General features: G+C 43.6%; 2 protein-coding genes across 2 annotated transcripts; one reads left to right on the top strand and one right to left on the bottom strand.

Annotated features, from left to right (window-relative positions):
- The first annotated feature begins 10939 nt into the window (after nt 1-10939).
- Nucleotides 10940-14302, top strand: PKMYT1 (protein kinase, membrane associated tyrosine/threonine 1). Its single transcript, XM_070944755.1, is given in 9 exon segments — nt 10940-11149; nt 11540-11627; nt 11630-11688; nt 12230-12524; nt 12867-13089; nt 13260-13465; nt 13539-13597; nt 14044-14213; nt 14215-14302. Coding segments are annotated over 9 exon segments (1398 nt in total).
- Nucleotides 14303-65860: 51558 nt separating this feature from the next.
- PAQR4 (progestin and adipoQ receptor family member 4) lies at nt 65861-120260 on the bottom strand. Its single transcript, XM_070944517.1, has 3 exons — nt 120035-120260; nt 67511-67729; nt 65861-66431 (listed from the first exon to the last, which is right to left on the bottom strand). Exons 1-3 carry the CDS (start codon nt 120198-120200, stop codon nt 65998-66000), a joined length of 819 nt encoding a protein of 272 aa, XP_070800618.1. The 5' UTR covers nt 120201-120260; the 3' UTR covers nt 65861-65997.
- Between the last annotated feature and the right edge of the window lie 23919 nt (nt 120261-144179).

The raw sequence follows: 144179 nt of genomic DNA, 5'->3' as shown, positions 1-144179 counted from the left end.
AGGAATTTACAATGATGCTTATCATGGTCCTCTCACTTATGACCTCCCCCCTTTGTGTCAGCTGAGCTCTGGTCGTATTTAGAGACAATAAATGCTCGCTCATTGGGGTCCCTGTTTTAAGTTTGGTGGCGTAGAATTCCCTGGATAACCTGGTGGTGCTTGCTACGCTTTGGCAGTAAAATAGTTTGTGCATCCTCTGTATCACCTCCAGGGCAGTCAAGTGGTGGTTAATGCTGGGGTAAATACTGGGGGTAATGCTGGCAATGACAATGCAGTATGCTTTATGGTGGATGCAATCTAATTCAAAAGTCCAGGGTTTTTCTGGGGGGTCTATGACTAGGGATAATAGATCTTCCTTTAGCAGGGTGACCTGGAGTTGCTGGTTCCAGTCCAGGAAATTCTCCCCATCTAGTCTTAGTTTGGGAAAGTCACTTGGCAAAGTCCCTGAATTGTAAGTTAAATTACTTACATTATGTCGCTGTCTATGGTTCCTCACATAAGGGTACTCACAATAAGGCAGAGGAACGACTGTGGCAAGTCTGAACTGACTTGTCTCTATGTGCTTCTATGTCCGTTTCTCTTACAGGGATGCGTTGCGCATGCGTGAGGTTCATTTCTGCCCAGCCGCCGTGGAGTGAGGAGCTCGTCTCTGCAGCTCCCGGGTGAAGGCCCCAACCTTCCGGATGGGCCTCCGGTTCCTTCTTGGTCGGCCTCACTTGCTCGGGATCATCGCGGATCGTCGTCTGGAGCCTCGGGAAGCGGTGAGGATCGTCGGTGGACGTCGGAAGTCTCGTTGGGGCCGCAAATGGTCCCGGATGGCCCGGCCTTGTGTGGGTGTCGCCTCCGGGTGTCGGGCCGAGTCCCCTGCCCGCCGATGGACGTCCCCTGCCTGCAGATGGCCCCGTGGGCCATGGATCTGGTCCCGGTCGTCGGTCCGGTGAGTAGTCCCATCGCCTTCGGTGTCCCGTTTTTAAGGGGAGGCTCCTTGGGAGCTTTGGGTGGCCCTGGGTCCATGCGGAAGCAGTCAGTTCCCCAGGGTGGGTGCTGGTGTCAGCCCTCTTCGCGCTAGGGTCCCCTTTGCGTTTTGGCCTAGCACCGGGGTGTGTGTTCGGCAGTTTCATTTTATCCCCCAGGGCCGCGGTGATTAGTTCGATGGCTTGGTTGACTTCGGGCTCGGTAGGCGAGCCTGTAGGTTTTGGCTTTGGGCTTTCTTGTTTTTTGTATTTTTTGTAGTAGTTTTGGTTGGCTACTTTTGGGTAGGCCCCGATTCCCACCATGAGATTTAAATCTCGGGAATCTATTGGTGGGTGGTCGGCCATTTTTGATGACGCCGCCTCCCAAGATGGCCGCCGTAAAAAGGGCGCGAAGTCTCCTTCGGCCTTTTCGGTGGGTTTCTGGTGGGGGAAGTCCTCCCTTACCGCATCTTCGTCGCTGTAGTCGGATTCGTCTTCATCTTCCTCACTCGCTGTTTCGCAGCCTTTGACCAGGCTTCGGAGTTCCGCGATGAGGTCGGTGTTGCTTTGTGACGAATCTATCAGCTCCAGAAGTTTTATCTTTAGGTCGTGTTTTTCTCCTTTTGAGGTCTCGTGTTTCTTCCACCCCTCGTCGCTTCTGACCGGGGTGCATGGGTGGTGGAGTAGGCCGCTCGTCTCGGGTGCCTCTCCTTGCATGGTTTCAGGTTGGGCAGGCCGTTCTGCCATCTTCTTGGTGAATGCCCTGGTATTCACCCTGTCTGTCGTGGTCCTTTGCATGTTGTGGAGTATTAGGATTGGGCTGTCAAACCATCCTCTGCTACCATATTGTTAAATGTGTTCAAGGATCGTGCCCAATAACTCCATAAGCAGGTATTCATTAAATCAGATATTGTTTATTAATTAAGCATCTTATCATTACAGGTACAAGTCTGGAACTGAAGCAGGACCGCATGGCTGACCCTTAAGTACCCCCTGGGCGTGGCTAAGGTAAGGAGGGGTTATTGGGTTAGGGTGGACCTTGGGGGCTGGCTTGTCCAGCCCCTCTGCCTCTAGCCCTGAATCAGAGGCAAGGCATTTATACCTGACAGAAGATCCTCTCGATGTCTCTTTTGATCGATGTCAGTAAGTCATATATTGAATCTACTGTGTGCGCAGTTAACATACTCTGAGTACAGACCATCTCTCTGAGGTCTGAATATGTCGGAACTTCTTTTAGGCAGCTAGAAGTAGGAGAGGGGATAGAGCTTGAAAAATCACCCATTCTAGCAGGTGAGTTTGAATCTGAAATCCGGGAAGAAAACTCCCCTTCTGTATCTCCCTCTCCCAATGATACAGTCGACAGAGACAAAGTTCGAAGTTCAGATTGGGGTTCTGGATTACACCTCTCCATAAAGTCATCCAATTTAAGCTGTTTAAGAGGCTTGGAGTAATTAAGTTCTGTCATAGATTTTGGGGAGAGAGAGCAAGCTCTCTGCCTCTTACTTTTCTTTCCCATTCTGGTAGATAGTTGATCCAGTATCTCCCAGCGAAATTAAATATCGCAATAATTTATCCTCCCTCGGCAATCGTAGTTAAGGTAGGCCTTAATGATGGTCTCAACCGAGGCACCACAGAGGTAAAAACCAATCTCCTTTCCAAACAACGGCTTGTCTTTTACTCCTACTTCTTTGCTATCATCTATTTTCAGAAATGTTTAAATTGTTTAAATTATTTCACAGGGAAATATGTGGGGGAAGGAGACTAAAAAGCTGATAAGGTTTCATTAAAGGCAGGCCTACCGGGAGCGTCTGCAGCCAGTTCCTTACTGTACTCGTTCCAAAAACAAACAGCTCAAAATCCCCTCCGAAGTTAGGGACCTCCAGTGAGGTTTGTCAACAAGTCCGGTAATCCGAATTTCAGGCCTTGCAAGGAGGAGTCACAGGAGTAGCCTAGGCCAGGAATGCAGGTTGTAGTGTTGTTAAAATATGTCTAAAACAAACAGTAGCCACACTATATGTGCTTTGTAAAAGTCCAGTATAGATTAAAAATAGATTAAAAGTGAGTTAAAAATATAAAAATATTTTAAAACGTTAAAAAGAAAAACCTAATTTGCTTTTGGGAGAGCTCCTTACAGCCATTCTCCCGGTTGTAGTCTCTTAGCCACTCCCCCAATTACACTTTATATTATTACAACTAGAATATATGGGCTTTGGGCAGAGGTTTATAAATGCAATTAAAGCCATCTATTCTAAACAAATGGCCAGATTACTGATAAATGGGGACTTGACAGAAGAATTTCCTATTGGCAAAGGCACAAGACAGGGATATCCCCTATCTCCCTTACTTTTCATTTTATCATTAGAAACACTATTACATAAAATAAGGAATGAAGAAAAAATTAAAGGCCTTAGAATTGGACAACAGGTATATAAAACCCAGGCTTTTGCTGATGATATGGTTTTTATCTTGGAAGCGCCCACAGAATCTTGTTTATACTTATTAGAGACAATTGAAGAATTTGGGGCGGTAGCAGGGTTATTAATTAATAAAAATAAAACAAACATATTAACTAAGAATATCTTAGAAGAATCTAAGAGAGGTCTACAGGAGGTGACTGGACTAAATGTAGTTAACAAAGTTAAATACTTGGGAATTTGGCTAACTGGCAGATGTTCGAGTATACAGGAGGACAATTATAATAAATTACTAACTCAAATCAAAAAAGATCTAGATAGATGGGGTAAAATACAACTCTCACTACTAGGACGAGTAACAACAGTGAAATCCTATGTTTTACCGAAGTTTAACTTTTTATTTCAGACTGCTCCAGTGAATTTATCTAAAAAAAAATTTATGGAGTTAAACCAAATAATAACGAAATTTGTCTGGCAGGGGAAGAAACCACGGATTAAAAGAAAGATGATGCAAGGAATAAGAGAAAGAGGAGGCTTAGGACTACCATGTTGGGAGAATTATTACTCAGCTGCACTATTAACCTGGGTAAAAGAATGGATTACCTTATGTAATAATCGTCTCCTTAAAATAGAAGGTTTTGACATACAACAGGGTTGGCATAAGGCACTCTGGCGTGATAATACCCCACAGAGCAAATGGTTTACCCGACATTATATAAGAAATATTTTAATTCGAAATTGGGAAAAAGTCAGTAAAAAATATTACATTAAAACACCTTGTTGGTTAGCACCTTTAGAAGCAGTGACATATCCCAATCTTTACAACGTGGCTAAAAAATTAACATATAAAGACTTGCTGAACGTACAAGGGAGATTAAAGTCTAAACAGGAATTAACCTCTCAAGGAGTGCAAATGGATTGGTGGAGTTACCTGCAGATTCAGTCTAAATATCAAAAGGATAGAGATGGAAAAGGTATTAATGGCGACCCACAAGAGCTAGACAAAATCTTGATGGGCCAAGAAAAAGGCATGATTTCAAAAACTTATAAACTGCTCATGAAAATAGAGATAGGTGAGGAAATAGTTAAAGATTCCATGATCGCCTGGGGGAAAATTTTTGGGTATCCAATACACTTAGATAAATGGCAAGAGATTTGGTGGGATAATATGAAATTAGTAGTATCCATGGCCTATAAAGAAAATATTTATAAGATGATATACAGGTGGCACCTGCCTCCCGATAGACTAGCTAAAATGTTTTCTGGGCAGTCGGCGGATTGTTGGAAATGCGGATGGGAACATGGCACCTATTGCCATCAGTGGTGGACGTGTCCGAAAGCAGCGATATTTTGGGGGAAAATAAAAAAATGGCTTAATGAGATCTTAATGTTAAAAATTGATTGGCGACCAGAGACATGCCTGCTCGGTTCTAAGCCGGAAAATATAAAAAGGGACTTATGGTATTTGGCATTACATATGATTACAGCAGCGAGACTGATGTATGCTCAACTCTGGAAAAATCAAAATATCCCAACAGAGGAGGCTATTATAAAAAAATTTTTAGAATGTGCGGAAGCAGATATGCTAACTAAAAAATTAAAGGATAGAGAGCAAACACAAGTAGGTTTAGCTTGGGAAAAATTTTATAAATGGTTAGAAAAGAGGAAACTATAACCCACATTAGATGAGAAATGGTATTTAATGAGAAACTTATATTATATAGGATAAGTGAGGTCGGATAGACCTAATTGATGTATTAAGGTATATAAGCTGTTCTGTCTTCTCCGGAATATAATATAGAGTTATAGTACCGAATATTTGTTTATTAAGGTACTATATGGAAGTATGTTTGTTTATTGTTGTATTGTTCTTTGTGTGTCATTTTATGTTGTGTTGTCTTTTCTTTTTAACCGAAATGTAAATAAAGATTATTTAAAAAAAAAAAAAAGACTGCTGGGGCCCCTTGGAGTCCAAAAGGCATGACCCAGAATTGGAAGCTGCCCAAGGGGCAGTTTAAAGCAGTCTTCCATTTGTCTCCCTCCTTTATGCGAACCCGGTAGTAGGCTTCCCTTAGATCTAACTTGGTGAAAAACTTGCCTTTTGACAAGTGGTTCAGCAAGTCTTTCATTAGTGGTAGGGGCTAGGTATTTTGTATGCAAATACAGTTTATCCCCCTAAAGTCGACACACAATCTCAGCCCCCCATCTTTCTTTTCTTTAAACAATACGAGGGCGGCCACCCTGGATTTCGCAGGCTCGATGAACCCTCTGGCTAGGTTGGTGTCAATGTACTTCCTCAACTCGGTCATTTCAGCAGGTGTCATGGAGTACATCCTGGGTTTTGGCAACTTGGCTCCCGGTTCTAATTCGATGGCACAATCTGTGGGCCGATGAGTGGGGAGGAGGTTACATTCCTCCTCGCTGAACGCTTCGGCTAAGTCTGTATATACCTTAGGAATCTGGGGTTCGCCTGAAGGCCTGTCTAAACAAGCCGCTGCTGTTTCTGGCAGCTGGCCCTTATGGGTAAGCTGTTCCTTAGGAGGAGGGGCATGGGGTAGTGGGCCAACCCCCATTATGATTTTCTGGTATCCATCTTCCCATTTGATGGTGGGGGCCCATTTGTCCAGCCAAGCCAGGCCCAGTATGACAGATTCTGACATCTTTGGGGTTACTATAAATCGTATAAATTCATGATGTCTTCTGATTTCTAATCTAACCAGTTCTGTAATATGGGTGGTGGGGACCCCTCCAATTAACGTCCCATCCACCCGGTGAAATTTAATTGGGCGCTTTAAGGCTGTTGTTCTGATCCCCAATTGTTCAAGAATTGGAAGTCCAATTAAACATCTGGTGCAGCCGGTATCTAATATTGCTGGCAGTTCTCCTTGCTTCCCTGTCTCTGGCACCACCAGTTTCACTTTAATTGAAAAGGGGGGGGATGGGTGAACTCACCATCGGGTCTTCATCGCTGCTAGCCTTGCTGGGAGGGGCTTCTTTGGCTGGAGGTTCCTCGGTCTCTTCAGCGGGGAGGGGAACCTCTATGGCTTGTCTGGCGAATCGACTGGTGTCTGGGGCCTTTCTTGGAGCCCTTCTGCCTCGTGCAGCTGTGGCAGGACGTTGCTGTGGAACTGGGGCAGGGGCCAGGCACTCAGAAGCTCAATGTCCCGGTTGTCCACACCGATAGCATTTAATCACCCCTGCTGGTTGAGGGGGGGTGACTTCAGCAGGCTTTGAAAGGGTCCGTCTAGCTAAAGCTCTCCGAGGAGGCTTCTCTGCTGGGGTTTTGCGGTGGGGGTAGATTTCTCTGTCTAGAGCTATAGACATGGTATACCAGTCGTGCAGTCACTCAGGCACCCCCCGACCCCACAGGCTGTTCTGACTTCTTGGTCAATGGCCTCTTTAAAATAGTGTAGGAGTATGCAGTCTGGCCAATGCCCCAGGTTCCCTGCGACCCGTCTAAAGTCTCATACAAAGTCTTTTATGGGTCGATTACCTTGCTTCATCACCTTTAGTGTGGCTTCACTTTCATTTATTCGATCTGGGTCTTCAAATCTGGCCCAGAGCAGTGCAACAAACCCATCAGCATCATTTAGTTCCACAGCGCCCTCATTGTGCAGCTGGGCAATCCATTCAGAAGCCTCCCCCTCACTCATCCCATCAGAAATCGCTGATACCAAGTCCCGGTCTGACTCGTATTGGTCTCCATACTGATCTACATGAGCCCAGACCCTGCTGAGGAAGTAAGCAAGTTTGGCAGGCATACCATCAAAGGTTGTTCTGAAGCAGGGTGGCATTGGCCTCACGGGTTGATGGGGCCCGGCAATGGGTGGCTGAGCTGGAACCTGTGGCGGAGCTGCTGCTGGTTGCTGGACTCCAGCTGGCTGCTGGGGGAGGGGGGCCGGCTGCTGAGCTGCTTGCTGGGCTGTAGAGAGGGGGGGGACTCCAGCCAGCTGCTGGATTAGCCCCCCCCCTGTGGTGCCGGGATCGTTGGGTCATATTGGGGCCATGGGGATCCCTGGTGTTGTGACCCAGGCCCAAGTAGGTATTATCAGACGCAATCAGTTCTAAACAAACAGACTTTATTAGAACAGCTGAGAATTAACTCATTCTCAGCGTAGTCCAAACCAATTCAAAACAAATTCTTCATAACACAATTCTTCAGCCTTATCACCAACCTTGGTCTAATTAGGCAACCTGCCAAAGGCTTTTCTTGGCAAAAGTTCAGAAGCAGAAGACACCGACAAGAAATAAATGCACCAAGACAAGAAACAAATCTATCAACGTTGTTTTCCGACAAAGAGCCCAAGAGCTGTTGCTGGTCTTTTAAGCCTTATGGGAGGGGCCAATCATCTCTTGGCCTTACTCCCGAGTCGTCCTTTTTGCTTTAGCTGCTCTTGCCTTCTGGCAGCTCTTCTCATGCGTGCACTAGGAACAGGCTCCTCCTGTTCCTCTGCCTCTCTGCTGTCAGCCTCTGGAGGCTCTGGAGTCCGCACATCACTCCCCGATGGCCCTGGCTCCATCTCTGCCTCTGACACAGAGCCCTCATCCGGGCCTTCCCCAGCCTCCAGGACTGGCCCATGTTCTTCCTCAGCCTCCTCACTGTCCGACTCCGCTGCCAGCTCTTCAGGCTGCTGGCGGACCACAACACCTGGAAACTTGGAGCAGACGGCGCTGGATACCACTGGCACTGGACCCACCTCTGGCCGGGATAAAATCCCCAGCCTGGGGGTATACGTTCAGCAGGAGGTAGCACAAAGGCAGGCTGGCGAGGGGCCCCAAAAGGGGGTTTTTGCATTCCCCATACTGGCTGCGTCTGATGTCTCCCAGCTGCAGGATGGCCATGCTGCGATGATCCACTCGTTTTGTCCCTGGCCGGGTAGAGAGGTGTCTGTGCCCCACTAATTCCTCTGCCAGGTCCTGGGCTGGGGAAGATGAATGTAGGTTGTGCTAATCTCCATCTCACTTGAGGAGGTTGGGAGGGGTGTGTGTAACTTTCCACTTCCATCCGTTTGAAACACTCTGGGAGCCCAGTTAAGGATTGGCTTCGCATGGGGGGGCAACAGGTCCCAGTCCCGGGAGTCTCCGGATCCCATAGCTGTCCCTCTTCTCCACTCTGGCTCATGGGACGACTTCATTGGGCTGGGAGCAGCCCTATATCCAGGCGTTCTCTCCTCTGGTCCCCTTTCTGGAGTTGGGTCAGACTGGCAACATTTCCAGGAATCCGACTCCTTGGGCCGAGTGCCTAGCCTTCGGGCTTCCTCTACAGCCTCAATGGATTGCAGCATTTCTTCAGAAGGAGAAAGCAGGGTGTCAGTAAATCCTTGAGTATCCATCCCCACGGCCCCCTCTACGATCTCTCCTTTCTCCTCCATTTTCACTGAGTCTTTGCACCATCCGAGGTTTAGGTAGATGCTGGGGCTCAGCACCCCCGACAGCCCCCTTTTGGGGTACCGTTCTGCTTTAAGAGGGATTTGGGTTAATGTCAGCATTCCAGAAAAAAACCCAACTCTAAGTAAAGACTCTGAAGCAAGCATTTTTCAAAGTTCTATTTACTAGAATAGGTAAACTGGCACATCTGGGAAAAAACCGAATCTGAGAGGTCCAGGTTTTCCCTCAGTAAATCAAAACCCCCCAAACCATCCCCTCACTCCTCAGTCGATCACATGCTCCAATCAACCACCGTCCCATCTCGAGACCTCACTCCGACCACTCCTTCTCCAGATGCAGGATTGCCCTGACCTTGACCGACAGGAAGAATGCTATTATGTCTACAGACAACCCCTCTACTAAATCCTCCCTCCTACTTTCTCACACATGAGAAGGTGGCAGCATGGAAGTTTCCGGCCTAATATGGCTTCCAAAGCTGACACCTGTGCTATGCGGGCTGTGGCTGCTGCCAGACACGGTTGGCCCGTGCTCGCTCGCTGCCTCCTATGCTGGCTATGCCTAACCCCTTCACTAGGGCTTATTTTTGGGGTAGGGCTTAAATTAGGTGCACACGTAAAAAAACCCCACAGGCTGGGGCTTATTTTCGGGGTAGGTCATATTTTCGGGGAAACACGGTAGTTCTGTTACAAAAGTATTCCTTTTAACTCAACTACTTCTTTTAAATGCCTCTTTTAATGCCTATAACAGCCTTGTAAAATTTTATTTTACTCCGAGTAGGGTGCAATGATCACTCTATTACCTAAAAATGTTCATTGGATCATACTGACTACAATATTTTTGTGAGATTTGCTCCGTAGTATGCAGAACAGAACCAGCTTCATAACCACATTTGAAGTCCTACTCTTAGTCTGATGCTCTGAGCACTATAGAAATGTAGTTTGTGTTTTTTAAATAAAATATTATGCACAGTTATATTTGCCATGTTGGATAAGAGAGCATATAGTGCACTCTATAACCTTTACCCTTAAGTAAAAGTAAAGGTAAAAGAGTCCCTGCGGATTTTACTCTGCTAGTCGTTGCCAACTATAGGGGGCGGTGCTCATCTCCGTTTCAAGGCCATTGAGCCAGAAGCTCAATACTTTGAATCTTTTTATATTCTCCAACTTGTGTTCCATTTATTGTTTGTTCAATTTATACTTCTGCTGACAGTTGTGTTTACTTTGAGTGCCTCTAGAAACTAACAAATATTTGTTAGTTTCATTTGAATGTCATGTGTCTTATCAGGAATCACTAAGAAACTTAATGGCTGTTATTGATGGATCCTGAACAACTGCAGCAGATAGATGAAATCCATCTTACCTGAAATACTTTTCAAATGGCCAGGATTTGGAGATAGCAGACCACAGGGCATTGATTTTCTCAGATGGAAATCTAGTGCTGATTGAAAACCATGATTGTTACTAAACTTTTTGTTGATAAGGATTTTTTAAAGGACAAAATAAAGAGAATCTTACTGCAAAAAGAACTGAAAACATAGAAATTATTAATATCAAATTAAAGGTTGTTTCCAGAATTGTAAGCTAGAAATAAAGAAGCATTTGTTTTTGCCATAATAGCACTAGAGGTCTTTCAGTCTGTAATGTTTCTAAATATGCTACCACCAGTACTTACTTTATTCCTTCTATTTAGCCTTTAAGTGCATCTAACTAAGGAAGAAATAAACAAAGTAGACAGATGCATAGCTAATAGGCTTTATAGATTTGGCTATTTATATGAATTTATATAAATTTATATCTATGAATTTCATGGTTTTGTTAAATACATTTACTTACATTCATACGAGTTAAGGTGAAAAACTTAAGGATGCTTATTACATTTTATTGGTTTTTTGTTTTTGTTTTACTTATGGTCACTGGCTGTAATAATGTATCTCTCTCTTTAATATGCTATTACATTGTGTGAAAAGATGGTTTAAACTCAATATATGTTATGATGTACAGTATATTACTCCAGTTAGGTTAAATATGAGGAATAGTTTGTAACCATGCTTATATTCAGTTTCTGTGTCTGATGAACCTGAAGGAAAATCCTTGATAGCCTAGCACCAAAACTTGATGATTTCTGGGTTAGGCTATAAAGGAAGATATTGCATAATCTTACTGATTGCACTTTCTACTTTTAGACATGCCGGTACCTCTTGACTGTTCAGGTGCTGAGTCTCAACTGCCAGTGCCTGCCACCTTCAGGGAAACAGAATGCAGTTTTTCCATCAAAAAGACCCACCAACCACTCAGCTATACCCTTCCTCCATGGCCACACCACAAGAGCACATTAACTGTGAGCCAATTTTTCTCTGACCACCGTCTGCAGCCTTGGACCAAGCTCCAGCCAGGGGTAGGCTTCAAAAAGTTTAGCAAGGGGTTCTCTGGCCAGTTGCTGGGTGGGCGTGACCATGGTGGGCATGGCCTAGTCGGCCTCCTGCACCACGGTGGAGGGGGCTTCCCTTGAGCCTCTGGGAGAGCGAAAATGTCCTCCCCAGGCTCCGGAGGCCCTCTAGAGGCCTTCCCAAACTTCCAGTAGGCCCATTTTTCACCCTCCCCGAGGCTCCACGTGCGCCCTGCACTTACCTGCATCCAAAACGGGCCGCATGGGGACTCCTGGGAGGGGCGGGGCGGGTGGGGCCAGCCAGGAGTGGGATTTGGGGGTTCTCCAAACTGCACAGAATCTTAGCTAGAGGTTCTCCCGAACCTCTCCGAACCCCCAGCAGCCCACCCCTGGCTCTAGACACGTAATGTTTCCTTCCATGGCTCGCACAAGCAGAAATTGCTTCTACATAGTCATCTGTATGATGCCTCTAAAAGAGAGTTGTTTTTTGGCAATGTTTTCAGAAACTCAGCTATTTGGGACGAGGATCTTTTGGGGAAATATACAAGGTAAGGGGTCATCAAGTAATGATTAGTGGCTGAAAATAAGATTACAGAAATTAATGGAGACTATATTAATGGATTGTAGTTGGGACAGCTAAATGAAAATTCCACATTCTGCAGGCCTACGTGGTGACTGGAAGAAAAATATTGGGATCATATGCCACTTGCAAACCTCTTTGAAGCATGTGGCAGACAACTCGAAGAAACAAATTGAACTTTTGTTTAGGCAGCAGATAATTTCCTATATTTAAGTGTAACTTGTGTAATACTTTGTTTGAAAGTACCTCTTATAGAAACTTTTGCATTTCAGATTATGGTATTTTAAAAAATTGTGATTTAATTTTGGCTGCCTTAGCAATTAGAACAAATAGAACATTTATTTGCAGTCTAATTACATGCTATAAACATTATTTCCTGTCAGAGAAAATTAATGTTTTTGGCACAAAATGGTACCACTCCTCACTTGGATGTTGGGATTATCAGGTAGGATTCTTAATTTAAATCATTTCCATGGACTGGCCAGGTTCCTCGCTCTTCTCTCTTACAGGTACAGTCTTGTGATGATGGTCAGTTGTATGCAGTGAAGCGTTCTGTGGAACCTTTCCGGGGTGAGGGTGACAGGCAGCACAAATTGGCTGAGGTGCATAAGCATGAGCATGTGGGGCACCATCCCAACTGTGTGAGCTTTGTACAGGCCTGGGAGGAGTGTGGTCAACTGTACATTCAGACAGAGTTATGCCTGGGCACCCTGTTGCAGTACTGTGAGGAATATGGCCCTCTGTCCGAATGGCAAGTTCAGGCCTTTCTCTGGGATATGCTTCAAGGACTGCACCATTTACATGGTTGTAGCCTTCTACAATAGGGACATGGTGGCTCAGTGGCTAAGATGCTGAGCTTGTCCATCAGAAGGTCGGCAGTTCAGCAGTTCGAATCCCTAGCACCGCGTAACAGAGTGAGCTCCTGTTACTTGTCCCAGCTTCTGCCAACCTAGCAATTCGAAAGCATGTAAAAAATGCAAGTAGAAAAATAGGGACCACTTTGGTGGGAAGGTAACAGCGCTCCATGTGCCTTCGGCATTTAGTCTTGCCGGCCACATGATCACGGAGATGTCTTCGGACAGCGCTGGCTCTTTGGCTTAGAAGCGGAGATGAGCACCGCCGGAAACGACTAGCATGCATGTGCAGGGGAACCTTTACCTTTTACCTTTAACCTTCTACAAATGGATATCAAGTCAGCTAACATCTTTCTATCATCTACCAATGTCTGTAACCTGGGCGACTTTGGGCTAATGCTGGAGTAGGACTCTGGTGATCTGAAAGATCCTCAAGAAGGGGATCCATGCTACATGGCCCCAGAACTGCTCCGTCGACAATATACCAAGTCCGTTGATGTCTTCAGATGTGGGGTGTGAAGGGAAGGTGGGGAGCTAGATTTTCTGGTGCTAGGAATGGCCACTCTTGCATAGTGTTTGCTCTTTTGCCTCAAATGTTGCTAACAATGGGTATTAAAAATCAGTGATATGGTTTAATAGTGCTGCCTGCTTCAGTTACTTGATCTATGTCTTTCTGTTGTTCCAGTCTTCGCATAAGTATCCTAGAAATTGCCTGTAATATGGAGCTCCCCAATGGAGGTGAAGGCTGGCAGCAGCTTCGACAGGGTTATTTGCCCCCTGAATTCACTGCAGGTGAGCAGCAGTAAAGGGGACATCTCTGTGTTATCTACGGTGCAAGAATTCTGCTGGAAATCTTCTTAAAAAGCAAACTGAAAAGCAGAATGTTCAAGTGAAGCTGATATGAAAAATTCAATATGCCACACAATTAAAGATAGGTGATTGGCTCTTTCATTTCAGATAACTCGGTGAAAACTTGCATTGTTAGCGCAATCTGGGATCCAGCAGGGCGTCTCCATGTACAAGGTAAGCATGAATTTAGCTAGGTATTGTATGGTTCAAATTCTACAGCAACCTTTAACCACATACTCTTTGGTGATTGTTCATTTTTATGTATGTTTGCTTCAAAATGGATTAATAGAACTTTTTAAAATAAATACCCCACAGGGCTGCCAGAGCACTCTTTTCCTTATAACTATAGCCATGACTTCTATTCTGTTCTTGTTACTTTAGTTTGAATGAAACTGAACTGGTTCTATCTATTTCTCCTTAAATCCTTGGAATTCTTTGGCACCTATTAGTACAAAATTCACTGATTTATGTCAAATGCTTATCATTTAACACTAGAACCTTTTCCTAGATTCAGTTTTACTGTCAAATTTAGGATATGCTATATTTCATAGTTGTTTTCTGCATAGTGTGTCTGCTGAACTCTTTCTCAGTGTTTGATCTTTTCCTTTTCCTCATTCCAGACTCTCCTTAGGTTCATGCAATGGCTCTGGGGAGCTCTGTGTGGTCCAGCTCAGTGATTGCTGTTTTGGCATCAGACTGTTCCAGTCACACCACCACATTCACCCTTACTACTTCCCCTGGAAAACAACAGTCTCTCTAGTCACTGGGGTGAAGAAGATGAGGGTGATGAGCCTTGGCAAGGATGTACTTGAGCTCTCAGAGATAAGTGAACAACATAATCACACTTGCAGTCCTTGGATAAGTACTGTGTTTCCCTGAAAATAAGACCCAACCAGAGACTTCCGGTTGATGATTCGTGGCGATATGGCGTGGTAAGAGTGATCGCTCCTTCCTAACGCCACTTATCGCCGCGTTTTGGGGACCCTTCAAGGCGTTGAAGCTTGGAGAGCTTCGCGGACAATAGTGGGGTTTCGACAGGCAGAGTGGTGAGTTGCAAACCCACTTAGCTGGACTGTCGAACCAACGTGGCGCGTCTGCCTTTTAAATGGCGGACCCGAAGCTGCAATAATCAACAAGACGGGAAGCAAGAAATTCCGGTGAAAGGGGTGTTGGAGAGCACTCATATCTATTCCCTGAGCACGCCTGAAATTTGCTTGAACTGTGCCGGCTGGTCGGATCGAAAGGAGCTACAAAAGGAATAAGTGGCGACTGAGAGAGGAGGGGAAGACGACACCTAAGAGCGATCGTAGACAAGCCGGCGAGAAATCAGAAAGGAGAGATCTGTAAGCGGAGTGGCGGCGCTACTAGAAAGTGGATGGTACTTGCGGATTGGATCAAATGAGAGAGCTTTGGGGATCCAGGAATGTGAAACTGCTGATCGGGAGAGGAGAGAGACTGGAGACTGGAACCAGAAGTGTAGCCATACTGTAAACCAATGAAAAGAACGATTGGCTAGAGAGACAAGAAGGAGCACCAGGAGAAGACAAGCGGAATAAGAGAGTTGAAACACTTTGACAGTTAAGACACTAAGACACTAAGAGACGGGAGAAACGAAAACTGGTGATATTTGATTACTACTCTCCCCTATTTAGGCTCTCATAAGCGTTGCCACCGAAGGGATTAAGAACAATTGAGTAATTAATTATATAGATATAAACTATTATTAACACAAGCTTATTAATATATTTATATTGAATTTTATTATATTAAGTTTCTTACCTGTTTATATTTAGAGTACTAGAATAACATATCTATATAGCTGGGCATAAGTTTGATTGTATTAAATAATTAGCCTTTTGCATTTATTAATTCTTATATCCAAGGCATATCCCTGTGCACAAATTTACTATACAGTCCAATTTTACTACTGATTATACTTGATATAGTGATTTATTAATTAATTGATCAATTAACTGACTATTTAATTAATTATTTATATATATACATATTTTAAGATTTAAGTTAATTAAGAGTTATTGTTTTTTTATACCTGATTACTTATTGACAGTACTGTAGTGGAATTAATTGACTGAGATATATGATTAGTTGTTAGTTAATTTGTAGTTGACTAGTTGAGTTAATTTGTAGTTGATTTAAAGAGATTAGCACCTTAATAGTTATAATTGGATTTAAATAGAAAAGATCAATAGATCTGATTGACTCCTTGGGAGACTGAACCAACTAATAAGCCTTGCAAATTCTGAGAAAAGGCTTTTCTTAGCTATCCTTACTGTTGCTAACCTTAGAAGACACAGCAAGTAAAAGGGAAAGATAATTAGTGGATGATTATCTGGAGGAACATTGAAAAGATAATCAGAGACCAGACAAGAGTGTTGAAGGAGATGACAAGCCTTGCATCTACTGTGACCAAAACGGGAAAGAAAACAACTCCAAATCTCTCTAACCCTACGATCACAATGTCGTCACCTGAAATGCAAAAGTCAACAGAAGGTCTGTCTAAGACTGAAAAGTCAGCCATGATTCCTACCATGCAAGCGATGCAGTCGACACTGGCAATGATACACAGTAGACCAGAAACTAATGGCACAAAACAGGGAGCTAGAGGACTCGATCACCCAGCTTGAAATGGATAGAGCCTCCTTCTACCTACGCTTCCAAAACATCTCTGAGGATAAGGAGGAAAATCTGGGTCAAGTAATGGCAGAATTAATAGCCGAGGTCCTACGACAAGACACAAACGAGATAATAAAGGAACTGGACGAGGTATATAGGATGCAAACGAACTATGCTAGACGAAACAAGTTGCCCAGGGAGGTTCATATAAGGTTCGCTCAGAAAAAAGTCAGGGACATTTTTTACAACATAGTGAGGGAGGAACCAATCAGTTATAAAGGAAAGGAGGTGATTGTGCTAAAGCAAGTCCCGAGGAGGGTGAGGGAATTGAGAAGAGATTACAGATTCCTTGCTATCCAATTGAATAAGAGGAACATACTCTTTAGGTGGATTCTGCCGGAGGGTATGCTGATTACATGGCAAGGGAAGAAAATCAAAATAGATAGTCTGGTCGAGGCTCAGGACTTTTTAGACCAATTGAGAGGGTCAGAAGAAGACCAGAGTAGCAAAGAGGAATTGGAAGCGACTACTACAGAAGAGGAACTCACCCAGCAAAGAAGATCTAAAGAAGGGACCCCGGAGGAGAAAGAGACACCGGAGGAAAAAGAGAAGGAAGAGAAGGAAAGTAAGGAAGCAAGGAAGAAACAAAGACCACAAAGAGTTACTCGAGTGAATAAGAACTAAAACAACACAAGGTTATAAGAATGGACGATTGGAAACTTCTATCGATTAATGTAAATGGCTTGAATGATTACAAAAAGAGAAAAATATTTTTTACCAAATTAGTCAAACAAAATGCGGATATAGTATGCCTCCAAGAGGTGCATATAAAAAAAGAAAATGAGAAATATTTGGAGTATAAAAAACTTGGAAATCTCTACGCTTCCTTAGCAGGGGAAAAAAAGAGGGGGGTGGTACTGTATATTAAGAAGGAAATAAAAGCAGAGCTGAAATATACAGACTTAAAGGGTCGGATATTAGTGGTAGAAATTAAGAGAGGCAACTCCTCAATACTAGTAACAGCTATCTACGCTCCGAATAAAAATTTGAGAGAGTTCTATAATAAAGTACGAGAAATATTAAGTAAAATGGATAATAACAATATATGCATAATTGGAGATTTTAACGGAGTGGTGGACTCGAATAAAGATCATAAAAGACCCAAAGGCCAAAAGAAAAAAAGGAAAAATTTACCAAAATCCTTTTTCGACTTAGTGGACGAATTTAATTTGGCAGACATTTGGCGAACTTTACACCCAAATAAAAGGCAATACACTTTCTATTCAAATCCCAATAAGTCATGGTCCAGAATTGACATGATGTGGATAAGCAGGAATATAGGAATGGACATCATGTCAGCTGAGATTGCACCTAACATATGGGCGGACCACAACCCATTGGAGATTAAATGGAAGAGTGGGCATAAGAGAAGGAATGTAAGATGGAGGTTAAATACACAATTCCTGCGGGATGAACAAAATATCAAGAAAGTAAAGGGGGAGTTAAAGGTTTTCTTTGAAGAAAATGAAAAGGAACCAACCGATAGAGGAGTAATCTGGGACACAATGAAGGCGTTCCTAAGAGGACTGGCAATAGCATATGGAGCGCATAGAAATAAAGAAAAGAGAGAGACCCAGAGGACCTTGTTGGAAGAACTGGGGAAGGCTGAGAAGGAAGTGCAGCAAAACCCAGACAATGAAATAGCAAAAGAAAACTGGATGACCATACGTCATAGAATGAATTTAATTGATCAGGAAAAATTAGCGTATGAAATCAAACGAACTAAACAATATTATTTTGAAAACGCCAACAAGCCGGGCAGATGGTTGTCCTATAGACTTAAAAAAGAAAAAGAGAAAGGGATTATTTACCAACTAGAAGACTCAGAAGGTCACATCATAAATAAGGAAGAAGAGAAATTAGAGATGGTCCGTGAATTCTATGCCACCCTATATAAGGAAGAAGACATCCCTAAGGGAAAAGTAGAACAATACTTATTGAAAGAAGAACTTCCACTGATTGGGGAGGAGGAGAAAGAGATGCTAAATAAAGAAATCACAATGGCAGAGTTAAAGACTGCGATATCTAAACTTAAAAAGAACAAATCACCGGGCCCGGATGGATTCCCAGGGGAATTATATAAAAATCTAGACTTAGAGGATATTCTCCTTCCAAAACTGTTAGAAATCTATAATGAGGCTCTGATAAAATCCAAAATACCAGAATCATGGAGGGAGGCTTACATTACACTTCTACAAAAAGAAAGAACGGATGTAAAATTGATAAGGAACTATAGACCAATCTCCCTCCTCAACACCGATTATAAAATTTATATGAGTATCATAGCGGGAAGGCTAAAGGTAATTCTGAATAAGGTAATACACAGCGACCAAAATGGATTCCTTCTGGGGAGGCAGATAAGGAATAACACAAGCACAGTTCTAGATGTGTTAGAATATTATGAGGACCACCCGGGCAAAGAAATGGCATTAGTCTTTTTAGATGCCCAGAAGGCATTTGACAATCTGAACTGGGAATTTATAAAGCAACAAATTAACAAAATGGGATTTGGACAAAACTTTGTGAATACAATAACCACGATTTATGAGAAACAAAGGGCCAACATCCTAGTGAATGGAGACCTAACAAAAACTTTTCAAATCAGCAAGGGAGTGAGACAGGGATGTCCATTATCACCACTCCTATTTATTTTGGCTCTAGAAGTGCTGCTAAAAAGGATTAGATAATAAGCAAATTAAGGGTCTGAAAATAAGAAAGGAAACATATAAAACCCAAGCATTCGCGGATGATGTGGCGCTAATTATGGAGGAACCTGTGGAAACAGGAGCCCAAATTTTGGAAGAAATTGGTAAGTATGGAGAGGTAGCAGGGTTTAAATTAAATAAATCTAAAACTAAAATGCTGACTAAAAACATGAACAATGACCGGAAGAAAGCCTTGGAGGAATCAATGGGGATACAAGTTGTCAAGAAGGTTAAATATTTGGGAGTATGGATTTCTACAAAGTGTTCGGCCCTTAAAGAGGATAACTATGTACCCCTGGTCAAAAATATCAAACAAGATTTAGAGAAGTGGGAGAGGCTCCAGATATCCTTTTTAGGGAGGATTGCAGCAATAAAAATGAGCGTCTTACCCAAATTGTATCTATTCCAAACCGCCCCAATCAAATTAGATAGGATTTTTTTCCGGGAACTTAATTCTACTATTAGGAAATTTATTTGGGGAGGGAAGAAACCGAGGATTGCAATCAGGAGCTTACAAGATAAAAAAGACAGAGGTGGTCTCGGACTCCCAATTTGGGAAACCTACCACAAAGCGGCAATCTTAGTTTGGTTAAAAGAATGGGCAACCCTGGGAAACAAGAGAATTTTGACACTGGAAGGGTACGACCTCCAGAAGGGTTGGCACGCCTATCTCTGGGAAACAGGGAAAAGAACAAAAACATATTTCCACAAACATAAAGTAAGGGACACGTTAATGTCAATATGGGGAGAAATTAGGAAAAAACAATATACTAAAGTCCCCAGATGGCTATCTACGATGGAGGTGATAATATACCCCAACGTCCTGGAATTAGGCAAAACAGTAAAATATAAAGAGATACTAGATGGGGCAGGGAATCTCAAAACAATGGAACAATTGAAAGAACAGGGCATTCATATTGAATGGTGGACATATGCACAAATCCAATCACGATATAAAAAAGATAAAGAGCAATATGGTATAGAGATAGGCAGCAATGGGTTCGACAAGATATGGATGGGCACGGACAATAAATCATTGGCCAAATTATATAATTACTTGGTGGAGTACGATTTGATAGAGGAGGTGGTTAAGGACCCAATGCTAGCATGGGCTAAAAATATTGGATAAACCATTAATCTGGATGAGTGGGATCAAATTTGGAATAACAATCTTAAAATGACTAGGGCAACAACTTACAAAGAAAACCAATACAAGATGATTTATAGGTGGCACTTGGCACCAGCCAGGATTGCTAAAATTTACCCAAATCTGAGTCCAAATTGTTGGAAGTGTGGCCACCAGCAGGGTACTTTTTACCATTGCTGGTGGACCTGTCCACAAGCCAAAGAATTTTGGAGGATGATATGTAAATGGTTGTTGGAAATAATAGGAGATACTATTGAATTAGAACCAAAAATATTTCTCCTGGGAATCTTGAAGACAGAAATTGCAAGAAAGAAGAAGTACCTTATGGTACATATAATAACAGCAGCGAGAATCTCCTTCGCTCAACATTGGAAAGAGAAAAAGTTACCACCCAAAGAGCATGTAATTGGGAAAATAATGGAATGCGCCGAAATGAACAAACTGACGTTAGAAATCAACGAAAGAGAGGAAACTGACTACTATAGCGTGTGGGATATGTGGTATGAGTGGTTAGAGAAAAGAAAATCGAAGTGAAGTGTAAGAGAGCTAAAGGTCAATCAGATGATTAATTAAATGGGTATATTGAAATGAGTTGTATTACAGATAGTAGGAAGAAAATGGAATATGATATAAGTAAAAACTCCTACGGGTAGTACTTTTTAAGTTAAGATAATTAGGTAATACCATATAAATAATAAGTAAATATTATGTTTATGTATATGTATGTGTTTATCAACACCATGACACCGGAAAGGTGGAATTATATTATAATTTTCTAACAATAAAAACTTAAAAAAAAAAAAAAGACCCAACCAGAAAATAAGCCCTAGCATGTTTTTTCTTTTCTTTTTTTTTTTGTAAATAATTTTTATTGTAGTTTTTCTTTTCCAAAACTCTAATACATATTCAAACAGACGATGTCATTTTTACAGGTGAAACTTGAAAAATTAGAATATCGTGCAAAAGTTCATTTATTTCAGTAATGCAACTTAAAAGGTGAAACTAATATATGAGATAGATTCATTACATGCAAAGCGAGATAGTTCAAGCATTGATTTGTCATTTTTTTTTTTTATCAAATTTGGTTTTTAATATTCCCAGGAGAAATGTTTCTGGACTTAACTCAATTTGGCAAATTGTTAAATCTTGTAGCCAATCTCGTATTTTGGTCCAATATTTTTTTGCTTCGGGGCATAACCACCAAGCATGAAAGAAGGTACCTTGATGTTGGTTGCATTTCCAGCACTTGGGGCTTAGATTTGGGTACATTTTGGCCAGCCTTGCTGGAGCTAGGTGCCAACGATATAGCATTTTATACTGATTTTCCTTATAGGCCACCGATTTTGTTAATGTATAGTTTTTATTCCAAATAGTTTCCCAATCAACTAGATTTATGTTATGCCCTACATTTTTCACCCATGCGATCATTGGTTCTTTTACCACCTCCTCTGCTCTATCAAATTCTAATAAATAATTGTATAATTTAGATATTAATTTTCTTTCAGGGCCAATCAGCAATTTATCTAATTGTCTTGGTTCCAAATCTATTCCGTATTCTTCCCTATCTTTTTTGTATCTGGATTGTAGTTGTAAGTATGGCCACCAGTCAATGGATATTCCTTGTTCTTTTAATACATGGTTACTTTTAAGCTTTCCCTGTTTATCTAAGATTTCTGTGTATCTAGGCATTTTACTAATGTCTAATGTGTTGGGGTGGATCATAGCTTCCATGGTAGATAGCCAACTGGGAATTTTCATATAATGTTTCTTCTTTATATCTTTCCAAATTCGTATCAATACATCTCTTATTTTATGTCTGTAAAAGTATGAATGTATCCTATTCCCTTTGTCCCACATAAAAGCATGCCACCCCTTTTGTAAATCGTGTCCTTCCAGAATTAAGATTCTTCTATTCCTTAAATTGACCCAATCCAGGGGTGAAATGTAAAATTTGTTACTACCGGTTCTGTGGGCGTGACTTGCTGGAGGGAATAATGTGACTGGGTGGGCATGGCCAACTTTTTTTTTTTTTTTTTAACTTTCCAAAGCATTTTTTCTAATGCTTTGAAAAGCCTCTGCCAATCAGACAACTCAGCTGGGATCGTCAGAGAGGCATTTTAAAAAATACCTTGCTGTCGATCAGGAATTCAGCTGGGATCGTCAGAGAGGCATTTTAAAAAATACCTCTCTGCCGATCAGGAAACTCAGCTGGGAGTTGCCAGAGACTTTTCAAAGCATTTTTTTACCACCTCTTCGGCCAAGAGGTTGCAGAAAAAATGCTTTGAAAAGCCTCTGATGATCCCAGCTGAGCCGCACGATCATCAGAGGCTTTTTTTTTTTACTTTTAAAAGCATTTTTTCTTCGGAAGAGGTTGTAGAAAAAATGCTTTTAAAAGTAAAAAAAAAAGCCTCTGATGATCGTGCGGCTCAGCTGGGCATGGTGTGGGGGGGGGGGCCGCGCAGGGATTTTTGATACCAGTTCTCCGAACCACCCGCCGCCATCACTACCAGATCAGGCGATCCGGTCCGAACTGGGAGCATTTCACCCCTGACCCAATCCCTTATCCAAACTAAAGTAGCTGCTTTGTGGTATAGTTCCCACGCCGGGAGACCAAAACCACCCCTACTTCTACTGTCTTGGAGAAAGCGTAATTTTATCCTTGCCTTTTTTCCGGACCAGACAAATTTGGTAATAATTTCATTAAGTTCCATGAAAAGTTTTCTATCTAATGGGATGGGGATTGTTTGAAATAAGTATAATAGTTTAGGTAGGATATTCATCTTAATAGTCGCTATCCTACCTAAAAATGATATTTGTAACATTTTCCACTTTTCCAAATCTTTCTTAATTTGTTGCACCAGCACCATATAGTTATCCTCCTTTAGCGAGGAACACCTCGCTGTTAACCATATCCCTAGGCATTTAATTTTCTTAACAATTTGTAAGTCCATTTCTTTTTCTAATTCTTTTTTTCTGAGTTGTTGTTAGGTTTTTAACTATCATTTTGGTTTTCCCTTTATTAATTTTAAGTCCTGATACTTCCCCATATGTTTCTATTTCCCGTATTAGGGCAGGGCCAGATTCCAGAGGTTCCTCAATAATAAATACCATATCGTCAGCAAAGGCCTGTGCCTTGTACTCTTCTCTTTTAATTTTCATTCCCTTTTTCTCTCGATTTGCTCTAATTCTATTTAATAATATTTCTAATGTTAAAGTGAAAAGCAGTGGTGACAATCGGCACCCTTGTCGTACCCCTTTAGTTATCTGAAATATATTAGTAATATCCCCATTTACTATTACCCTTGCCTTTTGTGATTTGTAAATTGCCTCCATCATATTCTCAAATTTGGTTCCCAGTTTCATTTGTCTAATTTGCCTAATCATAAATTGCCAATTTAAGTTGTCAAAAGCTTTTTGGGCATCCAGAAAGACTAGCGCCATTTGTTTCTCTGGATGAGCTTCGTAGTATTCCAGGGTGTCTAAATTTATTCTCGTATTGTCTCTTATTTGTCTACTGGGGAGAAAACCATTTTGGTCGGGGTATATAATCTCATTCAATATTTTTTTAGCCTTTCTGCTATTATGTTCATAAATATTTTATAATCTGTGTTCAGAAGGGATATTGGTCTATAATTTCTAATTTGACTCTTATCTGTACCTTCTTTCGAGATTAAGGTGATATATGCCTCCCTCCATGATTCTGGTATTTTCCCTTCATATAATGCATCATAACCAAGTTCTAATAACACTGGTTCTATAATTTCACTCAATTTTTTATAGACTTCCCCTGGAAGACCATCCGGCCCTGATGTCTTGTTATTTTTAAGCCTTGAAATTGCCCCTCTCAGTTCTTCTAATGTTATTTCTTTATTTAACAATTCCCTTTTTTCTCCTCTAATGGTATGATCCCTTCTTCCAGTAAATAATTATCGATTTTGTCCTTTGGTATTTCCTCTTGTTTGTAAAGATCCGCATAGTAATCTTGTACTATTTTCTTTTTTTCTTCTTCATTGTTTTGTGTAATCCCCATCTCGTCCTCTAGTTGTTGGATAATCTGTCCTTCTTTCTCTTTTTTCAACTTGTAAGCCAGCCACCTTCCGGTTTTGTTAGCGTGTTTGAAATAAAATTGTTTGGAATATTTTAAGTTCCTTGCAATCTCCTCTTGTTCTAATAAATTTAATTTGTGTCTTGCCAGGATCAAGTTCTCTTTAACAAATTCATCTCCTGGTTTTATTTGGAGTCGCTTTTCCAGATTTCCAATTTCTTCCGATAGAGTGTTATGCTGTTTCCATTTTTCCTTATTTTTCTTTGCATTGAAAGCTATTGTTATTCCCCTTATATAGGCTTTCATGGTATCCCATAAATTTATTAAGAAAGTATGGTGTTTTTTATTTTCTTTAAAAAATAATCTCAATTCCCTTGTTATCCTTTCAATATATTCCATTTCCTTTAAAATTTGGGGGTTTAACATCCATCTTTTACTTCTTTTTTGGGGGGCCTCTCCATATTATTTCTAGGGGATTGTGGTCTGCCCACGTATTTAGGGAAATCTCAATTTTTCCTATTTCTAGACCTAATTCCCTATTCATACAAATCATATCGATTCTGGACCAGGATGCATGGGGATTGGAGTAAAATGTGTATTTATTTTCTTTTGGATGTAAAGTTGTCCACATATCTATCAAATTTAATTCATCTGTCATACTGAAGAAAGTTTTGGGTAGTATATTTCTTTTCTTATTATTATTTTTATCTCTGGCATAGACTTTTTGGGTATCCACTATCCCATTATAGTCACCCACAATACATATATTCCTATAGCCTGTCATAATTATCTTTTCATGTAGTTTCTTATAATATTCCCCCTGAATTTTATTAGGCGCGTAAATAACTACCAACAAAATAGGTGTATGCCCTCTCTTTATTTCCATCATTAAAGTTCTTCCTTTTAAATCTGCATGAATTTGGTTGGCTTTTATTCCTTCCTTAATATATATCACCACCCCTCTCTTCTTCTTCTCTGCTAAAGCTGTATACAGTTTCCCTAGTTTATTGTATTCCAAGTATTTTTCATCCTGCTTTCGGATGTGTACCTCCTGGAGGCATACTATATCTGCTTTTTGTTTAATTAACTTTGTAAATATTTGTCTTCTTTTTGCCACTGCATTTAATCCGTTAACATTTATCGATATAAGCTTCAAATATTCCATTCTTTGGTCTGTCTACCGAGGGTTAGTATCTATTAGCCCTTGTAACTCTTTGAGTTCTTGTTTTACTACCGCTTATTTCTTGGTTTTCTTTTTCTTCCTTATTTCTCTTTTCCCGGGCTCCTTCTTTAGTTTTCAGATGCTGTATCGGTTCTTCTTCCTGGCTTATGGTCTCCACCTCCTCCTTACTGCTCTGCTCCTCTTTGTTTCCCATCAGTTGATCAAAGAAGTCTTGTGCCATCACTAAGCTATCTATTTTTATCTTCTTACCTTGCCAAGAAACGAGCATCCCTTCCGGAAGTATCCACCTGAACATAATATTTCTTTTATTCAATTGTATGGCCAAAAAATGATAGTCCTTATGCTGCTCTCGAACCCTTCTAGGAACTTGTTTCAAAGTGATGATTTCCTTCTCCTTATAGATCATAGGTTCTTCTCGGGTTATGTTGTATATTATATCACGGATTCTCTTTTGGACAAACCTAATATGGACCTCTCTGGGTAGTTTATGGCATCTAGTGTAGTTCGTTTGGATTCGATATACTTCGTCTAATTCATTTATAATTTCTTGTTTGTCCCTCTGTAAGGATTCTGCTATAATCTCTGCCATTATCTGTCCTAAATCTTCATCTTTTGTCTCTATCACATTTTGGAATTTTAGATAGAAAGATGCTCTGTCCATTTCCAACTGGATTACTGTGTCCTCAAGATCTTTGTTTAGTGCCATCATCTTCTGATCTACCAGATCTAAAAAATTTTTTGGTTTGTTCAGCTTTGGCTTCTACTATCTTTATTTTTTGTTCGTTCTTCTGAATTGCTTCCTGGATTGAATTCATTTTACTATCTAGTTTTTGGATATCAAGTTTCATTTCACCATGATTGTTAGACATCATTTCTTGCATCTTTACCATTGCTTCCTGAATCAGTGTCAAGGTGGTTTGCATTGTTTGCATACTTTGGACCGTGTTATATTTTTCCACCTTTGATAACCCCTCTGTTGACCGTTGATTTAAAGGGTAAGCCATCGTTATCATTGGGTTTGATGCTGGTTTTTTTCCTGCCTTTAAGGTTGTTGTTCTCTTTCATCTCTTTCAATACTTAACTTTGCTCTCCCAATATTTTATAGATGTTTTTCCATACTATCATCAACCAATTACTGTCTATTTATTGTTATTGTTGTTGTTTTTTCCCCTCTCTTCTTTTGCCCTCCTTATATTATTAATTATTAAATACTGTTTAGTCACTTTCGTTTTTACTAAAAACAACTGAAAACAACTATCTCTAGTTCTTAATCCAATTTAACAAATTATTCAGCATATATAGCAACTAACTATCAAAAAGATATATAACTATAAATATACAAATATACAGATACAGATGAATAACAGTACTGGTGCTCTATATTAATTAATCAGACTATCTTAAATCAATAAACAAGTCTATATATATATATCAAAATTGGAATCAAGGTTAGAAATTAGGGTTGAGATAGGTATTGGGAATCAGTTAAGTATACATCTCAGATTAGTTCAAAGTTATAGTTATCAATTTTTACGAAATTGAGCAAGTTTATTATAATTATAATTTATAATTGTCAATATACAGTAAATCCACAAAATCTATAATATCTATATCTAATATCTATAAAAATACTTTAACTCTCTATGAAGTAGGAGTTTTATCAATAATATTACTACCTAAATATGTTCAGAACAAATACCAAACTAGAAAGTATCAAATAGCTTTTATTTGAAAATAATGTATTAGAAATATTTTAATGTAAAGAGACAAAGAGGAAAAATTATACAGGGGGAGGGATGGGTTCAAGCTTATATATTAGTGTTACTAGTTATGAGTACATAATAGGGAAGTCTGGGGGGGGAGGGTTAGGGAGGGTTAGGGAGGGTTTGGGGAGGGAGGTGGGGGGGTGAAAAAAGGGGTGAAAATGTAATTGTAAAACTTTTGCAATAAAAAAAAAAATAATATTACTACCTAAAATTAAATAAGATAATTAATACCAGATATAAGAATATTTAAATCTTCTTAGTTGATCTGCTGTTGTTCAATTATTCAGTAAAAAATTGTAGATATACACTAAGTGTAAATTACACCCAAAGTTTAGAGGAGTTTAGTTCTTTATATTGTCTCTTGATTACAGCTCTTAGCTCCTCCCATATCTCTTTTACTCCGGTATGTAAATAATATATAATATTATGTCTTTTCTATAGTCTCTTAGGTCTGTTTTCCCCCAACTTCTTTGTTGGCACCCCCACCTTCACTTTTATTCCGCCTCGATTTCCTTTGAATCTTCTGTTCAGAAGTTCAAATAGAACAGAGAGTTCTTTCCTTTCCTTTCTTTTTCCGGCTCGAGCACTTGTCCAATCAAGCTTCTCTTGCTGTTAATTCACGACAATGTCAGCCCTTGCTTCTTCTGCTTGCCTTTCCTGTCGCACTGCTATGCCAAGTCTCTCTCCTTTTTCACTTTCTCTTTCCTTTAATTCTCTGTTCTCACCAGATATCCACCGTCTTGCCAAACCCACACAATCTTCCTCTTTGTCGCCACCTTAATGGTTAAATGTGTTGTGCTGACTCATTTCCCCTCCGCCAAATCACCACTCTCTCTCTCTCTCTCCACTGGGATTCTTTTAACCAGAAAAGGCAGGCTTCGCCTTTCAAAATGATCGTTAATCTTGTGGTTTTTGAAATAATCACATGAAATGACACCGTCTGCTGTAAAAATCTTCTCCTCCCTGTACTCACTGGCTCATCGCAGCCTCAGGTCTGCCATAGCAAGCTGTCAGACACTTTCACATTTGTTTGACAGGGGTGTCCGTTCATGTAGCGAGTGATTCCCCCTTCACTTCACCGCACTCCAGACTTCCCCTCTAGTCTGCAATGCCCTCCAGGCTTTTTGTGCCCCGAAGGGTCCCCAAAACGTGAAAAATTCGAGGTCAGAGAACAGAGACCGTTCTCTTCCCACCGCACTGCTGCGATATCGCCACCAGAAGCCCCTAGCATGTTTTTTCAGGATGCTCATAATATAAGCCCTGCCCCCCAAATAAGCCCCAGTTAAGATTGTCAGCCTTGGCGGGGTCGGCGTGGGTGGGTCAGCGAGTGAGAGGCTTGTCCCGCATGTGCGGCGGAGCTGGAGGATGAGGTTGGACGGTGGGGGCTGCAGCGTGGCACCACCCCCACTCCACCACCTGCCTCGCCTTGCCTCGTCACGGCGGCACCAGCATCAGGCTGTCAACTATCGAAACGACTGTAAGTGAAGCCATAAAAGTTTCCTCTTTTGTTTCTCAGTTGCCTTGCTTAGTGGGGGAGGGAGATTTGTGGAATGTAGAATGTTTCCTTTCAGAGTGCCAGACATAACACTGATAAGGCTCGTGAGAGCTGAAGCTGACCCAGCATATCCTAGCAACAGCAGGAGGGGAGTACTAAGAGGCTCATCATCTGCTTCGTTGGCTAACGTAGTCTGGGACACAAGGGGGGTGGGCAGTATCTATCTTTTAATTATGCCAAAGTGCAGGAACTATTCAGAGTTGGCTTGACTTTTGAACGTGCTGATATGATGTACCCAATAAACAAGATCTTTGAAAAAGCAACAGCTTCAGAGTTTTGAACTAATTGGGAGCATTGCTCGGAACCATGACACTAAGCCAACTCTCTTCTATCTTATCAAAACCCCAGGACTCCTGAGCCCTGGTGTCAGTTTTGGAAGACAATTTTCTTTTTTGCTTCTTAACTGCCACATATTTTAGCTGGGGAAGTTGGGAGGGGGTTGTTGTTGGAGCGGTAGAAAGTTAGTCATAACAACATTCCATATTCAAGGACTTTTGCCTACATCTGATGGAGACTGCCGGAAGATTGTATCCAGTTGAGTGTGAAGAGTTGATTGGACAATGTGATGAACTTGTGGGTGTGGGGCAGGGCTGTGAACTGTCATCTGGGTGTGGAAAACCTGGAAGCTTTCAGATTTGGGTTTTCCCAGATGTGCCAACATGACATCTCTAATAAATTGGAACTTTGAGGAACCTCAGGCCTCAGAGCTTTATTTCGTTGGGGTTGTTCCTTGGAACCCTGACATTAACCCGAATCTCCTAAATAACTAAGCAGCAGCCCGAAAGAGGGCTGAATGGGGTGCTGAGCCCCAGCACCAACCTAAAGCTTGGGTGGTACAAAGACTCAGCGAAGATGGAAGGGAGATAGGAGATTGCAGAGGGAGCCATGGGAGCACATATCGGAAGGTTTATCGAGACCCGGTATTCTCCTTCTGAAGGCGTGGTACGAGGCCTTGAAGCTGCAGAGACAATGCAAAGCCTAGGCGCTCAGTCCAGGGAGATGGATTCTGGGAAAAGTTGCCAGCCTGATCCAACTCCAGAGATGGGACCGAAAGAACGATCACCTGGATATCGTCCTGTATCCAGCCCTCGTCAACCTGCCTTCATGCTACCCCCTGCGGAATTTATCCCCCCAGGCTGGGGATTCTATCCTGGCCAGGGGTGGGTCCAGTGCCATTGGACGCCAGTGCCGTCTGCTCCCCCTCTTACAGGATCACTATGGGCCCATTTTGCCCCGACGATCCCAGCACTGTCGTGGGGTCTGATCCAGCAGACAGTAGCGCCGCTGCCGCAGGTTCCAGTTCAGCCTCCGGCATTGACCTTACTGCCCACCGGAGCACCCCAACAGATCCCTGACCCACCTCCAGTTGCTGTGGCGATTCCACCAGCAAGGGTCCTGCCACCACGGTTTAGAGAGACGTTTGACGGTAAGCCTACCAAACTGGCCTATTTCCTCAGCTGAGTATGGGCTCATATAGATCAGTATGGAAAGCAATATGAAACAGATCGCAACCTAGTATATGCGATCTCAGAGGGGATGAATGAGGGAGATGCTGCTGACTGGATAGCCCAGCTGCATAATGATGGGGTTGCTGAATTAAATGATGCTGAAGGTTTTGTTGAGCTGCTCCGGGCCAGGTTTGAAGACTGAGACCGAATCAATGAGAGTGAAGCCAAGATAAAGGTGACGAGTCAAGGAAATCGACCCATAAAGGACTTCGTATGGGACTTTAGACGGGTTGCGGGGAACCTTGGACATTGGCCGGACAGAATACTTCTGCATTATTTTAAAGAAGCCATTGATCAAGAAGTCAGAACCGCCTGTGGAATCCGGGGGGTGCCAGAGCGACTGCAAGACTGGTATACCATGTCAATAGCTCTTGATAGAGAAGTTCACCCACGCCACAACCCCTCAGCTGAGAGGTCCCCAGGGAGAACTTTGGCTAGACATCCTCCGACAAACCCTACTGAAATCCCTCCTGCTCAATCTACAGGAGTGATTAAATGCTACCGTTGCAGACAAGTGGGTCATCGAGCTGCAGAGTGTCTAGCACCTGCGCTGGTTCCACAACTGCGCCCCGCCACATCAGCCCGAGGCAGAAAGGACCCACGAAAGCCCCTGGATGCCAGCAGAATTGCCTGGCAGGCAGTCGAAACTTCCCCTCCCCCTGGAGAGAGCGAAGAGACCTCGACCAAAGACCTGCTGCCCAGGCCGGCCAGCAGTAGCAGCAGCGAAGACGACCTGATGGTAAGTGGGACCATCCACCCCTTTGCGGTCAAAGTCAAGCTGACAGTGCCAGAGACAGTGGTGCATGGAGAGGTAGCAGCAATAATAGACATTGGCTGCCCCCGTTGCTTAATTAGCTTCCCCATTGTTGAGCAGCTAGGCATAAAGACACACCTCTTAAGCCACCCCATACACTTTCAGCAAGTAGACAGGACCTTAATAGGTGGCACCCCTGCTACACGGGTCACTGAGCTTGTCAGATTGGAACTGGGGATCCACACAGAACTCATTCGATTCGTAGTAGCCCCAAAAATGGCAGTCAATCATCCTGGGACTCGCCTGGCTAGACAAATGGGCCCCTACAATCAAATGGGAGGACGGCTACCGAAAAGTCATGACAGGGGTGGGCCCCTTGCCGCCCGTCCCTCCTGAAGCTGAACCCACTGAGATGAGCCCTCAGGGGCCCCACCAACGAGAGGCGGCCACGACAGCCATTGAAGTCCTACCTGGGACTCCCCAGGTCCCCAAGGAATACAGGGATCTGGCTGAAGCATTCAGTGAGGAGGAATGCAACTTCCTTCCCCCTCATCGCCACACTGACTGTGCGATCGAGATCGAGCCCGGGGCCAAACTCCCTAAACCAAAGATGTACTCGATGACCCCAAAAGAGATGGCTGAGCTGAGGAAGTACATCGATACTAACCTAGCCCGAGGGTTCATCCAACCTGCAAAATCCAGAGTAGCTGCCCCGGTGCTGTTTAAGGGAAAAAAAAGATGGGGGGAATGAGGCTCTGCATGGATTTTCGTAAAATAAATGCGGTATGCGTGGAAAACACTTACTGTCAGCGTTCCAAATTAGGCTTTCTTCCAGCGCTGACATAACAAGATGAACTTTTACCTAGTTTTGTATGTTACAGATAGTGTTTCCTGGGAGACGAGGATGGGGGCTACATTCCTGTGAAAAGAACGTGCCGGGATGTAGAGATGGATCTGTATGATGGCCAATGGGACATTGGGGTTGGAGAGCGGAAGAGGAGGGGGTTGGAAGGAGGGGCCAGTTTGGCTGCAATTTGAATCAGAAATGTCGGATATTGCTATTCTTAAAATAAAAATGATTCATTAGACAGTTTGCACTTGAGAATGAAGTTTATTCAAGATAGCACCGAAACCTGACAGACAGCCAAACTCTCCTCCAAATCCAGGCTGGCTGAGTTTAAATCATCCCGTTCCCTCCCAGACATCTGGTTGGACGGACTATGGCTGAAGCCAAGCTCTCGGAGGAAAGCCTGCTTCAAGAAACGGGAGGAGCAGAAGCGGTCGTGATTCCAGCCAACTTGGAAAATACAAAGGTTCAACTTTCTCCGCCTTCCCTCCCCGCAGAACTTCAAACAAAGAAACGTGACGCAGATAAGTACCCGGGGACTGTGCCAAAAGCCTTAGAGGCGGAATTTCCTTTTGCAAATGTAAAAGATAAAGAAAAACCCCTAAGTGAATTGGGAAGGGCGAGCTGGGGATGGGAATGGCAGCGAAGCCCAGACAAGGCAGCACCTCCCCACCCCAGGATGAGAGATGAGGCAGAGGACTATCAACACCAAGGCTGGCCCTCCAGAGCTCAGCACAGAGAGGAGAGGGCAGAGAGGGAGGAGCCACCCCAGTTCAGAGGGAAGTTCGATGGTGACCCAGACAACCTCGCCCAATTCCTCGATTCAGCTGAGATATACATAGAGCGGTTCGGACACCTCTACCCTTTCCCCAGAGCCCTAGTGAATGCTATCTCAGAAGGGCTGGAGGGAGAAGCAAAGAGGTGGTCAGCATCACTCTACAAATACAGGGCCCCCCAGCTACAAGATGCGGATGGGTTCTTGCAACTATTGAGAGCCCGTTATGAGGAGGAGGAGGAGGACCCCTATGTGGAAGACGAGCTCAGAAACCTAATGCAGAGGGGGAAGCCTATCAGAGAGCATATCCATGAATTCAGGAGAGTCATTGGGACACCGCCTCCCCTACCAGAGCGATTGCTGGTGTATTTTTTTAGAACAAGCCTAGATAAAAGAATTTCCCAAGTGACTGCCTATCGTGACATCCCAAACCGACTCGCTGAATGGTTCCGGGTAGCGATAAAAGTCGACAGAGGGCTGCGGGCGAGTGACACGTCAAAACCACCAGAGGAAAAGGAGAGAGGCCGACCAGACCAGGGGCCACTCAACAGACGAGAAACCCCAACATCACAGCCCTCCTACAGACCAACTGCCCCACGGAGCCCACTGAAATGCTACAGATGTGGAGGAAGCGGTCACATAGCAGCAAGATGTGGAACGCCTAGACCGGGACCAGCTCCACCGCCCAAAGCACGACCGGAACGAGGGCCCAAGCGCATCACCCACGTACCGCGGGAAGCTCCCCAAATCCCTGAGTTTTTCGCTCATCTGACCAAAACCAGAGGAATCCCAGAGGAGGGAGATCAGTCCCCCGAACCCTATGACATGGAAGACGAAGGCGAGGATGACCCGATGGTGAGTGGGCCTGTCCATCCTTTTCTTTTCCCCATACGCCTAACAGCCCCCAAAACAGGGGCCCAAGAGACTTTCCAAGCCCTAATAGACTCGGGTAGCACACGGTGCCTAATCAACCTACCCACAGTTCTAAAATTGGGAATCCGAGCTAATCAGCTCAAACAACCAATTCGCTTCGAGCAAGTTGATGGGTCCCTAGTGGGAGGAACGTACGCCACACACTTGACTGAACCCGTGAGACTAGAACTCGCAGATCACTGGGAGACGATCCGCTTCATAATAGCCCCCAAGATGACAGAACCAGTCATATTGGGACTCTCATGGCTCGACAAATGGGGCCCAATCATTTGGTGGCAAGAGGGAACCCGCAGGCTGAGAATAGCAAAGGGGCCCCAACCCCTGCCGCCCCGACCAGAAGAATTCCCTCCCACGCTGAAACCCCAAAGCAGCCCTCCACTACAGAAGAAAACACCACCAACACAAGGGTCCCTCCCAGAAGGTGCAGCAAAGCAATTGGCAGCCGCACCCACCACCGCTTGTAACGCAAACCAGATCCCAAGGGAGTACCAAGACCTTGCGGGGGTATTTAGCGAGGCCGAGTGTGACATTCTGCCCCCCCACCGCGAGACCGATTGTGCCATCGAGATTATCCCAGGAGCGAAACTACCCAAACCTAAAATGTATGCCATGACGCCCCGAGAAATGCAGGAAATGCGGGACTACATAGACAAAAACTTACAAAGGGGATTTATTGAGCCAGTGAAACCAAGGGTAGCGGCGCTGGTCATGTTTAAAGAGAAAAAGGACGGCTCCATGAGACTGGTGGTCGACTTTCGAAGTATCAATGCTGTTTGCGTACACAACTTGTACCCCCTCCCCCTCATGAAAGACATGTTAGCCCACCTAGCTAAAGGGAAGGTTTTCACCAAACTAGACCTTCGAGAAGCTTATTACCGAGTACGCATAAAGGCAGGAGATGAATGGAAAACAGCATTCAACTGCCCCCTGGGTAGTTTCCAGTTTAAAGTAATGCCTTTTGGATTGCAAGGAGCCCCGGCAGTATTCATGCAGTTAATAAACAAAGTCTTACATGAACACCTTTACAAAGGGGTCCTCGTCTACCTGGATGATATTCTTATCTACACGGAGACCATAGACGAACACATACCCCTCGTCCACCAAGTACTGAAAAAACTGCTACGGGCAAACCTATATGTCAAACTGCCAAAATGCGATTTCCACCAATCACGGCTAGACTACCTGGGCTACCGAGTATCAAATGAGGGGATAGAGATGGACCCAGCCAAGGTCCAATCAGTTCTACAATGGCAGCCCCCTCGCACCCGCAGACAACTGCAAAGTTTTCTAGGCTTTGCGAATTTCTACAGACAATTCATCCCCTCGTTCGCGAAGATTGCCAAACCTTTGACGGACCTCCTAAAGACAGGAAGCCCAGCGATGAAACCTCGCCTGGGACAACCCCTACAGTGGGACCTGACCTGCCAACAGGCATTTGAGATGCTAAAAGGACTGTTCGCGAAAGAACCTGTCTTAAAACACCCGGATCCGGAACAGCCTTTTGTCATCCAAGCAGACGCAAGTGATGTGGCAGTAGGAGCCGTGTTACTCCAAAAGAACAACCAAGGTGATCTACAACCCTGCGCCTACACCTCCCGCAAACTCACCGATACGGAGAGGCGATGGGCGGCGTGGGAGAAGGAAGCGTTTGCAGTAAGGTGGGCCTTGTTGACCTGGCGGCACCTTCTAGAGGGAGGCCAGAAACCATTTGAAGTCTGGACTGATCATAAAAACCTAGAGGCTCTAAAAACCCCACGAAAACTGTCGCCCAGGCAAGTGCGGTGGGCACAATACTTCAATCGTTTCAATTTCGAGCTTAAGCACATCCCAGGAGGGAGAAATTTCCTGGCTGATGCCCTCTCCCGGATGCCCCAATACAACAGTGAGCGGGAGCAGGTAGTGAATGCCATCATCCCCTCCACCCAAGCTGCGGCCCAAGTGATCACCAGACGGCAATGATGTGACCAGCAAGGCCAACTTGCAAGTGACTTAACTGCAAAATTAAAAAATGAAACTCTGACCGACCCCTGGTATCGGGACAATCAACATCTCTTGACAAAAAGAGATGAACTAGCATGGAGGGGGACAAAGCTCTATGTCCCACAGAGTTTACGCATCCTGATTCTCAAGAGGAGCCACGACGTTAAACCAGCAGGACACTTCGGGTTCCTAAAGACTCTGCACCTAGTACGAAGGCAGTTCTGGTGGCCACACATGAGAAAGGACGTAGACAGTTATGTAAAAAGCTGCACCATTTGTACCACGATGAAGACAAGGCCAGGGTGCCCGCCTGGATTGTTGCAACCAGTAGCTGAGCCAACAAGACCATGGGAGGAGATTGCAATGGACTTTATAGTAGACCTACCGAGGAGCAGTGGAAATACAGTGATCTGGACTGTAAAAGACTTATTCTCCAAACAGGCACACTTCATTCCTTGTAGTGGACTGCCTTCAGCCCGTCAGTTATCCAAACTGTTCCTGAAACACATTTACCGCCTACATGGAGTCCCCAGGAGAATCATTTCCGACAGAGGGGTCCAGTTCACAGCAAAGTTCTGGAGGGAGTTCCTACGATCCATAGGTTCATCCCAAGGGCTCAGCTCAGCATTTCACCTGAGCACCAATGGGGGGGCAGAAAGACTGAACGCTATGATAGAACAGTATTTAAGATGCTACGTCGACTACCAGCAGTCCAATTGGGCAGACCTCCTATCTTTTGCGGAGGTTGCATATAATAATGCTGTCCACAGCAGCACGGGGCTAACCCCGTTCAAAATAGTGAGTGGCATGGATTTTGTTCCCATGCCAGAATACCCGAGGGAGCCCCCTTCCTCAGTCAGTTTGACCGACTGGATGGCAATGTTGAGACAAACTTGGGAAAATGTTAAGAGGGCGCTGGCAAAGGCGGCTCAATCTTATAAGGAACAAGCAGACAAGCACCGAACTCCCCAAAGACCATTTCAGCTGGGAGAGAAAGTTTACCTCTCCACCAAGTACTTGAGACTTAGACTCCTGAGCAGGAAATTGGGCCCAAAATTTATAGGACCATTTCCTATAATAAAAATAATCAACCCCGTTACAGTGCAATTGCAGTTGCCACGGCTTTTGGGGAAAATTCACCCTGTTTTTCACAGTAGCCTTCTAAAACCTGTAGTAGGGTCTACTTTAAGGCCAACGCCACGTGAACCCCCTGGGCCCCTGGTTGTTGGGGGCCAAACGCACTACGAAGTGCAGCGGATTCTTGATTCAAGATGGCACAGGGGGCGCCTTCAGTACTTAATTAAATGGAAGGGTTACCCATTGTCAGAGGCTTCCTGGGTGAAGAGCGCAAACATTCAAGCTGATCGCCTTATAGCAAAATTCCATGCAGACCACCCGGGAAAGCCGGGAGGGGGGGTGCACAGCCAGGGAGGGGCTGATGAGACTAATCTTGTTGTGTTTTCCCTATGGGATAGGTGATGTCGCAGAAGTGAAGGGAGAGGGGCCGGATGTCAGCGTTCCAAATTAGGCTTTCTTCCAGCGCTGACATAACAAGATGAACTTTTACCTAGTTTTGTATGTTACAGATAGTGTTTCCTGGGAGACGAGGATGGGGGCTACATTCCTGTGAAAAGAACGTGCCGGGATGTAGAGATGGATCTGTATGATGGCCAATGGGACATTGGGGTTGGAGAGCGGAAGAGGAGGGGGTTGGAAGGAGGGGCCAGTTTGGCTGCAATTTGAATCAGAAATGTCGGATATTGCTATTCTTAAAATAAAAATGATTCATTAGACAGTTTGCACTTGAGAATGAAGTTTATTCAAGATAGCACCGAAACCTGACACTTACCCCCTTCCCCTCATGAAAGACCTACTGAACTACCTTTCAAAAGGCAAAGTGTTTACTAAACTTGATTTGGGAGAACCTTACTATAGGGTGCGCATAAAGGAAGGGGATGAATGGAAGACTGCTTTCAACTGCCCATTAGGTAGCTTCCAATTCAAAGTCATGCCCTTTGGTCTCCAAGGAGCCCCTGCGGTATTCATGCAATTGATTAACGAAGTGCTGCATGAACATTTATACAAGGGGGTTCTAGTCTACTTGGACGACATTCTCATATTCAGTGAGACATTAGAACAGGGGTCCCCAACCTTTTGGACCTCAGGGACCACCAAGTTCATAATTTTAAATTTCGCGGACAACTAATACGAATCCAGCGTGCCACTTGCTGAAGTACCTGGACTCCCAGTGACAGGATGGGGTCCTTCAGGCACTCTCCCCCCTCTCTCTTTCCCTCTCTTTCTCTCTCTCTCTCCCACTCTTTCTCTCTCATTCTCTTTCTCTCTCTCTCTCATTCTGATTGTCTCATTCTGATTCTCTCTCTCAGATTCTCTTTTCATTTTGTCTCTCCCTCTCATTCTCTCTCTTTCATTCTGTCTCTTTCTTTCATTCTCTGTCTCTTTCTCTGTCTCATTCTGATTCTGTCTCATTCTGTCTCTCTCTTTTTCTCTCTCTCATTTTCTCTCTCTCTCTCTCTCATTCTCCCTCTCATTCTCTCTCTTTCATTCTGTCTCTTTCTTTCTCTCGCTTTCATTCTCTCTCTGATTCTCTCTCTCTCTCATCTCATGGGCCAGCCAGTGTCTTGGGGCTGAGAGGAACTCAAGCATCTCCCTGAGAGACTGAGATGCGCGGAGCACCAACAAGGGCCGGAAGAAGTGCAGGAGCGAAGCACTACTTGAACTTGCGCGGCATGAGCATTCGCCTTGGTATATTTGCGCCAGCCGGTGGCGCAAAGCAGCCCTCATCTCCTGCCGCTTGGGACTCAGAGCGGTAAATGGCGACTGGTCTGGGGAGCAGCTGGATTTTGCTCTCCATTGCAGATGCCAGATCGGCCCCCTGCAAGCTCTCGTCTCTCGAGGACCGCTCCCTGAAGCGGTGCAGGAAACTTGGGTCAAGCTCCTCAAGAGATGAGAGCTTGCAGGGGGCCGATCTGGAAAGCAAAATTTGGCTGTTTTCCAGACCAGATGCTGTTTACCACACCGAGTCTCAAGCGGCAGGAAATGAGGGCTGCCTTGCACCTCAAATATACCAAGGCAGAATCCTGATGCTGCACTTACAGTGGAGAGAAGAAGCTGGATTTTGCTCTCCATTGCAGACACCAGATCGGCCCCCTGCAAGCTCTCGTCTCTCGAGGAGCCTGAACAAAGTTTCCCGCGCCACTTCAGGTAGTCCTCCTGCAATAGTGGTGACCACTGCATTAGAAGAACATGTGAAACTAGTCTAACAAGTACTAAAGAAACTGTTAGTCGCAAAACTTTATGCGAAGCTGTCCAAATGTGCGTTTCACAAAACTTCTCTGGACTACCTGGGCTACCGAGTGTCGAACGAAGGCATAGAGATGGATCCCGGGAAAGTGCGAGCCTGTTCTGTCCCCCTTCCTCACACAGGCAAATGTAATACCAAGCACGCCTGCCAATAATTTATTAGGTAAACAGATTAGAATTCTTGGCAGACCAAGGCTTTGGCAGCAAACTGCCGAATGCCTGCCAAGACCGTTTTCACTCCCATAAAGCAGAAGAGGACTTATCTTCAGTCCGTTCCAGGAGCAACAAATTATCCACGAGACAAGAGTTTAGTCAATGTTCAGTCCAAAATATATCAAAGCCGAATTTCAGAGATCACGATGTGACTTTCAGGGTTTAACTTTGTCCATCACAAAGCCTGAAGAGCAATCCCACCCACTTTTATTCCTGGTGGGGCATGGCTCCGTGACTCAGCTCAATCTCTGGCCCTCTCATGCCTCTTCTGTTGCTGTGCACGCTTCTCTTTCCGACGCTGCCTGAGATCAAGCCAGGATTCATCATCCTCGCTCCCTATCAATTGGTGCTCCGATATGCCTTCCTCCTGGCACATCCCAGGCTGTTCCTCCTGGCCTTCGGATGGAACCTGAGGCATTGCCAGAAAGGAGGGTCCTGGAGAGGGAGGCCTTGTCAGTTCCTCCCCATCACCTTCTCAGTCCTCTTCCTCTGTTAGGACAGGCTCGGGAGTCGGGGTCACAACAGAGCCGTACTTGACTGGCAGTCCCCTCACACCAGGAAACAGCTGCAAACTTCTACCGGAAATTCATCCCAGCCTTCGCGGAAGTGGCTCTGCCGCTTACCGAACTGCTAAAGACAGGACCCTCCTCCACAAAGCCACGGCCAATGCAGCCGTTAGCCTTTCAGATTACGAGCGGCATGGAATTTGTCCCTATGCCAGAACTGCTGAGAGAACAGCCTTCTTCCATGACTCTGAATGAATGGATGGAGTCATTAAAGAAAGGCTGGGAGAATACCAAAAAAGCCCTGAATGAAGCAGCCAAAGCATACAAAAAGCAAGCAGACAAACACTGATCTCTCCAACCCCCCTTTCGGGTGGGAGATCGCGTGTATCTTTCCACCAAATACATACGTTTGAGTTTGAAGAGTAAGAAGTTAGGACCAAAATATTTAGGTCCCTTCCCCATAGTGAAAGTGATTAACCCAGTGACTGTACAGTTAAATCTCCATTACATACTGGGAAAAATTCATTCTGTTTTCCATTGCAGCCTGTTAAAGCCTGCTGTGGGATCTAAATTGAGACCTCAACCTGCTGCTCCCCCAAAGCCAATTGTGGTGCAGGGTGAGACTCATTTTGAGGTGAAGAAGATTTTGGACTCTAGATTGCAGAAGGGACGTTTGCAATATTTTTTTTTTTAAATTTGATTTATATGCCGCCCTTCTCCGGAGACTCAGGGCGGCTTACAATGCGTTAAGCAATAGCCTTCATTCTTTTGTATATTTTATACAAAGTCAGCTTATTGCCCCCACAAACTGGGACCTCATTTCACCTACCTTAGAAAGGATGGAAGGCTGAGTCAACCTTGAGCCTTGGAGAGATTCGAACCAGCAGAAATTGCAGGCAGCTGTGTTAATGACAGGGTGCACTAAACCACTGTACTATCAAGGCTCTATTTGGTTCATTGGAAGGGATACCCCTTGTCTGAGGCCACAAGGGTGAAGAGTTGGGATGTTCAGGCAGACACCTTAGTTAGGCAATTTCATGATAAATTCCCTGATAAGCCTAAGGGTCCTCCTGGGCGGGGGAGAGGTGGTTAATGTGCTAATTGTGTTAACCCCTGACTTCAGTCTTGTCCCAGGATGTGTTCCTTTCCTGAGGGGGGGGGAAGCCTGTCAGTTTTGGGAGACAATTTTCTTTTTTGCTTCTTAACTGCCACATATTTTAGCTGGGGAAGTTGGGAGGGGGTTGTTGTTGGAGCGGTAGAAAGTTAGTCATAACAACATTCTGTATTCAAGGACTTTTGCCTGCGTCTGATGGAGACTGCCTGAAGATTGTATCCAGTTGAGTGTGAAGAGTTGATTGGACAATGTGATGAACTTGTGGGTGTGGGGCAGGGCTGTGAACTGTCATCTGGGTGTGGAAAACCTGGAAGCTTTCAGATTTGGGTTTTCCCAGATGTGCCAACATGACATCTCTAATAAATTGGAACTTTGAGGAACCTCAGGCCTCAGAGCTTTATTTCGTTGGGGGTGTTCCTTGGAACCCTGACACCTGGCCCTCTGCCCATTTCGGGGGAAGGGAAATTCTCAGGAAGAGATGGCTAAGAAAAGGGGAGGAGAGGCTGCTGGCAAACCAGTGGAGGACCCAGGAACCTTGCAGGCTGGAGCCCAGGGAAGCGAGATCACCCAGCTGATCGTCATGCGACCAACGGTGCGATTGGGGAAGCCTGACCAGACGGAGCTGCATGCAGAAGCAGCAACCGGGGGAAGCCCCTATGTCACAGCAGACAAATTCTGGTGGAAGAGGACACCCAGTGCAGCAGAGATCGAGCTCACCATGGCTGCACTCATGTACATGGGGGCCTAACCTGTAAAGTGGAGGGAGAAAAGAGCTGTAGATTGGGATGAGCTGAGAGAGTGGAGATATTTGACTGTGCTCCGGAGCACTTCGGTGGAGCAGCTGAGAGAACGTTTCGACCGCCCCAGCATCCAAGGAGTGGAACCTTTGCAATGGTGGGAAGCAGCAGAGGAGGTGATTCCTCGGGCAGCCCAACTGCTTCTGGGACTCCAGAGCCTGAATCCTCCCACCAGATTCCACCTCGCCAACCCAAAGCTGCAACTAGGAGCCGCGAGAAGCCCAAATCGAACAGTTCCAGCGCAGCAGAAGGCTGTGGGTGGAAGTGTCAGCCCCAGGCAAAGCCCTCTGTCCTCTCCAGCAGCAGCGATGGGGGTGAATCCCGGCACCGGCTCGGTACCTAGGCAGCTGCCATGGCCAGTCAGCCCGGCCAGGCAGCCACAGCAACCCCTTCCCGGGGGCCTTGGGTGGCATCAGGCCCCTTTCCCTCCTCCCAGGCCTGGTTGGCACCCAGGGTACTGGCCGCCGCCACCTCACTACAGGGGGCCTCCCCCCCGGATGTTACATTTGACGGGGACCCCGACAGGTTGTCAATCTTGACAATGTGCTAGGCCACCTAGATCACTACGCCCTGGCCTACCCAACCCAAAGGGAGATGGTGAGGGTGGTGACTACCAAACTTGAGGGGGAAGCAGCGGAATGGGTGGCAGCTCTTCACGGCAAAGATGCCCCGGAGATGAGAGATGCTGGAATAGTGCGGGAACTATTCAGAGTTGGCTTGACTTTTGAACGTGCCGATATGATGTACCCAATAAACAAGATCTTTGAAAAAGCAACAGCCACAGAGTCTTGAACTAATTGGGAGCATTGCTTGGAACCATGACAGGCAGAGGCACGGGGGGAGGCATGTGATCCGGCCCGCTGGCTGCACCCCATGGCCGTCCTTGCTTGGCTATGACACTTCCCCTGTGCTGCTGCCTCCACCTGCTGTTGGTACCGCCACTGCAAGGCAAGGCAGGTGGCGGGATGGGGATGGCACCATGCCGCAGCCCCTGTGCACTCGGCCCCCGCCATCCAACCTCATCCTCCAACTCCTGCCACCCCACCAGCGACAGTCCTGGCAAATGGGCAGGGCAGGGCAGGGCAGGGCAGGGCAAGCAAAGACAGTGGGACGAAGTGGCCATGCGGTGTATCCGGCAGGCCAGATCACATGCCTCCCCCCATGCCTCTTCCTCCGCCTGCTGCATGGAGGGCTGGGCTGACGGTCGCAGTGCTTGAACTCACCTGCACTGTGCAGCCCCAGAGTGCGCCTGCTAATGGGCTGGGGGCTGCAGCTGCTGTTGGACACCAGCAGGCCCCACATGCTCGCAGCCAGGGGGTAGGGAACCAGGCTGGTCACATGACCCCAAGGCATTACAAATGTCATAAATATGAGCCAGTTGCCAAGCATCTGACTTTTGATCACATGGCCATGGTAATGCTGCAAAGGTCATAAATGTGAAAAATGGTCATAAGTCACTTTTCTCAGGGCCGTTGTAACTTTGAAGGGTCACTAAATGAACTGTTGTAAATCAAGGACTACCTGTATATTAAAAATAGTGGTAGATGAATCCTAGTGTTTAAGGTCAGTGAAGTGCTTGCCTAATTTGAAAACAAGCTCAAATCTCAAGAATCCATTGGAAAAATTCCTGTCTAATACTGGAATTGATGAATTAGTCACCCATCCTTTTCTACAACTTTTTAATTCCCTAATACTTCAACTGCATGCAGTAATCTTATCTCTGGTTTTAGCAATCTCTGAAACCCAAAATAGAGGACAGTGATGATTAGGTTTGTGAAAAGCAATTGAAGAAGCACTTTGTAAAGAGCCCTACCAATTTTTCTGCCTGGAACATAACTGAGAACCAAGGAAGGGCTTCAAATTGATAGCACCAAGTCTTTGAGAGAGAAACTGCCTCACTATTCCAAGCAGCAGTATCCTCCAATGCTTTTTACAGTTGTAAAAATTCTCTAGAACACCATCCCAAGTCTGAAGCCAACCTATGACATTAGTAAACTTATCCAATTCTGTTTTTCATATGAGAATGTATTGCTCTTTTGATATTTTCTCTATTAGGAAATGTTTTTTAGCTTATGAAATGCTGTCGTCAATTATTGTCTAAGCATTAAAAAAAAATACTTCATTGAAAGTACTCATCTAGCTTTTTAACAAGGTTTCATCGTTTTTAATTACTAAGGGTAGCCAACTGTTCTATCAAAAAATAATTATCCCCTGATAATTCAAATTATTTCTGGCAATTCATCTTTTGGAGGCAAATGATTAACACTTTGCTTTTTCCTTGAAGGACAGAACAGGTGTTCTGATTTACCATATCTTTCAAAAATCCTGGAGCACCGGGGAAGTACCTGAGGACTGGAAAAGGGCTGATGTGGTTCCCAGCTTCAAGAAAGGGGAAAAAAACAGACCAAAGAAACTAAAGACCAATTAAGTCTAACATCAATACCTGGGAAGATTTTGGAAAAGATAATCAAAAAACAGATCTGCAAACAACTAGAAGCAAATAAAGTTACAACTAGTAGCCAGCACAGATTTGTTAAAAACAGATCAAGCCAAACCAACCTTATTTCATTCTTTGATAAAGTCACTAAATTAGTAGACCAGCGAAAAGCTGTGGACATAGTATACTTAGATTTCAGTAAGGCTTTTGACAAAGTAGACCACAACCTACTTCCTGGTAAGCTAGAAAAATGTGGAATAGACCAGTGGTCACCAACCGGTGGTCCGCGGACCACTGGTGGTCCGCAAGAAAATTTTGGTGGTCCGCGGAGAAATTTTCGTATTTTTGCATTTTTGCAGGTGGTGCAATACAGAAAAAGGAGTGCAGCCCTCGCCGTCCAGAATGAATGGTGCTGTTGTGGTGGTGGGGGAGGGGGTGGCACAAGCGGGAAGAAGCAGCGTTTGCGATGGCTGGAAGCTGTGGGAGCGAAGCACTACTTTTATTTGCACAGCAACAGTATTCCGCCTTGGTATATTTGCGCCAGCCAGTGGCACAAGGCAGCCCTCGTCTCCTGCCGCTTGGGACTCGAAGCGGTAAACAGCGTCTGCTTCGGGGAGCAGCCGGATTTTGCTCTCCATTGCAGATGCCAGATCGGCCCCCTGCAAGCTCTCGTCTCGAGGAGCGCTCCCTAAAGCGGCACTGGAAACTTTGGTCGGGCTCCTCGAGAGACGAGAGCTTGCAAGGGGCCGATCTGGCATCCGCAATGGAGAGCAAAATCCGGCTGCTCCCCAAACCAGATGCTGTTTACCGGTCCAAGTCCCAAGCGGCAGGAAACGAGGGCTGCCTTGCACCACAAATATACCAAGGCGAATGCTCATGCCGCGCAAGTTCAAGTAGTGCTTCGCTCCCACACTTCTTCCGGCCCTTGTTGGTGCTCCGCGCACCTCGGTCTCTCAGGGAGATGCTTGACTTCCTCTCAGCCCCAAGACACTGGCTGGCCCATGAGATGAGAGAGAGAGAGAATCAGAGAGAGAATGAAAGCGAGAGAAAGAAAGAGACAGAATGAAAGAAAGAGAATGAAAGAGAGAGAATGAGAGGGAGAATGAGAGAGAGAGAGAGAGAAAATGAGAGAGAGAGAAAAAGAGACAGAGAGAGAATGAGACAGAGAATCAGAATGAGACAGAGAAAGAGACAGAGAATGAAAGAGAAAGAGACAAAGAATGAAAGAGAAAGACAGAATGAAAGAGAGAGAATCAGAATGAGACAGAGAGAAAAAGAGACAGAGAGAATCAGAGAGAGAGAGAGAATGAGAGACAGAGAAAGAGAGAATGAAAGAGAGAGAATCAGAGAATCAGAGAGAGAATGAGAGAGACAAAATGAAAGAGAATCAGAGAGAGAGAGAGAGAGAATCAGAATGAGAGAGAGAGGGGGGAGAGAGAAAGAGAATGAGAGAGAAAGAGTGGGAGAGAGAGGGGGGAGAGAGAGAGAGTGGGGAAGAGAGAGAGAGAAAGGGGGAGAGAGAGAGAATGAGAGAGAGAGAGTGGGGGAGGGAGAGAGAGAAAGAGGGAGAGAATGAGAGAGAGAGTGGGGGAGAGAGAGAGAAAGAGGGGGAGAGAGAAAGAGAATGAGAGAGAAAGAGTGGGAGGGAGAAAGAGAGAATGAGAGAGGGAGAGAGAGAGAATGAGAGAATGAGAGAAAGAGAGAAAGAGTGGGAAAGAGAGAAAGAGAGAGGGGGAATGAGAGAGAGAGAATGAGAGAGAGAGAGTGGGGGAGAGAGAGAGGGAGAGAGAGAGAGAGGCGGGAGAGTGCCTGAAGGTTCCCATCCCGTCACTGGGAGTCCAGGTGCTTCAGCAAGCGGCGCACTGGATTCGTATTAGTGGTCCGTGAAATTTAAAATTATGAACTTGGTGGTCCCTGAGATCCAAAAGGTTGGGGGACCCCTGGAATAGACAACATCACCACCAGATGGATTTGTAGCTGGCTGACAAACCATACTCAACGAGTAGTCCTTAATGGTACTACATCCACATGGAGAGAAGTACTGGGGTACCACAAGGTTCCATCTTAGGCCCAGTACTCTTTAATACCTTCATAAATGACTTAGATGTGGGAATAGAAGGGGAACTCATCAAATTTGCAGATGACACTAAGCTGGCAGGAACAGCCAACATCCCAGAAGACAAGCTCAGGCTCCAAAAAGATCTTGACAAACTTGAAGAATGGGCCCCCCTATCCAACAAAATGAATTTCAATGTGGAGAAAACCAAAGTTTTAGGCAGGAAAAATCAAAGGTATAAACACAGATTAGGAGAGACCTGGCTCAAAAACAGTAACTGTCAGAGGTACTGAGTTTTGACTGAGTTCAGACTAGCTAGCAAAGGAAAGGCAAGTTTGTATGGATGCTTTGCTGTGTGTACATTTTATCTACATGAGTCATATATAAGGCTGTTTTTGAGATATTCTTGCCTTTACGATTTAAGAATAGTATTTTGCTGGCAATCAGTAGAAAGCAGATCATACTCTGTCACCATTTAAGGGAAAAGGCATCCTACTTTTATACAAATTTGAGGATTGAATACCTTCTGTATGCATTGCTTTTTTAAGTTTTGTCCCCTTCTGTTTGTGTCCCAAAGGTTTGTTATCATTTGTGGAATTGGACTTTGAGTATCGGGACTGAATAATCTTTCATCCTGGGGTTTTACAAAGGTGGCAGCTGTAAGTCATGACAATAAAAGCATTCAGAATTTCCACTAACTGTTCTGTTTCCTTTTTAAAAAACATGACTATAAAGTAGAACTCCATTAAGAAAAAAAAAGACTTAAAGGAGATGTTATTTAAAGCCAAGTCTAATAGATGATGAGGGAAACTATTTGAGTTTCTTGTTTAATGGAAGGAAATCTTGAAAACACAGACCTTCAGAGAAGTGACTGTAAACAGTGCACATTTATTATTAGCTGCCCATATTTATTGTGTGTCTCTTGGTTTCGGGATTTTCCAATCAGATGATATGAGATGCCCTATTCTTACTGGGTAGAGAAAAAAGTGACTGGTGATTGATTTAAAAAAAAAGTGCTTTTCTGGAAGCTTGTTCATTCTACTTTAATGAACTTCAATTAGGATATAATTAGGATTCATGTATTGTGTTCTCTTATTCTAGAATATCCTGTTCTGACCCAGCCTTAGCAGAAGCAAGAAACAGACTCCTTGTCCCAAAAAATCCCTCTTTATTTACCTCTTGTGAATTAATGGCATTCACATACTGAAAAGTCCAGGCAATAATCCTTCAAAGAGTTAACTGCAGTAACAGACCTTATCAGTTCCTTGAGATAATTGCCAGGCTGCAAATTAAGTTCTGGCAAGCAGTCTTTGTGGCACGAAACACAATGAGCAAAATCTTCAGAAATACGAACTGTTGTCTCCTACAACAACCACTCCCCTTTCCTTCTATTTATTCCCCAGCCAGGGAGGGGCCATTCAGTGTCCACGTGTGCTTTGCTTCCCGAGTTGACTCCTTGTCCTCCGTTGTTCACCTCTCCTAACTGCTCTGCGCATACGTGCATCTGGAACAGGCCCCAGCTGTTCTTCCTCCTCACTCATCTCAACCTCCAAAGGCAGCTGCCTCTCCGGTGGCTGGGAAATGTTGGACGGCCCTGGCTCTATCTCTGTGTCCGACGCAGAGCATCCATCAGAGCCTTCCCCAGAGTCCAGAATTGGCCCAAGTTCCTCCCCAACCTCCTCATCATCTGAGTCTGCCGCCAGCTCTGCTGTCAGCTGGCAGGCCACAACATATCCAACTGGGAGCCTACTGATGAATGTATGTGCATCATTCAGTAAGGAAAAAAATATGTACAGTATCAGCATGAAATTTGCCACCAGTTACCAATTCCTGTCCTGCTTCTGTGGCATCTGTTTTGGCTCACAGAATGGCACTGCTTTGATTTTATGTATGCAATACATCACAACCAAAGCAACTGATTTTTCTGGCTGTATTTTCTCTTCTGCATATCTGCTAGTAGGAAAAATAGCAGCCAACCAAGGCACTACAGGAAGACGTGGGGAGTGGCAATCTGGTTACAGTGTTTCTCATCTGTAGGCTGACTCTATATTGTATTATGTTGTAACCCAAACTGAAGTTAAAAAGTCACTGCAGAAGCTGCCTTTTTTCTTTGCTTCCTTTCCCTTAAATAGGTAATACATGTGAACTTCCAGATTGCCCTATGCTCGTGATGGTGAATCTATGGCATACATGCTGAAAGTGGCAGAGCCATCTCTCCAGGCACGCGAGCCATTGCACATTGCTCTTCTGGGTTCCGGTGTGCCGGCCAGCTGGTCTTCACACGTGCAGGAGCGCCAGAAACCAGAAGAGCAGCTGCCCGGCACTCATGCGCACGCCAGGCAGCTGCTCTTCCGGTTTCCGCCACGCACGCTCCTGTTTCAGCAACACTGCCCTATGCTATTTAACCAGCAAAGGGGCAAAAAGAACATTGATGCCCTCATTCTGTTATTAGATGATTTCAGCCTGGCACTAACCGAGTAAAAATGATAAGATTAAAGCATTGCTAGCTGAACAGTCTAGTCTAGTCCTGCTGTATTATAATTCTGACAAACCACCAGCACAGTGCTGCTGTATCCTGCTTTTTAGGGAGACAACTGTTGTGACCTAGGCTTACTGAGTCATTACAAGACACAATTAGTCCCAAATAAACCTATTTTATTGTAACAGCTGAGAATTACGTTCATTCACAGCTGAGTCCCAATTAGTTGCAAAACAAGTCCTTCGGAAGAAGTCCTTCAGGATAATCACCAACCTTTATCTTCTTTGACACCCTGCCAAAGGCCTTACTTGGCAAAGCCCCATGAAGTTCAGAAACAAACAAGAGACACCAACTGGAAACATAGTTAGCAACATTGCTTTTCTGCAAAAGGCCCTCGTGCCTTTGTATCTCTTTTAAGCCTTATGGGAGGGCCCAATCATCTCCTGGCCTTACTCCCAAGTCATCCCTTTTGCTTTAGCTGCTCTTGCCTTCTGGCAGCTCTGCGCATGCATGCACTAGGAACAGGCTCCTCCTGTTCCTCTGCCTCTCTGCTGTCCGACTCTGGGGTCTCCGGAGTCCGCACATCACTCCCAGATGGCCCTGACCCCATCTCTGCCTCCAACACAGAGCCCTCATCCAGGCCTTCCCCAGACTGGCCCATGTTCCTCCCCAGCCTCCTCACTGTCCGACTCCGCTGCCAGCTCCACAGGCTGCTGGCGGACCACAACAACAACAGAATGGCAGCAGGCAATGTTGACCAGAAAAGAAGGAACAGGACATGCCCAAATAGCATGAAATAGGCAATAAGCATCTTATGGTTTCCATCAGTACTGACAACCAGATTTAACCTCTAAAACAATAGGTGACAAAGTATAATAGGTTTTATACTTTGTGGCTCCTATTGGGAAATCTCTATTTCTTTTACATAAACAAAATGAATGTGTCCATTTATCAGAATATTTAACAGGTGGAGTTTCCAGTGCTGATCTTAAATTTCAGTAGCAAGAGTTCCAGGATACAAGATAAGGTGAGAATAATGACATTTAAGGCAAAAATACCGTAAATACCAGTTGCAACTCTTTGAACCAACATGTTCTGGAGCTGATTTTGTTTAACTGTGTTATGTTAATCTGTTTACCTGATGAAGAGATCTTAGAAATTCCAAAACTAGCATCTCCTTTTCTAAAATGTAAGTTGATCTAATAAATAAACTTTTTTTTTTCTTTTAGCCAATATAACCACTTCATAGTGTAGGAAGTTAGGGTTAGGGTTAGGATCAAACCACGTGATCCTGTCCACCATTAAACCAACTTTCCAAGCAGTCTCCATGTTTCCAGTGTCTTTTTCCCCACTTGGAGCAGAACCCAGAAGGATATTTCTTCCAACAATTTGGCACCCCAGATGGGACTCCAAGCTGACCTAACCAATGGACCAGGCCCAGGTAAGCCTCCCTTGCTAGCAGCAGACCCATTGAGTCTGTGGGTAAGTTTTCCTGGACCTTGGGCATTTGGAACTAGGTTTTAAAGGGGTTTTGAGTTTTGAGCTCAAAGGCTGCTTGGAAAGAAGGTGAGTACCTCTAAAATTTAATTTTAAAGCATAGAAAACCATGGGAAATATGTGTATGCCCTGGATGAAGCAGATTACGTCGATCCGTGCCAATCGGGTTACAGGCCCAGTTACAGCACGGAGATGGCATTGGTCGCGCTGGTGGATGCTCTCTGGAGGGCTCGGGACGGGGTCATTCCTCGGTCCTGGTCCTATTAGATCTCTCGGCGGCTTTTGATACCATCGACCATGGTATCATGCTGCGATGCCTCGAGGGGTTGGGAGTGGGCGGCACCGTTTTACGGTGGTTCGCCTCCTACCTCTCGGGTCGTACACAAGCGGTGTTGGCAGGGGGGCAGAGGTCGGCCATGAGGCTCCTCACTTGCGGGGTGCCCCAGGGGTCGGTCCTCTCGCCCCTTCTGTTCAACATTTATATGAAGCCGCTGGGAGAGATCATCCGTGGTTTTGGGGTGGGGTATCATCAGTACGCTGATGATACCCAGCTTTTTATATCCACCCCGAACCAGCCCAGCGATGCCCTCGACATGATGTCCCAGTGCCTGGAGGCGGTACGGACCTGGATGGGGAATAACAGGCTTCAATTTAACCCGGCCAAGACCGAGTGGCTGTGGATACCGGCATCTCAGGCCAAGCGAGAGGTTCCAACGCTGTCTATTGGGGGCGAGGTGTTGCCCCCCGTAGACAGGGCACACAACTTGGGCATCCTCTTGGATTCACGGCTGAGTCTGGAGGGTCGTATCACGGCTGTGACCAGGGGGGCGTTTGCCCAGGTTCGCCTGGTGTGCCAGTTGCGCCCATACTTGGACCGAGATGCCCTACACACAGTCACTCATGCACTAGTCACCTCCCGGATCGACTACTGCAATGCTCTCTACCTGGGGCTGCCCGTGAAGACCACCCGGAGGCTTCAGCTGGCACAGAATGCGGCCGCGCGGGTTGTTGCGGGAGGGACCCGATACTCCCATATTACACCACTCCTGCGCGGCTTGTATTGGTTGCCGGTTGCCCTCCGGGTGAGATTCAAGGTGCTGGTGTTAACCTATAAAGCCCTTCATGGTATAGGCCCAGGTTATTTGTCGGACCACCTGCAACCAGCGTCAACTTCCCATCGCCCGGTGCGCTCTCACAGAGAAGGCCTACTCAGGGTGCCGTCAGCTAGACAATGTCGGCTGGCAACTCCCAGGGTTACAGCCTTCTCTGTGAGCGCCCCCACCCTTAGGAATCAACTTCCCTTGGGGCTCCGGTTGGCCCCTGACCTTCGCACCTTCCGCTGTGAATTGAAAACCTGGCTATTTATGTCCCCCGGCCTGGACTGATGGGATAGTATATTTTAATTTTTTTAAAAAAAAACTTTCTTGATTTTTATGTATATTCGTTGTTTTTAACAGTCGCTTGGTTGACTGTCGTTGTGAGCCGCCCTGAGTCCTTGGAGATAGGGCGGCATACAAATTTTATAAATAAATAAGACTTCCGGTTTCCTCGTCTTCGGCGGCGGCGGTGCCTTTTGAAGCTCCGCCAGCCCCGCCGCTTGTAGAGCCGCTTCGTGACTAAGAAGCGGCTCGAAAACTTCAAAAATCTTTAGGATTTTTGAAGAGAGATCGCAGGGCACAGGTTGAGCCCCTGCAACCCCCCCAGGGGATAGTTTCTGGGGAGGGAACAGGAGTGGCTCCCATTCAACCTGCTGGAACTCCGGGCGGCATGGGACAAGTCTGCATTTGCAGAACAAGCCGGCTACAGGAAACCTTAAATTGAAAGAAAAGGAATCAGCCTTAATAAGCAGCATACCGTTACTTGAACCCTGAAACTCGGAATCGCAAGTATTAGAGTTTTCTTGGCTTTCTAACCTGAGTGAAAAAATGCGGATGAGTGAAAGTGAACTGTAAAAATATGGCGCCTAGCTTCAGAGTTAACGAGCGGGCGACTGTGGATTGCTGAACTCATCTTGCTTTGTTACAAAGTTTCTAAACTGCTACGAAGTTGCTTCGCTTGTAACAAGAGAAATAAGAGAGAAATTTCTCCTTTTTCAATACTGGACTTTGCTTTGCTTTGGTTCTTATTTGATTAAATCTGGGGGACTTTTTTAGAAGTCTTTGTGGAGGTGGGAGAGGAAGAAGAACTTCCCTTTTTAGTAAAACTAGCCTACGTGGCAGGATGGCCTCAAAGAAGCAGGAAGCGAAGGCAACAGGAGGTGGATCTCCCACACATAAAGCACAGCCTCCCCCTGCACAACAGATACAGACTCAGAAAAAAGATTTTGATGTGGGAGATTTAAAAGAATTTATTTCTAACACTTTGGATGATAAATTTCAAAAATCTCAACAGGAGATAGATGATAAACTCCAAAAATCACATCAGGAATTTATGCAGGAAATTAATGAAGTTAAAGATATGGTGAAACAAAATCAAAACAAGGTGACTAAAAAAATATCAGAAGTGGCGTCTGGCCTGGCAGAATTTATTATGAAAGTTGATTCTAAAGTTGAAGAACTTAAATCAGAAGTTAATGTTAAGATGAAAGATAATGATTATAAAATTGCTGATGTTGACAATAAAATGCAAAGAGTTGAAAATGAGATTGTGATGATACAATTCAGGGCAATGGAGTTTGCCATACGGCTTCGAGGAATTCGAGAAGAGGAAAGACAGGATTTGAGACAGGTTTGTTCTGAGGCCCTGGCTAAGATTCTACAAGTTAATCCTGATGTGGTTTTTCACAAAATAGATAAAATTTACAGAGTCAATTCTTGGGTGGCCAGACAAAGACAATTGCCTAGAGATGTGGTCATATATTTTACAGATAGAGAAATAAGAAATGACATCCTGCAAAAATCCTTCTACACCTCTGTCCAAGTGGGGGGCTCACGAATTGGAATTTATAAAGAATTACCTCCTAAAATGCTGAAAACTAGAAAAGAATTTGGCTTTCTTGTTAAGGAGTTGCAAAATTAACAGATACCATTTCGGTGGGACGCCCCAGCTGGTATAATTTTCAGATACAAGGGAGAAAGATATCGTTTGAATACCGTGGAGAAGGCACAGCATTTTTACACTACTATTCTTAAGGAAAGAACACCATCCCCACGTACATCTACAGTTTTGGAGATTAAGGAGAGTGATGAGAAGCAACCTCAACGAGAACTGCAAGAACAGTCTAAGCAGGAACCAGAGGAAATGCAAGGCGCAGAAGGAGGTTTTCTGGATGAGCCTTTGCTGGAATCTTCTCCAATCTTGGATTCGCTTCAGATGATCGAAGTTAAGGATCAACGTATAACTCGAGCTCAATCTAAGTTACTTAAACAAAAGCAACAACAACAACAGGAAAGACAAGACAAGAAGGCAGTTAAGAGTACTGCACAAGAGACTGGAGCCATGGGGGGAGCAGGATCGAAGCTTTCGGATGACATTCGATTATTCTGCTCTTTGTTCCAGAAAGAGGAAGATGATGCTTAAGTGTTTATCTTGGAATGTGAATGGGTTGAATTCAGCACAGAAAAGGAAGAAATTATTTACATATCTGAAACAATTTAATAATGATATAATTTGTTTACAAGAAACGCATATCACAACTCAAGATCAAAAATACTTGATAAACTCCAAACTAGGAACACATTTTATATCTTCAACTTCGCAAAAAAAGAATGGTGTGGTTATTTATGTAAATAAAAAGTTAACAGCTAAAGTTACAGAAGCAGACGAAGATGGTAGGTTTGTAGCAATTGAATTGCTTACAGCAAATGGCCAAATTCTTCTGATTGGAATTTATGCTCCCAATCAACAACAGGACTATTTTTATAAGATGTTACATACAAAAATACTGCAATGGGACTATAGATCTATTTTAATTATGGGAGACTGGAATGGAGTAATTGATTCTAAATTAGATAAAAAGAGTTTGGCAAAGTCTAGGATCAGATTACCACAGACTTTTTTTGACATGAAAGAAGATATGGAACTAAAAGATGTTTGGAGAATACATAATCCAAAAGATTTGGACTACACTTTTTTTTTCTGACAGACACAGATCCTTCTCTAGGATTGACTTTATTTTGTTGTCAGATGATTTACTTGTTAAGACAAAAAGAACAAAGATTTTTCCAAGAACTTTGACTGACCATAGCCCAGTATGGATAGAAATTGAGATGGATAAGGTTGAGAGACGTTCTTGGAGAGTAAATGAGAACTTGTTTAGATATGAAAAAAATATAACAGAACTTAAAAAGCATTTGAAAGAATTTTTTGAAATAAATTTGAATAAAGGTACCCCAATTGAAATTGTATGGGACGCAAGTAAAGCTTATATGAGAGGGGTACTTATTTACATGAACTCTAAACATAGATTGTTTCGACAAAAGAAAAGATCTGAATTGGAAATAGAAATACAGAATAAAGAACAGTTACTTATTAAAAATCCAACAGATGAAAGAATATGCGGTGCTATAAAACTTTTGAAAGACCAATTTCAAATGCTTATGGCGGAACAAGTTGCAACAAACTTACAATATGCGAAGCATAATACATTTTGTAACGCTAATAAACCGGGCAGATGGTTGGCTTACACATTGAGGAAAAAACAAAGTATACGGACTATTGATAGTATTGATATTGGAGGGAAAGAAATTTCTCAACAAAAATTAATTAAAGAAGCTTTTGTGGACTATTATACTAAACTATATGCCAAAGAGGAGGTGCAGAATGGACTCATAGAAAAATATTTAAACGATAAAAGAGTTACAAAAATTACTGATCAACAAAAGGAAAGAATGAATTATCCTATAACAGAGGAAGAGATAATAGTAGCAATTAAACAGTTAAAAACAGCCAAAGCTCCTGGCACGGATGGTTTGACCGCAGTGTATTACAAAACTTTGCAAGCTGAGATGGTGGAACAACTCAGAGATTTATTTTGCAATATTCAACAAGGGGGTAAAATACCCCCATCATGGACAACAGCTTACATATCTTTGATACCAAAAGAACAAGTCGGTCCTAAAAAACCAGAGAACTATAGACCAATATCCCTTTTGAATACAGATTATAAAATTTATGCGAAAGTATTAGCCAACAGGTTGATGCCAGTAATTCAAAAGGTGATTCATGATCAAGTGGGATTTATCGAGGGCAGACACATGAAGGATAATGTAAGGCAAGTAATAGATTTATTGGAATATCTTGAGAAGAATAAACAGATTCCTGCAGTGCTGGTCTTTCTGGATGCAGAGAAGGCCTTTGATAGAGTGGATTGGAATTTTCTACTAAAGACTTTAAAAAAGATGGATTTTGGGGATCAATTTATACAGGCGATTTTAGCAATTTACCAAGAGCAAAAGGCACAGATTATTATTAATGGAAGCTTGACAACAGAGTTTAAAATTGAAAAAGGAACAAGACAGGGATGTCCGTTGTCCCCACTTTTATTTATCCTAACACTAGAAGTCTTGCTAAATACAATACGGGACTCTAATATCTTGAAAGGTATAATGATTAGGCAAGAGGATTACAGAATAAAGGCATTTGCAGATGATCTGGTTGTTACCCTATCACAACCAATGGAATCAATAATCCTGATGAAGGACATTATACAAGACTATGGTAAAGTTTCAGGTTTTAGACTGAATCCAAAAAAGACTAAAATGATAGTTAAAAATATGACACAAGATCGTAAACATGAGCTTGAAAGGAGGGCAGGTTTTGAGACTGTACCTAAGGTAAAATATCTAGGAGTTCAGGTTGCAGAATCAAACATGAAATTGTTTCAAAATAACTATGAGGTGTTGTGGCGAGAGGTGCAGAAAGATATGGAGACCTGGAAAAAACTGCAGCTGTCTCTACTTGGAAGAATAGCAGCAGTTAAGATGAACATTTTGCCAAGATTTCTTTTTTTGTTTCAAATGATTCCGGTGCTTAAAAGTGATAAACAATTGAAAGTCTGGCAAACTGGACTCAATAAGTTTGTCTGGAACGAGAAGAAGCCGAGAGTGAAACTGAAAATTATGCAAGATGTTCCAGAAAGAGGAGGTCTCAAACTTCCAAACCTACAGTTATATTACGATGCAGCAGCTTTAACTTTAACAAGTGATTGGTTTGGAAGTAAAAAGGCTGGAATATTGAATGCAGAAAGTTTTGATCTTGAATTTGGATGGCATGCTTACTTATTTTATGATGACAAAGTTGATAAAGTATTTAAAAGTCATATACTTAGAGACTCTTTGATGAGAGTTTGGAAGAAGCACCGACTCAAATGGGATTATAAAATACCGCTATGGCTGGATCTTGGTCATACTTTATGGAATACAAATATAATGTCACTCGGGGGGTTTTCTTACAAAGAGGTTCTTTTTACAGATGCGGGCAGATGGCAGCTGAAGACATTGCAGACACTGTTGGACGAAGGGATTAATTTAACTTGGTTACAATATAATCAATTACAATTGAGATGGAAAGAGGACCAAAAAACTGGTATTATGTTGCACGAGGAAGAATTGGTTAGACATATAAAAGAGAAAGGTCCAATGCATATCAAAAGGCTTTATAATGTTTTGCTAGGAAGGGACTCAGAAACTGAATTAGTTAAAGATTGTATGATTAAGTGGGCACAAAATTTTGAAGAACCAGTGATGTTGGAAACATGGGAAAAAATTTGGGTTCAGAATGTTAAATTTACACAGTCGCAGAACCTGAGGGAAAATTTCTATAAAATGTTTTATAGATGGCATTTAGATCCCAAAAAGTTGTCATGTATGTACCCTAATGTTCAGCCAAAATGTTGGAGATGTGAATGTTTGGATGCTACGTATTATCATGTTTGGTGGACCTGTAGGAAAGTTAAGGCTTTTTGGATAAAAATTTGGTGGGTCATGCAGAATGTTTTGAAGAAAAAAATTCAATTCTCTCCACAACTGTTTTTATTGGGTATAGTTAAGGGTTTTACATCGGGTGAAACAAAACTGATATTGTATATGATAACAGCAGCAAGATTGTTGATAGGTAAATATTGGAAAAATGAAGCCTTGCCCACTATTGAGGAATGGACTTTGAAGATGGCCAGTTTTGCAGAGATGGCGAAGATTTCAGCATACTTAAAAGATTGTTCACAAGAGACTTATGAATGGGAATGGAAAAGGTGGATAGAATATGTTCAGAACAAATATCAAACTAGAAAGTATCAAATAGCTTTTATTTGAAAATAATGTATTAGAAATATTTTAAGGTAATGAGGGTAAAAAGAAAAATTATACAGGGGAGGGAGGGGTTCAAGTTTTTACATATGTGTTATATTAAGGGTTTTTTTTGTGTGTTTTTTTTTATCTTTCTTTACCAGTTATGAGTATATTATAGGGAAGTCTGGGGGGAGGGGAGGGTTAGGGAGGGTTAGGGAGGTTGGGAAGTTTGGGGGTGGTGGTGGTGGGGGGAAAAAGGGCTGAAAATGTAATTGTAAAACTTTTGCAATAAAAAATTTTTTTTTTATAAATAAATAAATAAATAAATAAATGTGTGTGAGTGAGGGCCCTTCTCCCAATCACAGCTGGATCTTGCTTCCTCTGTGCATTTCCTAAACGCAGAAAGACCAACAGTCTGGAGAGCATGGGGGTTTTGCCAGAGCACAGGACCTTCTGTTAGGGAAGGAAGAAGTGTGTGTGTGGGATTCCACCTGGAAAACAGTCTGATTTCACCTCTTTGAGCGACCTCTAGCCGCACCTCTGCCTACTGCTAGCTCCACCGAGCTGTGACCGGTAGGATAGAGAAAGCAAGGGGGGGGGGTCGCCAAATGTGGAACTTTGTGTTTAAAAGGAATGGAAGCCGAGTGAATGCCAAGCGAAAGTGAAAAGGGTAATAAAAGGAAATTAAGGGAATCCCGGTGTGTCTAAAAGTACGAAAGCCCAGACGCGGAGATAGTGTGAGGAGGTGCCAGTACTCACTGGGGGCAGCAGGTCCTCCCGGATCCCCTTTTTGGATCCAAAAACCTATGGCGAGTTCCCTAAGGAAGGGGCCATACTTCGTAAGGGAATCAAAGTCCTTCCCAGAGCCTTTTCTCTGAAAACTGATGGCGGGCCACCCGGCTAAGTCTAAGTGATCCTTCTACCAAAAGGGTCATGGGTAGCGGTAGTTCGCGGGTGGCAGGAACCCCCTGGGAGAATTGCTCAAGGCCTGGGACGCCAGGCGGATGCCCATTTTGAGTGGCATGAATAGGAAACGAGCGGGAAAATTGTGTCAAAAATGGACATTAGAGACACTGTTGGACGAAGGGATTAATTTAACTTGGTTACAATACAATCAACTTCAATTGAGATGGAAAGAGGACCAAAAAACTGGTATTATGTTGCATGAGGAAGAATTGGTTAGACATATAAAAGAGAAAGGTCCAATGCATATTAAAAGGCTTTATAATGTTTTGTTAGAAAGGGATTCAGAAACTGAATTGGTTAAAGATTGTATGATAAAGTGGGCACAAAATTTTGAAGAACCAGTGATGTTGGAAACATGGGAAAAAATTTGGGTTCAGAACGTTAAATTCACACAGTGGCAGAATTTGAGGGAAAATTTCTATAAAATGTTTTATAGATGGCATTTAGACCCCAAAAAATTGTCGTGTATGTACCCTAATGTTCAGCCAAAATGTTGGAGATGTGATTGTTTAGATGCTACATATTATCATGTTTGGTGGACTTGTAAGAAAGTGAAGGCTTTTGGGATAAAAATTTGGTGGGTTATGCAGAATGTTTTGAAGAAAAAAATTCAATTTTCTCCACAACTGTTTTTACTGGGTATAGTTAAGGGTTTTACATTGGGTGAAACAATGATATTGTACATGATAACTGCAGCGAGATTATTGATAGGTAAATACTGGAAAAATGAAGCTTTGCCCACTATCGAGGAATGGACTTTGAAGATGGCCAGTTTTGCAGAGATGGCGAAGATTTCAGCATATTTAAAAGATTGTTCACAAGAGACTTATGAATGGGAATGGAAAAAGTGGATAGATTATGTTCAGAACAAATATCAAACCAGGAAGTATCAAATAGCTTTTATTTGAAAATGTTATATTAAGATAGAAATATTTTAATGTAATGAGGATGAAAAACTATAAGGGGGAGGGAGGGGTTCAAGTTTTATACAAAGGGTTTTTTTTTTTTTGATCTGAGTATATTGTATGGAAGTCCGGGGGGAGGGGAGGGTTAGGGAGGGCTAGGGAGGATGAGGTTGGGAAGTTCGGGTGGGTTGAGGGGGGGGGGAAGGGGTGAAAATGTAATTGTAAAACTTTTGCAATAAAAAAAAAAATGGGCTCTGCTAAGAGATAACACCAGGAGACAAATTTGGCTAATTAAAGGTACTTAAAAGAAAAGGAAAATATATAAATAGTAATGTTGTGGGTTTTGTTTGTTTGTCTCTCTGTCTTCTATGCAACCACGTGGTATGTTTAAGATTTGTGCCTTCCCTAATTTAACTGAGATTTATGGTGGGAATGATCAGTGTATGTGTAAATCTGAGTTCTGTTTTCCTCTCTTTGTCCTCCTTGTTTTTATGTGTGTATGTGTAAGTCTTTGTGCACCCTCGAGGTAATTGTAACTGTAAAATGTATCTGATCCCTAGAGACAAGAATTTGAAATTGTTAGAGAGAAAAAAGAAAAAGATTGAAGCAATGAAAAATGGGGGGGGAGAAAAAAAAGAAAGAGTGAGCCTTTGCCCTGTATTTGTCTGGCCAACAAGACAGAGTAAAGAGAACTTTTCATTTTATTTCTATTTTTTCCTCTCCTTCCCTCTTTGTATCTTAATGTAACAACTCAAGTTTATGAGGAAAAGTTTTAAATTCATTTACAAGAAAAATCAGTCTCGCATTTACTGTATGTGTTTAAATGGGTTTACCTGTTCATCTTTCCTGAAGCATGTGAATCCAGTTTTTTATCTGTTGTGTCTCCATTTTGTTGAAACTGCATTATCTGTTTAGTAACTGCAATGCTGTTGTGTTGTTTCTTTTCAAACTCTGCCTGCAAGCTATCTACCCCCCCCCCATCTCTAATCCTGTTACAATGCCTTTCCTGGGAAGATTACCCACAAAGGGGGGAGGGGACCCTGTTCTAATGTCTTTCAGCCCTGCACAGATGACTTTGCAACTGTGGAAGCAGAGCACATGGATCCAGATGCTGCCTCCAGAGGAGACCTTCCATCTGTTTAAGCCAGGAATTGGGTTTGAATCCAGCCTCCACTGAAAGTCATCACAGCAACCAGAGTGAAGCAGACCTTCCCAAGCCTGACTGACCAGCCTTACCACCAAGCATGCTACTCAGCAGACATGAAAGAAAAGACCCTGAGATGTACAAGTAAAGACCAAAAGACTCTTTTCAATCCCCAGAAGACAGATGGAAAGACTATGGGGGGAAGGTGGAAATTCATTGTAAGGTTTTCTTTCTTGTCTCATTTATATTGTAATCAGTTTATTGTAAGAATTGTATTTGGGAGTGGCTGGCACAGCAAGTTATGTACACCTTAGATTTCTATCTGGTGGGGAGGAGAAATATGTCCAAAATGTTTGTATTGCCTGTATTGTAAAAGTAGCTGCATACACATGCACACACAGAGAGACACACCATTCAGAATTAGACTGAAACTATTCCCTTCACTTACCTCCACACAAAGCTTCTCCTAGGTTGATTTTTGCTCTGTAGCACTAAAAGCCCAAGTAGTCATATCTCCCTGCTAATTCCATGGGGGAGGGGGCAATCCCCCTCAGGCAATTTCCTCACTTGAAGAGATAGCAGAAAAAGTGATATCCAAAACCCAAGCCCTGACCTTGACTCACAAATGATGCTACCCAGTTGCCCAATAAAGCATGATATGTTGCGCTGGTGGTCTCATGAGTAGAAGTCCCAGGGCTCATTGTGTGTAACACCAAAAAAAAAAAAGAAAGAAAAGAAAAGAAAAAAAAATGCCTGGATTGCACAGACTAACCTCAATTTGGACTCACAAATCCTGGATGCACTAAAGTAAGAGCTAGGGCAGGTTCAATAACCAACCCTTGGAAATGGGCAGCCTGCAATTAAAAGGAAAACCATGGCTGTGAAAAATTTTGGGACATGTGCTTGCTTGAAACCTGACTGGAAGCTCACAGAAAGTAATATCTGAAATCTGAAATTAATTGGCATGGAAAATTGGATACTGTAACATTCTTACCAGAACTTTTCTCCTGGCTGCTAGACCTTCATGGTTGAAAGCTTTTGGGAGCCACTGAAGGAATCCTTTTCTGTTGCCTCTATCAATGCCTTCCCCTTTGCATTAGAACAATTAAAAGCACCCATCAAGTATCCCTGATCTGATCAATTTTAATCTTTTGCCAAGAACCTGTTTCAAAACTCACGTTTTGAAAAAAAAATAATAGGGATTGTAGGAAGTTAGCACCCACCCCTTTGCTAGAGGAATGAAATATTTTGGGAAATATTAAAAAGGCAGAATATTATGTTTCCCTGGATGAGAAATGGAGAAGCATGTTTTAAAGCAGCTCCCACCTTCTTGCCCCCCCCACCCTTTGTTAATGGGCCATAATCTGCAACAAAATAGGGACAGAAACTCACCACATGGCACCTGGGAAGATTACATCAGCCAGCAAGGCTAGCTAAGACCCCCACCCCCTGGGACTCTGACAACCAATCAGGATACTCTTTCTGGGCCCCAGGAAGTTCAAAGCCAGAGAAAGCATAAAACCTGGGGACTCGCTGACTCTCAGCCCCTTTTCTGTTCAGGAACTCAAACCATGTGATCCTGTCCACCATTAAACCATCTTTCCAAGCAGTCTCCATGTTTCCAGTGTCTTTTTCCCCACTTGGAGCAGAACCCAGAAGGATATTTTATTTATTTATTTAATTTATTTTTTATTTAATTTATTTCTTCCAACAATTGTTGGAATTGTTGTTCCAATAATTTATTTCTTCCAACAATTGTTTATTTAATTCTTATTCTCTTTAGCCTAGATTGTAACAGGAATGAAGTGTTAAATTTTTTGACCAGGCATTGAATTCCAGAGTCTGAAATTTAACTCAAATGCATGTAGATACTTTTAAAATATAAAGATATGTAATTCTAGTTGAAAACCAAAAGTAAAATTTCTAAAACATCAAGCAAATACAGGGTACAAAGTCTTACTCCCTTTCAGCTGAATACGATGAAACTTTTAGAATGTAGTGATTTAACTGAAAACTAAATTTTCAATAAGCAGGCTATTAGCACTGAGCTGATCTATGTCTTGCTAAACATTTTTTGTAGTTAAGTTTTTATAAAACACTAGCTGGTAACCCGGCGTTGCCTGGGTATTTATATACTGTATGTCGAAGCCTTTGTCTGACAGAGAGCCATTGAAAGGGCCCTTTCTTCCCCCTACTCCCATGCCCATCATCCCTGCCCTCTCCCTTCCCCCTCCCATGCGCTCCTCTTTCCCGTCCTGTCTACGATCCTGGCACTTTGCCCCAAATCCATCAGGTGCTTCCCCATTGCTCCACTGGAGGGAGAACGTCACGGCTGCCTTTCCAGAGGAAGCTGCGAAGGAACTGACATCACGAACAATTTTCACTCTAGGACGCCGCACTCAACTCTCCTTAATGGCCCAGGCTCTTCCTTCCCCCTCCCATGACATCAGAAACAATTGCCGCTCTAGGATGCCACACTTGCTCTCCTTAACAGCGTTCCACAGTTATGCTGGAACACACACACACACACCAGGGGTGTCTTACCCCCACAGTATTTGTTTCCAGATAGTAAGTCATCTGTGTACCAAGTTTGGTTGAAATTGCTCGAGGCGTTCCAGAGTTATGCGGAAACATACATACATACAGCCTTTTTTATATAGATAGAAGAAGATGTAGTTTTATAAAAATATAGAGAAAGCTTGTAGTAGTAGAATCTTCAACCATAGTTATGACTTCCAGAAGAAACATGGTCCTTTACTTGTAAAAAATTCCAATTAGTTCCAGCCAGCACGGTAATTTTAGCTGAACCACAATTCAAGGTCATAGATCTTACCCTTAGCAGCAATTCATTCAAATGTAGAGAGACAGTAAAAGCTGTCAATGCGAAAGTATTTTAAGACCAGTGGTGGGATTCAGCCAGTTCTCACCCCTTTGGGAGAACCGGTTGTTAACTTTCTGAGCAGTTTGGCAAACTGGTTGTTGGAAGAAATCATTAGGGCAGAGAACCGGTTGTTAAATTACATGAATCCCACCACTGTTTAAGACCCCATTTCCACTGCTTTAGAAAGAAATTTGATGGTTACCCTAATAGACATATGAAGGAGCCATCTGGCATTAAGGATAACATAGCCATCATAAAATTCCTTCCATATGAAGTGCATTTTTGGATGTGGTGCCTTGCTCTTTTATTTTAAAGATATGTGACGCTTCAACTTCAGAAGCTGTGAACATCAGCAATGTCCATCTACCCTGAGATAACAAGAGAGAAGACTTGATTAGCAGCAGATTAAACCCTCTTCCAAAATAGCTGTATGACACAAAATTCACATTCTAACATGGAATGTTTAGGTCAGGGATGTCAAACTCACATCACGGCGTCGTCATGTGACGTATCGGGACTTTTTTTCCCCTTCACTAAACCGGGCATGGGCGTGGCCAGCATGTGACGCATCTGGCCCATGGGCCGCGAGTTTGACAGCCCTGGTTTAGGTCAATGCTTCCCTTTACATAACGCAGATCTACTTGCAACCTAGAACAAAGAAATTATTTAACCTTCACTCTATTCCATGGGTGTCAAACTTGATCGTGTCACGGGCCGGATCGTGACGTATCACAACGTTTTTTGCCTTTGCGGAGCCAGGGTGGACGTGGCCTGCACATGATGTATCCGGCCTGTGGGCCGCCGGTTTGACAGGCCTGCTATTCCTTTAAGAACTTGTTTGACTCACTTTTCAGCTTGTTAAGTTACATCAGACACTTTCATGTTTTATCCTAGTTACCTTCTCTAAAGAGGATACATCCAAGCTAACATATTGTATAGACTAATATAATGTTTTTTTCTGATTTAAAAAATCAAAATTGGTTTCCACATCTGTAAATCTACGTGGTTGCTTTTCAATCTGGCTGTTTTTAACAAGGTGGATTTACAGGTGCTGCAGGAGGACAATTTTGATCTTTAAAGGAATCAGAAATTATTTATTTTAGTTGATATGTTATTCACAATACCCTGTACCCTTTCCAAATTTCTTTCCTTGAAGAAAGGAGTTTCCACTGCCACTTATATTCTTAGAAAGATACAAGTAGATTTTTTTTCTTATTTGACCCTAAATTAAACTAAAATCCAAGTCGGTTGGCTTACTATACATTGAAAACTAGTTTTCAGAAAAGGTCACATAATAAACTTTAACCATTTTCTTAAATATTCTCAGTCACTAAAACAATATGAAGTAACTTGTGCTGCATAGAAAATAGAGAATTCCCCCATTTCAAGGAGAAACCCTACACATAGCTTTTTAAAAGCCAAATTACAGTGATCTACATAAATGCAAAATATAAAGGGCTACCAAATATTGAATGGGTTGCTTGATTTAGGTGTATTTTGAGGCTAAACAAAAAAAACCCTGATTTTAAGATCTGCCATAAAACACTAAAACAAATTCCACTTGAAAATCCATTTTACATTGAAAGTAGCATTATGCACAATTATTTGAGTGTTCAGATGTGGAAGTTCACCAGGGCCTATAAGATCTCACATACTTCACCCCTATTTAGACAATGGTCTTACATGCATCAGAACCTAATATAGTTCAGCAGGCTAAGGACTATGAGCCAAATTTAGGCACCTAAAAGAAAAGCTAGCTTTCCCAGTTCCTAATTTTAAGCGAAGAGAAGACTTCAAAGGGATTGTAAAATGTTTGCTAGAATGCTATTTTGATCCTCAACCTGCCGCTTCTGATTAGGTTCTCAAAAAGCACCCCTTCCCCAAAAAAGTATGACCATGGACCAGTAGTTAAAAACTTAATTATTCAGAGGGAGAATCAATCTCAGGATTCTATTTGTATAAAAAACAAACGAAATTAAAAAGCAAAATCTTCAGAATGGACCAGTTCAAGAAGCCAATGAAAGAAGTGAACCAAAATCTAGAAGCTGTAGTTAATGGACCAGTCAGGACAGTAAGGGAAAAGAGAGCAGTGCTTGCCTATTATTGAATACTGCAATTGCAACAGCCATATCAATGGAGTAGAAAGAGTACTTCCAAATTCATACAAAACTATAAAGCTTTGAAAAGCATTGCTCTGGTCAGGGTAAAAGTGGGATGTGGTAGCGGAAAAAATAATTCCAATCTGACCATAAATTTTGTACACTCTGCCAAGAGAGATAGGAAACTGAGGTATGCTGCAAAAGAGTCATGGCCCTAAAGTTGATGACATTACCCAGAAATTGAAATCAGGACTCCTCAACTTCAACCCAAATCCAGTTTCAAGGCTCCTGATTATCCTTTTGGCAGGTAAAGAAAAACTAAACTATGTAGCAGAGTTTAATATTCTGGTGTCTGACAAGCCTTTTTAAAAATCAGAAAGTATTGCATGGTGTATGAAAGAGACCTGGAGAAAAAGTAAGTAACTGCCTCTAAAAAGCAGAGAAATTGCACTCAGTTCCAACATCTTCTACTAAGACCATCTCTCTTTTCCCAGTGCCCATTTCATCTTCAATGCAAATTTAAAAAAGAGAACCAACTAATAGGGTTCTTCCTACTATCATCAAAACTACCTCAAGAACAGCTCTGATGACAAAAAGTCCTACAGCAAACAAAAATAAGAGTTGGGGATGGGGTGGGAATCTTCACTAGTACAGTGGATTATTTCTCTGATTGTATCTTATTAGAGATCAAGATGGTTTTTAACCAAATTATGTTTGCCTGTTGTCATTTGGAAGAATAGTTGAACTGCACAAACTGACCTAAGAATCTCAAGTGGTAGAAATTCATTACTTTAGACTCAGAAGTATACAAATCCTAGACAAGTTGATCCATGAATAATCAACCAATAGGAAACTACTGTATTAACCCCACAGGGGAAAAAATGCAGCCTCTTTTAAATAAATTATGTCCAGAAGATGTCCTTTCTTATGTACTTCAGCCCTTGTAGAACAATGAGAACAGTGGCTCACATCTTATACGTCACCCACTTCTCAGTCAGCAGGTTTTCTGTGGAAGGAGTGAATCCAAACATGATGTGGTCATTCCTTTGGACAGGCATAGTTGGCAATCCAATGAAGATCAGCCACTACTCCCCAGTGAAGATAGAGTATACTGACCACCACCAGCACATGCATAATCTGATGGCTGTTGAACCAATAGTCAAAATAACCTGGCTTCCAGCGCTCAGGCACTCGTGAGATGTTGATGACGCCCCCAAGAAAGGCCAGACCGTCCATAATGAGGTATGAACGCAGAGAGGTGGGATGGCCTGTGCCTAATCCCACCCACCGCAAATAGAAGAAGAAAAAGCGGAATAGAGCCTGCCAGGCAAAGGCTCGTAAGCGCCGGACACTGGAACGAGCAGTCACTGCACAAAAGATACCATAGCTTGACAAGCCTGTGTAGGCCAGCAGGGCAATAGAACGAAGAAGTGGGGAGCAGGCCAGCGTGCAGTAGATGATTGGTAGAGCACCTGTGTGGAAAGAGACAGTCAGTCCACCAAGAAATTAAGGATAAAAACAATGGCAATCAGTTTACATCAGGGCTGTCAAACTCTCGGCCCGCGGGCTGGATGCATCACGTGCTGGCCATGCCAATGCCCGGTTTAGCAAAGGGGAAAAAAGTCCCGCTACGTCACGTGACGGCACCGTGACGACGTGAGTTTGACACCCCTGGCTTACATGGTCAGTCACTACAGGTAGTCTCCAACCACAATGGAGACTGGAATTTTGTAAATCACTACTGCATAAATCAAGGCATCATGTGACCAGACTCAATTTTACAACCTTTTTTTACAGCTGTTATAAAGCAAGTCAATGCAGAGGTTAAACCAATAACCACATGGTCATTAAACAAATTCCAGCATATCCAGTGGGCATTGTTTGCTGTTTTCTGCTGGAAAATGGCAAAAAAAGTTGCAAATTGTGATCACATGACTGCAGGACATAGCAACCAGTCACAAATACTTGGTTGCCAAGCGCCTGAAATGCAATCATATGACCTCATAAAAATACATGTAGGAGTCATAACTTTGATAAATGGGTCATAACTTTTTTTTAAAGTCTATTGTAAACAGTTGTTAAGCAAGGACTACATGTAGCACTCTTGAAATATTTCAGCTGTCCTTCAGATTCTCTAAGAACAGTCTTGTATTTACAACAATAGAAAGCCCCTTTTTCTCCAAATAATCTTTAAAAAGGATCATTCACTGAAAATATGTTTTTCATTGTTTTAAATTCAGTTTCTTTTAAGTCAGCATGAGTATTTCCTTTCCAAGCATAACCAGAACTGCTCAATTCTACACCCCTCTTACCTCTTCTTCATTCTTGAGCTTTTTTCCAAGATGGCTTCTGCCATCACATAAAGATTGGCTCTTCAGTACCCAAAGCCAACACAATTTGGCTCATATACCCTCTATGCAACCTGCTCCCAGCTCAAAAAATACCACTTTCAGCCCTCTTGTGTTCTCAGTACGCATTGCAACTTTGTCTCTTTTTTGTTCCTCTAATCCAGTAAATCATCCATGGATAACAAGGGAGCACTTTAACTCACCCAAAGTGTTGACCATGCAAACCCCACACATATCCAGGGTGAGCAAGGTATGGTAAACAGCAGGGCCTCCCTCATGATTCATGAAGAGATGGTAAAGCACGCTGCCCAGCTGTGGAAAAATGCAAGCCAAATAGTGCACGACTCCCAGCCAGGATTCTGAAAGTTGAGTCCATGGAATGGTCAGCGGCAGCACGAAGAGAAACCCCAGCAGAGGGATACCTGAAAGAAGAGGAAAGAAACAATTAGGGATAGTACCAGAGAGCCCTGCCTCTTTTTGCAATCCTATCAGCATTTCCTGCATCGTATCCCACCCATAACAGGTTTGCCCCAAGCAACATCCGTTGGTTTTTTGTTTTTTTTAATTTGATTTATATGCCGCCCTTCTCCGGAGACTCAGGGCAGCTTACAATGCGCTAAGCAATAGCCTTCATCCTTTTTGTATATTTATACAAAGTCAGTTTATTGCCCCCACAACTGGGTCCTCAATTTACCTACCTTAGAAAGGATGGAAGGCTGAGTCAACCTTGAGCCTGGCGAGATTCGAACCTGCAGTAATTGCAGGCAGCTGGTCTTAATAACAGGGTGCTTTAGACCACTGTACTACCAAGGCTTGTTCATCAGCTGTCACAGAGCAATGACGAAAGAAATTTCATGGACCCAGAAATTGCACCAAAACATTTTTGTGTAGGGACACTCAACCTATGGGCCCTCCTTTTAAGAGGTATTTTTGGTTTAGTACAGACTTTCCTAATCCTTCCACAGCTTGGTGACTTCCTAATGCGTTGGAATTGATTGCAGGTTGGGAATTCAGGTTGAGATCAGAGGTGGTCTGCAGCCAGTTCGGACCGGTTTGGGCAAACCTGTTAAATTTTTGCGCAGTTTGGTGAACCGGCTAATCGCACCACTGGCTGGCCCCGTCCCGCCCACCCTGCCCCTCCCAGTCACTCCTTATCTCACCTCGCTGGCCTTGGCCGCAGCATAGCAGCTGCTGTTCTCTGGCTCCCTCGCTCACTAGCTCGCTTGCCTCGACCATGTGGCCCCCGTGGCCCAGCCCACTTACCTGCCTTCGCCTCGGCCTCCCAAATGGCCCAGCTATCTGCCGAGCCTTCCTTCACCATTCTCCACTGCCTCCCATGCGGTCCAGCTACCTGCCTGTCTGGTGAGCCTTCCTTTGCCTGTTTGCCGGCACAAATGGCCTGTTACAGGGCCTTCCTAGGGCTCCCCCGGCCTGTTACAGGCCGAAATGGAGGGTCCCTGGGCCCGATCCGCTCATCCAGGCCCCGTCCGGGCCTTCCTAGGGCTCCCTTGGCCTCTTACAGGCCAAAATGGTCAGTCCCTGCCCTGGCCCTGATCCATCCTCCCCACCCCATTTCCCATGGCTTTATGGCAGTGGTGGGATCCTCCCGGTTTAACAACCGGTTTGGTGATTGCGCACTTCGCGCACCTGACGCACACCTGATGTACCTATCCACACATGTGCAGTTTGAAGAAATCTTCACTTCCACGTTTCTTCAGAGGAGAAACACAGCTGAGGCACGGCAATCCGTTCTGCCGCGCAAATCAGCTGAGAAGATAAAGGTAGGAAAATAGCACGGGCGGGCGGGCCCATCTGATCATCGGGGCAAACCGGTTCACTCCCAGCTGGTCGTCAGAGCTACTGGTTTACTCGAACTGGTCTGAACCGGTAGAATCCCACCCTTGCTTTATGGTACTTACTTTTCTAAGAACTGCAGAAGAGGCTGACCCACGTGGCAGAGAAGCCAATGTCTTTTATTCAGAAGCCAGTGAAGCTGTAAGAATGTGAGATGTAAGGAAAACAGCTTTCCCCATCTGAATAAAAGACTTCGGCTTCTCTGCCATGAGGGCCTGCAGGCTCAGTTTTTACCCAGTCTGGTCAGGTTTAGTTTGGGCCCAGTCTGCATTCTGCTGACTCGCTAGTTTGAATGAGCAGCTTCAGGGATTGGGGCGTGGCAGCCAATCAACAAGGGCCTTGCAGTTCGGCCCGATGAGACAAAGGAAGCAACCTCCCCTTTTATTGGCTGCTGATGTTGCTGCCTCAATCCCTGAAGCAGGAGGCTGCTGTGGCCCAGTCCAGGCCTAGGCCTGCTGGCCACCTGGCCCCAGCCGAAGTCTTTTACTCAGAAGCTGGTGAAAATGTTTTCCTTAGATTTCATGTTCTTACAGCTTCACCATCGTCTGAATAAAACACTTTGGCTTCTCTGCCAGTGGGTCAGCCTCTTCTGGACCTCTGGAGGTCTTCAAAAAGTAAGCTCTTCAAAAAGTAAGTAATAAAATAAATGGCATGATTAACATTTCCATTATTTTCAGTGGGAAGTAAAGGTAATTAAGTTAGCATGAATGTAACCTATTAAGGTTATGTTTAAAAATATAAAAGAACTATATGTTAAAAATGTCCTTGATTTGCAACTAAATCATTTATGTCTATCCTTTGATTTTTGCAGCAAATTATACATTTTTGTTTTGATAAAAGCAAAGTGAATATTCATTGAGAATCAATCTGTTTCTTCAGAGTAGTTCCTCTCTCACCATCCTCTAAAGCTCTACTCCTTAACTGATTTTTCTTAATAATTTGTCTATTTAGAACAACATAAAGGAAGCAGAAAAAAAGGCAACAGAATTCCTAAGGGAGCAAAATCCCTACAGCTATATAGAGACCCTACAGTGGTCTCTAAAGTGGTCTTATTACCACAGTAAAAAGCTAGTACAATGACTTTAAAATACAGCTATTACTGTTTCCAAAAATATATATACCGGTACTTGCTAAAACTTTAGAAGGTACCTGTGTTAACAGATAGCTGCTTCCATTAGCAGAAGAACAGCTTTCAATATAGGGAGGAATAATCACAAATCCAGCAAGTTTTTATATTTGCTTGAGAGCCTGTGAGAAACCTTTTGCTAATGTTAGAATGCGACTTCACTGAACAACTAATGTAGTTTTGTCTTCTTGTAGTTCTTGAAATCCATGTCACAGAATTCAATGTTTCAAAGGTATTCATATCATTTTAGCCATTTTTGACACAAGATTGCCAGATTTAAAAAATCTGAGTGTTTAAACATTTCATGGAAAAGTCTTTTTATAATGCTACTATCAAGCATTGTACATTAGGATTGTCAAATTTCTTGTTTCTGATCAGATTGCATTTCACAATGCTTCAAGTGTATAACGGCTTATTTAGTTATATTAACAGAATAGATCTTAGTAAAAATTATACCTTTATAGCAAAAAAAAGTAAGTAATCCGTGGGAAATAGGGTGGGGAGGAGTAAGTGAAATCTGAGATGCTAGCAAAGCAGGCCCAGTCTGTAGAGACCGAGCAGATGGGGTGGGAGAAGCAATTGTGGAGACCCCAGGGGAGCATGAGGTATCTCAGTGGATTGGGGGAAGCCTTGGATGGTCTGCTCCAGCACTAGGCCCCACATGCTGTTCCCCAGCCTCAGATACCTCATGTGCATTTAAAGACCTGCGCATTCGATTAACAAATGCATTGGGGAAAGCAGGGAGTGATCACGTTCATTTAACATGATTCAATCAAACAGATCCCCAGATTACAAATGTAATTGGCAGGCTCTATTACATTTGTAACTGGAAGATTACCTGTATAATGAGAGTGAGGGAGGGTCTCAGGGAAGTCCTACCTTAGCACCACACAAGTCCCGTGTCACGCCTACCCTGGTCACGCCCACCCAGTCACATGCCCACCCAGTCATGCCCACCCAGCCAATCATTAGGGCAGAGAACCGGTTGTTAAAAAAATTGCAGCCCACCACTGGTTGAAATCCCAATATATCTGAAAGATACCAGACTGGGGGAAGCTGGTTTATTGATTTCCTCTTGTTTTTTTTTGTGAATGATACACTGGAGATTTCTCAGAAGAAAGCACAAATACAAAGAGAAAAGGTTAGAATTAAAAAACACTTGCAGATGTCCAAGTTTGTGATCTACTTAATCTGCACTATTAAAACTTCTCTTAGGTTCTCTGAGCAGACGTACAGATGTACCATTATATCTCTGTTTCTCAATGTTGGCAAATTTAAGATGTATGGACTTCAGCTTCCAGAGTTCCCCAGCCAGATTTGCAGTTTAAACTTACCGACATCGAGAAACACTATCATATCTCTTTGGTTGATTTCCAGACCTCCTTTTGGGGGAAGGAGACACCATAAATTGTCTACTTATGACAATTGAGTCCAACATTTCTGTTGCTAACCAAGACAGTTGTTAAGTGAGTTGTGGCCCATTTTACAACTTTTCTTGCCACAGTTGTTAAGTGAATCACTGCAGTTTTTAAGTTAGTAATATGGTTGTAAAGTGAATCTGGTTCCCCAGTGACTTTGCTTGTCAGAAAGTCACAAAAGGTGAACACATGACCCCAGGACACTGCAACTGTCATAAATAAATGCCAGTTGCCAAGTGTCTGAATTTTGATCATGTGACTACAGGGATGCTGCAAGGGTTATAACTGAAAAACAATCATAAGTCACCTTTTTTCAGTGCCGCTGTAACTTTTTTTCATTAAAAAGTTTTTTTTATTTTATAAACAAACAAACAATACATAATCAATCATTATATCTTCTGAATACATCTTTTAAGTCTTCTTTTTGCTCCTCCAATATTTATCATATCTTAATATTGTAAACAAACAAACAAATAATACATAATCCATCATTCAATATGTCTTCTGAGTACATCTTTTAAATCTTCTTTTTACTCCTCCAATATTTATCATATCTTAATGTTGTCATTCCCTTTATTATAACGTTTCCCCCATTTTTCTTACTTCTCTATTAATACCTTAATCTATCTTTTAATTATATTAAAAATTAGACAACCATTATATCCCCACACAACCTTCAACCCCCCCTTCCCACCCCCACCCCCAACTTCCCAGAGCAAAAACAGGGTATAGCATTAAACTAAACATAAGCTAAAATATACTAACTTTCTACAAGATTCAAAACTCCCTCACCCTCTTTAACTCCTCTTTTAAAAATTGTTCATCAGCCTCCCTTTTAAAATTCTAATTTAAACATTTTAAAACTTTCTTTAAAGCATATCTCTTTAAGAAAAAGAAAAAAAAGAAAAAATTATTTTGCATCCATTCAATTTTAAATTAACCATTTTAGTACTTCATTAAGTTCTTTTTTCTTTTTCTTTTTTCTTTCTCTCTCAAAAAAAATACTTCAATAAAATATTCTTCAGAATGTAACCTTAAAGATACTATTAATCCATTGAGTTTAGTTATTTCTAACTCTTAAATTCATTCTTCAAAATATCAATTTCAAAACTTTCAGAAAACTATCCATTAACTTTAAAGTTAACCATTTTAATACCACAGTCGTTTTTTTAAAAGCTATCCATTTTTAGTTAAACATTTTTACTTAAACTTAAAAAAAAGAAAAAAAAGGTGCTAATTTCAATAAACTTTTCAAATTTATTATTAAGATCCTCCCCAAAAGAAATTAATCTTCAATTCTTCCTTTCTTTCTATATTTTTTCCAATCCTTCTCCTTCAATAATACTTTCTCCTTCAACATTACTCCTCCCCCTGCTTTTATTTTCAAAATTTTTGAATGTAGATTTGAGACTGATGCATCTTTGAAAATCGCTCTCTCCTTAAAGTTATCTCCTTCATTTTGAAACCTCCATTTCTACTCTTCCTGCTTGTATAATCAGTCACTTCCTCCCTTAAAAATTGATTCTGTCTATAAAACCAAGAATTGTCACGATAAAGTTTATCAGTCTGCAGGAAAGTGTCTATTTGCTGCTTTTCAGTTAACTGCATAGAAGCCTCTGCCAAAACCTCTGTTTTCAATGTGGTAACTTCCATCGTGTTCCTGACAGCCTCTTTTCCCTGCTCCAAAGTCAAATTAGTTTGATTTTCTTGCTCTTTTCCAGCCAGCAAATCATTTTTGTTCTTCAGATTATAATTTTGAATAGTCCTTTCAATTGATTCCAGTATAGCAGAAGTATAGAGATTTAAAAGTTCTTGTAAAACCTCTACAGTCACAACTTGTGAATTTGCTGGCTCATATAGTAATGATCCTCCATCCTTGATGTCAGCCATATTTCAATTCCCAGTTTAAGTTTATTCAGCTATCAGGTCAATAAATCCAATAGTTTTCACACCATTTTAGAAGTATAAAGTAGTTGAGGTCAATACCATAGTCTTTTTCATTTCACTAGCACTTTAAATCTTTTTCTTGCCACGTAATCCAGTAGCTTTTACAATGTTGCAGCTTTAACGATCACTTTCACTTGTAAGTTTCGTTTTAAACGCCCTTAAGCACCATCTTTTTCCCTTTTCTTTTAAACAGAGTTAAAGTTTAATACTTGCATTTTCTGTTCTCCTGATTTGCTCTGCCAGCATCCAGATTCGAATTTTCTCATAGTCCTTAAAATTGCACTGCTGGTGTGGTTGCGACCCCTTGTTCTGCATAGAGCAGAATCGTCCCGGATCCGGAACACTGAAGGGCTTTCAGGGAGCTCTCACCCTGCAAACCCCAGGCTTAAAAAAAAAAGCCTGGGGGTCTAGGGGAGCTCTACCCAGACCCTTCTGCTCTTCTCTCCCCCTTTTTCCCTGGGGGAGAGTTTCGAGCCGCTAGAACAGCTGATTTTCGCTGTTCTAGCGGCAAACGGAATCACGGAGCTGGAGCTCCTAAAGGAGCATCCGTTCGGGGAATGCGGAGCCACCGGAAGTCCCAGTGCCGCTGTAACTTTGAATGGTTACTAAACAAATGGCTGTAAGTCGAGGACTTACTCTGTGCATTAGCTATCCAGCTATCCCGGTTCTGGCATAAAGTAGTTGCAGGGAAGGATCTCTAGAAGTGCTATCAGAATGGCATATGCAGTCTACTTTCCTTTAAGCTCTCAGAGCAGAGATACAGATGTTACATTACTTCATGTCCCTCCATACAGAATTTTACACGACTTCCCCATTCTGAAACCACTTCCCCATATTCCTTCCTGCAATCACCGAGTGCTGGAACCTGAATAGCTTCTTAAGATTCTGGAGTAAAGTTTTTCTTGGAACCGTGTGGAGTGTTGCCGTGAAATACACCTGTTCCTGACAAAAGCCGCTCCCCATGGCTTCTCCTTAAATGCTACTCTCCAGGAGATCCTCGTGAGGAGGGGCAGGGCACCCTCCTCCCAAGTAGTCAGGTCGCCCTGTGCTGACTCTGCCTCCTCTCCATTCTCCACACTCGGGGATTGGGCGGGGAAAGCATTTGCTCGTCTCCGGAGCTCTTCTGCTCCTCTGCTCTGCTGCCTGCCCTTTCCATCTCCTCCCCCCTTCCTCAGACCGCCTGCGCCCTCTCTTCCTCCCTGCCTACTCTTCCGAGGCCCAAGGGACTGCCTTGTCCTCAGGTCGTTCCTTATGGGCCATAGGGGTTGTGCCCAACCCCTCCATCAGCCCTGACTCCATCTCTTCCTGCTCCTCAGACCCAGGCTCCAACGGGTCCATCTCTCCATAAGCAACTCTAGGCATCTTATAATCATTCAATTAAAACACAGTATAAAACATTAAAAAATAAATAGGGATGTTAAATTTAAATTTCAATTTCAGTTAAAGCAGGGGTGTCAAACTTGATTTCATTGAGGGCTGCATCAGGGTTGTGTTTGACCTCGGGGGGCTGGGGTGGGTGTGGCCAGGGTGGTATGGCCAGCATGACGTCACTTGTGTTGGGGGTGAAAATGGCCTCCTGTAATCCTCTGCCAGCAAAAATGGAGCTCGGGAGGGCCGCGTGTGGCCCTCCCAAACTCCTTTTTTGCTGGCAGACGCACCGCAGTCTGGTCCTTCGCTATTTCCAGGGCGGCCCCATGGGCCAGATCTAAGCACCCCGCAGGCCAGGTCCGGCCCCCGGGCCTTGAGTTTGATACCCCTGAGTTAAAGTAAAGTTGACCAGGATGGAGAGGCAGGGAGCAAAGGGGGGGACGGGGGAGAGTAATATTTAGAAAGAAAACCTTGAGTCTCTTAAAACATCCTGAGTGCTACTTCCTTTTTTTTTTTTTTTTGTAAATTAAACTTTATTGTTTAAAAGAAAAAACATTTAAAAAACATACAAGTTTCTCTCAATTGAGAAACAAATTTGCATATACAGTACATAAACGTCACCTATTGACTAATTTCCATTATACTATATAAATATATTATATATATTATATGTACATATATACAAACATACAATAAAATATTCCATATTCTATACCTCTGACAGTGCTGTTTTTGTTATATTAATTTCTTCTAAATTTCATCTCTACCCATTTCCTTTCCTCTGGTTTATCCATTGGTACCATCTATTCCATGTTTCATAATATTTAGAGTCCTCCTTATCCTGTAACTCTAAAGTTAGTCTGTCCATCTCTGCGCATGTATATATTTTTTGTATTAATTCCTGGTCTGTTGGCAGTTGATCGCTTTTCCAAAATTGTGCTAGTGCTAATCTTGCCGCCGTGATTATATGAAGTATTAGGTATTTTGTGTCATTTCGGATGTTCTTTTTGATCATGCCCAATAGGAAAATCTCAGGTTCTAATTCAATTTCACAATCTGTAATTTCTCTTATCCATATCCTTACCTTGTTCCAGTATTTCTTAATGACCAGGCAAAGCTACCAAACATGGTAGAAGGTTCCCTGTGTTTTTCTGCGCTTCCAACAGGTCAAATCTACATTTGGGTACATTTTCGCAAGTCTTGCGGGGGCCAGATGCCATCGATACCACATCTTATAATGATTTTCTTTGTAGGCCACCGATTTTGTCATACTGTAGTTAGTTTCCCACACTCTTTCCCAATCTTCTAGCTGTAGACTGTGGCCAATGTTTCTCGCCCATGCTATCATCTGCCCTTTCACTAATTCTTCTGCCAAATCATATTCAAGTAAATATTTGTAGATTTTTGAAATTAATTTCCCTTCTTTAGATTCTAATAATTTATCCAACCTATTTTGTTTCAAATCTATTCCCCCCTCCTCCTGATCCTTCCTGTATCTTATTTTTATTTGTGAGTAGGGCCACCAGTCTATTGCTATTCCTTGTTCTTTTAATTCTTCCCTAGTTTTTAATTTACCCTGTGTATCCAATATTTCTCTATATCGTAGTATTTTTTGTTTTGATAATATGTTTGGGTGGGTGGTTGCTTCTATTGTCGACAGCCAACCGGGGATTTTCATATAATGTTTACGTTGAATTTGTTGCCAGGTACTAATTAAAGATTTCCTAATGGTATGATTGTTAAAATGTTTGTATGATTTGTTTCCAGAATTCCAAATAAAGGCATGCCATCCCTTCATTAGGTCATGTCCTTCCAGCTTTAACAGTCTTTGATTCTCCAAAGTTATCCATTCCTTGATCCATAGTAAACTGGCAGCCTTGTAATATTTTTGCCACGCTGGAAAACCGAAACCACCCCTAATTTTATCATCTTGTAATATGTTTAATTTTATTCTCGATTTTTTCCCCTCCCATACAAATTTTGTGGTTATTTTATCCAAATTACCAAAAAGTTTCTTATCCAATTTTATTGGGATCATTTGGAATAAATAAAGGAGTCTTGGAAGTATGTTGGATTTTACCACTGCTATCCTCCCCAGAAGGGACAACTTTAGTTTCCCTCATTTATCTAAATCTTCTTTAATTTTCTAAACCAAGGGTTCATAATTGTCCTGTTTTATTGTTACTGTTCTAGCCGTCAAATGGATCCCTAAGTACTTCACTTTCTTTACCGCCTGTAGTTGTGAAACATTTACTAATTGCTCTACTTGCTTTGCTGTCATATTTTTTGTTATCATATTTGTTTTTTCTTTGCTGATTTTTAGGCCTCTTCCAAATTTTTCAATTTCTTTTATTAACTTGGGGATTGTTTCTCTTGGGTCTTCTATAAAGAAGACAAGGTCGTCCGCAAAAGCTTGGACCTTGTACTCCTCTCTCTTAATCTTTAGTCCTTGTATCTCTTTGTTTGCCCTAATTCTAATTAATAAATTTTCTAACGTTAAAATGAAAAGCAAGGGGGACAGCGGGCATCCCTGCCTTACTCCTTTATTTATTCCAAAAAATCCCGTTGGGTCCCCATTTACCAATATACATGCTTTTTGGTCCTGGTATATTGATGATATCATTTTTGTGAATTTATCGCCGAAATTCATACTTTTAATTTGTTCTTTCATAAATTGCCAGTTTACTTGGTCAAATGCTTTTTGTGCATCCAGAAAGATCAGGGCTATCTGTCTTTCTGGATGCACTTCATAATACTCTAAAACATCCATTACCATCCTTAAATTATTTTTTATTTGTCTTGTGGGCAAGAAACCGTTTTGGTCCTGATGTATTTTGTTATGTAATATTTTTTTCATTCTATTAGCGATTATATTCATTAGGATCTTGTAATCGGTGTTCAACAAAGAAATCGGCCTGTAATTTTTTATTAATGTGGCATCTGCCCCTTCTTTTGGTATTAGGGAGATATACACTTCCTTCCATGTGTTTGGTAATTTTGCCTCCAACAGGGCTTCATTATACACTTCTAATAATATTCCATTTAATAATTCTCCAAATGTTTTGTAAAATTCTGTTGGTAAACCATCGGTCCCCGAGGTTTTATTATTTTTCTGTCTCTTCAATGCTTCTTTTAATTCACCCATCGTGATCTCTCTATTTAGTAATTCTTTTTCCTCCTCTGTTAATATTTGTACCCCCTCTCCTTTTAAGTACTGTTCAATTTCCTCTGTTGTTGCTATGTCCTTCTCATAAAGCTTCTGATAATATTGAAGTATTATTTCCTTTTTCTTCTCTATGCTTTGTTGGATCTTCCCCTCATCATCTTGTAATTTCTGGATTGTTCTTTTTTCCCTTTCTTTCCTTAGCCTATACGCCAACCACCTCCCTGGTTTATTTGCATGCTCAAAATAGTTCTGCCTTATATATTTCAAATTTAGTACATATTTCCCTTGTTCTAATATGTTGAGCTTATGTTTTGCCGCTATCCACTTCACCCTTATTTCTTCATCTCCTGGTTTCCCTTGCAATTTATGTTCCCAATTTTGAATTTCCTCCCGTATTTTATTATATTCTTTTTCTCTCTCCTTTCTCCTTTTTGCATTATATGCTATTGTAAGGCCTCTTACATACGCCTTAGTAGTGTCCCATAAATTTTGTAGGGAGGTGTGTTGTTTTGTATTTTCCTTATAGAACAATTCTAGTTCTTTTTCCAAATACTTCTTATATTCTTTCTCTTTGATTACCTGTAAATTCATTGTCCATCTGTTTTTTTTCCTCTGATGCCCCTTCCACGTCATCATTAATGGGTTATGATCTGCCCAATCGTTTGATAAGATTTCTACGGTTTCTATCTCTCTCATTAACATACCAGATACCCATGCCATGTCTAACCTGGACCAAGACTTGTGTGGATTCGAGTAATATGTGAAATTCTTGGTTTCGGGGTTATAAAACCTCCAGCTATCTATCATGTTTAACTCTTTGACCATTTCTGTAAAGGTTCTAGGTTATATGTTTTTCTTATTTTTATTTTTTTTTATTGAAAAAGTTTTTCAAATACAAATTTTTCCCTTTTTTTTCTCCCCCCTCCTCCCTAACCCCCCCTCACCACCCGTCCCCCTGTGACTTCTTCAAAATAAAATCCAAATTCGTAACAGATTATATAATATTTTACCATCCCCTTACTCCATCCTTCAAATACTGACCCTTTCTTTCTAATAATATTATTACATCCCCCTTTTACCATACATTTCAAAATAACATTCTACTGTAACATTGTATAATAACTTCTGGTTTAGCATAATAACATTATTATAACTCCCAATTTAGCAATAATCTGCCCTTTTTCTCCTCCCCCATACATATATCTATGTATTAATATAACATTTCAAAACAACCTTCCACTTTAAGACTATATAATAAATCCTATTTTAACATTTAATCTTTAATGTATATTAATATAACATTTCAAAGCAGCCTTCCCCTAAAAAGCTATATAATAAATCCTAATTTAACATTTATTCAGCTCTATCCATTTCCTCCACTCCCATAAATGTATCTCTTAAACATCCCTTTTCTTAAACTTAAACAATCAATAAACTAACCTGTCTCCACCCACTTTCCTACAAAATTACCATACATAACAGTTCTTAATATCTTTATTCTTCTGCCCACCCTACATGGCTTAGGGCCTGGTTATTTATGGGACCGCCTACTACCACCAATAGCCTCCCACTGGCCAGTACGCTCTCATAGAGAGGGACTCCTCCGGGTGCCGTCAGCCAAACAGTGTCGACTGGTGGCCCCTAGGGGGAGAGCCTTCTCTGTGGGGGCACCTACCATCTGGAATGAGCTCCCCCCGGAGATACGGAGGATCCCGGATCTGCGCTCCTTCCGCCGTGCTGTGAAGACCTTTTTATTCCATCAAGCGGGCTTGGCCTAATCTCTTCCCTTTTTAAATATGTAAATTTTAATCTGTTTTTAAATTATTGGGGTATTTTAATTTGTCTGGGCCAAATAATTTAATTTGATTTTATCGGGTTTTTAAATTTTGTGTATTTATGTATTTTATTGTTGGCTGTTCACCGCCCTGAGTCCTTCGGGAGTAGGGCGGTATACAAATCAAATAAACTAAACTAAACTAAACTAAACTAAACTAAAAAAAAAAATATTCCCTTATATAGATAAAATCAATGACTTTAAACTTATAATCCATATAATATAATATCTTCTTTGATGTCTCTCCACTGGATTGTTAACTCCATCGCCCATATTAGGGTAACATAGCATCCTGATTGCAACAGAATGTTCAAAATCCTCAGTTATCATCTGCCCCCATCAATAATAAATATCTTCATGTATATAAAAAAGGAAAACAACCACCCGAGTGACATTATAATTGTATTCCATATAATATCTGTAATAGTGGATTTCTTCAGGATTATTAATTCCCACCATCATAATGGGGTAACAACCAGATCTTCTGCATGCCCCAGCATAGCTCTCTTGCCATATAGCTCAGGATAAGCATGATATATTTATCAAAAAAAAAAATAAAAAAAAATCCAAAATGGATAATTCCAATCCAACAATTTAAGGCCCTTTTCACATCCTAAAATTACAGCATTGCAGAGGTCTGTCACTCTCCTCAAGATAATATTGACCAATACTTCGCCTCAACTATCTTTTCATGTATTCAGTCATCTTTTAAATAACTGGCTTCACTGTTGCCTAATTTAGAAATTTTTGTTTTTGCGAGATCTATTTCTTTTTTTCTTGACTTGTTGTGGGTTTGATCTCCATCCTAATCTCCTTTCTACGAGTTGTATATCGACTGATCAGTTTTCATTCTGATTTATAGCTTGATCTTGTTGGTTTTTCTTTTGTGACTCATATTTCTTTTCTATAAATTGTGTATCAACTAATTGATTTCCATGCTTGTCTGTGACTTGATAAATCATCACATTAGAATCCAATGCCACATCTCTTTTATTTGTGGATAATCCAGCTGAGGTATCTAAAGAATCCAAAGGCGATTCATCTACAGAGGCCTCTGTAGCTCGATATTTTTCCTTTATTTCCAACTCCTTCTGCTTATCTTGTGTTGTGCATAAAAATGTTGAACTCATTTTCAAAATTTTTTGGTATAATTCTTCCGCTTTTTCAACAGTATTTAATTGATATCTTACTCCTTTATATCTCAATATTATACCAACTGGGGTATCCCACCTAAATAGGATATTTCGTTTTTTAAGCTCAGTCACCAGAAAACCAAATTTCTTTCTTTCCAATAACATCTTAGGTGGTAGCTCTTTGTATATCCAAATCTTTCTTCCAAACAAATGCAGAGTAGAATTAAAAGATTTTTGCACAATATTATTTCTTATTTCTTTGTCTGTAAAATAAATCACCACATCTCTTGGCAATTGCCTTTGCTTTGCAATCCAGGAGTTTATTCTATAAACTCTGTCAATCCTACAAAATACTTCCTCAGGATGAACCTTTAAGATCCCAGCCAGAATTTCAGAAGATATTTTCCTTAAGTCATCTCTGTTGTTTTCCTGTAATCCTCTCAGTCTAATCGCATATTCTGTAAGATTATATTGCATCATTAAAACTTCTTTTTCAATCCGTTGTTTTATATTTTCTGCATTACAAGTCTTATGATCAGCTTCCATTTTAAGTTTTTCTTCTAAGCTATTATCTTGAGTGTTTATCAAATCATTTTCAGTTCTTTGTATTTTATTGTCCAAATTATCCTCAATTTCCTCCATTTTAGACTCTAATAAGTCAATATTTGTACCCAACTTCATAACAATTTCTGAAAAACCATTAGTCACTTTTGCAATCTTTCGTTGCAAAATATCAAACTTTAATTGCACCATTTCTTTAATTTCCTGCTTAAATTTTTCAAAGTTCTGATTCACAATCTCATCCCTTCTTACAATCTCCTCCAAGAGAAATTCAATTATATTAAAATCAGTTTTCTGAGTCTGTAGGTTTAGAACTTGTTCATGTAGTTCTAAACCAGACCCCCGGACTGGCCTTTTTCCCATCTCTGGTTCGGTTGATGCTCCAAAAAGCCGACCTTCTTGCGCTGCGAGACTCCCCCCTCTCGCAGGCCTGGCCCTCCACATTATCGAGGGCCTATCTTGATGACGGGCTTTGGAACCCCGAGAGATGGCATGTAGCGAAGAGGGGGTTGAGGGGTTTTTTAGGAAAATTTTTTAAAAAAATTTTAAGGGGACCCGGGAGGGAGGGGGGGTTGTAAAAGCGGACCTGGGGGGATCCAGATAGCAACCGAGCGGGATGATGGGTCGATTAGTTGCAGCAGGAGGGTCGCGAAAGGAAATTTAACCGGGAAGCAGGGGGATGACAGGAAGGGCTGTGAAATTGAAATAATGAGTGGGAGGGGCAGGTATGACGGACGCAGGGGGCCATATCAAGTGTCGGGGGTGCGCATACGCTGTTTACGAGCGATTGCGCACTCCGGCCCCCGATGCGTGACTCGTGTCCTGGGTTGTGTAGAGTCTCAGGCCCTGGGTCCGCGGCTGATGTTGTGTAATGCCAGGTCGGTGGTTAATAAAGCCCCCCTCATTTGTGATCTTATTTCGGAGGGGGGTGCGGACCTGGCAGGTATTACGGAGACCTGGTTGGGCCAGGAGGGGGGGTCCCCCTCGTTGAGATGTGCCCACCAGGTTTCCGTGCATTTCATCAGCCAAGGGCCCAGGGGAGGGGTGGGGGAGTGGCGGTGATTGTTAGGGAAAGTCTTTGTCCGAGGGAGACCACTGTTCCTCAGATAGCCGGATGTGAGTCCCTCTGTGTGAAGTGGGGCCGTGGGGTGCAGATGGGTTTGCTGACTACGTACCTGGCTCCCTGCCACGTGGCAGCGACCCTGCCCGAGCTACTCGACGTCATTGCCGGGGTGGCGGTTGATACCCCCAGACTTATTGTCATGGGGGATTTCAACCTTCCATCCGCGGGTGAGGCGTCAGAGGCGGCTCGGGAGTTCATGGCTTCCATGACGGCCATGGACCTGACCCAGTTAGTTCAAGGCCCCACTCACATAGGGGGACACACTCTGGACCTGATTTTTGTCTCTGGTCAGTGGTTGAATGATCTTGGTAGAGGGGACCTAGATATTAAACCCTTGTCATGGACAGATCATTCGCTCCTCCAACTAGACTTTCCTACCGCCGCCCCCCGCCGCAGGGAGACGGAGCCAACTAGATGGTTCCGTCCCAGGCGCCTGATGGAACCCGAAAGGTTCCTGACAGAGCTTGGGCCGTGCCCTGAGACCCTAACACACGACTCGACTGAAGAGCTGGTGGCCGCCTGGGAAAGGGCGGCCACTGGAGCTTTGGACCGCGTCGTGCCTTTGCGGCCTCTGACCCGATGCCGATCTCAACTGGCTCCTTGGTTTTCTGAGGAGCTGAGAGAGATGAAGCGTCGGAAAAGACGCCTAGAGAGCATTTGGAGGACTAGCCAATCCGATTCCGACCGGACACAGGTGAGGTCTTATATCAAGACCTACCTAGTGGCGATAAAAGCGGCAAAGTCTAACCACTTTTCCGCTCTTATCGCATCTGCAGAGAACCACCCAGCCGCCTTGTTTAGGGTGACCCACTCCCTCCTCCGGGGGGGAGTGCGGGAAGATCCCTTGCAGGGTCGTGCTGAGGATTTTGTGCAATTCCTGCACGATAAAGTCGCTCGGATTCGGGATGGCTTGGACTCCGACTGGATGAGTCCACGGGAGGAGACGAGGGCAGGTCTTGAGAATGTTACCTGGGAGGAGTTTGATCCTGTGACTCCCGAGGATGTGGACAGGGTTCTGGGTAAGATTAGTGCCGCCACGTGTTTATTGGACCCGTGTCCCTCCTGGTTGGTGCTGGCCTCCCGGGAGGTTACACGAGGCTGGCTCCAGGGGATTATAAGTGCTTCTCTGAGTGAGGGTGCCTTTCCTGCCGCCTTGAAAGAGGCGGTAGTGAGGCCCCTCCTCAAGAAGCCTTCCCTGGACCCGGCTGAATTAGCAAACTATCGCCCAGTCTCCAACCTTCGTTTTGTGGCGAAGGTTGTTGAGAGCGTGGTGGCACGACAACTTCCCCGGCACCTGGATGAAGCTATCTATCTAGACCCGTACCAGTCGGGCTTCAGGCAGGGGTACAGCACTGAAACGGCATTGGTCGCGTTGGTGGATGATCTCTGGAGGGCTCGGGACAGGGGCTGCTCCTCTGTCCTAGTCCTATTAGACCTCTCGGCGGCTTTTGATACCATCGACCATGGTATCATGCTGCAGCGGTTGAGGGGGTTAGGAATAGGGGGCACCGTTTTGCGGTGGTTCTCCTCCTTCCTCTCCGACCGCTCGCAGTTTGTGTTGGCAGGGGGACAGAGGTCGACCTCGAGGCATCTCGCATGGGGAGTGCCGCAAGGGTCGGTCCTCTCGCCTCTCCTGTTCAACATTTATGTGAAGCCGCTGGGTGAGATCATCCGTGGTTTCGGGGTGAAGTGTCATCTGTACGCTGACGATACTCAGCTGTACATCTCCACCCCAGACCACCCCAACGATGCCCTTGATGTGATGTCCCGCTGCCTGGAGGCCGTGCGGGCCTGGATGGGGAGGAACAGGCTCAGACTCAACCCCTCCAAGACCGAGTGGCTGTGGCTTCCGGCGCCCCGATATAGTCAGCAGGTGCCATCGCTGACTATTGGGGGTGAATCTTTGCCCCCCACAGAGAGGGCTCGCAATCTGGGTGTCCTCCTGGACGCACGGCTGTCTTTAGAAGAGCACATGACGGCCGTGGCCAGGGGGGCCTTTTATCAGGTTCGCCTGATTCGCCAGTTGCAGCCCTTTCTGGATCGGGACGCCTTGCGCACGGTCACTCACGCCCTTGTCACCTCCCGGTTGGACTATTGTAATGCTCTCTACATGGGGCTCCCCTTGAAGAGCACTCGGAGGCTCCAACTGGTCCAGAATGCGGCCGCGCGGGTGGTTATGGGTGCAACCCGTTGCGCCCACGTGACACCCCTCTGGCTCCCAGTGGTCTTCCGGGTGCGATTCAAGGTGTTGGTTACCACCTTTAAAGCGCTCCATGGCATAGGACCTGGGTACCTTCGAGACCGACTTCTGCCACCAATAGCCTCCCACCGACCAGTCCGCTCCCACAGAGAGGGTCTCCTCCGGGTGCCATCAGCCAAGTTATGTCGGCTGGCGACACCCAGGGGGAGGGCCTTCTCTGTGGGAGCTCCAGCCCTGTGGAATGAACTGCCCCCCGAAATACGAAAGATTTCCGACCTCCGGGTGTTTCGCTGCGCTCTGAAGACCCTGTTGTTCCGCCAGGCAGGGCTATTAACATAACGTTTTAAATTGGGGTATTTTAAATTTCTGGGATTTTAATTGGAGCCTAATTATTTAATGATTTTAAATTTTAAATTGTTGTTGTGTTTTTTGTGTTTTTAAATAGGCTGTACACCGCCCTGAGTCCTTCGGGAGAAGGGCGGTATAGAAATAAAATTATTATTTATTTATTTATTTAGTTTATAGATGGGGGAATCCCCCCCCCAACTGCTTGTTTGTCTGGCTTTGTAAGTCTGAACGCCATATTTCCACACAGACAAACTCTCTTAAAAAAGAAAAGAAAAACAAAGAAAGAGAAAAAAGCTTCTTTCCAAACAAGATCAATATCAATATCAAATCTCCAGGAAAGAGAAAACACAAAAGTGGAGCTTTTTCTTCAATTGTAGCCAGGAGTATTTATTCCGCTACTTTGTGGCTTAATAAGAAACGGAAGGACTTTCCCTTTTCAGCTTTCCCTGCTCAAACTTCGGCAGTCGCCATTTTAAAAGTTCTTTTTTACTTTGTTCAATATCCTTTGCAAAATAAGTATAAATACTTGTGATTTAGGGTCACAGGTCCAGGTCCAGATCTCATCCTCTTTACTTAGTCTGTTAGTTTTCTTGAAAAGCTTGTTTTCGTCGCCTTGCTCTGCAAAAAGGCAGAGGTCTCCCAACGCCCGGAGCGAACGGCGAGTGATATAGGGAGCCTCATCCGCTCGCCCCCAAGAGTAAAAAAAAAAAACTCTGGGGGCTTTGCGGAAAGCTCTACCTACACTCACCTGCTCTATCTCCCATTTCCTCCTGGAAATGGAGTTTTTCGAGCCGCCTTTCCGTTGTAAAGGCGGCTCTTTACAGGTGATGGGGCTGGTGGTCCCGAGGGACCGTCTGGCAGCGACGAGAAGCAAGCCGGAAGTCCCTCTTATTTTTATTTTGCTGGTCAGATTTATAATCTTTTTTTACATCCGAAATGGCATTAAAATCTCCAATTAGACATACATTTTCGATTTTTTGCTCTATGATTTTCTCATGCACTTTTTTGTAGAATTCTAATTGTTTACTATTTGGTGCATATATCGCAACCAATAATATATTTTTGAAGTCAAATTTTAACTCTATCATCACAATTCTACCTTCAGTGTCTGTATATCTTATATTACTATCTATCCCTTCCTTAATATATACCACTACTCCTCTTTTTTTCTCTTCTGCCAGTGATGAATATGTTATTCCTAATTTCTTATATTGTATGTAATTTATATCTTGTTTTCTTATGTGTACCTCCTGGAGACATACTATATCGGACTTTTGTTTAAAAATCTTTTTGAAAATTTGGTGTCGTTTAGATGGTGAGTTGAGACCATTTACATTTACTGATAGAATTCTTAGAGTTCTTTCCATATCTTACTGACTTTCCTGTTGTTTCTTCTTTGTTTCTTCTAGTTCCTTTTTTTTGCCTCTTGTTTGTACTCCTCCTTCCTCCTGAGTCTCTCCTTCCTCCTCTTTTCCTCCCTGTGGTGGGGTTCTTTCACGTTCCTGTCTCTGTTTTCCTTTAATGCTTCTTCCTCCCTCCTCTCTGTTGAAGAAAAGATTGAGAACCACTGGTCTAAACTAACAGTCCCCCAAACTTAGGCTCTCCTACAACCCCCATAATACAAAGCAGCACATCTCTGACTGTGACAATCAGAACTACAGGCAACCACATCTTCCAGGTTAAGGAAAATTGACATAACTTTTCCTGCCTGAGCTAAACATTGGAATGTGGATATTTTATGTCCAAAGCACATACAGGTAGTCCTCAGTTTACAACAATTTGGTTAATGATTGTTCTAAGTTATAATGGCACTGAAAAAAAGTGACTTATGACCATTTTTCACACTTACGACCGTTGCAGCATCCCCATGGTAATGTAATCAAAATTCAGGCGCTTGGCATTTATGATATCAATATCGTCATATCAATATTTATGACGGCTGCAGTGTCCCAGGGTCATGTGATCCTTTTGCTTGCTGAGGTGGATGGGGCATACATAATGTTATGTCCTTATAAGGACATCCGCCCGGATTGGCTGCCAGCCATCGGGCGGGAAAGTTTGAATCTCTGTCAGGGGCGGTGCGACTGCCGGAGCGAATATAAGGAGAGCTCCGGCAGCGCACAGCCAGTCTTGTCTTGTCTTGTTACTGTAGCTAATAAAGTTACTAAATGTATCGAGCTGGTCACGTCTTCATTTCCTGCGCCTGATCTAACACTGGCGACGAAGGACTAGAGAAGAGAACCTGAGCAAGACTCGTGGCACGATCGCCCAACCGAGCTGAAGTCACTCAACCGCAGCTGCCTTCAGAATGGCAAACCCGCAAGCACCGATTGCCTCACTGAACCCATTCGACCCGGCACGAGAGAAATGGAGGTCGTACATGGTCAGATTCCGGCAATTCCTTCGAGGGAACGGATACCAGAACCTCGACGACGAGCGAAAGAGAGCCCTATTCCTGGCTCACTGCGGGTCCGACGTCCTGGAAATGGCCATTGACCTCGTGGCGCCCAGGGACATTTAGGAGATGTCCTGGAATGACCTGCAGGAAGTCCTACAGGAACACTACGCACCCACAGGCACCCCGATCGCCAACAGATTCACCTTCCAACAGAGGAATCAACGGGAAGGTGAATCCATCAAAGAATTCGTGGCAGCGCTTCGCCAAATCGCTGCCAATTGCGAATTCGACAACGTGGACAATGCCATCCGGGACCGCGTTGTTTTCGGAATGCGGGATGTGGGTCTCCAGAAGAAGTTCCTGAGCCGCAAGAGGATCCCACTCAAGGAAGTCCTCGAAGAAGCCACAGCCGCCGAGACGTCCGAAAAAGCAGCCGCCGCGATGGTAAAGGCAAGAGGGATCCACAAGATCCACAAGTCCGGCCCGAACTCATCAGATGACTCGACCACGCCATCAGAGTCCGATGAGGAAATGGCCGTCCACAAGGTTTCCCGCCCTCCCAGGCGGGAAAACCCCCAGCATGGCGACCGGGGGGAACGCTGCGGCAGCTGCAAAGGCGACCACCCCAGGGCAACCTGCAGATGGAGGGACGCAACCTGCCGCCGCTCTCTGAAGAGGGGACACATCGCCGAGGCATGCAGAGCAGCAGATCCAGCCCCGGAACCACCCAGGCCAAGATTCCGGGAAAACCGCAGAGAAACCCAGAGGACATCCAAACGGTCCTCGAACCAGTCCAGGCGCGGAGATGAGGAATATCCCCACAGCAGAGCAGTGCACCAGACCACCATCGCCCACACAAACGACGAGGGTGCAACCAAGTTCAACGTGACACTGCTGGCAGAGGGGTCACCGTGCAAGATGGAAGTAGACTCCGGGTCCGCCTACTCCATCATGGACTGGCAGCAGCTGAAGCGCCTAAAGCCATCCTGCAAGAAGACCCAGCTGAAACCCCTGAAGTCGAGGCTCGTGGATTTCAGCGGAAACCCCATCGGAGTCCTGGGCAGAGCCACCCTCCACATCACCTTCAAGGAGTTCCAAGGCAACCTTCCCATCACAGTCGTGGAGAACAGCTGACCGAACCTGCTAGGAGTGTGATCTGTCCCCGTCCCCACACACACACACACAGCCAGTCGAGGGTTAAGGAAACACTTTGGAACGCACTCAGTTCTTATCTCCGACTTGGCAGCGATAAACACACCGTCTGCCAAGTTACTTTATTTTCACAAACAGACAGATAAGATACGAACGTTCAAGAAAGTCCAAACAGAAATAATATTTCTCCCAGCAGTTCCGGACGAGGCTTTAGTGACTCCAAGGTTTTGCTTTGTTCGTCACAAAAGATCCTTGACCACCACTCTCTATTATATAGTCTCTGGGGTGTGGTCTCTGGGGTGTGGTCCAGTGACTCAGTTCTAATCCCTAGCACGCCTCCCAAGCTGCTGCAAACGTTTATCACGCCTTCGGAGGCGTGCGTCCAGGAATGATGTGTCATTATCACTTTGACTCGAATCAGCTGTCTCCTCTCCCTCGGCCGGCACTTGAGACAATGCCAGAGGGGAGGGGCCTGGAGAGGGAGGCCTGGCTGACTCCTCTTCCTCATGCTCGGAGCTTTCTTCCTCCGATGGGACAGGCTCAGAGGGCGGGGCCACAACACTATCCCCCACCGCAGGGCCCTTCCCCCGGGTCTGACGGTCGGGATGGGGTCGGGACGGGAACTGTTCGTGGAAAGCCCGCACCAGGTCAGGGGCCTGAACGGCAGACGCGTCCACCCAGGTGAAATCCTCGGGCCCGTACCCCTTCCAGGCGATGAGGTATTGGAAGCGCCCCTTCAGCCAACGGGAGTCCCGGATACTGTCCACCTCGTACGTCGAGGCGTCGTCCTCGTCGGCTGCGGCTGGGGGGGCAGGCGTCGGCGGGCGGCGGAGATGGCTCGCGGGGGCCTCAGGGACCAGGAGGGACCGATGAAAAACAGGGTGGAGCCGCATGGAGCGGGGTAGAGTCAACCGGTAGGCCACCGGATTGATGACCGCCTCGATAGGGAAGGGACCGATAAAGCGTTGGGCCAGTTTCCGTACCGGCCGGTCCGTGGGGAGGTGTTTTGTGGACAACCACACCCGATCTCCTACTTCCAGCGGTGGCGTCGCCCGGCGGGCGCGATCGGCGAACCGTTTATAATCCTCTTTCGCCCGGATCAGCTGCCGCCGCACCAGTTGCTGCACCGCCTGCAGCTCTGAGAGGAAGTCCCGGGTCTCGGGAACAGGGGAGTCCATGATGGTCAACGGGAAAAGCCGTGGATGGTATCCGACGTTGGCATGGAACGGGGTCATCTGGGTGGAGGTGTGTTGGGAGTTATTAAAGGCGAACTCCGCCAGGGGAAGGTACTCGGCCCAGTTGTCCTGCTGCTGGTTGACAAAACAGCGGAGGTACTGCTCCAGTATGCCGATGACCTTCTCCGTGCCCCCGTCAGTCTCCGGATGGTGCGACGACGACAGGCACACCTGCACCTCCAGCGCAGCCATCAGGCTTTTCCAGAAGCGGGCCGTGAACTGGGCCCCGCGGTCCGAAACCACCCGGTCCGGCAGGCCGTGGAGGCGGAAGATATGTTGCAGGAACAGGCGAGCCGTGGTGCGGGCCGAGGGCAGGCCGCGGCACGGGATGAAATGTGCCATCTTCGTGAGTGCATCCACCACCACGAGGACGGTCGTGTACGTAGCGGACAGGGGCAGGTCTGTCAGGAAGTCCATGGAGATGGCTCCCCACGGTCTCTCCGGTGTCGGCAGCGGCTGGAGGAGTCCAGGAGGGGGGCCGGACGCGGCTTTGGCCTGTCGGCACGTCACACAGGACGTCACGTAGGCGTGCACGTCGTGCCGTACCCGAGGCCACCAAAAAGTCCGTGTCACCAGGTTCAAAGTCTTAAAGAAGCCGAAGTGCCCCGCCGCGGGGTTGTCATGACACTGGTTCATGACGAGGGCTCGGAGCGGACTCGTGGGCACATACAGCCGACCCCGATGTCTGAGCAAACCCTCCTCCACGGTCCATGGGGACGCGGGGCCGACGTCCGCTCTCCGCTGCTGCGACCAGTCGTCCCGTCGCTGCGCTTCCAGCACCTGAGCCCGCAGGTCCACCGGTTCCTGGACCGCGGCCAAGGAGTCCGCTGGCAGCACCGTCCGGGGGGGAAGGGAGTCCTTGGGGCAAAAGTATTCCGGCTTACGGGATAGCGCGTCCGCCCTCTGGTTGAGGTTGCTTGGAATGTAGGTGACGTGGAAGTTGAACCGGGCGAAAAACAACGACCACCGGATCTGCCGCTGGTTCAACTTCCGTGCCGTGGTGAGGTGCTCCAGGTTCCGATGGTCCGTCCGCACCTCCACCTGGTGTCGGGCCCCCTCGAGGTGATGTCGCCAAGCCTCGAACGCGGCCTTGATGGCCAGCAACTCCTTTTCCCAGATGGTGTAGTTGCGCTCGGAAGGGTTGAGTTTCCGGGAGTAGTATGCGCAGGGAAAAAGAGTGCCGCCATCCACCGGAGCCTGTAGCAGCACCGCCCCAATCGCCACGTTGGACGCGTCCGTCTCCACCACGAACGGACGGTGTGGATTGGGGTGCCTCAGGACTGGCTCCGTGAGGAAGGCCTGCTTGAGGACCTCGAAGGCCTGCTGCTGCGGGGGCCCCCACTGGAACGGGACCTTCTTCCGAAGGAGCTGGGTCAACGGCAAGGTCAGGGTGGCGAAGCCCGGGATGAAGGTCCGATAGTAGTTGGCGAATCCCAACAGACGCTGGACGTCCTTCACCCGACGCGGGGGTTCCCAACTGCGCAAGGCCTCCACCTTGTGCGGGTCCATCGCGATGCCCTCGGGGGTGATGATGTGCCCGAGGAACTCTATGGAAGTCTGGAAGAAGTAGCATTTCTCCAACTTCGCATAGAGCTGGTGCTCCCGCAGGCGCTGCAGGACCTGGCGGACATGCTGGAGGTGACTTTCCGGGGTCCGGGAATAGATCAAAATGTCATCCAAGTAGATCACCACGAACCGATCCAGCATGTCCCGGAACACATCGTTCATCAAGTGCTGGAAGACCGCGGGGGCGTTGGTCAACCCGAACGGCATGACGGTATACTCGAAGTGTCCGTACCGCGTGCCGAACGCCGTCTTCCACTCGTCCCCCTCTCTCACGCGCACCAGGTTGTAAGCCCCTCGGAGATCGAGCTTAGTGAAGATCGAGGCCTCCCGCAACCTCTCCATCAGCTCCGGGATCAGCGGCAGGGGGTAGCGATTTCGCACTGTGATGGCGTTCAAGCGCCGGTAGTCGCAACACAGGCGCAAGTCCCCCGTCTTCTTTTTAACGAAGAGGACCGGGGCCGAGAGCGGGGAGGTCGAAGGCCGGATGAACCCACGGGCCAGGTTCTTTTCCAGAAAGTCCCGTAAGGCGGCCAGCTCGGGCTCCGACATGGAGTACAGGCGTCCCGATGGCAGGGGCGCATTGGGCATTAGGTCCACCGCACAGTCGTAGGGTCGGTGCGGGGGCAAGCGGTCCGCCTCCTTCTCGCTGAACACGTCGGCGAAGGGCGTCAGCTCCGGAGGCAAGGAGACGTTTGGGGCAGAGACGTCCTGGCCGGCGCAGGTGTGGCGAAGGTGGTCGACACACTGCAGGCTCGGGAACGAGATGGCGTTTCTCGACCACGCCACCTGAGGGTCGTGCGCCCGAAGCCAGGCCATCCCCAGGACCAAGGGAAAGTGCAGATCCGCCGTTACGTAAAACTGGATCGCCTCCTCGTGGTTTCCAATGGCGAGGCGCAAAGGCTGGGTAGCGGTTTTGATGGGCCCCGCCACGAGTTCCCGCCCATCTATAGTTTCAACCCTCAACGGAGGGTCCACTGGAACCAAGGGGACTTTGTAATGGGCCACAAAGGCCTGGTCCATAAAGTTCGTGGTGGCCCCCGAGTCCACCAGCGCGTGCGCTTGGAGCCCCTCCGACCGGTTAGCCAACAACACCCGGGTGTTCAAAATCAGGTGCCGAGGGGGCTCACAGTCCACAGCCGCCGACTCCGGCGGGGCATGGTCACATGCCTGACCCAGAGTTTCCCCTAGGCCAGGCCTGGCCCGTTTCCCGGCAGGTCATGCCGAGACTCCGGAACAGGCTTGAGCGGTCCACTCCGCTTCCGGGGACACGAGGCGGCAAAATGTCCCGCCTCGCCGCAATAGAGGCACAACCCCCCTTGACGTCTCCGCATCCGCTCCTGGGCCGTCAGTTGAGGTCTGGCTGCTCCGAGCTCCATAGGCTCCTCAGCCGTCGCCACAAAACGCTGTGCGGTCCTGAGCGCTGTCGGTGCGAAACGCGGGGGTGCCGACGCTGTCGATGGTTCCGGAAGAGCCCGACGGGGCCGTCGCCGTTGCAAGCGGGCGTCGATGCGCAGGCATTGGGTCACCAGCGCGTCGAGGGTCGGTGGCGCCTCCACACGAACCAGCTCGTCCTGCATCTCGTCGGAAAGGCCGTCCTGGAAGGCGTCCATCAGCGCCACCTCATTCCAAGCCGAATCCTGGCCTAGCAGTCGGAACTCTGCAATATAGTCCTGCAGGGGGCGCTTGCCTTGGCGGAGGTCCTTGATGCGCCTCGCTGCCGTCTGCACCCGGAGGGGGTCCTCAAACATGGTGCGCAGGTGTTGTAAAAAGCCCTGAAAGTCCAGGAGCAAGGGGCTATCTTGCAACAACAGGGGCGTGGCCCATCGGGCGGCAGTGCCCGAGAGGGAGCTGATAACAAATGCCACCCGAGCCCGGTCATCCGGAAAATCCTCCGGCCTCATTGCCATAAACAGTTGGCATTGTCCCAAGAAGGCCGGAAACATCTCCTGCTGCCCAGAAAACCTATCTGGCACATTCACTGGGCATCTCGGACAGGGAGGGGGAGGAGGTGGAGCTGCAGGAGCATTTCCCAAAGCAAGTTGGGCAGTTAGCTGTGCTACTTGCTGTTGCAGAAGCTGATTGGCCTCCAGCATCTGCTGTATCTGCTGCTGCAGCTGTTGGTCCATCGTGGGTTAACGATGGAGTATGTGGTGACGAACAAGATGATCTGTCCCCGTCCCCACACACACACACACAGCCAGTCGAGGGTTAAGGAAACACTTTGGAACGCACTCAGTTCTTATCTCCGACTTGGCAGCGATAAACACACCGTCTGCCAAGTTACTTTATTTTCACAAACAGACAGATAAGATACGAACGTTCAAGAAAGTCCAAACAGAAATAATATTTCTCCCAGCAGTTCCGGACGAGGCTTTAGTGACTCCAAGGTTTTGCTTTGTTCGTCACAAAAGATCCTTGACCACCACTCTCTATTATATAGTCTCTGGGGTGTGGTCTCTGGGGTGTGGTCCAGTGACTCAGTTCTAATCCCTAGCACGCCTCCCAAGCTGCTGCAAACGTTTATCACGCCTTCGGAGGCGTGCGTCCAGGAATGATGTGTCATTATCACTTTGACTCGAATCAGCTGTCTCCTCTCCCTCGGCCGGCACTTGAGACAATGCCAGAGGGGAGGGGCCTGGAGAGGGAGGCCTGGCTGACTCCTCTTCCTCATGCTCGGAGCTTTCTTCCTCCGATGGGACAGGCTCAGAGGGCGGGGCCACAACAGAGTGGAGTGGTTTAAGCCGCTGGGGCTATCCATCGGAGGCATCCACCAAATCCGCAGGGATGAACTCGACAACCTCATCGAAGAGTTCAAAGAAGTCTTCGATGGTAAGCTGGGGAAATTTGTGGGAAGACCAATCTCATTTAATCTGGACAAGGGAATCACCCCAATTAGGCTAAAGCCCCGCCGGGTTCCATTTGCTCTGCGGCCGAAAGTAGACGAGCAGCTGGATAAGCTGATCGCCCAGGGCGTCCTGGAACCGATCGATCATGCTTCATGGGAGACCCCCATTGTGACCCCACTGAAGCATGATGGGTCTGTGCGCATCTGCGCCGACTACCGTTGTACCATCAACAAGGCGTTGGCACAGAGCGCATACCCAGTCCCAGTAGTGCAACATCTGCTGCATTCACTGGGAACTGGCTCAATTTTTGTGAAACTGGACCTGGCCCAGGCTTACCAGCAACTGCCAGTGGACGAAAAAACGGCGGAGGCACAAACAATTGTCACGCACAGGGGGGCATTCAAATGCAACCGTCTCCAATTTGGAGTCAGCGCTGCCCCCGGCATTTTCCAATCTATGATGGAACGCCTCCTCCAAGGCGTTCCAGGGGTGGTGCCTTACTTTGACGATGTACTAATCTCCGGAGAGTCACAGGCACAACTCCTTGAAAGGCTCAGGCTTGTCCTGCAGCGATTCAAGGCCAAGGGCTTGAGGGTCAGGCGAGATAAGTGCGTCCTAGGAGTACAGGAAGTCGAGTTCCTGGGCTATCTCATAGATAGCACTGGCATCCACCCCACCAAATCAAAAGTGAAAGCAATCCATGAAGCTCCGAGCCCAAAAAACAAAACGGAACTTCAGGCATTCCTTGGGTTGCTTAACTTCTATGCCATATTTCTCAAACAGAAAGCCACAGTTGCTGAGCCACTCCACCGCCTGCTGGGGAAAGCGGCTTCCTGGAAGTGGGGCCAAGAAGAGGAAGCAGCATTCCGAGCCATAAAAGGACTTTTAACTTCCAAAAGCGTCCTCATCCAGTACAATGAGACGCTCCCCATCAAGCTAACCTGCGACGCGTCGCCCTACGGGGTGGGGGCAGTCCTCAGCCACGAACTGCCCAACGGCTCAGAAGCCCCCATAGCATATTTCTCGAAGACCATGTCCGGCGCAGAACGCAACTACAGCCAGCTGGACAAAGAAGCTCTGGCCATCGTGGCAGGAGTGAAACGCTTCCATGAATACCTCTACGGGAGACGTTTCACCATAGTAACCGACCACAAGCCACTCCTGGGGCTCCTCGCAGGCGACCAACCCACCCCGACCTTCATGTCCTCGCGGATGACGAGATGAGCCATCTTCCTAGCCGGCTACTCCTACAGGCTCGTGCACCAGCCAGGCACAGCCATAGGAAACGCCGACGCGCTGAGCAGATGCCCATTGAAGGATACAGTAGAAGACCCAGCCCCCACGCTCCACCTCTTCCACATAGATGACGACGCCAGCTGTCCAGTCTCGTCCGCTGATGTGGCCGTCCACACCCAAAGGGATCCCACACTCCGCCAAGTGAAGTCCTGGATCCTCAGGAGGTGGCCATCTGAGAAGACGGAGGAGAAGTTCAGCCCGTTCGCCAGGAAGCAGAAGGAGCTGTCCACCATGAAGGGCTGTTTGCTATGGGGAGACAGGGTGCTGATCCCAAGCACTCTGCAACGGCGGACGCTAGAGACTTTACATAAAGGGCATCCGGGCATCGTCCGCATGAAGGCCCTGGCACGGAGTTACGTCTGGTGGCCCTCACTGGACAGAGACATCGAAGAGTGGGTCTCCAGATGTGACCCGTGCCAAGAAGTACGCCCAGCGCCGCCACAAACCGAAATGGCGAAGTGGGAGACCCCCAGCAACCCCTGGTCACGGATCCATATCGACTTCGCGGGTCCAATGCAAGGGCGACACCTCCTCATCGTGGTAGATGCCTTCTCCAAGTGGCTCGAGGTGGTACCCATGGCATCCACCACAACAGAAGCGACGATCCGGGCCCTGCGCCGCCTTTTCGCCACCCATGGACTACCGGATGTGCTGGTCTCCGACAACGGCCCCCAACTCACATCCCTGGCCATGGAAGCATTCCTGGCAGGACTGGGCATCCGCCATGCCCTGTCCGCCCCGTACAGGCCGGCTGGGAACGGACAAGCGGAACGAATGGTGAGACTCACCAAGGAGGCACTCACCAAGATGGGCACGGGAGACTGGCAGGAAAGAATAGACAACTTCCTCCTCACCCAGCACATCACACCGCATGCCACCACCCACAAGAGCCCGGCCGAACTGTTGATGGGCAGAAGGTTGAGGTCACCATTGGACCGGCTGCACCCTCAATACAACCCAGAAGTGACCGCAACGGCCAGCCGCCCGCTTCGCGCCTTCAGCAAGGGAGATTCAGTTTTCGCGCTAAACTTCAACGGCTCTCCTAAGTGGCTGAAGGGGAAGATAGACAGCACAACCGGCCCGAAGTCCTACACCGTGGAGCTGGGAAATGGACAGGTCTGTAGACGTCACATCGACCAGCTCCGGAAAAGGTGGGGGGGAGCGCATGAAAACCAGCCTGACGAGGGAGGCCTACAACACCCCGACGAGGTAGGCCTGCAACACCCCGACGAGGTAGGCCTACAACACCCCGGCGAGGTAGGCCTGCGACACCCTGACAAGGTAGGCCTACCACACCCCGGCGAGGCAGACCACCGCCACCCCGACGAGGCCGGCCAAGCACACTACCAGGCACTATCACATCGACAGTCCAGCGCGGTAGACCGGGGCCAGCCGCATGGGGGATGGCAACACCAACCCAGCGAGGTGGGCACCCGGCACGACAGGGCAAGGGACTACCAAATCAGCCCCCGAGTAGACCGGGACCTGCCCAGAGTGGAAACATCGCACCCCGCCAGTAAAGGCAACCTACGCCAGCCCTGCCAGCGAGACCTCCACTCCAGGCGAGTAGACCGGGAACCATCCAAGATGGGCACACCACAGCCCATGGGTGAGGGTGGCACACGACTCCCCGGCGAGAGGGACCCCCGCCCAGCACAGAAGACAACCCGGCAACAACAACCCAACCCAGCTGACCCCAGTCACCAACCGGCAGTAGACCAGGGACTAGGGCGAATGGAAAGCCGACAACAACCCGGCCAGGGAGACCTGCACCACCCCGGCAGGGGAGACCTCCGCCGACCCGCAGAGGTAGCCCCACAACGACATCCCGACCAGGTCGACCACCGCCGACCCGACGGGGTAGGCCAACGCCAGCCCGACCAAGGGGACCAGCGCCACCCCTGCGAGGTCGGACAGCACGACACGAGCCAACACCACCCACCGCCGGCAGACCAGACCCGAGGGCACCGATCCGAACCACCCCCCAGACGACAACAAACAGAACCGCAGCCGAACCACAGCGCCCGGGAGACCAGGGAGGAGCAAGTGACAGCCTGGGACTTACGGAGACTCAGACGCTCTTCCCGGGTCGGAACCGAGCAACCTCGACGAGACGATAGATCCACAGGCCAGGAGGAAGACCACCAGAACCAGCATTCCAAGGTCTGCGGTCCGGCCGGAGGCGCTGAGGGTGACCCCGCACACTCGCCAGCCGAACCGAGCCTGGTTCCGGGGAGGGAACCAGGAGACACAGGAGCCCCGTCCGTCCAGGTCAGGGACGAGGAAGAAGTGAGACTGCGCAGGTCAACTAGGGTGCCTAGGCGTCCTACGTACCTGCGTGATTACGTGACGTTTATTAACGAGAATTGACAGTTCCCGGACTAAGAGGGGAGGAGTGTTATGTCCTTATAAGGACATCCGCCCGGATTGGCTGCCAGCCATCGGGCGGGAAAGTTTGAATCTCTGTCAGGGGCGGTGCGACTGCCGGAGCGAATATAAGGAGAGCTCCGGCAGCACGCAGCCAGTCTTGTCTTGTCTTGTTACTGTAGCTAATAAAGTTACTAAATGTATCGAGCTGGTCACGTCTTCATTTCCTGCGCCTGATCTAACACATAAGTCATTTTAAAAACTCTTTATGGGCTAAACAGAAAGCTAACCACTGTCTCATGAGCACTAGAAGAGAGTAAAACTTCCATCCTTCCTCCAGTGAACTTGTAAGCAAAATTAGATTTCCCAAAGGTAAGGGAAAACAGTGTGGCTCTGCCACAATATAGGCTGAGTTCAGGCTGAGCAACTGAGGGCTATGTGCAGGATACACAGGACTCTTACAAGCTGATGATGATCTAGATTCTGATTGAAGGAGCAGCAGAAAGAAGAGACAATGATGAAAGCAACAATAAATGGGCTGTGTGTGAATGTAAATGCACATGTACAGTACATACATAAACATGTGCAAAAGGCATTATACAAGGCCAACACTTTTGTGCTTAAACACCCAAAACACCTTTGCAAGAGTTCATATCGGCTTCTCCTTGCCACCTACACGGTCAGCTGCTAAAGTGTAAACCACTTAGATCAGAAACTACTATTTCAACATATCTGGGATAGGATGTATCTTCCTTCCCATGGGACCTGTGACATGGGTCCTCTGGCTGGAAAGAAGCAGGAGGGAGGGAGGAAGGAAGGAAGAGAGAAAAGAGCTGAGCCTATAATAGGATCACCATTAGCTATTTGGAAAGAAAGAGATAGCAAGATAAATAGAAAGTGGATAATTGTTTCATATCTTGGGAGTATTTCAAGATGACCTCAGGAAAAGAGTGCAGGATTTAGTGGTAAACCTTCTCTGTGGCAGGACAAAGTTAAGAGTAATTATGGTTCCAAAGTTACAAAAGAATTGAGAATAATTGTCATAATTTGGGGTTCTCAAAAGATATAGTCTTGACAATGTAATCTGATGAGCTGTTTCTGCAAGCTGCAAAAAGGGGGGTGACGAAAAGGGATTCCCTGTCCCCCGTTTACTTATTTTTTAAAAGGATATTGCACAAAATCAACACTGACTAAATCTAACAATGGTTTTAGCTAACCCCAGACTGGTGTCCTCCAAAACCACAATTCTCTTAATTTGTAAGGGAATTCTAATGCAACAAATCTAGAGCACCCTAAACACCTTATTACAAACCAAGGTCTCTACACTCAGCTTCAAATAGGAATGGCTGTCCTCTCCCTCCACTCTCTTTTTTCAAGCTGCTCCTGCCAACTCCTTGAAGATCCACTGTCCCAGGCAAATTGTAGAATTTTGGCTAGATGGAGCAAGATAATTCAGAGGCTGCTTTTTGCAGTCTCCTATTTCTGGTGGCCAGTGGGTAACTTTTCCCGAGAAGGCCTTCTCTGTGACAGCACCACAACTATGAAACTCCATTTGTAAGCATATTTGCCTGGCACAATTGCCTTTCAGATACCAGGCGCATTTTATCCTGTTCTCTTCAGCCTTAAACAGCAATTAATATTGATGATCTTTTTTTTTAGCTACTGTTGACCCATTTACTGTATTTGTTCTTAGAAAGTATTATTTAATTTTCCAGGCTGAGTGAATCCATCTTATTTAATCGGGATGTTTTTCAAATGTTTGTGAGCCATCAAAAGGCAGATTTAAAACTTCTAATAATAATGAATTCAGTTTTTACCACTCCCACCCCCATAAAGTCCTAGCCGTCTGCCTCAGTTCTTGATCTGTGTAAAGAGAGTCAAAACCCTCTTCACTATGCAAAGGATTCAGAACTGCAGCAGACTGCAATGGATCTATTGGTTCTCTCACCCTATTTCAATAGAATCCCCCAAGCCAAAAGGAAGGAAGAATGAGTACATACAATCTTCTTTTGGCCACGTGCAGCATTTAAGAGAGGGGGAAGTCCAGGTCAATGTCTTCTTCCTACCTCATGGCCACACAATGTCACTTAATTTCTCCAAGCATGGTCTCATCGAATCATGAGGCATATCTAGCCTCTGATCCCTGACTTCAAAAATCAACATGAGCTCATTGAAAAACTGACATGACAGGGTTAGTATGATAGATCAGGGGTGGGGAACTATGGCCCTTTTATGACCTGTGGACTTCAACTCCCAGAATTGGAGTTGGCTGGCTCAGGAATTCTGGGATTTGAAGTCCACAAACCATAAAGAGGCCATAGTTCCCCTCCTCTGCAATAGATGAATGTTTAAAGAATTGGACCCTGCACCCACCTGGCTCTATAGCATCTTTACACCAATCTTCCCTAACTTGGATCTCCCAGATGTGTGGATTTCAATTCTCAGAATGCTTAGCAATGCTATGCTGCCTGTGAAATTCTGGGACATAGCCCACTCATCCAAATGGAGCCCAGGATAAGCAATGCTGCTTTATTTTGACCAGAGATTCTGCTGCTCCCAACTAAAGAAGCAAAGGATTGATTCTGGGTATTTTAACCTGCAAAATATGCTCTGGCACTTTGGGCTCTAGGTTTTCTGGAGAAGCTACCTGTTGAGGTGGTTACTGGCAGGGGTGAAATCAGTGGTGGGTTTCAAATAATTTAACAACCGGTTCTCTGCCCTAATGATTTCTTCCAACAACCAGTTCACCAAACTGCTCAGAAAGTTAACAATCGGTTCTCCCGAAGTGGTGCGAATTGGCTGAATCCCACCACTGAGTGAAATGCTCCGAGGTCTGCTACCGGTTTGCTTTGCTACCAGTTCGCTGCACGCGCACATGCGCAGTGCACACCAAATGCACGCTTCACCTGCATGCGCACCGTATGCACTACTGTACAGTGCTGAAAAAGGAGGCTTAAGAAGCCTTTTCTAAGGTAAGAACAGCGAGGGGGGGAACAGCTGTGCCATGCAATTTAGATTCGCTAGAAAGCAGGATTTCCTGCTTTCTAGCGAATATAAATTGCGCGGCACAGCTGATGGTCGGAAATACCGGTTCATCCGAACCGGTAGCATTTTTTAACTACCGGTTCACCTGAACCGGTAGCTTTTATTACTACCGGTTCAGGCGAACCGGTCCAAACCGGTAGCATTTCACCCCTGGTTACTGGGTATATTATGTTACTAACTTCAAAATATACAAGTCATATCATCTGCCATACACACATACACCCTAGCCCAGGGGTGTCAAACTCGCAGCCCGCAGGATGGATGCAACACGTGCTGTCCACACCCACACCCAGTTTAGCGAAGGGGAAAAAAGTTGTAATATGTCACGTAACAAAAACGTGATGCCACAAATTTGACACCCCTGCCCTAGCCCATACCTGTGGTACAGTCCTTTGTTTCTCTGATCTTAGAAGTTAAAGCTTTTAGCAAAACAAGAGAGTCAAGACCAGTAGTATCTATGACTCTTTGCTGAAGAGTCTGCAGCATATAACACCTGCCATGGCTATCATACAGTATGTGACCTGTGGAAATTAGGACTTCTAGACAAGAGTAAAGAGAAAGTGCTGCTTCTTTGTTGTATCTGGTCAACGGTATTTTTGCAGCTCAAATATGGTAATCATATCCTGACCTTATCCTTTGGTATTGGGTAAAGTATATAAAATACTTAAACAAGGTTTCTTCTCCAATTCAGAAGCAGACCCTTCTATGTCTATAAGCCATAATTCCTTCTCACCTCCCAGCAGGACTCCTCAATTCTACAAGAGATGAAAGCTAAGCTAGATTGAACTGGAAAGAAAGCTCTCCTTGGACAGATTAAACTCCTATATATTGAGCTGCACAACAAGCCAATTAGATGACTTGGAGACCGGAAGCTGATGCCTTTGCAAGACAGACGGGAATTTCTGGGGCTCCAGAATTCCTGCCGATAACTCCGCTGCTGGACAGTCTATCTCAGACCCCACAGTCTAGTTTTGACTGTGGTAGTGGAGAGCACATCCTGTGGATCCCAGGGACATCGCAAAGTCCCTGGTTGATCCAGGAAAGCTCTTTTTCTGGTGGCAGAGCAGCAGCCATTGAGGCTGCCGAGGCTGGGGCAGTTTCAGAAAGAGAGGAAGGAAAGAAAGCGAATCGGATCGGTGAGAGAATCTTTACTTCTTTAAATGATACAAAGAACACCCTAAAGGAAAAAGATTTTGAAGCTGGAGATAGAGAGTAAGAGAGAAGAAGTGGCAAAATGACCTGGGAAAAGTTTTTCTTTTAACACCCAATTATCTAGTTTGAAAGACTTAAGTGTTTCACTTTCACTATAGCCCGGGACTGGATTGAAGTGAGTTGATTAGCATTGCTAATTTTTTAAACTCTGCCTTTTTAAAAGAAAACAATTTAAGAGATTGGTTTGATTGCTTAGATGGACACTTTTTCCTTTTTTTCTTTTTCTTTCCTTTTTCTTTTTCTCCCTTTGTAATTTTGTATTAATTTTAAATGGAAAAGACCTAGACTTTAAAATAATAAAATATTTAAAATAGGGAAGCTAGGAGAGTGTACTGCCACCTACTGGAAAATATATTTTGTTTCCATGTTTTTTTAAGTAACAGCTCAGAGAAACACTGTAGCCAAAATATAAGGGACTCTGGTCATGCTGATAAGAGTGGAGAACATCTGAGAAAGTGGACTACTTGTATTGTTTATACAGGTGTTTTCCTTGAACTTAGTTGGAGTAGGAGTCTTGAAATATCATTGTTGGCTTTTGTTTTCTTTTGAGCTGCTACTTGCTCTTTTCTTTTTTCTTTCAATCTGTGGCTTCTAAGAAATCACTCTCTGAATGCTTTCCAGATATAAATGTGCCTGAAGGACTATTTTTTCTTGTTGTTTCTGTTTTCTCCCTATACTTTTCATTTTCATTGTTTTTGGGATTTTTAAATAATTGTATTGGATTAAGGCATTCAAGAGCCTGAAGATATTTAAGTAGACTTTATACACTATTTTTTATTCTTTTTTTTTTGTTCTTGTTTTCTTTTGTTAGCTCTTGGTTATACTTCTACATATCCCTTTTTTTCCCCTTTTTTCCTTTTTGTTTTTTCTACCTTCTTCTTCCTCTTTTTTGGATCCACATTTAAAGGATTAGGGTTTGAAAGAACCTGAAGAATTTGGCTTTTTATTGATTTTTCCTCTTTTTTTTATTGAAAAAGTTTTACAATTACATTTTCTCCCCAGTTTCCCCCCCAACCCTCCCTGAGCCCCCCCTAACCCTCCCTAACCTCCCCAACCCTCCCCTCCCCCCAGGACTTCCACAAAATTTAATCCAAATCAAAATCACATTTTATAAAACTTGAACCCCTCCACCCCATATATATTTTTCACTTCTTCACAAAATTCTATTATTCTATCCCTATATAATACTTTCAGTTAAAAGCTATCTGATATTTCCTAATTTGATATTTATTCTGCACATAATCTATCCACTTTTTCCACTCCCATACATAAGTCTCTTGTGAGCGATCTTTTAAATAAGCTGAGATCTTCGCCATCTCTGCAAAACTGGCCATCTTCAAAGTCCATTCTTCAATAGTAGGCATAGCTTCATTTTTCCAATATTGTCCTATCAATAATCTCGCTGCTGTTATCATGTACAATATCAACTTTGTTTCACCCAATGTAAAACCCTTAACTATACCCAATAAAAACAATTGTGGGGAAAACTGAATTTTTTTCTTCAAAACATTCTGCATAACCCACCAGATTTTTATCCAAAAAGCCTTCACTTTCTTACAAGTCCACCACACATGATAATATGTGGCATCTAGGCAATCACATCTCCAGCATTTTGGTTGAACATTAGGGTACATGCACGACAATTTCTTAGGATCTAAATGCCATCTATAAAACATTTTATAAAAGTTTTCCCTCAAGTTCTGCGACTGTGTAAATTTAACATTCTGAACCCATATTTTTTCCCATGTTTCCAACATCACTGGTTCTGCAAAATTTTGTGCCCACTTTATCATGCAATCTTTAACCAATTCAGTTTCTGAATCCCTTTCTAACAAAACATTATAAACCCTTTTAATATGCATTGGACCTTTCTCTTTTATATGTCTAACCAGTTCTTCCTCATGCATCATTATACCAGTTTTTTGGTCCTCTTTCCATCTCAATTGAAGTTGGTTATATTGTAACCAAGTTAAATTAATTCCTTCATCCAACAGTGTCTGTAATGTCTTCAACTGCCATCTGCCCGCATCTGTGAAAAGAACCTCTTTATATAAAACCCCCCCGAGTGACATTATATTTGTATTCCACATAGTATGACCAAGATCCAGCCATAACGGTATTTTGTAAAAGTTTATCACTTTTAAGCACCGGAATCATTTGAAACAAAAAAAGAAATCTTGGCAAAATATTCATCTTAACTGCTGCTATTCTTCCAAGTAGAGACAGCTGCAGTTTTTTCCAGGTCTCCATATCTTTCTGTACGTCTCGCCACAACACCTCATAATTATTTTGAAACAATTTCATATTTGATTCTGCAACCTGAACTCCTAGATATTTAACCTTTGGTACTATCTCAAAACCTGCCATGCTTTCAAGTTCCTGTTTTCAATCTTGTGTCATATTTTTAACTATCATCTTAGTTTTTTTCTGGTTCAATCTAAATCCTGATACTGTACCATATTGTTCTATAATGTCTTTCATCTGGATTATTGATTCCATCGGCTGTGTTAGGGTAACAACCAGATCATCTGCAAATGCCCTTATTCTGTAATCCTCTTGCCTTATCACTATTCCTTTCAAAGTGCTCAAATCCCGTATTGTATTCAACAAGACTTCTAATGTTAAAATAAATAACAGTGGGGATAACGGACAACCTTGTCTTGTTCCTTTTTCAATATTAAAATCTGTTGTCAAACTTCCATTAATAATAATCTGTGCCTTTTGTTCTTGATAAATTGCTGAAACCACCTGTATAAATTGATCCCCAAAGTCCATCTTTTTTAAAGTCTTTAATAGAAAGTTCCAATCCACTCTATCAAAGGCCTTCTCCGCATCCAAGAAGACCAGCACTGCAGGGATCTGTTTATTCTTCTCGAGATATTCCAGTAAATCTATAACTTGCCTTACATTATCCTTCATGTATCTGCCTTCTATAAATCCCGCTTGATCACAATGAATCACCTCTTGAATAACTGGCATCAACCTGTTGGCTAATATTTTTGCAAATATTTTATAATCATTATTCAGAAGAGATATTGGTCTAAAATTCTCAGGTTTTTTAGGACCTATTTGCTCTTTCGGTATCAATGAAATATAAGCTTTTTTCCATGATGGGGGTATTTTACCCCCTTGTTGTATACTACAAAATAGATCTTTAAGATGTTCAATCATTTCTGCTTGTAAAGTTTTGTAGTACACCGCAGTTAAACCATCCGTCCCAGGAGCTTTAGCTGTTTTCAATTGTTTAATTGCGGCAATGATCTCCTCAGCTGTTATAAGATGATTCATTCTCTCCTTTTGTTGACTAGTAATTTTTGTGACTCTTTTATTTTCTAGATATTTCTCTGTAAGTCCATTCTGTGTGTCATCTTTGGCATATAATTTAGTATAATAATCTACAAACACTTCTTTAATTAATGTTTGTTGAGAAATTTCCTTCCCTCCAGTATCAATACTATCTATGATCCGTGTACTCTGCTTCTTCCTTAGTATATAAGCCAACCATCTGCCCGGTTTATTAGCGTTACAAAATGTATTATGTTTCGCAAATTGTAAATTTGTTGCTGTTTGTTCCGCCATAAGCATTTGAAATTGATCTTTCAGAAGTTTTATAGCTCCTCGTATTCTTTCATCTGTTGGGTTTTTTTATAAGTAACTGTTCTTTATTCTTTATTTCTGCTTCCATTTCAGATCTTTTCTTTTGTCGATTCAATTTGTGTTTAGAGTTCATATGAATGAGTACCCCTCTCATATACGCTTTACTCGCATCCCACACGATTTCAATAGGGGTACCCTTATTCAAGTTCATTTCAAAAAATTCCTTCATCTGCTTTTTAAGTTCTGTTATATTCTTTTCATATCTAAACAAATTTTCATTTAATCTCCATGATCTTCTCTCACTCTTTCCCATCTCAATTTCTATCCATACCGGGCTATGGTCAGTTAAAGTCCTTGGAAAAATCTTTGTTCTTTTTGTTTTTACAAGTAGGTCAGCTGATAGTAAAATAAAATCAATCTTAGAAAAGGATCTGTGTCTATCTGAGAAAAAAGTAAAGTCCAATTCTTTTGGGTTATATATTCTCCAGATATCTTTTAATTCCAAATCTTCTTTCATATCAAAAAAAAGTCTGTGGTAATCTAATCCTTGACTTCGCCGAACTCTTTTTAGCTATTTTAGAGTCAATTACTCCATTCCAATCTCCCATAATTAAAATAGATCTATAATCCCATTGCAATATTTTAGAATGCAAAGTTTTATAAAAATTATCCTGTTTTTGATTAGGAGCATAAATTCCAGTCACTAGAATTAAACCACTTGCTGTGTGCAATTCAATTGCTATAAACCTACCACCTTCATCTGCTTCTATAATTTTAGCTGACAGTCTTTTATTTATATAAATAACCACACCATTCTTTTTTTTCCAAATTTGAGGCTATAAAATGTGTTCCTAATCTTGAATTTATCAGATATTTTTGATCTTGTGTTCTTACATGAGTTTCTTTTAAACAAATTATATCATTATTAAATTGTCTCAAGTATGTAAATAATTTCTTCCTTTTCTGTGGTGAGTTTAATCCATTCACGTTCCAAGATAGAAACTTAATCGTCATGTAAACCTTTTTGAAGCGACAAGAGCTCGTGCTGAAGATTTTCCGAGTCGGTGGTCTTCGGCTTTGCTCCTCCCATGGCTCCAGATTCTTGTATATTGCTCTTGACTCCTTTCTTATATTGCTGTGGCTTGGGCCTTTCCTGTTGTTGTTTTTCTTTGAGTTGCTTAGAAATTGCTCGAGTTATACGCTGATCTTTAGCTTCACACATCCGGGCTAGGTCCAAAGCCACTTCTCTTGTAGTCTTAGGTGGTTCAATCACAATTTTCAAAGGAAGATCTAGCAGGGGCTCATCCAGAAAACCTCCTGTAGCTCCCTGCATTTCCATCTCTGGTTCCAGCTGCTTAGGCTGTTCTTCCATCTCTTGCTGAAGTTGCTTCTCCTTATCACTCTCCTTTATCTCCACCACAGAAGATGTACGTGGAGATGGTGAACTCTCTTTAAAGACATTAGAGTAAAATTCTTCCGCCTTCTCAACGGTGTTTAATCGGTATCTTTCTCCCTTATACCTCAAGATTATACCAGTTGGAGCATCCCACCGAAATGGAATTTGTTGTTTATTTAATTCATTCACTAGAAATCCAAAATCTTTTCTATCTTTTAACATCTTAGGTGGTAGCTCTTTATAAACTCCAATCTCCTTTCCCTCCACTTGCACAGCAGAGAGAAAAGACTTTTGCAAAATATCATTTCTCATTCTTCTGTCTGTAAAATATATCACCACATCTCTAGGCAATTGTCTTTGTCTGGCCACCCACGAATTCACTCTGTAGATTTTATCCATTTTGTAAAAAATCTCTTCAGGACTAATCTTTAACAACACAGCTAAAGCATCAGCACAAATCTGTCTCAGGTCTTGTCTATCATTCTCTTTTATGCCTCTCAGCCTTATGGCAAATTCCATAGACCTGAACTGCATCATTGTAATTTCATTTTCAAGTCTCTGCATTTTATTGTCAGCATCAAAAATTTTATGGTCAGTTTCTTTCATTTTGGTATCCATTTCTGATCTAAATTCTTCCACCTTAGAATCAGTTTTAATAATTGCTTCTGACAATCCAGTCACCACTGTCATTAATTTTTGGGTCACCTTGTCATATTTTTCTTGCACCACCTTTTTAATTTCTTTTATCTCCTGCTTAATTTCCTGTTGTGACTTTTTAAACTTCTCATCCAAATTTTCATCTTGCCTCATCAAAGCCTGAGCAATAAAATCCTTTAAACTTTCAAGATCAATCTCTTTTTTCTGGCTCTGGTGGCTAGGAGGCTGCTGTTCAGATTTATGTGTGGGGGATCCCCCCCCCTGCCGCCTTCCCTTCCTGTTTAGTGTGCTTAGAAGCCATCCTGCCACGTAGGCTAGCTTTTCCAAAAAAAGAAATCCTTTTTCCCTTTCCTCCACCACAAAGTCCTCTAAAAAATTCCCCCAGGTTTAGTCAAATTAAGGGTGAAATTGAAGCAAAATCAGGCTTGTTTTTTTTAAAAAGGATTTTCTTTTCCTCCACTTGTTACAGACAGTGCAACTTTGTAGCTAGTTGAAATAACTTTGCTAATCCACTCTCGCTTTCAGCTCATTAACACTGAAGCCGGACGCCATTTTCAAAAAACTTTCACTCATTCACTCTTCTGTTTCAAAATTAATCACAGGGCTAGTAATACTTGCAGTTTCGAGGTTCAAATTGTTATTCCACCCTGGTTGTTTGAATTTGCTTTATTTTCAATAGAAAGGTTGCTCCTGCCGCCTTGTTCTACGCTGGGTAGACTCGTCCCACGCTGTCCGGAGTCTCAGCAAGCTGAAAGGGAGCCACGCCTGTTTCCTCCCCAGAAGCAAACGATAGCTATCTGGGGACTCACAGGGGCTCAACCTGCTTCTCACCCACTCTCTTCCACTAATCCTTTGGGATTCGGGAACTTCCGAGCCGCTTCTCTTGATCGAAGCAGCTCTAACAGGCAGCGGGGCTGGCGGTCCAGAAACGGGACCGTCTTTCGGCGACAGGAAGCAAACCCAATTTTTCCTCCTTTTTTTAATTTGTTTGGCCTTTTTTTTTAAAAAAAAAAACTTTGTTTTTTTTTCTGGACATTGCTTTGGCTGGATATTCAACAAAATGAGCAGAAAAGTAGCAACAGTGGGAGTTGCTGCCTCCACACCTTCCTCATCACCATCTGGAGGACAACGATCTATACAAGCAATGTTGCAGCAAGAGAAGGAGAAAGAGAAAGACCCATCACTACAAATGATTTTTCAAACAGTTTTAAGAATGGAGCAACAACTACTTAAGACAGATGAGAAAGTTCAAAAAATGGATGAAAAAGTGGTCAGTATTCAGCAAACAATGTCAAAATATGAAGAAAGAATGTCAAAACTAGAGAAGAGAGATGATCAAAAAGAGGAAAAAATAAAAGAAATAGAGAATAGACTGGGAGAGGTTGAACAAGAAACAAGTGGTTTTATTGGATGGGAGATGGACAAATCAGAATTTTATTTGAGATTCCAAAATGTGGAGGAAGAAAAAGGAGAAAATTTGGCGGATATTATGATTAATATGCTGGCTGAGGCACTAGAAATCACTAAAGAGAAGATGATGGATGGGGTCAACGAAATTTATCGAGTTTATACCAGATATGCTATGCGCAACAAACTGCCAAGAGAAGTACACATAAGATTTACCAAGAAATTGATTAAAACACAAATACTCCAGGCAGCTAGAGAAAAAACCCTGAAGTACAAGGAGAAAGAAGTGGCTGTCTTGAAACAAATACCAAGAAAGATTAGAAAGCTGAGAAGAGAATACCAATTCTTGACAAAAATCCTGATTCAAAAAGGAGTTAACTATAGATGGCTGGTCCCAGAAGGATTAACTCTCACATGGCAGCTCACATTGATTCATAAGGAAGATACAGACCCACAACAAATCAAAAATTATAGGCCTATTTCCCTGCTAAATTCAGATTACAAAACTTTTGCTACAATACTGGTAGAAAGGCTTAAGAGATACCTGAATAATTTTATACATACAGATCAGAATGGATTTCTCCCAAAGAGACAAATTAGAGATAATATAAGAATAATTCTGGATACTTTAGAATACTACGAAGCACATCCGGAAAAGCAGACAGCATTGATATTTTTAGATGCACAAAAAGCTTTTGACAATGTTAACTGGCGATTTATGATACTTCAAATGGAAGAGATGGGCTTTGGTAGGAAATTTATCCAGGCAATTGAAGCTATATATTTTAAACAGACGGCAAAAGTAATGATAAATGGTGAATTGACTGACTCTATCGAAATAGAAAAAGGTACTAGACAAGGATGTCCGCTGTCCCCATTGTTGTTTATATTGACTTTAGAAGTTTTAAATAGAAACATCAGAGAAGAAAAAGAGATAAAAGGTATGAAAATACGAAAAGAAGAATATAAATTACAAGCCTTTGCAGATGACCTGGTCTTTATTATTGAAGAATCATTAATAACAATAAATAAATTGATAGAATCTATTGGAGAGTTCGGGAAAGTAGCTGGCTTGAAAATTAATAAAGATAAAACGAAGATAATGACTAAAAATATGTTGAATTGATGGAGATTTCAAAGATGCAGGTCACAAATAAGGTAAAATATTTGGGGATATATTTGACAGCAAGGTGTAGCGCACTTAAAGAAAATAATTATAATAAGCTTAAACAACAGATAGGGCAAGATTTGATGAAATGGGGAAATTTGCAGCTATCTTTGATTAGTAGGATCTCAGCTATTAAGATGAACATTTTGCCTAGAATTATGTACTTATTTCAGACAATTCCGATCAAGTTGGGTAAGGAATTCTTTGTAGATTTGAATAAAATGAGATTGAAATATATTTGGCAGGGAAAGAAGGCGAGAATAAAATTAAAGTTGTTACAAGATGCTAAAATGAGGGGTGGCTTTGGCCTGCCTAACTTTGAACTATACTATCAAGCAACAAGTTTAATGTGGATTAAAGAATGGATAACTTTGAGAAATACTAGATTATTGAACTTGGAGGGACATGATTTGTTGATGGGATGGCATGCCTTTCTATGGTATAAAGGAACTAAAATACAGGGGTACTTTAGAAGACATCAGATACGGGAAGCTTTATGGTTGAATTGGGAGAAGGTTAAAAAATATCACTATCTGAAGATTCCAGTCTGGGTATCTACAATTGAAGCTTTTTCATATTCAGTAATATTTAAAAGGGAACAAATTATTAGATATAGTGAATTATTGGATGAAAAGGGTGAACTTAAATTACAGCAGGAACTAGAAGATCAGGGATGTAAGATAGACTGGTTTTCATATATGCAAATATTTTCTAGATATCGAGATGATCTCAAACAAGAGGGTTTTTATAATGTTTTGACTAATTTAGATAAGATTTTAATGGGTTCTGATGACCATGTAATTAAAAAGTTATACGGATATTTGCTAGAGGTAAAATTGGAAGAAGAACAAGTTAAAGAATCAATGATAGCGTGGGGGAAAAATTTTGGTTATGGTATTGACTTAGAGAAATGGCAAAAATTGTGGTCGCATAATTATAAAATGACAATGTCTACAGCATATAAGGAGAATTTGTATAAGATGTTTTACAGGTGGCACTTACCCCCGGCGAGGATAGCCAGAATGTTTAAGAATAAATCGGAGAAGTGTTGGAAATGTCATCAGACCCCAGGATCTTATTACCATATGTGGTGGACATGCGTAGAAGCAAGGAGATATTGGACTAAGATACACACATGGTTGGAAAAAATGACAAAGAGACATATTGACCTTAAACCAGAGACATTTTTATTAGGGATCTTACCAGATACATTTAATAAAGAATTGCAATATTTCATTGTGAATGTTTTAACAGCAGCTAGAATTGTATTTGCCAAAAATTGGAAAGGAGAGAAGATACATATTGATGAAGAAATTATTAAGAAAATGTTGGATTGTGCTGAAATGAGTAAATTGACATTTGAAATAAGAGAACAGGAAGATAAACAATATTATTTGATATGGGATTTATTTTATCAATGGATAGATAATAAAACATGGAGATGAAATATGATATATGAAATGAAACTAAGATAAAATGTGTAAAAATTTGTTTTTTTCTTAGTGGAAAAGAAACATGTGTCATATATTGATATCTTGAAGAGTTTGTGAGCACGAAAAGATTTTAACCGACCGAAACACTGTCTGTAATTGTTTGAAAGGATGATGCTTTTATGTTGCTTTTTTGTTTGAAAAATAAAAAAAAAGTTGGAAAAAAAAACCACAAGCCAATTAGATGACTTGATAGCTGGAACAAGCAAGGTCCAGAGGTCATCTACTCCAATCTGCTCCTTGGGGTAGGGTCTATAGTGCAGCATAGGAGAAAAAAACCAAATAAAAATAAACCACAATGATCTAAGAATAGTATGGTTTATTCTAACTTTCAGTGGCTTTATAAAGCATCAAAGACAATTCTACTCCTGCTCATTATAAGACCACACCTAGAATATTGCATCCAGTTTTGGTCACCACACTATAAAAAAGATGTTGAGATTCTAGAAAGAATGCACAGAAGAGCAACAAAGATGATTAGGGGACTGGAGACCAGGGTGGATAAAAATTGATTTTTTTTAAAAAAATAAAAAATCGGATGTTTTTGATTTAAATCGGATTTTTTTATTTAAATCAGAATTTTTTATCAAATTTATTTTAATAAAATGCTTTTGGAGTAAAAATCTATCTAAAGATAGTTTTCTATTTAAGATACATTAATAATTTAGTTTATTCAGCATGAAATGGAGCTTAGTTATGTAGCATGAGGCTGTATATTCTGCAATATTGGGACTGTCAGTGAGTCAACAGTGGGTCAGAGGAGGAGCTGCTGTGGGACAGAGATGACAGTTGCTCTTTAAAATTTTTGATTTAAATCAAGCCTTTTTACTAGTGATTTAAATCGACTTGATTTAAATCAAATCCACCCTGTTGGAGACTAAAACACATGAAGAACAGTTACAGGAACTGGGCATGGCTAGTCTAGTGAAGAGAAGGACCAGGGGAGACATGATAGCAGTGTTCCAATACTTGAGGGGCTGTCACAGAGAGGAGGGGGTCAACCTATTTTCCAAAGCACCTGAAGGCCAAACAAGGAATAATGAATGGAAACTGATCAAGGAAAGATTCAATCTAGAAATAAGGAGAAAATTTCTGACAGTGAGAACAATCAACCAATGGAACATCTTGGCTTCAGAGGTTGTGAGGCTTCAGAGCTTCATCCCTGGAAGCTTTCAAGAAGAGACTGGACTGCCATCTGTCAGAAATGGTGTAGGGTTAGATGGATTTCTACCTTAGCATTGCCCTTGCTCCCTCCTGCCTCTCCCCCCCCCCTTTACGATCATCTTCCCTAACTTGAGACCCTCCACCCGTGAAGAACTACAACTCCCAGAACTCTCAGCCTCCTTTTGGCCATGCTTGCTGAAATTCTGAAATTTAGGCCATCCCCAAGCAATCCGGAGATGTAAATTGTTTCTGAAGGATGAAATAAGCCGGATGAGAAGGCTGCATCCATTATCCAGCACGCCTGAGAGGTCCCCCTTCCCAGAATCCTTTGCAATATGCACAGATTCTTTAGCAGATGGGCTGGCATTGCCTTGACAAAGAAAACAATGTAGAAGGAAGTCTCTCTGTTTAGGCACTTGGACTCAGTTTTTTTTTCTTATTAGAGGGAAGAAAACTAAATGTCTGTCTTCTCTGTGGGACAGTGATTCATTAAACAACATTCACGAACACACTCAACCTCAAGGCTCCATATCTCCAGAGCAGTGTTTCACAACCTTAGAGGGTCTAAGAGGGGTGGGCTTCAACTCCCAGAATTCCCCCAGGCAGCATGCCCTCATTTGACATCAGCGGACTGAGAACAATGCCCTTTCTCATTATGATGCTCTTGTTGACTGGCTGAGGAACATCAAGGAAAAGCTTACTATTCAAGGAGGATGCTTTTAGAGCAATTGATATGCCATTTTTCCAAAACAGTGCAAGCTGACCAGCTTCCTACATTCTGGTTTGTTGAACATTTCTTTTTTAAAAAAGTTATTTATTAAATAAACATTAAAAACATTGGACACAGTGTGACCGTCCTGGTTTTGTCATTTCCATACATATTTTTAACATAACAACAAATATAGTTACTATTTATCATACATTACTACTTTGATCTTATAAACATAACCCTTGTCCTCATTTGTATATTTGTCTAAATATTGTCCATTTTCAGCTCTACAAACCCTAAATCTTTTCTGCTCCGACTCCTTTTCCTCCTTTCCAACCATTGGTACAGTTTGTTCCAGATTGAACATTTCTGATGACCAAGATACACTTGAAAAATGCACTTTGGGATTGGTGTGGAGGATAGCATGGACTCCAGTTCATTGAAATGGGTCCATTTAAACAAAGTGTATATAGGGAAGAAAGGTCCACTCTGGAAACAGTTTCAGGGAGGATTCAGCTTCAACCCACAGATTCTTTCTTGGTACCACACAATATACACCATCTAGGTTTTAAATATGATAGGAGGAGAACTGGTTAGTCTGTGGTGGCCATAAAATCAGGAGCTTGGTAGCATCTTTTCCAAACAACATTATAAACATGTGTTGCAGCTCACAAAAGCATATTGTTGTGGCCCCGCCCTCTGAGCCTGTCCCATCGGAGGAAGAAAGCTCCGAGCATGAGGAAGAGGAGTCAGCCAGGCCTCCCTCTCCAGGCCCCTCCCCTCTGGCATTGTCTCAAGTGCCGGCCGAGGGAGAGGAGACAGCTGATTCGAGTCAAAGTGATAATGACACATCATTCCTGGACGCACGCCTCCGAAGGCGTGATAAACGTTTGCAGCAGCTTGGGAGGCGTGCTAGGGATTAGAACTGAGTCACTGGACCACACCCCAGAGACCACACCCCAGAGACTATATAATAGAGAGTGGTGGTCAAGGATCTTTTGTGACGAACAAAGCAAAACCTTGGACAGTCACTAAAGCCTCGTCCGGAACTGCTGGGAGGAATATTATTTCTGTTTGGACTTTCTTGAACGTTCGTATCTTATCTGTCTGTTTGTGAAAATAAAGTAACTTGGCAGACGGTGTGTCTATCGCTGCCAAGTCGGAGATAAGAACTGGGTGCGTTCCAAAGTGTTTCCTTAACCCTCGACTGGCTGTGTGTGTGTGTGTGGGGACGGGGACAGATCACATATACCTCTTAGTATATTTTGTTAGGTGGAAAAAGTCCTATCACACCCCTGTGATAGGCAGAGACCCGAAAACCAGCTGGCCGGCGGGAGGCATGAGAGCACATGCGGCGGAGCTGGGCTGGGGCGACGGCTCGCATGCCCGCAGACAGGGCTCTGCATGCCACCTCTGGCACGCGTGCCAGAGGTTCGCCATCATGGCTCTAGAAAGAGTGCAGAGAAGAGCAACAAAGATGATTAGGGGACTCAAGGATAAAACATAAAGAACGGTTGCTGGAACTGGATATGTCTAGTCTTATGAAAAGAAGGACTAGGGGTGACATCATAGCAGTGTTCCAATATCTCAGGGGTTGCTACAAAGAAGAGGGAGTCAAACTATTCTCTAAAGCACCTGAGGGTAGAACAAGAAGCAATGGGTGGAAACTAATCATGGGGAGAAGTAATTTAGAACTAAGGAGAAATTTCCTGACAGTTAGAACAACTAATCAGTAGAACAACTTGCCTCCAGAAGTTGTAAATACTGCAACACTGGAAGTTTTTAAGAAGAGATTAGATAACCATTTGTCTGAAGCGGTGTAGGGTTTCCTGCCTAAGCAGGGGGCTGGACTAGAAGACCTCCAAGGTCCCTTCCAACTCTGTTATTTTAACAACAAAAAAGGCATTAGTTTCCTACATAATCTTAACTCACTGGCTGCTGTTTAAAGAAGACTGCAGAAGTTCAGTTCTTGAAGGCACCTGCCTTAATTTGTTTATATTACTTTATTACATGTTATTTTATTTTATTCATTGATTAGATTTCTGTCTAACAAATATATCTAACTCCTTGCCTTTCCCAAGGAGTTTAGGGTGGTGTACACAACCATCCAATGCTTCTCACTACAGATTATGAAAAATAGGTTGGGCTGAGAGAAAATGACCAATTTTAAGTGATCTGGGGAGCTTTTGTCCTTGAAGAGGACTAGAACCTGATCTCACAATTCCAATAGCTTAAATACTGCCCTGTATAAATGTGGCATATTGACAGTCTGCCTCTTTTCCATAACGGAATGCAAAAACACATATACAGGATCCCCAAACAATTCCTAAAGGATGGTGGCTGCATCCATTAAGAATATAGGTATTATTTCTTTACATGTTCAAGTTAAAAGCTAGATTTTGAAATTGGATCACAAGTTTTGAAGTAAGAAGGGCCAAGTATTTGAGGATAATATGAGAATGCATCTAAAAATAGCTTACACAACTCTTTTAAGACACAGTGATTTTATTTTTTTCAGAATTAGCTGTAGACTTCTGCTTGCATGGTTTTCTTGCTAACATTAGAACCTTTTTAAAAATGAAAGATTAAAACTTTTGACTTTATGACATTCCATTCCATTCAGTGTACTTTGGATGCAGCAAACAAAATCTGAATATACATTGCTTCCTTAAATAACAAAGTCCAGTGTTTGGTGAACCATTCTACATAAAGTTTGTGTGTGGGGGGGGGTTACATAAATTACATTAAAATATGTATAATTTATGTAGTTCTATAGTTAAATACATTCAAACAGACACCATCTTCCCAATTGGTTCATAAAATAAAGGACTTACAGTACAATATATACTTTCAGGAACAGGCACCAGTGTTTCCTTGAACACAGCAAAGACTTCAGCTCTTGATTAAGCCCTAAGATAAATTATATGTTGCAAAACATGGTTTTCCTTCAACAGTAAATTAATGCAATAAAATAACTAAAATATGAGCAACATTTCAAATATCACCACAACTAAGTACTCACAACAGAGTTTTCATAAACATCAGGAATGTGGGGATGAATCTAGTTTACAAAGATGTTATAAGAATTAATGAAACTTCCGCCACAATATCCTTTGAATTCTCAAAGAATGCTTTAGATACTTATGCCTATTTTTCTTCCAATCAACAGCTCAAAACAGATTTCTTTAATTTGTGATCCACCAACACAAATCTATGTTCACAAGGATCCCTGCTTTTATGATCGCAACCTGGCAGCAAGCACAGGCAAGGTACCGAAGCAGTGATACAAATGATCCTGCTAGAAGGGTAGAAACACAGTCTCTACTCAAGTGAAGGAGCAGGAGAATTTCAAATAACCGTATAGCAGATCTGCTTCATCAATTTGAAGTAAATGAAATTAAACCTATTTCCATTTGTGTTCTTTCCCTCCCCATATATTTTAATTGCAGTAGTTTTTGCTTACAACAGATTGCAAAGTGGTGCAGACTATTGAATATATGTCATGTTTTGCAAAGTCAGAATTTTTCATTGGCAGTCTTTATTCATTTATTTATTTATCTGACTTTCTGAGCATAGCCAGGACAGGCCAAGTTTGCTTTAGTATCATCAACATGTCACAAAATGATTCACATAGCTATGTAGTATGGGAAAAAATGATGAGGACTAGTCACTTTTGTGGAGGTCTTTGTAAGGCTTTCACCCCTCAATTTATTTTTATTTATTTTTATTTTTTATTTTTGAATTTGTATACCGCCCTTCTCCCTGAGGACTCAGGGCGGTGAACAGCCAGATAAAAACATCAAATACAAATATTAAAACACATTTAAAAATATATATAGATTTGGCCCCATTAATTAAAATGATAAGCAAAACAGAACAATTAAAAAACCCTTAAAAAGAAATTAAGCCAGCCCGGCTTGTTGAAAAAAGAAAGTTTTAAGGGCACGGCGGAAGGCACTGAGGTCATGGATTCTCCTTATCTCAGGGGGCAACTGATTCCAGAGGGTAGGTGCCCCCACAGAGATTGAACATTTAGCCTAACATTTGTGCAACCTAGCCAGAGTCAGGAAAAATTTCAGAGAAACCAGTGATTTCTTCGCTTCCTTCAACCTAGGGGAATTCTAAAACAACCCATTCCTATTCACTTTTTGATAAATAGGCATATTGCAACCCTCTAAATCAGTGATGGCTAACCTTTCTGCCATCACATGCCAAAAGCAGGGGAGTGCGGGGGGGAAGGCACATGCACGTGCCCACACCCATAATTCTATGTCCCCCACGCCCCTGCGCATGGTGCGCGACACCCCCCCCCCATTTTTGGCACGTGATGGCCCGGTGGGCCCGGTAGGCCCATTTTGTGCCCTCTCCAGGCTCCAGAGGCTTTCTAGGAGCCTGGGGAGGGCAAAAACAGTCTTCCCCACCCCCCTGGAGGCCCTCCGGAGGCCGGAAACGGCCCATTGGCCGACTTCCGGTGGGACTGGAAGGCCCGAAAATCAGTTGGCCAACGTACACATGCGTGCCGGACCTTAGCTCATGTGCCCACCGATATGGCTCCGCGTGCCACCTGTGGCACGCGTGCCATAGGTTCGCCATCACAGCTCTAAATATTGCTTAAGTACAATTTAAGTACATTGATCAGAGTTGTGGTTTAGCAACATTTAAATCCTCACTTAGGCTCATTTGTCAGGGATGAAAACTACAGAATTAAGTCCAGGGCAGGATGCATACTAAAATGCCACAGACCAAGGGTCAGGAAGGCACAAGAGCCGATAATGAATCCGCACAAAGATGCCAGGGTTTGAACCCGAGGCCTTAAACCTTGATGGTACAGTGGTCTAAGCACCCTGTTATTAACACAGCTGCCTGCAATTACTGCTGGTTCGAATCTCTCCAAGGCTCAAGGTTGACTCAGCCTTCCATCCTTTCTAAGGTAGGTGAAATGAGGACCCAGTTTGTGGGGGCAATAAGCTGACTTTGTATAAATATACAAAAGTATGAAGGCTATTGCTTAACGCATTGTAAGCCGCCCTGAGTCTCCGGAGAAGGGCGGCATATAAATCAAATTAAAAAAAAAAAAGCATACAAAGTGCAAGCTTAGTCCTTCTCAGGTGTTTGCTCACTGAAGCCCATGGAATCCAAACTAAGGCTCCCATAGCAACCTTGCTGGGAGAAGGCAGGACACTGCTACAATCAAACAACTCTATGGGCATGCTTCCCTGCACAACTTTGCCCCAAGTCTGGCAAACTTGCCTTCTTTGCCATCTTGTAGGAGTAATCCCTCACTTGTCAGCAAGGGGGAGGGGGACATAATCCAAAATTGAAAAAGTCTAGATAAAAACATATCTGTGTGCTTCTTTGCTGAGTTAGGTACCTCAACTCATGAAGGAGGGTTGGCTGGCAATTGGAGTTGTTGTGTGTCTGAGGATGTGATGCAGGAAAGCTAAGCCAGCAGGCTAGTGATTCCACGGGTATTATTACTGTACTGCACTGGGCTGCCAAATACCGTATAGTGAAGTTCAATATTTAACTGGGCTGAACTATAGATTTAGGACGGGAGAAAGCAGAAGGGGTTGGTTCCAAGTCTTTTACGGGTGGGAAATAACATATCCAGGCCCTGAAAGAGTGAGATCGGGATACTGGCTCTGTGGGATGGCCGGCGTCCGAAAATCACTGCTGCCACTTATTTTCTCATCCTGTGAAATACAGGAGCCATGCAATGACACAGGACCGGCTAAAGCTGCGGGACGGGCGGGAAAGCCTCCCGATGCCCCGCGCAATTCCTGAGTTCTCTGGGTGGGCAGAAGCGCGGATGGCGGCCAGGGCAATCGCTTGGACGGCCCTGCAGGGAGGGCACGGAGATCGGAGAGCATGGAGCCCGGAAGCGGAGGGGTGAGAAGGTAGGGGAAGCAAGCATGGGGTCGCAGGACAATCTGCCGCATCTCACCGTGGGTATAGATGTTGCCCAGCTCGTTGTGCAAGTAGAAGAGGCTGCGGAGACAGCCGGACCCGGAGTTTACCGGTCGGTAGCCCGTTAGCACGAAGCGGTTGAATTGCAAATGAGGGGGGGAGCTGGCCCAGTCCAGGAGCCGGGCTCCCCCCAGGAAAGCCATGGCCGGGCTCCCCCCCCCAGGGTCAGCTACTACCCGGGTTCTGCATCCTTCCAGCTCTGCTTCCTCCTGCTTCTGCCGTTGCTGATGGGACCGCTGCAGGCGGAGATTCTTCCTTGGCCTTCCCCCCGCTTCTTTTCCCCTCCGCAGCCTGAGCTCACAATTCTGCCCCGCCCACCTACCTCATTAGCATAATAGATGCGGATATCGCCCGCCGCCTTTGCCAGCGCTTCTTGCAGGCAACGCGCCCTGCCCTTCTTCATTTGCATTCTCTTATGCAAGCCGCGCCCACTGTCCCTCGTCTCATTTGCATAATCCCTGCACCGCAGTTCGGTACGCACGGTTCTCCAAACCAGGATTCTCTGCGTTGCGTAATACTATAGGCTGTAGAGATGCAAACCACACTTATTCTATTTTGAGAGCCTATCAACTGTCCAGGAGAAAACTATAGCGTTCTGTTATTAGCATAACCGAAGGCCCTCCTCGCATCGGTGCCCGCTGCTAATAAGTGTCATCTTTTTGCATAAGCATTGGGACACGCCCTCAGTCTCCTCCCAGGGAGGAGTGTGATTGGGTAGCGCGGCGCGCGCTGAAGATAGGCGGAAACAGACAAAAGACGCCCCCCAAAGGCTGAAGGGTGTGTAAGGTTAACATCATATGATTCTAAATCCTAATTAATCGGAAACTACTGTACAGTAGTCTATTAAGCCTCAATGCCTCAACAATCCTACGTTTTCTTGGAGGAAGACTATTTTATAGGGTCTTAATAATAATCTATTTTATATCATATTAAGGCAGAACTTAAAAAGAAATTAAATATAAGAGTGAAATAATACAGGGTCACCCTAGAGGATCTCTGAAGGCCCCTTTAACTAGTAAATATAAGAGACAAATGCTGGGTTCAAAAAGTCAAACCGCAGGATTACTCAAACCGCAGTTTAGCTCACAATTCTACCGTTGCAAAGTTCAATAAATCAAACCACAGGCAATTGGGGAGGGGGGCTAGCTAAAGAGGCAGTTCTTAAATACTTCCTGTTTTTGTTAACGATAAAGTTGCGTGTCTGGATCAATACGATGTTCAGAGACAAACAGATAATTTCTATCTGTCTGAACCTATTTTTGGCCAAAAATAAAGTTTCTCTTGATTTCGAAGTCCATCTCCTTTATTTCTGCGACATTTGGCAAGCCAGCCAGGAGATTGGAAGCGATTTTTTGCCACGGACGGAATGGAGCACCTGGTGGATGGGGGACCGTCTTGCCCACCCTTCAGGCGCCACTGAGAGTTTTTCTCTGGAAGGAAGCAGACGACCCTCTGGACACCCGTTGGCCTCCACCGGTCCAAGAACCTCACGAAATCTAGAGAAACTAACTAATAAACGCCGGCTGAGAAAGAAAAAAGAAGACACCTGCAGGCAAGTATTGTGGGAATTGTAAGACCTACTCCTTGAGAGTAGAAGAGGGGGCCTGATCACCTCCCTGGGTCCGGGAGACATCCCTTCCTAATGGAACTGACGTATCCTAATGAGACTCTAGAATTGTGTGGGTGGTTAAGCCATTGCAGTTCCCATTGATGACCGTGGAACATCCGGCGTCTTGGGTCAGTGGCAGTGTCTTAGAAAATGGGTGGAAAAGAGAGTGTTCCACGAACACCTCTTCAATGTATGTTGAAGAATTTTTTTTTTATTGAAAAAGTTTTACAATTACATTTTCTCCCCAATTTCCCCCCCCTAACCCTCCCTGACCCCCCTAACCCTCCCTAACCCCCCCCAACCGTCCCCTCCCCCCCGGACTTCCACAAAATATAATCCAAATCAAAATCCCCTTTTTATAAAACTTGAACCCCTCCACCCCCTGTATATTTTTCACATCTTCACAAAATTCAATTATTCTATCCCTGTATAATACTTTCAGTTAAAAGCTATCTGATATTTCCTCGTGTGATATTTATTCTGCACATAATCTATCCACTTTTTCCACTCCCATACATAAGTCTCTTGTGTCCGATCTTTTAAATATGCTGAAATCTTCACCATCTCTGCAAAACTGGCCATCTTCAAAGTCGATGTTGAAGAATTTTAAGAAAGGTTTTAGTGGAGATTATGGAGACCCCAAGGCCAATCCAGATGACTTAAAGAAATTCTGTGAAAATGATTGGCCAGCATTTAACGTAAGATGGAAGCCTGAGGGAAGCTTTAACCCTGACATAATTTCAAAAGTACATCAGATAGTAACAGACCCAGAAAGCAGCCACCCAGACCAGTACCAATATATTGACCAGTGGCAATTAGTAGTGAAACAAAATCCTGACTGGCTTCGTAAATGCAGAGTAGAAGTCATGCGAGTCTGCGTTGCTCGAATGGGAGGAAATCCCAAATGTCAGGTCAAAAAGAGTCACCCAGACTTCCGGTTTGGTTCCCGTCGCCGAAAGACGGTCTCTCTTCGAACCGCCAGCCCCGTTGCCTGTTAGAGCCGCTTCGAACAAGGAGAAGCGGCTCGGAAAATTCCGAATCCTTTAGGAATCGCGAATAGAGCCGGCGAGAGTCAGGTAGAGCCCCTGTGAAGCCCCCAGATAGCACCCCTTTGCTTCTGGGGAGGAAACAGGCGCGGCTCCCTATCCAGCTCGCCGAGGCTCCGGACAGCGAGGACAATTCTACACATCATAGAACAAGGCGGCGGGACCAACCTTTTTATCGAAAACAAAGTGAATTCTCCAAACAAACAGGGTGGAATCAGAACTTGAACCACGAAACTGCAAGTATTTATACTAGCCCTGTGACTAACTTTAAAATAAAAGATTGAAAGTCTCCTGAAAATGGCGCCCGGCTTCAGCGTTAATGAGAGCTGAAAGCGAAAGTGGATTTGCATAGCTATTTCAACAAGTTACAAAGTAGCATTGTCTGTAACAAGTGAAGGAAAAGGGAATCTCTTTTAAAACAAGCCTGATTCTGATCCAACTTCAGCTTTAATTTGACTAAACCTGGGGGAATTTTTCAGAGGACTTTGTGGAGGAGGAAAGGGAAAAAAGACTTCCTTTTTTGAAAAAGTTAGACTACGTGGTAGAATGGCTTCTAAGCAGACTAAACAGGATGTGAAGGCGGCACGGGGGGGGGATCCCCCACACACAAGCCTCAACAACAGCCTCCCAGCCAGCAGAGCCAGAAAAAAGAGATTGATCTTGAAAACTTAAAGGATTTTATTGCTCAGGCTTTGATGAGGCAAGATGAATATCTGGATGAGAAGTTTAAAAAGTCACAACATGAAATTAAGCAGGAGATAAAAGAAATTAAAGAGGTGGTACAAGAAAAATATGACAAGGTGACCAAAAAATTAATGACAGTGGTGACTGGATTGTCAGAAGCAGTTATCAAAACTGATAAAACAGTGGAGGAATTTAGATCAGAAGTGGATGTCAAAATGAAGGAGGCTGATTATAAAATTTTTAATGTTGACAATAAAATGCAAAGACTTGAAAATGAGATGACAATGATGCAATTCAGGTCTATGGAGTTTGCTATAAGGCTGAGAGGCTTAAAAGAGAATGATAGGGAAGACCTGAGAAAGATCTGTGCTGATGCATTAGCTGTGATGTTAAAGATTAGTCCTGAAGAGATTTTTTGTAAAATGGATAAAGTGTACAGAGTGAATTCTTGGGTGGCCAGACAAAGACAACTGCCTAGAGATGTGGTGATATATTTTACAGATAGAAAAATAAGAAATGATATTCTGCAAAAGTCCTTTGTCTCTGCTGTGCAAGTGGATGGAAAGGAAATTGGAGTTTATAAAGAATTGCCACCTAAGATGTTAAAAGACAGGAAGGATTTTGGATTTCTAGTGAATGAATTAAATAAACAACAAATTCCATTTCGGTGGGATGCTCCAACTGGCATAATTTTGAGGTTTAAAGGAGAAAGATATCGATTAAATACTGTTGAGAAGGCGGAAGAATTTTATTCTAACTTTTTCAAAGCGAGTTCACCATCCCCACGTACATCTTCTGTGGTGGAGATAAAGGAGAGCGATAAAGAGAAGCAATTTCAGCAAGAGATTGAAGAGCAGTCTAAGCAGTTGGAATTGGAGGCAATGGAAATGCAGGGAGCTACAGGAGGAATTTTGGATGCGCCCCTGATAGATCTTCCTTCAGAAATTGTAACTGAACCACCTAAGACTACAAGAGAAGTGGCTTTGGACCTAGCCCGGATGTGTGAAGCCAAAGATCAGCGTATAACTCGAGCAGTTTCTAAGCAAATTAAAGAAAAACAACAACAGGAAAGGACCAAGCCACAGCAATATAAGAAAGGAGCCAAGGGCAATACACAAGAATGTGAAGCCATGGGAGGAGCAAAGCCGAAGACTACCAACCTGGAAAGCCTTCAGCATATGTTCTTATCGCTTCGAGAAGATTCAGATGACAATTAAGTTTTTATCTTGGAATGTGAATGGATTAAACTCACCACAGAAAAGGAAGAAAATATTTAATTATTTGAGACAATTTAACAATGATATTATTTGTCTACAAGAAACTCATATACGAACACAAGATCAAAAATACCTGATAAATTCAAGATTAGGAACACAATTTATAGCCTCGAATTTGGAAAAAAAGAATGGCGTAGTGATTTACATAAATAAAAGACTGTCAGCTAAAATTATAGAAGCAGATGATTGTGGCAGGTTTATAGCAATTGAACTCTATACAGCAAATGGCCCAATTTTGGTGATTGGAATTTATGCGCCTAATCAACAACAAGAAAATTTTTACAAAATTTTGCATTCTAAAATATTGCAATGGGATTATAGATCTATCTTAATCATGGGAGACTGGAATGGAGTAATTGATTCTAAAATAGATAAAAAGAGTTTGGCAAAGTCAAGGATTAGATTACCACAGACTTTTTTTGATATGAAAGAAGATTTGGAATTAAAAGATATTTGGAGAATACATAATCCAAAAGATTTGGACTTTACTTTCTTTTCAGATAGACACAGATCCTTCTCTAGGATTGACTTTATTTTACTATCATCTGATTTACTTGTAAAAACAAAAAGAACAAAGATTTTTCCAAGGACTTTAACTGACCATAGCCCGGTATGGATAGAAATTGAGATGGGAAAGAGTGAGAGAAGATCATGGAGAGTAAATGAAAATTTGTTTAGATATGAAAAGAATATAACAGAACTTAAAAAGCAGATGAAAGAATTTTTTGAAATGAACTTGAACAAGGGTACCCCTATTGAAATTGTGTGGGATGCGAGTAAAGCATATATGAGAGGGGTACTCATTTATATGAATTCTAAACATAAATTAAATCGACAAAAGAAAAGATCTGAAATGGAAGCAGAAATAAAGAACAAAGAACAGTTACTTATAAAAAATCCAACAGATGAAAGAATACGAGGAGCTATAAAACTTCTGAAAGATCAATTTCAAATGCTTATGGCGGAACAAACAGCAATAAATTTACAATTTGCGAAACATAACACATTTTGTAACGCTAATAAACCAGGCAGATGGTTGGCTTATACACTAAGGAAGAGGCAGAGTACACGGGTCATTGATAGTATTGATAGTGGAGGGAAGGAAATTTTTCAACAAAAATTAATTAAAGAAGTTTTTTTAGATTATTATACCAAATTATATGCCAAAGATGATATACAGAATGGATTTATAGAGAAATATTTAGAAGAAAGAAGAGTTACAAAAATTTCTAGTGAACAAAAGGAGAGAATGAATCATACTATAACATCTGAGGAGATTATTGCCGCAATTAAACAATTGAAAACAGCTAAAACACCAGGGACGGATGGTTTAACTGCGGTGTATTATAAAACTTTACAAGCAGAAATGATTGAACATCTTAAAGATTTATTCTGTAGTATACAACAAGGGGGTAAAATACCCCCATCATGGAAAACAGCTTATATTTCATTGATACCGAAAGAGCAAGTAGGTCCTAAAAAACCTGAGAATTTTAGACCAATATCTCTTCTATTCAAGAGGTGATTCATTATGATCAAGCGGGATTTATAGAAGGCAGATATATGAAGGATAATGTAAGGCAAATTATAGATTTATTGGAATATCTTGAGAAGAATAAACAGATCCCTGCAATGCTGGTTTTCTTGGATGCGGAGAAGGCCTTTGATAGAGTGGATTGGAACTTTCTACTAAAGACTTTAAGAAAAATGGACTTTGGGGATCAGTTTATACAGGCGGTTTCAGCACTTTATCAAGAACAAATGGCACAAATTATTATCAATGGAAGTTTGACTACAAATTTTAGTATTGAAAAAGGAACAAGACAAGGTTGTCCGTTATCCCCATTGTTATTTATTTTAACATTAGAAGTCTTGTTGAACACAATACGGGACTCGAGTACTTTGAAGGGAATAGTGATAAGGCAAGAGGATTACAGAATAAGGACATTTGCAGATGATCTGGTTGTTACCCTAACACAGCCGATGGAATCAATAATCCAGATGAAAGACATTATAGAAGAATATGGTATGGTATCAGGATTTAGATTGAACCAGAAAAAAACTAAGATAGTCAAAAATATGACACAAGATCGAAAACAAGAACTTGAAAGCAAGGCAGGTTTTGAAATAGTACCAAAGGTTAAATATCTAGGAGTTCAGGTTGCAGAATCAAATATAAAATTGTTTCAGAATAATTATGAGGTGTTGTGGCGAGAGGTACAAAAAGATATGGAGACTTGGAAAAAGCTGCAGCTGTCTTTACTTGGAAGAATAGCAGCAGTTAAGATGAACGTTTTGCCAAGATTTCTTTTTTTGTTTCAAATGATTCCGGTGCTTAAAAGTGATAAACAACTGAGAGAATGGCAAAGTGGAGTGAATAAGTTTGTATGGAATGAGAAAAAGCCGAGAGTTAAGCTGAAAATTATGCAAGATGCTCCAGAAAGGGGAGGCCTTAAACTTCCAAACCTACAATTATACTATGAAGCAGCAGCCTTGACGCAAGCAAGTGATTGGTTTGGAAGGAAAAAGACTGGAATATTGAATATAGAAAGTTTTGATCTTGAATTTGGCTGACATGCATACTTATTTTATGAGAACAAAGTGGATAAAGTATTCAAAAGCCACATACTTAGAAATTCTTTGATGAGAGTTTGAAAGAAGCACCGATTCAAATGGGATTATAAAATACTGTTATGGTTGGATCTTGGTCATATCATGTGGAATACAAATATAATGTCACTCGGGGGGTTTTTATATAAAGAAGTTCTTTTTTTAGATGCGGGCAGATGGCAACTAAAGACATCAGAAACGCTGTTGGAAGAAGGGATTAATTTAACTTGGTTACAGTATAATCAACTCCAATTGAGATGGAAAGAGGACCAAAAAATTGGTATAATGATGCATGAAGAAGAATTGGTTAGACATATAAAAGAGAAAGGTCCAATGCATATTAAAAGGGTTTATAATGTTTTGCTAGAGAGGGACTCAGAAAATGAATTGGTTAAAGATTGTATGATAAAGTGGGCACAAAATTTTGCAGAACCAGTGATGTTGGAAACATGGGAAAAGATATGGGTCCAGAATGTTAAATTTACACAGTCGCAGAACTTGAGGGAAAACTTTTATAAAATGTTTTATAGGTGGCATTTAGATCCTAAGAAATTGTCTTGTATGTATCCTAATGTTCAACCAAAATGCTGGAGATGTGATTGCTTAGATGCCACATATTATCATGTGTGGTGGACTTGTAAGAAAGTGAAGGCCTTTTGGATAAAAATTTGGTGGGTCATGCAAAATGTTTTGAAGAAAAAACTTCAGTTTTCTCCACAACTGTTTTTATTGGGTATAGTTAAGGGTTTTACAGTGGGTGAAACAAAGCTGATATTGTATATGGTGACAGCAGCGAGATTACTGATAGGTCAATATTGGAAAAATGAAGCTATGCCTACTATTGAAGAATGGACTTTGAAGATGGCCAATTTTGCAGAGATGGCGAAGATTTCAGCATATTTAAAAGACCGAACTCAAGAGGCTTATGTATGGGAGTGGAAAAAGTCGATAGATTATGTGCAGAATAAATACCAAACTAGGAAATATCAGATAGCTTTTAACTGAATGTATTATATAGGGATAGAATAATTGAGTTTTATGAAGGTATAAACAGTATATAGGGGGTGGAGGGGTTCAAGTTTTATAAAATGTGATTTTGATTTGGATTATATTTTGTGGAAGTCACGGGGGGAGGGGAGGGTTGGGGGGGCTAGGGAAGGTTAGGGAGGGTTAGGGGGGGTTAGGGAGGGTTAGGGGGGGAAACTGGGGAGAAAATGTATTTGTAAAACTTTTTCAATAAAAAAAAAAAAAAGAGTCACCCTGAAAGGAAACCTATCTTAAAGACTGCACCCTATGAAGAGGAAACCCCCCCTCCATATGCCCCCCTTTTTCTACAAGGAAAACAAATGAATGTCAGTGATAATAGCCAAAACCAAAAAACAGTAGAACATGGAAGGCAGAGGGAGACACCTAGTGGCCAAGTCCAAGAGGCAGTAGAGCATGAAGAACAGAAGGAGACACCTAAGACAGAAAGGGCTTCTTGTAAATTCCCTTCTCTGTTGCCTCAGTGGACTTCTCCCATTGCTGCCCGAACCAGAAGCCAGTTCTTGGCCCCACTCCGTCAATTAGATCAAAGAATTATAGATGGACAGGGCCAGGCAGAGATTCAGCCTCTGTTTCAGTATGTCCCGTTTACAACAACAGACCTACTAAATTGGAAACAACATTATGGACCACTGTCAGCTAAACCTCAAGAGGTTGTGGAGCTGTTTAAAATCATTGTAAAAACCCACAATCCTACCTGGCAGGACTTGGAACAATTGATGACCACTCTCCTTAATGGTGAAGAGAGAGAGAGATTAAGTAATGCCATTAGTAAGATTTTAAAACCCACAGATGGAGGAAACCTCCAGGCTATATTAGCCCAACAGTTTCCAAGACAAGACCCACAGTGGGACCCCTATAATGACATGATTTAACTCCAAAATTATCAGGCATTAATCCTACAAGGTTTAGAACAGGCTGCTAAACCGCCAGTGAACATGTCCATGCCCTCCTTGGTAATACAAAAGACTGAGGAAAGCCCTGAAGCTTTCTTTCAAAGGCTTGTTGAGACTTATAAGACATACACTCCAATCAATCCCCTGGATTCTGAGAATGCCCACATGTTAGCCCTAGCCTTCATATCCCAGAGTGCCCCGGACATAAAACGGAAACTCCAGAGGCAAGAGGGAGCCTTGGGAATGAGCATTAGTCAATTAATGGAAATAGCATGAAAAGTCTATGTGAATAGAGACAAAGTAGAGGAAAACAAGAAGGAAGTGAGAATGCAACACAAGGCTGAATTGTTGGCAGTTGCTTTAGCAAACAATTCCAAAGCCTGGAAAAGAGACAGGTGTAATTGGTGTAAGGAAAAGGGCCACTGGCAACAAGAATGTCCCAAAAGACTTGAGGTCGAATTAAAGGGAGAACGTGGACCAAATAGAGGAAGAGGACGTGGTCAATTGACTCGAGAGGTCAAAATCTATGATTTTCAGAGAAGAGGAAGAGGGAGAGGAATGCGTCCCCGTGGGTTCCAAGGCAGAGGGCAAAGTCGTTTCCAAGAAAAGACGGAAGCCATAGGCCTGGCCACAGTAGATGAGAGGCCTGAAGACTGAAGGGGACCAGGGCTCAGTCAAGCCCCCCCCCGAACCCTTTGTCTGAATGGAAATAGGGGGCAATAATGTAACCTTCCTAGTAGATACAGGGGCATCCAGATCTGTAATTACAAAGCCATTGGCTCCCATTTCTAATGATGTAATAAATATCCAAGGGGTTAATGGCTTCATAAATTGTCACTCCATGCTGAAACCCCTGAAATGTTCCTTAGATGGAAGAAATATAGAACACCAGTTTCTCTATATGCCTGAGTGTCCAATTTCCCTCCTGGGACGTGACATCCTCTGTAAAATGGGAGCTATTCTGTCCTTTGATGAAGATAAGATGTCATTAATAATGAGGCACCCCCCAGATGAATTGTGGCAAGTAATGTTAGCTCAAGAAGGTCAAATCCCCAATACCTGGCAGGAGTTTGATGTACCAGAGTTATGGGCAGAAGATAATCCACCAGGACACGCTGCTCATCATGTTCCCATAATTGTTCAATTGAAATCTCTAGCAGTGTCTGTTCGTCTTAAGCAGAAAAGCTATCCACGCCACATTACAAAGGCAATACAAGATCATATTACCAAATACTTAAGAGCAGACATCCTAAGAACAATACAATCCCCTTGGAACACCCGAATACTGCCCATTCCAAAACCTGATGGTTCTCTCAGACCAGTTCACGACCTTTGAATCCTCAACGAAGTCACGGTCACTATCCATACTAGTATGCCCAACCCATATACTCTTTTGAGTTTAATTCCAGCCTCAGCCAGTTGGTTCTCAGTGGTAGATTTGAAGGATGCCTTCTTTACCATCTCAATACATAGAGACAGTCAGAAACTGTTTGCTTTTGAATGGGGAGACCCAGTAACAGGTCGGAAAAGGCAGTATGCTTGGACCAGGCTTCCCCAAGGATTTAAAAATTCACCCACCCTGTTTGGTGAAGCCTTAGCCTCAGATCTAGAAGATTTCCAGCCTTATGAAGATGGAGATGTACTACTCCAATATGTAGATGATGTATTAGTAACTGGGCAAATGAAGGAAACATGTTGGGACAATACCAACCAACTGCTTCATCTGTTAATGAACAAGGGATATCGTGCCTCAAGGCAGAAAGCCCAGTTGGTGAAGCCCCAGGTTAAATACCTAGGTTACATTGTAAGCAAAGGACAGAGATTGATTGGACATGAACAAAAGGAAGCTGTCTGTCGAATTGCAGAACCAACCAATAGAAAAGAGTTATGGGGGTTCTTGGGAGCAGCAAGCTATTGTAGAATATGGATTCCAAACTTTGCTCTGCTGGCTAAACCACTTTATGAAGTTATAAAGGGGGGAGAAAAAGCACCCTTTGTCTGGGATCTGGAGCAAAAATGGGCATTTGAAACCTTAAAATCAAAATTATCGCAGGCCCCTGTCATGGGACTCCCTAATTTAGAGAAGCCTTTTAATTTATATGTGGATACAAAGAACAATACTGCCCTCGGAGTCCTAACACAACAAAGAGGAAGTTGGCAACAGCCGATCGCTTATCTATCAAAGCAGCTTGACGGTGTAGCAAAGGGCTGGCCACATTGCTTAAAAATGTTAGCCGCCACTGCTCTTTTAATAGAGGAAGCTAATAAATTAACTTTTGGGCAGCCAACTACCATTCACACCAGCCATGCGATTCAAGGAGTTTTAGAGACAAAAGGCCATTTATGGCTGACAAACCCCAGAATGTATAAGTATCAAGCTCTCCTTACTCAAAACCTGCAAGTGACCCTAAAACAAACAAATGCTCTCAACCCAGCCACGTTATTGCCAGCACCGGGTCCAGAAATTGAACATAACTGTATGCAAGTCATTGAAAGTCAATTCTCATGCAGGCCTGATCTAACTGATGTTCCCCTGAAAGCAGCAGACTATAATTTATTTACAGATGGGTCAAGTTTCATCTCAATAGGAGAACGCTATGCAGGATATGCAGTAGTCTCACTTGACCAAGTCATAGAAAGTGGACCACTTCCAAAAGGCACTAGTGCCCAAGCAGCAGAATTGTGGGCTTTGATCAGGGCACTTGAAAGGACAAAGAATGAAAATGTAAATATTTGGACTGATTCTAAATATGCTTTCCTCACTTTACATGTCCATGCAGCCATTTATAAGGAGAGAGGGCTTTTAACAGCCTCAGGAAAGGAAATTAAACATCCCCTTCTAATTGAGAGATTCATAGCCACTGTTAAAATGCCAAAGAAGGTAGCAGTAATGCATTGCAAAGGACATCAGAAGGGGCAAAGTGAAATAGCCAGAGGAAACAGAGCTGCCGATAGAGAAGCAAGACTGTCAGCAACCCGAGATGATCAGGCTCTCCCTGACATGATAGCTTGTGTAGCATTGGAAATGCCAAGGGGACTGAGCCCCAGATATTCTAAAGCAGAGGAACTCCAAGCAACTGTAGACTTGAAAGGACATAAGCAGGGAGAGTGGTATGTACTCCCAGATGGAAGAATTTTTGTGCCTGCCAATCTAGCCTGGCCAGTAGTAAAAGATTCCCATTCAACAACACATATGGGCAAGACTGTGTTAGCAGAAGCACTTCAGCACATAACTTACATCAATCGCCTTCACTCACTATGTGCTCATGCAAGTGAAAGATGTAATACATGTGCTCAAGTTAATTCAAGGCAAGGACCTAGACTTCCACCTGGAAGTCAGCCCAAGGGATATTATCCTATGGATTCATTAGTTGTTGATTTCACAGACATGCCCAAGTGACTCTATAAGGCAATGCTAGTCATGGTATGCAATTATACTGGATGGCCTGAATGTTTTCCCACCAAGACAAAACAGGCACGTGAAGTGGCTAGAATCCTACTCAAAGAAATTGTGCCCCGATATGGAGTTCCCTCATTCATATCATCAGACAATGGTCCTGAGTTTATACACCAAGTAATCCAAAAACTAGCAAACTCCTTAGGGACCCACTGGAGACTTCATTGTGCTCTAAGGCCTGAAAGTGCTGGCTGCATTGAAAAATTTAACAGGACTATCAAAGAAAAGATGACAAAGGTGTGTCTTGAAACTCATCTTAAATGGATAGATGCATTACCACTAGCACTTTTGTTGTAGAAAATGAGAAGCTGAAATACATTCCTGGTCAGACAGATACATTTATTTGCGCAAAGGTTCAGTGCTTTGTTTGATTCTTGCAAACTGAACAAGGATTGATTATGATTTCACGATTTAAATATGTTTTCAAGACAAAGAGTTCTATGAGCCTTTCCGGCTTCCATATATGGTTACATTAAAAATATATTACACTTACATTACACTTTACTAATTACCAAACCATTACATACTATTTAATAAAATTATTTTGGCTACACATTTTTACTACTCCATCATTTACTCATAATTAAACTATTACAACTTTTACTAACCCATCACTTTATGTTTTACAACTGTCCTTTAAGTGCTGTAATGTTTAAATGCAGAAATTATGGCTATACTTTAAACAATAAGTAACCTTCTGTCTCCCATGTATATCCGTCCAGATGTTCACATATATCTGAATTTCCATAGTTTTTGATTCTATTAAGAAGATGTATAGAATCAGTGGGTTTGACACAGAGCCATAGGTCAAGTAATTATGGGGACATCCATGAACTAATTGCTTAGTTTCATTCACCAGAACCCCACTCTTAGCTTTCCTGCTGGATGACAGCTGGGCCTCATCAGAAGATATATTTACCAATAATGGAGTCCAGCTGCCTTTAGCCAGCACGTATACTTATGTGAATAGATAGGTTCTCTCAAAGTTTAATAGAGAAGGTTACTCAGAGTTCATAGATTTGATCTGACTTTATATACCTGACTTGGAATGATTATTTCTTTTATTCACCTCATATTTACCTCATTTCTACCTCACTTTGGTCTGTGAGATGTACTCCTCAAAAAGGAATTAAATTATCTCCTTTTGAAATGATGTATGGAAGGCCACCAATTATCAATGCTAACTTGAAAGATCATATAGGAAACCTAAGCCAGATAGGAACCTCATGGGTGAATCAAATGGTGGGAGAATTAAATAAGCAAATACAAGAAATCCAACAATACTGTGTGTCCCTTAGCCCACCGTTTCTGACCACCTTTAGTCATAATATTCAGGTGGGGGACAGAGTATGGGTAAAACACTGGAAGGAAGAAAGTTTAAAACCCAGATGGAAGGGCCCGTATACTGTGGTCATGTGTTCTCCACTTGCAGTAAAAGTACTGGAATCCAAGTCTTGGATTCACTGGACACGGGTTAAGCCAGCTGCTGAGGAGTATTGGGAAGCAAGCCAGGACCAGGCCCGACCTCTAGTGGTACGGTTGAGGAAGCGCCCCCTATAACTGTTCTACCGGCAACGGACAGGCTACATACGGGGCAGAAGAGACCTTACTGGTGTCACACCGGAAGCTGACCCTCTACGTATGGCTGAAGATTGGAGAAAAGGTCAACATTCCATTAAAAAAAAAAAAAACCCACCCTGACACTTGTTAGGGAATGGGAGGTCTAACATATATAGTCATAGCTGTACTAACTCTCTTTTTAGTAAGCTTGCTTGCCGTTATTGTGATTAGCTGTGATTTCCTGTATCTGATATGCCGGAATCACCTCTCCCCCAAAAAGACAGGTACTGAATCTAAAATCATTGACTGTGACAGGGAGCAATACAAAACTTCTGTAAGTACTTATGTTTGAAGAAGCCTGGGAGTGGGCTCTCTGTGGTGCTGCTCTAGCTCTAGGACTGTGGATATTGTATTTAACAAATAAGAGGTGGTTCTATGGGATACTTAAAACTAATATTGCCTTTTCCCAAGTCACATATAACCCTAACCTTCTTCCTGATGTGGTGATTTTGTAAATTAAGGGAATTGTGATAAGTTCTGTGTAGGAGACAATTATGAATTTTTTGTGGCTTTGGCTGTTATTGGCAAAGGGACTAATGAGTAATAACACCCTGAACAGTAGCTCCCAATGTTGTGAGAATGCCCAAGTGACTCCCCCTTACCCTTAAGGAAGGATCTGGGGAAGTTGAAAACCTCAAAGTACAAGGCAAGAACGGGTCACAAGGTGTGAACTCTTTGGAACAGGTCCACTCCTGCCAACGACGTATCATAAATAGGTGGGGTCGGTACCCTTAACCTAAGCCAACCTCAAAACCTAAAGACAAGCGTCTGACAATTCCAGAACAGAATGGGGTAGAACAAAGGGAGAATGGGCCCCTGCAACAACTGAGAAAAGGGAACTACATGTTAAGAATACTGGAATTGAGTCAAAGCCTAGTTAAGCAGTCTGACCCTGCCTTAGGTCAAAAATGCTGGTTATGTTTGTCTGCTGGACCTTCATCTTACAATGCTGTTCCAGTTGAGTCAGATCTTTGGGTTAGGACCAGGGCCACAATATTCCTTGAAAAGGATATTAGATGGAGAATTAAAGCGGCAGTAGCCAAATTGCAAGGAGACTTTTATAATGCCTTCAAAAGGCTGGGGATGAGCCATCTCCCCATTGTTGGTCCTATAGCCACTGGTGTGGAAATCATAGGGGCACCCTCTCTGTGTGTAAAGCGACATCAGGAACCAGGTATACCTGTAGGATCCCTGAAGGGAGAACTATGTCCATCAGAAATACACCTTATCCCTAGAACAACACTTATGGATGTAAAACTAACTCGTGGTATTTCTTCTTCTGCCCACCACTTATTTCAGCAGAAGGTCACCTTTTCAATACCACCACATGTTTCCATTAAAAAATGGGGAGAATGGAATGTGTCTCAGGAAAAGTGTCCGAGACCATTTCAGCCACCCCGATTTACAATCTGGCTCTCCATTAGGTCCAACACAGGCTTATGTGTCCTATTTCCCCCTGGAAATACAAGCTCTCATTATCTTTTTGAAGGCCCAATTCTCAGAGAAAAGCAAAAAGACCCTACACTAGAAGTCCCATTGCAGCCTCTGACTGGCATGCTAGTGTCAGGAACTTCAGGGGTCTGGACTAATGAGAAAAACCAACGGGCCCATGCATTTTCCATGAATATCGGTGTGTGTGTAGGGAAAAATGGAGAAATGTGGGAGAAATGTGTATTTGTGTTTACCTACAAACTGGACTGGATCATGCACACTGGTACATCTTTTCCCCAAAATAGGTGTTGTCAGTGGAGAGCACACTATCCCTGTTCCCCTTATGGGGCATGTTCAAAAAAGAGTGCCACTCTTGGTCCCACTATTAGCAATCCTGGGGATAGGGACAGCTGTTGGAACAGGTGTAGGTGGAATGGCACACTCCATAACACAGTTCAGGCAATTGTCAGAGGAGTTCCAAGAAAGCCTGAACCAAATTGCTGGGACCTTAGTTAAGGTCCAAGACCAAATAGACTCTTTGGCAGCAGTGGTCTTGCAAAACCGCTGTGCCATAGACCTTTTAACCACAGAGAAAGGAGGGTTGTGTGTATTCTTAGGAGAAGACTGTTGTTTTTACATGAATAAGTCAGGAGTGGTAAGAGAAATTGCCAAGGATTTACAGGACCGGGCATTCAAAATGGGTCAGAAGTTACAAGCTACAGAAATGTGGTTCTCTTGGTTGCCTGGGTCCAGTTGGATTAAACACATGTTATTCATGTTGCTATGTGCCGTGGCAGGCCTAGCTTTTATTCCTTGTGCAATTCCCCTGTTCAGACAACTAGCTAAGAGAGCAGTGAAAGAGATAAGAGTTGATTTTGATGGAAAGCCTTATTGACCGTAACATTGACCCTGATCTCTTTGATGAAAATGAAGTTTCTGATGCAGGAACATATGTACAACTCTCAACCGGGTAATTAGAGCAAACACTTCAGAGAATAAAATTAGAAGTCATATGTATTGCTTGTCTTTTCCTTTGCATTACTATATATCGTATCCTGCATTGATTATGTTATGCCAAATATTATATGCTTGCTTTGCTGATTAAGCTTTGTAAAAGATAAGACTCAATTGTAACCAAGTAAAATAGAGTCTTAAAGGGGGGATAAGGCAGAACGTAAAAAGAAATATAAGAGTGAAATAATACGGGGTCAGCCTAGAGGATCTCTGAAGGGCCCCTTTAACTAGTAAATATAAGAGACAAATGCTGGGTTCAAAAAGTCAAACCACAGGGTTACTCAAACCGCAGGTTAGCTCACAATTCTACTGTTGCAAAGTTCAATAAGTCAAACCACAGGCAATAGGGGAGTGGGGCTAGCTAAAGAGGCAGTTCTTAGATACTTCCTGTTTTTGTTAACTATAAAGTTGTGTGTCTGGATCAATACGATGTTCAGAGACAAACAGATAATTTCCATCTGTCTGAACCTATTTTTGGCCAAAAATAAAGTTTCTCTTGATTTCGAAGTCCATCTCCTTTATTTCTGCGACAATATTTCTGTTACAATATAGAATATACAGGTAGTCCTCGATTTACAACCACAATTGGGCCCAAAATGAATGTTGTTATGTAGCAGAAAAATAAAGGAGATGGACTTCGAAATCAAGAAAAAGCTTTTATGTTAGGTGTTTTGTGTCAGCCATGGCAGTCTCTTCAAAGGCCACCAGATGGGGGCAAAGAGGCACCTTTGATCCCACTGGTGGGTCAAGGGGCTCCAGCCCCTGCAGCCCCATTGGGGAAAATTAATGGCCCTCCAGCCCCCTCACACACCTTGTAAGAGAGGGGCCAGGGGCCCCTATAAGAACCCCTGCACAGGGGCTGCTCCCTCCCTTTTTCCCTTTTTGCTTTTACCCCTTTTTTGCTTTTTCCTTTTTCCCTGCTCTTGTTCTAGTCTCCTATGGGACTGACTCATGGGCTCAATCCAGGCATGGATGCCTCCATGCCTGGGAACTTATTTTACTCTACTTTTACTTCTAAATAAAGACTTAATTTGATTGCATCCTTGCCTGCTGACCTTTTCTTGGAAGCGCCCTCAACGAACCATCGTTCTTCGTGAGATTCCTCACAAAGTGGTAGCAGAGGATGGTTTGAGGCAACGCTTCCAAGCCAGCAGAAGCAAGATGCCAGGAGGTTCCAGCAAGAACCCCCAAGAGATGGATGGCAGGACTTCCCCGGTCATGACCAGGAGTCTCCAAGCAAGGTTGGCAGCCCTGCATCCAGTCCCTGATGCGAGCTTCGATCCAGAGGAGGGTACAGATGATCTCTATGCCCCCAGAGGACCCAGCGGAACGCAAGGGACCCCTTCGCATGCTTCCTTGCAGCTGCAAGCCACAGAGGAAGGCATGGAAGGCCAGCAGTCCACCCAGGACTTCCAGGACACCGGGGAGGAGGCCAGGGACCAGGCCACCTCCAGCGTAGATCAGCTCACTGGTGAAGAATGCAGAGAGCTGCTACGAATGCTCCTAGCAGCCCGAGGGACACCAGGAGCCCAGCCACGTGGGACACCAGCGCAGGGGGCCTCTGGACACCGGGTAAGTCCTTCCCCAGCGCCCAGGAGGCTCCCCAACATGGCGGCCCCCAGGCCACCTACTCCAGCGAGGCTTGGTAGGCCTCAGCTAGGCCATGAGGCCCAGCAACCGATGGCAGCCAGCCAAAGCAGCATGCAAACTGCTCGTCCCCCCCCCCCCCACAGGCAAGCCTCGATGTCTGCCCAGCCACTCCTGCTGCAGCAGGCATCAGGGCTGCAATCCAAGTCCTGGTCGCAGCCCTGGAGGCCACGATGACTGTGGCCTCAACCTCGGGGGCAGCCAGCCTCCCTCAACACCCCCAGGGGACCAGCGAGGGGGTCGTCCAGTCCAGAGACCCCCAGCCAGGACCCAGGCCTCCAGAGAGCCCCAGAAGAACCCCTGGGGGCTCCAGCCTTTCCAACACCCCCACCGAGGCAATGGAGGACTCACCTGGATGACTTCAAGGGGCCTCCAGCTGAGCCTCCCACTTCCCAAGATGGATGCCTCCTCCGGAGTCTTTAGGGCCAGCGGTGGGCCCCTCCAGGCGATCCTCAGCTTTTTCGGGCTTTTCCGGCCCCATCCTGCAGCCTTCGCCCCCTGGTAAGTGTTCCAGTACCAGGGGGGCTTCCAGAAGACTCTTCAGAGCTCCACAGGCCTGGGCCCAGGCCTGGCTCTGAAGCATAGAGAGAGAGGTCCGCCCCAATTGGCTCCTGGGCTGGAATGAGTTCTGAGCATGCTCAGCAGTTCGCACATACTCAGTTCGCTCCACCCGAAAAAGAAAAGAATAATCAGAGAAAAATACCTACACCGGCCAGCAGAGGGATCCCTCTCCCATTTACTTCAATGGAACCTAAGAAGAGATACCAAGGACAGCAAAATACATCAGCATTTTCTGCCCCAGCTGTGTCTGTTCTCCCAAATAACTTTCAGAAGCTACATCTGGGAGGGGAAAATTATAATATATGGAACAAAGAGATTCAGGTATGTCTCTTAAAAGAGGGGACCCTAGAAATGGTTTTAGACCCCCCACCTTTCCCTTGGGGACCTCAAGAAGAGTGGTACCACAGGAGAGCCTATACCACTCTACTGAGCTCACTGGATGCTAAATTTTAAGAGAGATAGTATAGTTTATTGAATAGCCCGAAGGCCTTTTCAAACAAAACAGAAAAGAAAAAGGGAAAAAGATAAAACAGTTACAAAAATAGCAATCTAAAAATATATGATAGATGACATTAAAATTTTACAATATCAAATTTCAATAGCTAAGTTGCCAAGACTAGATAACCCAAATAGGATAGCTCCTCTCTAACTGAGCTCATCTTCCTTACAATTGATAAATTTTTTTTTGATATAACTGGCTCGTATTGCCGTCATTCTTTTAAGGTATCGAGTGATCGCTCTTACCAGGGGAGGAGAGTCAGCCCTCAACAGAAATGCTAATTTTTGGCTGATATTCCAGTGGGGAAATTTATTTATAATTGGGGACAGATATTGTTTTCTTCTTGATAGAGACTACATTCGAATATTATATGCGCCGTGTCCTCCACGACGTTTACCCCACATATGCATATTCTTTTGTCATACGGGATTTTCCGATAACGGCCGAATCTAATGTTGGTATCTAGAAGTTCGAATCTAAACTTAACAAATAACTGTCTCTCCACTGATGGCATTTCTAAATGTAAATACTTTTCCAGAGTGAAAGTTGTTTTAACTGCTGTCAGCAGTTTAAGGGAATGATTAGTTGAAAGGGTTGCCATGTCCATTTGCCCATGTATATCTTTAATCCGTTGTTTAACTTGGTTCAGTGTGTCACACAACGGGAACCCTACGCCATATCGGTTTAATATTTCTGGCAGCCGGGTTAGCCAGGAATACCTTTGAGGATTTGAAATCTGCTGTTCCTCTAGACATATTTTAGGGAGTCTGCTGGCATCCATCTGGGTCATTTTTAGCCAGTAGGCTACCGCCCTAGTGATTGTATAGGTGTACAGTGAGAAATGTCCCAATTCAGCTCTGACGGCTGCAGCTGAAGTGGATTTGTTTACCCCAAGCATCCTCCTTAACAAATTATTTTGAGTTCTCTCTAATATGGGGGCCTCTGTAAGACCCCAAATTTCAGCACCATAGAGCATGATCGGAACAAGTTTAGCCTGAAAGACTTTACGAAGAGGTAAAATGGAGGTTGGTTGGATTTGTTTACTTAATTTGGATACAAGGCTTGCTCCTGCTCTGACCTTTTGAGAAAGGTATTGATGGTGCGGAGTCCAACCTCCTGCACTGGAAAAAACAATTCCGAGATAAGTATATTGGGTAACTTGCTCAATTTTTGTGTCATTAATCTGCCAATTGTGCTTTTTATTCTTATTGCCAAAGACTAAAACTTTTGATTTAGCTACATTTATAGTCAAGTGGTTTGCAGTACAGTAACGTGTGAGCTTGTCAAGAAGTCTCCTCATTCCTATTTGGGTTCTAGAAAACAACACTAAGTCATCGGCATACATTAATACGTTAATAAATCTAGAGCCTATTTGGGGGCTGTGCATCAGAAGATCATCCAGCTGCGCTGGGATATCATTTATATAAAGGTTAAAAAGAGTAGGGCCCAGCAGGCAGCCCTGCCTCACTCCTCTAGTTGTCGGTATGCTGTTTGTTGAGGCCCCATTTGCTGCATATCTGACTCTAATTGCCGTATTAGTATAGAGAATCCTGATCAACAAAATAAGTCTGGGGTCCATCCCCATAACTTGTAGTTTCCTCCACAAGTGGTTCCTATCTATAGAATCAAAAGCAGCAGTAAGGTCAATAAAGGCGGTATACAGCTTTTTCCCCTGGGTCTTGTATTTATTAATTAAGTGGGAAAGGACAAACCAATTGTCTATGGTAGACCTACCTGATCTAAAACCTGCCTGCTCATTTGCCAGAATTTCCTTATCCAAGCACCAGTCCTCTATTTTATTTAGGAGATGTTTCGTATACATTTTTGAAATTATATTAAGAAGACTGATGGGTCGGTAGTTGGATGGGGCAGCTCTGTCACCTTTCTTAAAAATTGGAAAAACTATAGCTAACCTCCACCCTTCAGGGATTATCCCTACTTTATCGATATAAGTAAACAGTGCTACCAGCACCGGTACCCAAAAGTCAATGTTGGACCTAAAGAGTTCAGGAGGCAACAAGTCCTCTCCAGGGGCCTTCCCGGCCTTTAAGGATTGAATTATATGCTTAACTTCGGTAGGGGTAACTGGTGTCCATTCCGGACATTTCCTTAATTCTTGCTGGAGGATATCCAATTGCAAGACATTTGTTGTATTGTTACCATCAAATAAAGCAAGATAGTGCTTCTCCCATTTTACTGCTGATATATCAGTGTCCATAAATGGGGAACGTTGTTTTAATATACCGGCTATCTTATGCCAAAAGATCATAGGGAATTGGGATTTCGCTGCCATTTCTACCTCTTTCCACATCCTGGTGTTATAGCTACTTTTCTTGTTTTTCAGTAGGGATTTGTATGCTCTCCTGAGTTGAACCATATTTGAATAATCACCATCCTGTCTGGATCGGTTAACTTTCTTAACTGCGGCTCTTAGATTTGACCTCAAGTTATGGCAATCATCATCAAACCACTTTCTAGAGATCCCATCTACTTTTCTATCGTTCTGGATCATTAAGTTCTTAAGAGTAGAAGTTAGCTCTGTATAAGCTGGCATTGGGGTGTTGTCTCCGGGCTTAGATTGGGAGATTTCCCTTGCTAGGTGTCTGGCTTCGTCTGAGCCCAAATAAGTGGTGACAGATTTGACATCAAGTCTGTGCCAATATAACCTTTTATAGTTATAAACCCGGGCGTTTGCTAAGGTGTCAATTTCCTCTCTTGAATGAGGCCTAACTTCTGAAGAGAGTGAAACCAGAGCCGTGATGGGAAAGTGGTCACTTTCCTCTCTAAATATAGCTCTTACTTCTGAAAAATGGTGTACTAAATTAGAGGAAGTGCAGATATAATCGATAGAGGTTGAGGTTTTGTTGGACGAGAAAGTATAGGGATATATATATCCATCACTCGAGCCACTAAGTACTTGCATATCATTCATAAACAGCAGGGAAATTAACCTCTGGGCATATTTATTGGTCCTCTTGTCCATTGAGGACCAAGTGAACTCATTATAAAAGTAACCAGTTGGTACCAGGCCTCGGTTAGCATAGCTCTTCATTGAGGGACCTAGTCTTGCATTAGTATCTCCAGCTAATATAATTTTTGCTTGGGGAAAGTGTCCCTTTAAGGTAGCTAATACTGAATCTAATTCATCCCACAAATCCCTTCCTAGAAGGTGGAATGAAAATGGAGCGATATATACATTAATTAAGATTAAGTCCATCCCCCTGAACGTACATCTAATAGGCAGAATATATTGGAATTGAGGATCTAAAGAAATTTCTTCACCCTTCCATCCCGTATCCCTTTTGACCAACGTGGTTAAGCCCCCAATTGCCCTCCCTCTTAAATTGATTTTGCCTGCCGGTTTATGCCATGAGGCAAAACCCGGTAAGCTGATCTGTGGATCATTAGTAGTCAGCCAGGTTTCTTGAAGGAGGATGAGATGATGTGTTGAAATCAATTTTATAAAATCCATCCGGTTTGCAGTGCCTTTCCAGCCCGCTATATTCCAGGACAGGAGGGAAAGGCTAGGGATATAAGATACCCTAGTTGTTGGCCATTTGTTGTCTAGTCAGTCACCCCGAGGCACTACTCCTTGTGTCTCTTCCTCCACCCTTCTGGTGGAGGGGTCCGGAATTACTACCACCGCCTTCTCTGGAGTGCCAAAGGAGTCAAAAGTGGCCTCTGTTTGTTGCGGAAGTGCCTCCTCCATTCTTAAGGAAGATGAGACAGGTGAGGGCAGTTGCACTGTTGGGGGAGGGTGAACTTCTGCCGCTACGTTCATGGTCTTTGTTTCTTTGAAAAGACTTTTGCCTTCCCTTCTATCCCGCTGGACGGACTTAACGACTTTAGGCCTTGTCTGCACATGCTTTCCCTGTTCTTCCGACTTGGATAGCCTTCTCGTTGAACTACAGGCTTCTGCTAGCGAAGATCTTAATAAATCAAATTCAATTAACATCGACCTTTGCTCCTTTGGAGACAAGGAGACAAATTTGCTGATTATAACATACTCTGGTTTGTCGGTGCTTGCCTTCATATGTGGGACCTCCCTGATCTGGCCTGCCTCCATAGTTTCTCCGGATTCTGGAGGAAAGACCCTGGAGGTAGCAGAGTGGTTCCTAGGTACCATTTTTGATGTTTGGTTAAGTCCTTGTAAAAGCGGTTTAATAGGCCCACTCGAGAAGACTCTTGTAGGAATGACTTCAAATCTGAGCAGGGATCCTTTTCTTTTCATTAGAGCGTTCGGTATAGTATTGCTGTCAAAATGCAGTATTAGTCGAACACAATTGCTATGCTGGGGAAGTTTTTCATATCTGAGTAGATCTATTAATAAAGGATCAGATTTCAATAGCTGTGCAAGTGAGAGGGTTATCCTTTCCTTTGAAGTCCATCATCCTCTATTGCATGGGATTTTCCTTATCCTTAAAGCGATTTGTTTCTTTAACAACCTTCTTCCTTGATGAGGGTTAGCATCAGTACTTGCAATGCTTTGTTGTTTGGGTTGAGGTCTTACACCCTCCCACTCTCTCCGCGCGTCAGGATGGTGTGCAATCTCACCCTCCTTAGCTGCGGAGTGAGGGCCATTTAAGAATTGGAAGATCCTCTCGATGTCTCTTTTGATCGATGTCAGTAAGTCATATATTGAATCTACTGTGTGCGCAGTTAACATACTCTGAGTACAGACCATCTCTCTGAGGTCTGAATATGTCAGAACTTCTTTTAAGCAGCTA

Source organism: Pituophis catenifer, unplaced genomic scaffold (assembly GCF_029215685.1).
Source record: "Pituophis catenifer annectens isolate HBS135680 unplaced genomic scaffold, rPitCat1.0.hap2 SCAF_5, whole genome shotgun sequence".
NCBI classification, from domain to species: Eukaryota; Metazoa; Chordata; class Lepidosauria; order Squamata; family Colubridae; genus Pituophis; species Pituophis catenifer.
The sequence above is the reverse complement of the archived record's forward strand: the minus strand, read 5'-3'. Positions and strand labels throughout refer to the sequence as shown.

Bases quoted from the DNA above. Each gene is read 5' to 3' on its own strand.
- PAQR4 (XM_070944517.1), bottom strand. From the start codon at position 120,200: ATGGCTTTCCTGGGGGGAGCCCGGCTCCTGGACTGGGCCAGCTCCCCC. The intron at 67,730-120,034 runs GTGAGATGCGGC...CTCTTCTTTCAG, and splicing joins GGGCAACATCTATACCCACG to GTATCCCTCTGCTGGGGTTT. The intron at 66,432-67,510 runs GTGAGTTAAAGT...CTTTCCACACAG, and splicing joins TTGCATGGTCAACACTTTGG to GTGCTCTACCAATCATCTAC.